The sequence below is a fragment of the Salmo salar genome, chromosome 12 (assembly GCF_965601325.2).
Source record: "Salmo salar chromosome 12, fSalSal1, whole genome shotgun sequence".
Taxonomy (NCBI): Eukaryota; Metazoa; Chordata; class Actinopteri; order Salmoniformes; family Salmonidae; genus Salmo; species Salmo salar.
The window spans coordinates 19,112,948-19,237,500 of NC_138302.1; the positions used below are offsets into that span (position 1 = coordinate 19,112,948).

At 44.8% G+C, this 124,553-nt stretch overlaps 5 protein-coding genes across 11 annotated transcripts; 2 read left to right on the forward strand and 3 right to left on the reverse strand.

The window, feature by feature from the left end:
- The first annotated feature begins 30,005 nt into the window (after positions 1–30,005).
- Positions 30,006–33,076, forward strand: nkx23 (Homeobox protein Nkx-2.3). The gene is made up of 2 exons (NM_001173756.1): positions 30,006–30,641; positions 31,681–33,076. Exons 1-2 carry the CDS (start codon positions 30,170–30,172, stop codon positions 32,313–32,315), a joined length of 1,107 nt encoding a protein of 368 aa, NP_001167227.1. The 5' UTR covers positions 30,006–30,169; the 3' UTR covers positions 32,316–33,076.
- Positions 33,077–44,614: 11,538 nt separating this feature from the next.
- Positions 44,615–63,626, reverse strand: LOC106564369 (mitoferrin-2). The gene is made up of 4 exons (XM_045690934.2): positions 63,078–63,626; positions 56,708–56,936; positions 56,437–56,493; positions 44,615–48,926 (listed from the first exon to the last, which is right to left on the reverse strand). Exons 1-4 carry the CDS (start codon positions 63,420–63,422, stop codon positions 48,343–48,345), a joined length of 1,215 nt encoding a protein of 404 aa, XP_045546890.1. The 5' UTR covers positions 63,423–63,626; the 3' UTR covers positions 44,615–48,342.
- A 613-nt stretch (positions 63,627–64,239) lies between these two features.
- On the forward strand, positions 64,240–79,805 carry LOC106564368 (ectonucleoside triphosphate diphosphohydrolase 7). Of its 3 annotated transcripts, none has more exons than XM_014130427.3 (13): positions 64,240–64,422; positions 66,049–66,157; positions 67,463–67,642; positions 67,842–68,047; positions 69,068–69,218; positions 69,395–69,498; positions 69,728–69,787; positions 72,087–72,238; positions 72,764–72,930; positions 75,498–75,822; positions 76,243–76,328; positions 76,776–76,937; positions 77,024–79,805. In XM_014130427.3, exons 2-13 carry the CDS (start codon positions 66,150–66,152, stop codon positions 77,238–77,240), a joined length of 1,818 nt encoding a protein of 605 aa, XP_013985902.2. In that variant the 5' UTR covers positions 64,240–64,422; positions 66,049–66,149; the 3' UTR covers positions 77,241–79,805. The 3 variants fall into 3 exon arrangements, with proteins under 3 accessions (XP_013985902.2, XP_013985903.2, XP_045546881.1); XM_014130428.3 differs by having other exon boundaries at positions 72,090–72,238; XM_045690925.2 differs by having other exon boundaries at positions 64,249–64,496.
- Positions 79,806–80,320: 515 nt separating this feature from the next.
- On the reverse strand, positions 80,321–114,767 carry LOC106591223 (uncharacterized). Of its 5 annotated transcripts, none has more exons than XM_045690929.2 (9): positions 114,646–114,767; positions 101,493–101,755; positions 101,063–101,179; positions 99,676–100,540; positions 94,626–94,805; positions 94,264–94,453; positions 93,888–93,961; positions 90,567–90,698; positions 80,321–86,922 (listed from the first exon to the last, which is right to left on the reverse strand). In XM_045690929.2, exons 2-9 carry the CDS (start codon positions 101,499–101,501, stop codon positions 86,786–86,788), a joined length of 1,704 nt encoding a protein of 567 aa, XP_045546885.1. In that variant the 5' UTR covers positions 101,502–101,755; positions 114,646–114,767; the 3' UTR covers positions 80,321–86,785. The 5 variants fall into 5 exon arrangements, with proteins under 5 accessions (XP_045546885.1, XP_045546884.1, XP_045546888.1 ...); XM_045690928.2 differs by lacking the exon at positions 114,646–114,767 and adding an exon at positions 114,260–114,533; XM_045690932.2 differs by lacking the exon at positions 114,646–114,767 and adding an exon at positions 113,899–114,220.
- Positions 114,768–118,871: 4,104 nt separating this feature from the next.
- On the reverse strand, positions 118,872–120,939 carry atpv0e2 (ATPase H+ transporting V0 subunit e2). The gene is given in 4 exon segments (NM_001146601.2): positions 118,872–119,562; positions 119,871–119,970; positions 120,261–120,308; positions 120,744–120,939. Coding segments are annotated over 3 exon segments (240 nt in total). The 5' UTR covers positions 120,842–120,939; the 3' UTR covers positions 118,872–119,562; positions 119,871–119,876.
- Between the last annotated feature and the right edge of the window lie 3,614 nt (positions 120,940–124,553).

Consider the following 124,553-nt stretch of genomic DNA (forward strand, 5'->3'; position numbering starts at 1 on the left):
GACACTCTCCAGACCTGCCTCACCAGACACTCTCTAGACCTGCCTCACCAGACACTCTCTAGACCTGCCTCACCAGACACTCTCTAGACCTGCCTCACCAGACACTCTCTAGACCTGCCTCACTAGACACTCTCTAGACCTGCTTCACCAGACACTCTCTAGACCTGCCTCACCAGACACTCTCTAGACCTGCCTCATTAGACACTCTCCAGACCTGCATCACCAAACACTCTCTAGACCTGCTTCACCAGACATTCTCTAGACCTGCCTCACCAGACACTCTCTAGACCTGCCTCATTAGACACTCTCCAGACCTGCCTCGCCAAAAACTCTCTAGAGCTGCCTCACCAGACACTCTCTTGACCTGCCTCACCAGACACTCTCTTGACCTGCCTCACCAGACACTTTCTAGACCTGCCTCACTAGACACTCTCTGGACCTGCCTCACCAGACACTCTCTAGACCTGCCTCATTAGACACTCTCCAGACCTGCCTCACCAAACACTCTCTAGACCTGTCTCACCAGACACTCTCTAGATCTGCCTCACCAGACACTCTCTAGACCTGCCTCACCAGACACTCTCTAGACCTGCCTCACTAGACACTCTCTAGACCTGCCTCACTAGACAGTCTCTAGACCTGCCTCACCAGACACTCTCTAGACCTGCCTCACCAGACACTCTCCAGACCTGCCTCACTAGACACTCTCTAGACCTGCCTCACTGGACACTCTCTAGACCTGCCTCACAAGACACTCTCTAGACCTGCCTCACCAGACACTCTCTACACCTGCCTCACTAGACACTCTCTAGACCTGCCTCACCAGACACTCTCTAGACCTGCCTCATTAGACACTCTCCAGACCTGCCTCACTAGACACTATCTAGACCTGCCTCACTAGACACTCTCTAGACCTGCTTCACCAGACACTCTCTAGACCTGCCTCACTAGACACTCTCTAGACCTGCCTCACTAGACACTCTCTAGACCTGCCTCAGTAGACACTCTCTAGACCTGCCTCACCAGACACTCTCTAGACGTGCCTCACTAGACACTCTCTAGACCTGCCTCACTAGACACTCTCTAGACCTGCCTCACTAGACCTGCCTCACCAGACACTCTCTAGACCTGCCTCACCAGACACTCTCTAGACCTTCCTCAATAGATACTCTCTAGACCTGCCTCACTTGACACTCTCTAGACCTGCCTCACCAGACACTCTCTACAACTGCTTCACCAGACACTCTCTAGACCTGCCTCACCCGACACTCTCTAGACCTGCCTCATTAGACACTCTCCAGACCTGCCTCACCGAACACTCTCTAGACCTGCCTCACCAGACACTCTCTAGACCTGCCTCACTGGACACTCTCTAGACCTGCCTCACCAGACACTCTCTAGACCTGCCTCATTAGACACTCTCCAGACCTGCCTCACCAAACACTCTCTAGACCTGCTTCACCAGACATTCTCTAGACCTGCCTCACCAGACACTCTCTAGACCTGCCTCATTAGACACTCTCCAGACCTGCCTCACCAAACACTCTCTAGACCTGCCTCACCAGACACTCTCTAGACCTGCCTCACCAGACACTCTCTAGACCTGCCTCACTAGACACTCTCTAGACCTGCCTCACCAGACACTCTCTAGACCTGCCTCACCAGACACTCTCTAGACCTGCCTCACTGGACACTCTCTAGACCTGCCTCACCAGACACTCTCTAGACCTGCCTCATTAGACACTCTCCAGACCTGCCTCACCAAACACTCTCTAGACCTGCTTCACCAGACATTCTCTAGACCTGCCTCACCAGACACTCTCTAGACCTGCCTCATTAGACACTCTCCAGACCTGCCTCACCAAACACTCTCTAGACCTGCCTCACCAGACACTCTCTAGACCTGCCTCACCAGACACTCTCTAGACCTGCCTCACTAGACACTCTCTAGACCTGCCTCACCAGACACTCTCTAGACCTGCCTCACTAGACACTCTCTACACCTGCCTCACTAGACACTCTCTAGACCTGCCTCACCAGACACTCTCTAGACCTGCCTCATTAGACACTCTCCAGACCTGCCTCACCAGACACTCTCTAGACCTGCCTCACTAGACACTCTCTACACCTGCCTCACTAGACACTCTCTAGACCTGCCTCACCAGACACTCTCTAGACCTGCCTCATTAGACACTCTCTAGACCTGCCTCACTAGACACTCTCTAGACCTGCCTCACCAGACACTCTCTAGACCTGCTTCACCAGACACTCTCTAGACCTGCCTCACCAGACACTCTCTAGACCTGCCTCATTAGACACTCTCCAGACCTGCCTCACCAGACACTCTCTAGACCTGCCTCACCAGACACTCTCTAGACCTGCCTCACCAGACACTCTCTAGACCTGCCTCACCAGACACTCTCTAGACCTGCCTCACTAGACACTCTCTAGACCTGCTTCACCAGACACTCTCTAGACCTAAATCACCAGACACTCTCTAGACCTGCCTCATTAGACACTCTCCAGACCTGCATCACCAAACACTCTCTAGACCTGCTTCACCAGACATTCTCTAGACCTGCCTCACCAGACACTCTCTAGACCTGCCTCATTAGACACTCTCCAGACCTGCCTCGCCAAAAACTCTCTAGACCTGCCTCACCAGACACTCTCTTGACCTGCCTCACCAGACACTCTCTTGACCTGCCTCACCAGACACTTTCTAGACCTGCCTCACTAGACACTCTCTGGACCTGCCTCACCAGACACTCTCTAGACCTGCCTCCTTAGACACTCTCCAGACCTGCCTCACCAAACACTCTCTAGACCTGTCTCACCAGACACTCTCTAGATCTGCCTCACCAGACACTCTCTAGACCTGCCTCACCAGACACTCTCTAGACCTCCCTCACTAGACACTCTCTAGACCTGCCTCACTAGACAGTCTCTAGACCTGCCTCACCAGACACTCTCTAGACCTGCCTCACCAGACACTCTCCAGACCTGCCTCACTAGACACTCTCTAGACCTGCCTCACTGGACACTCTCTAGACCTGCCTCACAAGACACTCTCTAGACCTGCCTCACCAGACACTCTCTAGACCTGCCTCATTAGACACTCTCCAGACCTGCCTCACCAAACACTCTCTAGACCTGCTTCACCAGACATTCTCTAGACCTGCCTCACCAGACACTCTCTAGACCTGCCTCATTAGACACTCTCCAGACCTGCCTCACCAAACACTCTCTAGACCTGCTTCACCAGACATTCTCTAGACCTGCCTCACCAGACACTCTCTAGACCTGCCTCATTAGACACTCTCTAGACCTGCCTCACCAGACACTCTCTAGACCTGCCTCACCAGACACTCTCTAGACCTGCCTCACTAGACACTCTCTAGACCTGCCTCACTAGACACTCTCTACACCTGCCTCACTAGACACTCTCTAGACCTGCCTCACCAGACACTCTCTAGACCTGCCTCATTAGACACTCTCCAGACCTGCCTCACCAGACACTCTCTAGACCTGCCTCACTAGACACTCTCTAGACCTGCCTCACTAGACACTCTCTAGACCTGCCTCACCAGACACTCTCTAGACCTGCTTCACCAGACACTCTCTAGACCTGCCTCACCAGACACTCTCTAGACCTGCCTCATTAGACACTCTCCAGACCGGCCTCACCAGACACTCTCTAGACCTGCCTCACCAGACACTCTTTAGACCTGCTTCACCAGACACTCTCTAGACCTGACTCATTAGACACTCTCCAGACCTGCCTCACCAGACACTCTCTAGACCTGCCTCACCAAACACTCTCTAGACCTGCTTCACCAGACATTCTCTAGACCTGCCTCACTAGACACTCTCTAGACCTGCCTCACCAGACACTCTCTAGACCTGCCTCATTAGACACTCTCCAGACCTGCCTCACCAGACACTCTCTAGACCTGCCTCACCAGACACTCTCTAGACCTGCCTCACCAGACACTCTCTAGACCTGCCTCACCAGACACTCTCTAGACCTGCCTCACTAGACACTCTCTAGACCTGCTTCACCAGACACTCTCTAGACCTGCCTCACCAGACACTCTCTAGACCTGCCTCATTAGACACTCTCCAGACCTGCCTCACCAAACACTCTCTAGACCTGCTTCACCAAACATTCTCTAGACCTGCCTCACCAGACACTCTCTAGACCTTCCTCATTAGACACTCTCCAGACCTGCCTCACCAAACACTCTCTAGACCTGCCTCACCAGACACTCTCCAGATCTGCCTCACCAGACACTCTCTAGACCTGCCTCACCAGACACTCTCTAGACCTGCCTCAACAGACACTCTCTAGACCTGCCTCACCAGACACTCTCTAGACCTGCCTCACTAGACACTCTCTAGACCTGCTTCACCAGACACTCTCTAGACCTGCCTCACCAGACACTCTCCAGACCTGCCTCATTAGACACTCTCCAGACCTGCCTCACCAAACACTCTCTAGACCTGCTTCACCAGATATTCTCTAGACCTGCATCACCAGACACTCTCTAGACCTGCTTCACCAGACACTCTCTAGACCTGCCTCACCAGACACTCTCCAGACCTGCCTCATTAGACACTCTCCAGACCTGCCTCACCAAACCCTCTCTAGACCTGCCTCACCAGACACTCTCTAGACCTGCCTCACCAGACACTCTCTAGACCTGCCTCACTAGACACTCTCTAGACCTGCCTCACTAGACACTCTCTAGACCTGCCTCACCAGACACTCTCTAGACCTGCCTCACTAGACACTCTCTAGACCTGCCTCACTAGACACTCTCTAGACCTACCTCACCAGACACTCTCTAGACCTGCCTCACTAGACACTCTCTAGACCTGCCTCACTAGACACTCTCTAGACCTGCCTCACTAGACACTATCTAGACCTGCCTCACTAGACACTCTCTAGACCTGCTTCACCAGACACTCTCTAGACCTGCCTCACTAGACACTCTCTAGACCTGCCTCACTAGACACTCTCTAGACCTGCCTCAGTAGACACTCTCTAGACCTGCCTCACCAGACACTCTCTAGACGTGCCTCACTAGACACTCTCTAGACCTGCCTCACTAGACACTCTCTAGACCTGCCTCACTAGACCTGCCTCACCAGACACTCTCTAGACCTGCCTCACCAGGACTCTCTAGACCTTCCTCACTAGATACTCTCTAGACCTGCCTCACTTGACACTCTCTAGACCTGCCTCACCAGACACTCTCTACAACTGCTTCACCAGACACTCTCTAGACCTGCCTCACCCGACACTCTCTAGACCTGCCTCACCAGACACTCTCTAGACGTGCCTCACTAGACACTCTCTAGACCTGCCTCACTAGACACTCTCTAGACCTGCCTCACTAGACCTGCCTCACCAGACACTCTCTAGACCTGCCTCACCAGGACTCTCTAGACCTTCCTCACTAGATACTCTCTAGACCTGCCTCACTTGACACTCTCTAGACCTTCCTCACTAGATACTCTCTAGACCTGCCTCACTTGACACTCTCTAGACCTGCCTCACCAGACACTCTCTACAACTGCTTCACCAGACACTCTCTAGACCTGCCTCACCCGACACTCTCTAGACCTGCCTCATTAGACACTCTCCAGACCTACCTCACCAGACACTCTCTAGACCTGCCTCACTAGACACTCTCTAGACCTGCCTCACTAGACACTCTCTAGACCTGCCTCACTAGACACTATCTAGACCTGCCTCACTAGACACTCTCTAGACCTGCTTCACCAGACACTCTCTAGACCTGCCTCACTAGACACTCTCTAGACCTGCCTCACTAGACACTCTCTAGACCTGCCTCAGTAGACACTCTCTAGACCTGCCTCACCAGACACTCTCTAGACGTGCCTCACTAGACACTCTCTAGACCTGCCTCACTAGACACTCTCTAGACCTGCCTCACTAGACCTGCCTCACCAGACACTCTCTAGACCTGCCTCACCAGGACTCTCTAGACCTTCCTCACTAGATACTCTCTAGACCTGCCTCACTTGACACTCTCTAGACCTGCCTCACCAGACACTCTCTACAACTGCTTCACCAGACACTCTCTAGACCTGCCTCACCCGACACTCTCTAGACCTGCCTCATTAGACACTCTCCAGACCTACCTCACCGAACACTCTCTAGACCTGCCTCACCAGACACTCTCTAGACCTGCCTCACTGGACACTCTCTAGACCTGCCTCACCAGACACTCTCTAGACCTGCCTCACTAGACACTCTCTAGACCTGCTTCACCAGACACTCTCTAGACCTGCCTCACCAGACACTCTCTAGACCTGCCTCATTAGACACTCTCCAGACCTGCCTCACCAAACACTCTCTAGACCTGCTTCACCAAACATTCTCTAGACCTGCCTCACCAGACACTCTCTAGACCTTCCTCATTAGACACTCTCCAGACCTGCCTCACCAAACACTCTCTAGACCTGCCTCACCAGACACTCTCCAGATCTGCCTCACCAGACACTCTCTAGACCTGCCTCACCAGACACTCTCTAGACCTGCCTCAACAGACACTCTCTAGACCTGCCTCACCAGACACTCTCTAGACCTGCCTCACTAGACACTCTCTAGACCTGCTTCACCAGACACTCTCTAGACCTGCCTCACCAGACACTCTCCAGACCTGCCTCATTAGACACTCTCCAGACCTGCCTCACCAAACACTCTCTAGACCTGCTTCACCAGATATTCTCTAGACCTGCATCACCAGACACTCTCTAGACCTGCTTCACCAGACACTCTCTAGACCTGCCTCACCAGACACTCTCCAGACCTGCCTCATTAGACACTCTCCAGACCTGCCTCACCAAACACTCTCTAGACCTGCCTCACCAGACACTCTCTAGACCTGCCTCACCAGACACTCTCTAGACCTGCCTCACTAGACACTCTCTAGACCTGCCTCACTAGACACTCTCTAGACCTGCCTCACCAGACACTCTCTAGACCTGCCTCACTAGACACTCTCTAGACCTGCCTCACTAGACACTCTCTAGACCTACCTCACCAGACACTCTCTAGACCTGCCTCACTAGACACTCTCTAGACCTGCCTCACTAGACACTCTCTAGACCTGCCTCACTAGACACTATCTAGACCTGCCTCACTAGACACTCTCTAGACCTGCTTCACCAGACACTCTCTAGACCTGCCTCACTAGACACTCTCTAGACCTGCCTCACTAGACACTCTCTAGACCTGCCTCAGTAGACACTCTCTAGACCTGCCTCACCAGACACTCTCTAGACCTGCCTCACTAGACACTCTCTAGACCTGCCTCACTAGACACTCTCTAGACCTGCCTAACTAGACCTGCCTCACCAGACACTCTCTAGACCTGCCTCACCAGGACTCTCTAGACCTTCCTCACTAGATACTCTCTAGACCTGCCTCACTTGACACTCTCTAGACCTGCCTCACCAGACACTCTCTACAACTGCTTCACCAGACACTCTCTAGACCTGCCTCACCCGACACTCTCTAGACCTGCCTCATTAGACACTCTCCAGACCTACCTCACCGAACACTCTCTAGACCTGCCTCACCAGACACTCTCTAGACCTGCCTCACTGGACACTCTCTAGACCTGCCTCACCAGACACTCTCTAGACCTGCCTCACTAGACACTCTCTAGACCTGCTTCACCAGACACTCTCTAGACCTGCCTCACCAGACACTCTCTAGACCTGCCTCATTAGACACTCTCCAGACCTGCCTCACCAAACACTCTCTAGACCTGCTTCAATAGACATTCTCTAGACCTGCCTCACCAGACACTCTCTAGACCTGCCTCACCAGACACTCTCTAGACCTGCCTCATTAGACACTCTCCAGACCTGCCTCACCAGACACTCTCTAGACCTGCCTCACTAGACACTCTCTAGACCTGCCTCACTAGACACTCTCTAGACCTGCCTCACCAAACACTCTCTAGACCTGCTTCACCAGACACTCTCTGGACCTGCCTCACCAGACACTCTCTAGACCTGCCTCATTAGACACTCTCCAGACCTGCCTCACCATACACTCTCTAGACCTGCCTCACCAGACACTCTCTAGACCTGCCTCACCAGACACTCTCTAGACCTGCCTCACCAGACACTCTCTAGACCTGCCTCACTAGACACTCTCTAGACCTGCTTCACCAGACACTCTCTAGACCTGCCTCACCAGACACTCTCTAGACCTGCCTCATTAGACACTCTCCAGACCTGCCTCACCAAACACTCTCTGGACCTGCCTCACCAGACACTCTCTTGACCTGCCTCACCAGACAATCTCTTGACCTGCCTCACCAGACACTCTCTAGACCTGCCTCACTAGACACTCTCTGGACCTGCCTCACCAGACACTCTCTAGACCTGCCTCATTAGACACTCTCCAGACCTGCCTCACCAAACACTCTCTAGACCTGTCTCACCAGACACTCTCTAGATCTGCCTCACCAGACACTCTCTAGACCTGCCTCACCAGACACTCTCTAGACCTGCCTCACCTGACACTCTCTAGACCTGCCTCACTAGACAGTCTCTAGACCTGCCTCACCAGACACTCTCTAGACCTGCCTCACCAGACACTCTCCAGACCTGCCTCACTAGACACTCTCTAGACCTGCCTCACTGGACACTCTCTAGAACTGCCTCACTAGACACTCTCTAGACCTGCCTCACCAGACACTCTCTACACCTGCCTCACTAGACACTCTCTAGACCTGCCTCACCAGACACTCTCTAGACCTGCCTCATTAGACACTCTCCAGACCTGCCTCACCAGACACTCTCTAGACCTGCCTCACCAGACACTCTCTAGACCTGCCTCATTAGACACTCTCCAGACCTGCCTCACCAAACACTCTCTAGACCTGCTTCACCAGAAATTCTCTAAACCTGCCTCACCAGACACTCTCTAGACCTGCCTCATTAGACACTCTCCAGACCTGCCTCACCAAACACTCTCTGGACCTGCCTCACCAGACACTCTCTTGACCTGCCTATCCAGACAATCTCTTGACCTGCCTCACCAGACACTCTCTAGACCTGCCTCACTAGACACTCTCTGGACCTGCCTCACCAGACACTCTCTAGACCTGCCTCATTAGACACTCTCCAGACCTGCCTCACCAAACACTCTCTAGACCTGTCTCACCAGACACTCTCTAGATCTGCCTCACCAGACACTCTCTAGACCTGCCTCACCAGACACTCTCTAGACCTGCCTCACCTGACACTCTCTAGACCTGCCTCACTAGACAGTCTCTAGACCTGCCTCACCAGACACTCTCTAGACCTCCCTCACCAGACACTCTCCAGACCTGCCTCACTAGACACTCTCTAGACCTGCCTCACTGGACACTCTCTAGAACTGCCTCACTAGACACTCTCTAGACCTGCCTCACCAGACACTCTCTACACCTGCCTCACTAGACACTCTCTAGACCTGCCTCACCAGACACTCTCTAGACCTGCCTCATTAGACACTCTCCAGACCTGCCTCACCAGACACTCTCTAGACCTGCCTCACCAGACACTCTCTAGACCTGCCTCATTAGACACTCTCCAGACCTGCCTCACCAAACACTCTCTAGACCTGCTTCACCAGACATTCTCTAAACCTGCCTCACCAGACACTCTCTAGACCTGCCTCATTAGACACTCTCCAGACCTGCCTCACCAAACACTCTCTAGACCTGCCTCACCAGACACTCTCTAGACCTGCCTCACCAGACACTCTCTAGACCTGCCTCACTAGACACTCTCTAGACCTGCCTCACCAGACACTCTCTAGACCTGCCTCACTAGACACTCTCTACACCTGCCTCACTAGACACTCTCTAGACCTGCCTCACCAGACACTCTCTAGACCTGCCTCATTAGACACTCTCCAGACCTGCCTCACCAGACACTCTCTAGACCTGCCTCACTAGACACTCTCTAGACCTGCCTCACTAGACACTCTCTAGACCTGCCTCACCAGACACTCTCTAGACCTGCTTCACCAGACACTCTCTAGACCTGCCTCACCAGACACTCTCTAGACCTGCCTCATTAGACACTCTCCAGACCTGCCTCACCAGACACTCTCTAGACCTGCCTCACCAGACACTCTCTAGACCTGCCTCACCAGACACTCTCTAGACCTGCCTCACTAGACACTCTCTAGACCTGCTTCACCAGACACTCTCTAGACCTGCCTCACCAGACACTCTCTAGACCTGCCTCATTAGACACTCTCCAGACCTGCCTCACCAAACACTCTCTAGACCTGCTTCACCAGACATTCTCTAGACCTGCCTCACCAGACACTCTCTAGACCTGCCTCATTAGACACTCTCCAGACCTGCCTCGCCAAAAACTCTCTAGACCTGCCTCACCAGACACTCTCTTGACCTGCCTCACCAGACACTCTCTTGACCTGCCTCACCAGACACTCTCTAGACCTGCCTCACTAGACACTCTCTGGACCTGCCTCACCAGACACTCTCTAGACCTGCCTCATTAGACACTCTCCAGACCTGCCTCACCAAACACTCTCTAGACCTGTCTCACCAGACACTCTCTAGACCTGCCTCACCTGACACTCTCTAGACCTGCCTCACTAGACAGTCTCTAGACCTGCCTCACCAGACACTCTCTTGACCTGCCTCACCAGACACTCTCTTGACCTGCCTCACCAGACACTCTCTAGACCTGCCTCACTAGACACTCTCTGGACCTGCCTCACCAGACACTCTCTAGACCTGCCTCATTAGACACTCTCCAGACCTGCCTCACCAAACACTCTCTAGACCTGTCTCACCAGACACTCTCTAGATCTGCCTCACCAGACACTCTCTAGACCTGCCTCACCAGACACTCTCTAGACCTGCCTCACCTGACACTCTCTAGACCTGCCTCACTAGACAGTCTCTAGACCTGCCTCACCAGACACTCTCTAGACCTGCCTCACCAGACACTCTCCAGACCTGCCTCACTAGACACTCTCTAGACCTGCCTCACTGGACACTCTCTAGACCTGCCTCACCAGACACTCTCTAGACCTGCCTCACCAGACACTCTGTAGACCTGCCTCACTAGACACTCTCTAGACCTGCCTCACTAGACACTCTCTAGACCTGCCTCACTAGACACTCTCTAGACCTGCCTCACTAGACACTCTCTAGACCTGCCTCACTAGACCTGCCTCACCAGACACTCTCTAGACCTGCCTCACTAGACACTCTCTAGACCTGCCTCACTATACACTCTCTAGACCTGCCTCACTAGATCTGCCTCACTAGACACTCTCTAGACCTGCCTCACTAGACACTCTCTAGACCTGCCTCACTAGACACTCTCTAGACCTGCCTCACTAGACCTGCCTCACCAGACACTCTCTAGACCTGCCTCACTAGACACTCTCTAGACCTGCCTCATTAGACACTCTCTAGACCTGCCTCACTAGACACTCTCTAGACCTGCCTCACTAGACCTGCCTCACCAGACACTCTCTAGACCTGCCTCACTAGACACTCTCTAGACCTTCCTCACTAGACACTCTCTAGACCTGCCTCACCAGACACTCTCTAGACCTGCCTCACTAGACCTGCCTCACAAGACACTCTCTAGACCTGCCTCACCAGACACTCTCTAGACCTGCCTCACTAGACACTCACTAGATCTGCCTCACCAGACACTCTCCAGACCTGCCTCACCAGACACTCTCTAGACCTGTCTCACCAGACACTCTCTAGATCTGCCTCACCAGACACTCTCTAGACCTGCCTCACCAGACACTCTCTAGACCTGCCTCACCTGACACTCTCTAGACCTGCCTCACTAGACAGTCTCTAGACCTGCCTCACCAGACACTCTCTAGACCTGCCTCACCAGACACTCTCCAGACCTGCCTCACTAGACACTCTCTAGACCTGCCTCACTGGACACTCTCTAGACCTGCCTCACTAGACACTCTTTAGACCTGCCTCACCAGACACTCTCTAGACCTGCCTCACTAGACACTCTCTAGACCTGCCTCACTAGACCTGCCTCACTAGACCTGCCTCTCCAAACCTGCCTCACTAGACACTCTCCAGACTTGCCTCACTAGACCTGCCTCTCCAGACCTGCCTCACTAGACACTCTCTAGATCTGACTTACTAGACGTTGGTGCATGTGGTCTCCCATGTCACCCAGTACACTCCAGTGGCTTCCAGTCGAAGCTTGCATCCACTACAAGACCATAGTGCTTACCTACAGAACAGCAAGAGGAACTGCCCCTTCCTACCTTCAGGCTGTGCTTAAACCCTACATCCCAACCAGAGCACTCTGTTCTGCCACTTCTAGTCTCTTGGCCCTCCCACCACTAGCGGATATCAGCTCCCACTCAGCCCAGTCAAAGCTCTTTCTGTCCTGGCACCCCAATGGTGGAACCAGGTTCCCCCTGATGCTAGGAGAGCAGAGTCCCTGCCCATCTTCCCAAAACATCTGAAACTCAACCTCTTCAAAGAGGATCTTAAATAAGACATCTCAGTCTTACCCCCACACCCCCAAAAAAGAAAACATAAAGATTCACTTAACTTCTGTTTTCTTACTAACACTGGCTTTACTGATAACTTCTTTAATGAGGAAAAATACTGACTATGAGTGTGATGTGTGGTTGTTTCACCTCGCTTCACTATGACACCCCTTCAAATGAGTGGATTCAGCTATTTCAGCCACACCTGTTGCTGACAGGTGTATAAAATTGAGCACACAGCCATGCAATCTCCATAGCCAAACATTGGTAGTAGAATGGCCTTACTGAGAGCTCAATAATTTTCAACATGGCCCCATCGTAGGATGCTATCTTTCCAACCAGTCACGTCGTCATTTTCTACCCTTCTGGAGCTGCCCCAGTCAACTGTAAGTGCTATTATTGTGAAGTGGAAACGTCTAGGAGCAACAACGGCTCAACCGCGAAGTGGTAGACCACACAAGCTCACAGAACAGGACCGCGGAGTGCTGAAGCACGTAGCATCGTAAAAATAATCTATCCTCGGTTGCAACAGTCACTAAAGAGTTCCAAACTCCCTCTAGAAGCAACGTCCGCACAATAACTGTTCATCGGGACCTTCATGAAAATTGTTTCTATGGCCGAGCAGCCGCACATAAGCCTAAGATCACCATGCGCAATGCCAAGCATCGACTGGAGTGGTGTAAAGCTCGCCGCCATTGGACTCTGGAGCAGTGGAAATGAGTTCTCTGGAGTGATGAATCACGCTTCACCATCTGGCAGTCTGACAGACAAATCTGGGTTTGGCAGATGCCAGGAGAACGCTACCAGCCCGAATGCATAGTGTCAACTGTAGAGTTTGGTAGAGGAGGAGTAATGGTCTGGGGCTGTTTTTCATGGTTCAGGCCCCTTAGTTCCAGTGAAGGGAAAACAACCCTACAGCAACTGGATCCTAGACTTCCTGATGGGCCGCCCCCAGGTGGTAAGGGTAGGAAACAACACGTCTGCCACGCTGATCCTCAACACTGGGGCCCCTCAGGGGTGTGTACTTAGTCCCCTCCTGTACTCCCTGTTCACCCACGACTGCGTGGCCAAACACAACTCCACCACCATCATTAAGTTTGCTGACGACACAACAGTGGTAGGCCTGATCACCGACAACGATGAGACAGCCATAGGGAGAGGGCAGAAACTGGCAGTGTGGTGCCAGCTCCTCTCTGGTCTGGGACATCCACGGTTGCTCTCTGTCCAATCACATTTCTTCGCCTGCGGCGTGTTTTTGCCATGATGAATCAAGCTTCATCCACAAAGATGAATGTATGTGCAGTTTGCCTGGCTTCCATCTCCATTACTCTCTAAAATACAGTAAATCCACCGTTTTACAGTACTTTACATTATGCATAGCTGTGTATGTACCCTGTTTGGTTATTGAACAGACATCTCACCTGTTGTTTTGCAGGAAAGATCGTACTATTGATGCAAATGTTGAACGCTGCAGATTTGGTTGCACCCTTAAACCAGCCTCTCTCAAAGAGAGACCATGGTTTACAACATGGTCAATAATTGTGGCCCTTATCTCATCAGAGACCACCGCTCTTGGTCTTCCTTTCCTTTGTCCTCCACGCATTCTCCCTCTCCCTGCCACTCTTCTTTCCCCACCAACCTGTCTTCCTTCATCCATGTTTCCAAACTAAATCATTCCTAAGCCGTCCTCTTTTGTCTGTTTGGTAACGAGACTAAAAACAGGACACTTGGGTAGGCTTTCAGTTGAAATTGCAATCAGCTGTGTTTGGAATGATTAAATATTCTGCTGAGATTTTCTATATGTTTCAATCTGGTTACTGCAGAAATGCACGACATTTGCCATCATTCTGTTTTGAATGTGTTTTTAACAGTTTTGGAAAAAGTGTGTTAGCATTTGAAAACATGTGCTCGAAATATATCGTTGTGCAGGTGGTGGAGTATGAATGAGAAAAGAGTTCATGGATTTCAGAGAATGTGGTCATTGAAAGCATTTTGTGTGAAAGAAATGAAAAATGATTCACAGTTTGCATACGCTTCTGTTTCGCTGACTGTGTGAAGAGTTTTGACAATATGACTTCAGTTTCAACCAATGCATGTTAGCAATTCAAAATAAATGTAATGCCCATGGAATGAGATGTTGGACGAGCAGGTGTCCACATACAGATGTTGGACGAGCAGGTGTCCACATACAGATGTCGGACGAGCAGGTGTCCACATACAGATGTTGGATGAGCAGGTGTCCACATACAGATGTTGGACGAGCAGGTGTCCACATACAGATGTTGGACGAGCAGGTGTCCACATACATTTGGTCATGTAGTATATCTTAATATTAATGCTCTAGCTGTAAGTCGCTCTGAATAAGAGCTTCTGCTAAATGACCCAAATGTAAAAATGTTAATGTGCGTGTGTATGTGTGTATGCACGTGTGTGTATGTGCATGCGTGCGTGCGTGCGTGCGTGCGTGCGTGCGTGCGTGCGTGCGTGCGTGCGTGCAAGCGTGTGTGTGTGTGTGTGTGTGTGTGTGTGTGTGTGTGTGTGTGTATATGTGGCCCTGGCCCAGCCACATAACACACATATCTGTCAGTTTGTGATGACCTGTCTCATGGGGTTGGACACCATAGACACACACACACACACACACACACACACACACACACACACACACACACACACACACACACACACACACACACACACACACACACACACACACACACACACACACACACACACACACACACTTAACAATGCAGTACACACACACACACACACACACACACACTTAACAATGCAGTACACACACACACTTAACAATGCAGTACACACACACACACACACTTAACAATGCAGTACACACACACACTTAACAATGCAGTACACACACTTAACAATGCAGTACACACACACACACACACACACACACTTAACAATGCAGTACACACACACACACTTAACAATGCAGTACACACACACACACACACTTAACAATGCAGTACACACACACACTTAACAATGCAGTACACACACACACACTTAACAATGCAGTACACACACACACACTTAACAATGCAGTACACACACAAACACACACTTAACAATGCAGTACACACACACACTTAACAATGCAGTACACACACAAACACACACTTAACAATGCAGTACACACACACAAACACACACTTAACAATGCAGTACACACACACTTAAAAATATAGTACACACACACACTTAACAATGCAGTACACACAGACACACACTTAACAATGCAGTACACACAAACACACACTTAACAATGCAGTACACACACACACACTTAACAATGCAGCACACACACAAACACACTTAACAATGCAGTACATACACACACACACTTAACAATGCAGCACACACACACACTTAACAATGCAGCACACACATACACACACACACACACTTAACAATACAGTACACACACACACACTTAACAATGCATTACATGCAAACACACACACACACACTTAACAAATGCAGTACACACATACACACACACACACACACACATACTTAACAATGCAGTACACACACACACACACTTAACAATACAGTACACGCAAACACACACACACACATTTAACAATGCAGTACACACACACACTTAACAATTCAGTACATACAAACACACACACACTAAAATAAATGCATGGCATCTCGCATCCTCACCTTACAGACTAATCTCTGCATAGATGGGAAAAACACACACCTTGCCATATGAGTGTGAGACGGCTCATTACACTCGTCTGAGGACTAATTACCATGGTATTACAGTGTCGTTAGGACAACGTCTGGACTGGGTTACAAGATCAGGATCTATCACAAGGAAACATAATGCCTGTCCCTCCTGGTACCTGATACACACACCGACAGGCAGGTACACACATAGACATGGCACTAGAGTGACGGGGCTGATGGAGACAGAGAGAAGAAGAGGTAGATCAACAGATAGGTCATGTTAATCTTCCCCCTCTATTTCATTATCATAATGACAGGACCTATTTCATTATATAAAAGTGCAGTTTTGTCACACTACACAATGGCCACAGATGTCTCAAGTTGAGGGAGCGTGCAGTTAGCATGCTGACTGCAGGAATGTCCACCAGAGCTGTTGGCAGATCATTTCATGTTCATTTCTCTTGTGTGGAAAACCTCATTCTGATTGGCTGTGGCCCTGTCCAGTAATGTGAAATCCATAGATTACGGCCTATTGAATTTATTTAAATTAACCGATTTCCTTATATGAACTGTAACTCAGTAACATCGTTGAAATTGTTGCGTTTATATTTTTGTTCAGTATAGATAATGATAGGGCCTATTTCATTATAATAAACTTGGTTGGGTGCTTGAAGGACTCAATGGGTACTGAGCACTGTTGAGCACAGAGGGAATTACATAGGCATATGCTTTTAATTGAGATTTGTTCACAAACGATCCTCACCTTATTTTCCTGAGTTATAGAGAGAAATAACTAGGTTTCATCATGAGACTAGCCACAAACACAAATGCATCATGTGGCCAGATTATCCACACTGTTATGATGTTAAAGCTGAGAGGCAGAAGCCTATTAGTAGCCCTATAAACCCATATAAGACTAATCCGTAAGAGTATATGCCGTGACCCATTTAAGAGCTGAGAGAGAAACCTGGCCTTTGGAAAACACAGCCCAGCTGTCCTGCTGCGACTCTCAGGCTTCCCTCGTTAGGATGACAAACTCCCCTGAGCTGCGGTCGGGCCCTTGACCCGGCTTGTCCAGGGCTTCCCCGGGGCTGAACTCCTGTCCTGCCCGGGGTCGCAGCGGAGGGTGATCTATTGGTCGTGTCCGTCCGGCTCTGCTCTCCCCTGGCCCGGCCCTCCCCGCCTAGCTGCAACAACGGTGCTGTGTTTTGTTAGCTACCGGAAACAGGCCTTTCCTCTCGGTAAACACGAGGACTCGTTCATGGACTGCATGGCAGCGGCACGCGATGTTCATTGTCAGACCAGCACTCAATCTTCGAGGGGGGTAAATGGACGGTCAAGGGGGATGAGCGTGCATGTAGCCCCTGGGACGCGCAGTTATCTGGAACCGAGTGATGCGTCCTTGAGTGCGTAAAGCGGCCATTGATAGTGGATAATAGGCCTATAATCCAAGTAGTGCATGATAATTATTCTACATTTTTACAATTATTAAACAACATTTTTCTTTATACACGCATTATATATTTAAAACATTAGGAAAACCTGCTCTTTCCATGACATAGACTGACCTGGTGAATCCAGGTTAAATCCACTTCAAATGAATGTAGATGAAGGGGAGACAGGTTAAAGAAGGATCGTGTATGTGTGTCATTCAGAGGGTGAATGGGCAAGACAAAAGATTGAAGTGCCTTTGAACAGGGTATGGTAGTAGGTGCCAGGCGCACCGGTTTGAGTGCGTCAAGAACTACAACGCTGCTGGGTTTTTCACGCTCAACAGTGTATCGAGAATGATCCACCACCCAAAGGACATCCAGCCAACTTGACACAACTATGAGAAGCATTAGAGTCAACATGGGCCAGCATCCCTGAGGAACGCTTTCAACACCTTGTGGAGTCCATGCCCTGATGAATTGAGGCTGTTCTGATGGTGTGCAAATCAATATTAGGAAGTTGTTCCTAATATTTTGTACACTCAGTGTATATTAAATGTTGGATAATAATTGTAAAAATGTGCAATGATTATTGTGCACTAATGCCAGCTGGTAGGCCTATGGTGGAAATTGTTTTTTTTTTAAGCAAGCCCATAGCCGAGTTGATTACAAATCATAATCTGTATTTTTAAACCATACGCACGGCCAAGGGAGAATACAACAGGTTGTAGTCTTTAATGTCAAATATGTTGTCCAAATCTTCAATTTAGAGTACAACGTCGAGGATGTTGATTTTAGTCAGGTTGCTCTCCCAAGACGCAGGCGCATCTGATCCACGTCAAAACCTTGGTGTCAATAAAATATGTTTTATCATAGCATATAAGTTATGCTGTTATGACAAATCTTACAAATATTGTTTTGCGAATTCAAAAAGAACGAAAGACATGGGTCATACATAGGCTAACACACAAGATGTATCGCGTAAAACAGATATGATGCCGCATTCAGAACAACTAGGAACTGGTAATTCGGAAATCTCCGACTTCCGACTTTAGTGCATTCATGACAACTGGGAACTTGGGGGGAAAGGTCATCCAACTGAGAATTCTAAGTGGCAAACTCGGGTATCTTTCTAGATCTCCGACTTTCCGACCTGTAGATCTAGGACGTCATGATTTGACCTAGGTTTTTTTCCGCGTTCCCAGTTGTGAGCTGCTTCCCACTGGGCACCGATGTCAATTCAACATCTATTCCACGTTGGTTCAACGTAATTTAATTGAAACGACGTAGAAACAACGTTGATTCAACCAGAGCGTGCCCAGTGGGTTCATCCTAGATCAACATGCAGAATAGCAATTGAATGTTATTAAAACATAATTAATTGGAGTGTTTTTTTTTTCAGAGAGGCCAACGAAAGCCCACAGGCATACACGCCTAAAGCTGATGCCTGCCCCCAAGCCATAAAACATGGGAAAACAATCTCTCGTAGAAATGTGGGGAAACCATTGACTGTATACACTCTCACATTCAAAGTGAATTTATCATGTGGCAGAAGATAGAGGTCGTGTGAGTAGAACTTTTACGACACCTAAACAAATGATCATATGGGGAGGGGAAGGTTTTACACACTAAACCGTGCCCCTCTCCCTGTCTCCCGTCTCCTTATGGAATGCAACGGGAGGAGAGAAATGGATGGAATAGACTCTGTTCCGCCCGAGCCAGCAGTCCCCTGCGACTCACTCTCCTCCTCATGTCCGAGGTGAGGCGCTCAGAACAGGGGGGGATTCAGAGGAGGGCCCGGCCTCTAGCCCCCGGCTCCAAGCCTAGGACATAATTAATGGTAAGATCCGCTGCAGGTTGTAAAACAGACAGCCTTGGCCACCACTGAGCGGCAGCCAGGAGGAACTGTTTACCAGATAGAGAGCTGATAACTGCGAGGCTCTCGTGCGCTAATGGTAGGACGGGGAATGCGGCTGTCTCGAGCTGTGATGGAGCGATCGTCCCCTTTAGGCACTAATGCCGTGGAGTTTATATACAGACCGTCCTTTTCTCTCTCTCTCTCTCTCTCTCTCTCTCTCTCTCTCTCTCTCTCTCTCTCTCTCTCTCTCTCTCACACACACACACACACACACACACACACAGAGACACATACACACCACTTTTTTAAAGATGGATGAAGAATACACAGATATGATAGCAGCGCGAGAAATCGTCATGTTCCAGAGTTATCTGGAATATCATGAATCATAAAGGCTTTCCCCGGGCACTTGGAAGCCCTAGGAAAATTAAGCCGTTATGATAAGATTAAACCGACAGCAGTGACGTTAAACACGTTTTAAATGTACTATTCATTACTCATTTTAGGCCATACGTCACAGCTGGGTAGCGTAATCAACAGGTAGACCTGAGCCTATAGGCAGGCATAATTCCTCAACCACTAAATAGTTGGCAAACGACAACGAGTTGTGGGACATTCCTACTTAAACCAGAAGCAGCACAGATTTATCAGAGTGCTAAAACGTAACGGTATGTTTTTACTTCTAATGCTAACAACGGAAGTGGGGCGCATTCATTGTTAATGATTTTAAACTCGGTGGTGATTACATTTCTGCTTACATTGAAGAGAACCCGTTGTCTATATAACCCGTGATCCCCACGGGATTTGGTTTATTTCTTCATTCTCCATCGAGTCATCTGAACCCCTAGAAGTATCATTATTTATTTTTTTAAATAGAGGATGGAGAGGACGCATTTGTCGAAATAACTTGTTTTCTGCGTTGTGTATAAATAAAGCTAATGTTTTTACGGATCATCATTTGCATCCTATAAATGTTTCATTCCCGTTCCATTTCCCACATAAATCAGGCACCCCTCTGCCGGTAAAAGTCGGTCGTTTGTCACCGGGCTCTGGCGTGCTCCGTGACAGAATAGGAGAAACAGAAGTATCATTAGGTAAACTATTCAACGCCACAATTTATACAACACCCAACGCGCGGATATAAACAGAGAGGGGTTGCGTCACCCTACAGTATTTATGGTTCTGTGATGCAGGGTCCAGTCACAGAGCCATATGGATCAGTCCGGATTCTAAATTAAGATCGTTTTGCAACCCGTGCACTGCATTTCTTATTATATGGCCAAACCCGTCTGTTTTCAGTGCACATATGGCCTAATAAAAAAGTTAGGAATTGCAGATGACACGTGGAAAATATTATGAAGACAGCATAAAGTTTCATTAAAAATAGATTTTGTGTAATTAGGACTATTATTATTATGAGCCTACCAATATATGCCTGTGGCTTTTAGGTCTACCATGAAATGAGAAAGTAAACCGATTACATTTCTTCCTCAATCATAGTCCTAATATAAACAGGCTATATGTGTTTGCACCTGTCCTGAAAAGGCTCACCTTATCCGAGAATGGAAGCTATTTACGTGGCTAGTTTAGGCTGCTTGTTGACAATCATTATTTTGGAGCGCCTGTCGGGTGTCTGTCTGGCCGGTGGGTTCAGGGCAGGGAGGGCCAGGCAGGGAGGGCCAGGCGGAGATAGACTTCACGGATCAGTGAGATAGCGTCTCCCACTGTGGCTAATGGACTATTAGTCCTATTAGTGACCAGACCGCCGCTCCACTGTCCAAACAACCCTGGGAGGCTGGACCACCGCACCACACAGTGACGCGCCACCACAAACTTTTACGCGCATCTTTATTGGGCAGCAGAAGTGGACAGTGCAAATTTGAGACCAAGTCTAAAGATAATTTATATACTGAAAAATGATTGATACTTGTTTTCTGGCCTTATTTTAATTTTCATAGTTTGCCATATAGTGCATTCGGAAAGTATTCAGACCCCTTGAACTTTTTCCACATTTTGTTACGTTACAGGCTTACCCTAAAATTGATTAAATATTCGTTTTTTCTCATCAATCTACACACTACCCCATAATGAAAAATCAAAAACGGTTTTTTAGATATTTTTGCAAATTTATAAAAATAAAAAACACAACTGAAATACCTTATTTACATAAGTATTCAGACCCTTTGCTATGAGACCCGAAATTGAGCTCAGGTGCATCCTGTTTCCATTGAACATCCTTAAGTTGTTTCCAAAACTTGATTGGAGTCCACCTGTGGTAAATGCAATTGATTGGACATGATTTTGAAAGGCACACACCTGTCTATATAAGGTCCCACAGTTGACAGTGCATGTCAGAGCACAAAAAACATCTGAGGAAAGGTACTAAAAAATGTCTGCGTTTCTTGAAGGTCCCCAAGAACACAGTGGCCTCCATCATTGTTAAATGGAAGAAGTTTGGAAGCACCAAGACTCTTCCTAGAGCTGGCCGTCTGGCAAAACTGAGCAATTTGGAAAAGGGCCTTGGTCAGGGAGGTGACCAAGAACCCGATGGTCACTCTGACAGAGCTCCAAAGTTTTCCAGACGGAAGCCATTCCTCAGTAAAAGGCACAACATCCCGCTTAGAGTTTGCCAAGAGACGCCTAAAGGACTCTCAGACCATGAGAAACAAGATTCTCTAGTCTGATGAAACCAAGATTAAACTGTTTTGGGAGACTAGTCAGGATCGAGGGAAAGATGAATGGAGCAAAGAACAGAGAGATACTTGATGAAAAACTGCTCCAGAAGGTTCACCTTCCAACAGGACAATGACCCTAAATACACAGCCAAGACAACACAGGAGTGGCTTCAGGACAAGTCTCTGTCCTTTAGTGGCCCAGTCAGAGCACGGACTTGAACCCGATCGAACATCTCTGGAGAGACCTGAAAATCGATGTGCAGGATGAACCCCATTCAACCTGACAGAACTTGAGATGATCTGCAGAGTAGACTGGGAGAACCTCCCCAAATACAGGTGTGCCAAGCTTGTAGCGTCATACCCAAGAAGACTCAAGGCTGTAATCGCTGTCAAAACTTACGTGAATGTGATATTTCAGTTTTTTATTTTTAATAACTTTGCAAAAAATTCTAAAAACCTGTTTTTGCTTTGTCATTATGGGGTTTTGCATGTAGATTGGTGAGGATGAAAACAAACAAACAATTGAATCCATTTTAGAATAAGGCTGTAACGTAACAAAATGTGTAAAAAGTCAAGGGGTTTGAAAACTTTCGGAATGCATTGTAGCTTATAAAAATATGCCTGCTTGTCTATAATGCAGTATCTTATGTATGCTTAACGAAAATGAAAATGTGTACAAATGAGTGTACACAGCAGGCTGAACAAAAATATGAACGCAACGCCAACCTTTGGGTTTGGTCCTATGTGTTGGTCCCATGATTCATGATCTTAAATAAAAGACCCCAGAAATGTTCCATACACACAAAGAGCTTATTTCTCTCAAATGTTTGGCAGTACGTCCAACCAGGCCTCACAACCACCGACCGCGTGTATGGCCACCTGTGAGCGATCGGTTGGGCATCAGCTCTGGTCAAGGAACACAATTGCATGTTATCGATGGCATTTTGAATGCATAGAGATACCGTGATGAGAGCCTGGGGCCCATCACCTCAGGTTTCAGCATGAGGTGGTGTCCATGTCACATGGATCTGTACGCAATTCCTGAAAGCTGAAAATGTCCCAGTTCTTCTATGGCCTGCATACTCACCAGACATGTCACCCATTTTAAGCATGTTTGGGATGCGCTGGATGGACGTATAAGACAGTGTTTTCCAGATCTTGCCAATATCCAGCAACTTCGCACAGCCATTGAAGAGGAGTGGGACAACATTCCACAGACCACAATCAACAGCCTGGTCAACTCTATGTGAAGGAGATGTGTCGTGCTGCATGAGGGAAATGGTGGTCACACCAGATACTGACTGGTTTTCTGATCCACGCCTCTACTTTTTTCATATCTGTATTCCCAGTCATGTGAAAGCCATAGATTAGGACCTAATTCATTTATTTCAACTGATTTCCTTATATGAACTGGAACTCAGTAAAATCTTTGAAATTGTTGCATGTGGCATTTATATCTTTTTTGTTCATATATATACATATATATATATATATATATATATATACTGAAATATATGTTACATAGAAGTTATGGTATATATATATATATATATATATATATATATATATATATATATATATATACCATAACATTCCAATTTACCAGACATTGCCATGTTTATAACCTGCAACAAGTGCATTCCAATAAGGGGGTTGACATGACAACATTTAAAATGGGTCTAGAGCATAATTTTCTATTATATAAAATACAAATCGTTGGTAAAGCAGAGCTTGTGTGATGAAAATAGATTTAAAAAACCCAAGGGTTTATTTCTTTCAAAGTATAGAGAATTAACATGTGAGGTAAGTGTTTCTGATTTTTGTAGGCTATATATAATATAGCGTAAATCTATTATTGGCCTTGATATTGCCGTTGCTGATTAATGCCTATTCTATAATAACCTAAAGATAAATATTTGAACGTTATTTTTGGATGCAATAATCACTTTTTTAACTCTATTTTTATGTTAGTGCGTAAAGTGCGTAAAAGCCAGAAGAATAACCCCTTGTTAAACGGAAAGGAATAGGAAATCAATATATTATTTCACTGGATACTTCCTACAGCAATTGCCAAATAAAATAACCATATTTTCGTTGATTTTACAAGTACGTTTGCTGGGAACTAAAGAAAACCTAATTAAACAAAACGCCATTCATGAAAATAGAGCATCACCTAATAATGAAATTACAGTCGGCCCTATACCAACGTATGGTCCATTATCAAAATCCGTTTGTTTATTTAATGTACCTTTGTTATAACGCCATAAATAGCGTACATTTTCATAAACTAATATTAAATTAAAACGTGTCACTTTGGAAGGAAACTATTTTAAGCTCCTTTATCCGAATAAAGAAATCAAGTTAAACCACCTCGTATTGAAGAACTGTCAATACAAACGGCAGACCAGTCTGTTCAGCCGGTCCTGACTGAGTGACGTAGGGAAAGCCACCTGCGGAAAAGATGCAAATGTCCATTAATCAAATCAGCTGACTGGTTATCTGACCACTGTTGTCGTGGTCGCAGCACGCGGCAAGAAAACATAACCGTTATCTACATACAGTAAGAACAAACAACAACACAGATAGGCCGACATGTTTTGTGATTTTACCATGATATAAACTATTATGGTGTAGTTGGCCTATCAAGTTCATCAGAACACTGATAACAGAGAGTGAGACCACAGCAGCAGAACAACGTTTTGGCGCAAATGAAGGACACATTTTTGGAAGCTACAAGACATCAATTTTCGATTGTGAAAGTATTTTTTTTTTACGCATGGAAACATTCCTTATTCATAGACCCTATAGCCATGTTCCGGTCTCCCATCGTGTTTGTTATTGGAGGCATCTTACCTTATGAAAAATAACCTAATTGTCCATAGTCATTGTCCAAAACAAACAAACGAACCGGCCATCCACACGTGCACTCTTCTCAGTAACTTTAAGTACAAAGGGCGTGTTTACTTTGAGCCCGGGTCTCCCTTTAACTCTCTCAAACGGGCCGTTGTAAAGGGCGCGAGGCTCGAGGCCCGGGGAAGAAGACGCTGTCCCAATCTAAACATCGCGAGCGGATGAGATTATCTCTCGTCTCGCTCCCTTCCCTTTTCTCTCCACTATAGGCTGCCCAATGGTTCCAACCGCAACCAAGCATTCGGCCCTGGCGCCTATACTTGGCCACAATTGACAGACAAGAGGTGTAGCATTTCCTTTTGTCCCCCCCCCCCTTTACTCCCCACTCCTTTTCCAGAAGCCAGGTAAACGCCTAACACTGAAATGTCAGTGAAATCTCATCCCCTCCCGATTTGACACAGAAAACAAGTGAAATATATCGAAGAAACATTGTTTGAAACAGCAAAGACCAAAGGCCGGCGACGGGCTATTGTTCTTCCATTTTGATTTATCTTAATACTTTAACACTTATAACAAGGCGGCCACATACTTTAATACGTGCTATTAAACATATCAAAGAGTTCGGATATATATTAGGCCTTGGCTTATGTGATGCATCCCGCCATAAAAGTAACCTCAGCATCCAGAGAGAGAGAGAGAGAGACTTGGGGAGGTTCGGTGTCCCCTTGTGCTCATGTTTGGATCACGGCCCGGCGCGGAGGAAAGAGACGTCACGTGGCATAATAAGGTGAGAAAATCCGAGGGTTCTGTGTTTTGTGTTTTGTGTTTTGTCCAACAGCGCTTTTCCGGCACTCGTCGTTTCTGTTCGGAAGCTAAGGCTGCAGTCTATAACGGGGTAACAACATTTGGGGGACTGACTAACCGGTCTATCACTCTATGCACCTAAAATAACAGCATGATAATGAAGAATAAACGCTAAAAAGGCACAGACATTTCTGAGCAAATCAATGCAAATAAATATAATCAACGTTAACATATGAGTTTGCCAAAAATAACAACAACGATTACTGTTATGAATATGTGATAAAAGCATAATAGCTCATGAGTTTGACAGCACAAATGAGTTTTTGCAAACGTTGATCGTGAATAATAATAATAATAATGAATAATAATAATAATAATAATAATAATCATTATAATTATGATTCACAATCAACGTGTCCAAAAACGAATTTGTTCTGTCGTATCTAAATAGCCTTCACCTACTAATAACTTGAATTAATAAATCACAATTGTAGAAATGGCATGATCATGAGTAGAACACAGTATACAACTCTCTCTACAATTACTTTTTAGGCCTAGTTTTATATTCTATCTAAATTCTTTTTTATTTTTCGTGAAGGCCTATTTTCATTGAATGTACCCAACAAATAAAATTGAAAAAGGATGATCACATTTCGTTCATAGAACAATCATTTGCCACTATAACCATTTAAACAAGGAAAGAAACGTTGCGTTTAAAAAATAGGCATATGAATTTGCACGAGGCTACCAAAATATTCAAACAATAAAAATGTACTTCCGTGCAACTACACTTTCACGCAGTATGATCCATACAGGAGAAACATTTGGCCTAAATGTAAACAAAGTTTTAAAAGGCTACAATAAATGTAGGTTATTCGAGATGCTTGTTTTTTTTATATAAGAAGTTAATGGGAAAATGTTTCAGTCGTTCGTGTAGCTATCGAAAATATATCATCCACTTAACCATCCATCAACAACGCATAGCCTAACTTTTCCGGTATGAATCTCCTGAGCATGGGGGCAAAACTGTTTTCTAATGCTTCCCCTTGACCTCAGAACGCATCGCGTTACCCAACATTCGCTTGCCGTCGTTGGATTTAATGCTTATTTAAACTACACGAACGGACATGGTGGCTCGAGCCTCGTCGTCCCGTGGCCAGTCTAAACACAGTCCACCGGTGGCCTTGTTAGGCACTATTTTACGAGCGTCCCGACTTCCACGAGGACATGACCTGTGGCGTTGATATACCACGAATCAGAATGCGCGCCGGCGTGTCTGCGAGCCGTGTAACCAGACTTCATCATCAGACATATATCTGACAATATCCGCCCTCCTCCTCCTCCTCCTCGTCGTCCTCTAGGTCTCTGTCTAGTCAGTGAATCATTGTCATGAGTAGGCCTATACGCCTCTCCAGTGTCTTGCTATGGTTTGTGGTTGGGCCTAGCCGGCATCTGTATTAAGTCAGATTTCAGGTCAGATTTCAGATTGCATTTGATTCGACTTTATGGCACAGATATGGTGCACGCACACACGCACACACACAAGCAGCAAATGGGTGGACTAATCTGTCTGTCAGAGCTAGCTAATACCATGGCACCTCTCTGCGTTGTGTCTGCTGAGGGAAACCCCTGCCTCGCTGCCAAACCTTACTCCGGCTACAGTGTGAGTGAGGGACCGGTCTAGAACCGAGGGCACAAAGTGACAGCCGGTGTGTGTGTGTGTGTGTGTGTGTGTGTGTGTGTGTGTGTGTGTGTGTGTGTGTGTGTGTGTGTGTGTGTGTGTGTGTGTGTGTGTGTGTGTGTGTGTGTGTGTGTGTGTGTGTGTGTGTGTGTGTGTGTGTGTGTGTGTGTGTGTGAAACGGAAAGGGAGTTGATAGGGAGCAGATTGTATTGGCTAAAAACGTCAGTCAGTTTTGCTGGAGGAATGTTAATTGCCGCGGATACCCTGCTTATCGTCCCCACGGAGTTATTAATATACCCGGATAAGAAGGCACAGAGACACCCGCCATGGGCTACTGCTGCAGCTAGCTGCTCTTCACATGGTCTTTTTGTTTACTTAGAATGTGTACGATGTGCATGGCATCTTTGGGCTAATGGGCTGCTGCAGCACGGCTAGCTTATAGGCTAGTCTAGGGCTAGGCCACTCATGTTATTCGGTTATTTCCAATGACCTACTGTTCAAATTTGGGAAATTACAATAGTGCGGCATGTTATCCTTGATCAAAAACGTAGATCTGTTGTTCCACAGCACTAATGAATGTGGGGCCGGTGCTGCGTTTTTGCCTGCAGCCTGGGGAAGGTCGAAACTTATACCTGCTGTGACACATCTGCTCTGACATTAAATACAGATGTCGTTTTTAGAATGCAGTAGAGTTGCACCCTTTCCTTTTTGCTTCAAGTCATCATTGGTGTACTGTGGAGCATACACACTGAGTGCACCAAACATTAGGAACACCTTCCTAATATTGAGTTGCACCCCCTTTTGCCCTCAGAACAGCCTCAGTTCGTCAGGGAATGGACTCTACAAGGTGTCGAAAGCGTGGCCCATGTTGACTCCAATGCTTCCCACAGTTGCGTCAAGTCATCTGGATCTCCTTTGGGTGGTGGACCATTCTTTATACACACGGGAAACCTTTGAGCGTGAAACACCCAGAAGCGTTGCAGTTCTTTAAACACTCACACCAGTGCACCTACAACCCTACCCCGTCCAAAGGTACTTAAATATTTTGTCTTGCGCACTGAATGGCACACACACACGCAATCCATGTTTCAATTGTCTCAAACATTAAAATCCTTATTTAACGGGTCTTCTCCCCTTTCATCTGTCTGGTCCCGTGTGGCTTAGTTTACAACGCCAAGGTAGTGTGTTCGATTCCCACGGGGACCAGTAGGAAAACATAAACAAAAATGTATGCACTCAACACTGTAAGTCACTCTGGATATGAGCTAAATGACTCAAACGTAAATATCTACTCTGATTTAAGAGGTGACATCAATAAGGGATCATAGCATTCAACTGGTCAGTCTGTCATGGAAAGAGCTTGTATTCATAATGTTTTGTCCACTCAGCGTAGAACCACATTTCATTTAAAAAAACAGTACAAGCTACATAGACCTATAAAACCGTACAGGCCTACTCTGTGGGCCGGTTCCCCGCACAAAGATTAAGCCCTAGACTAAAACGCATGTTCAACGGAGATTCTCTATAGAAAGTGTTTGAGTCCAATATCTCTGTGTCCGGGAAACCGGCATGGCTATACGGAATATGTTGGTCTAGCAGAGGCCGGACACTTGACCTTCACGCAGTGACAGGCATATAGCTCGGCGTTTTCTCCTTGTGCTTTTGCTCGACAGCCTGCACAGATTTCTCACTCACGTCCCCATGACATACGGGGGGATTACGCACGGCACGCACATCCATAACTTGTCATTGACGCACTTCAAAACAATGTGTAGAGGAACATTTGGAACCGTATAGATGAAGTTCACAAAAAGGGACAATGACTTTATTTTCAGTATTTCATTGTCACAGCGCACGATCAGCTCTGTCTAATTTCCTCGTTTTCGCCATGCGTAAAAGTCATATTTGAATTCCATTTCGAAATATATGTATATTTTTTGGTCAGGGTGTAGGCTATTTCATGCGCTCCTGGGAAGAGGGAACATGCGTTTGGTGAGAGCTTTTTGTCTCCCCATCGTTCTCAAATGTGATTCCGGACCAAGTTATCTAACAAATCATCCAAAACACATGAATAAGAATAACACTGATAAATAAGTAAATTAATAGGCAACCAATATGCCTATAGCGTAGAAAATGTAGGGAGGGTATTGTATATAGAGGGGGGGGGGGGTTGTACAATGGAGGCGGGTCACTCTCTTCAATACCTCCGCTCTCCTCCCCTCCCAACGCGTCCAAATACTTAGCTCGCTCGCGCACTGGTTCCTCTCACCACCTTCCCTTTCTTTCTGTTTCGTACATCCCGCCTCAGACCCAGACCCAGTGACATCACGTGAAGAGACAAGGGGCTTCGCCCAGCCCTGCTCCCATCTCCAGTTACAAAAACACACAGGAACTCAATTGTCAAAAGATCGCACCGCACGGCTGGTTTGTCTATAGCCTATGGAGAACCAGGCCACACTTATAGGACTAAACCTTTAACCAAACCTTTGTTTCTTTTCATCAGGGGATGAGTTGGGGTATCCAGCCGTTTAGCGCGCGCACCTCCGATTACCGAGCCTCTAAATCAAGTATTATTTAAAACGGGGTATATAGTATCATATGTTACTCAGCGGGTTCCATTTCCTTGATGCGCGCGAGCAGGACTTCGATGGCATGATGCTCCCGAGCCCGCTCACTTCCACGCCGTTCTCAGTCAAGGATATTCTGAAACTCGAACAGCTAGAGCAGCAGCAGCAGAGGCAGCGATCTCAACAGCACCAATCTCGACATCTGGACCCGCAACAGATCCAACACCTGTCCCACACCCAACAACACTTAGCACACCCGGACTCGACCCAGCAGCAGCAGACCCAGTCCCAGCACTTCCAGGCGCCACCGTCCTGTATGCTTGCTTCAGCGGTCGACAGCCCTCCGTTCTCGGACGGGGAAGACAACATGGCTTACCTGAGTTCTCTGGCGCCTCAGGACGGGCATGGAGAGGCCAGTCTGTCCCCGGAGATGTTCGTCCATCCCGGGCTGGGCCACCTGACCGACCCGAAGCTGGAGGTAGACCTGGAGGATCAGGAAAACAGTGAGTTGATTAATAAGATGATTATTATGAGATTTTTGTTCTGCTGAAATGACGTATGAACAAAGGGGCACAAAGCATCGCTTTGAATAAAATACCTAATATAGCCTCTCAATATACACACTCATGATCATTTGCGTCGACAGTATATATAAAACCAGAAAATGTAAGGAATCCGGAATAAATTATTGCGGAAGGTGAAAATGTGTCTTAAAAAGTGTCTTGGTTTTAGGCTAAATGTTAGGCGCAGGAGTTTTGTGAGTGTGTTATAATTTCAAAAGACACAAACGAGGCCTGTTATAATTCGACAAAAATACATTTTAATCTTAAATGGGGTCTGGCGATTGATAAATAATTCAATAATCTCGTCTTTAAATATCAGATTTTTTGAACGTTTTGCAAATAAAACATGAATTTAGGTAGGCAGGAGAATAAATATCTCAACTGGTATAAATATGTTTTCATTATGCTATTGTCTTTATTCTAAGGGCTGCATAGACTGATAAACTAGTTGAAATTATGACAAACAAAAGTTATTGGACTATAACTACTTCATAACCAATAGAATAGCATGAATGTTTTAACCAATAGAATAGCATGAATGTAAATACATCTTAAAAATAAACGACAGAGAGTAGGCCTAGCCTGCAACCAAGTGAAAGTAAACATTGTGGAAAAATTGTTGTCTTTGGTTTTGATTTATGGTCATACCTTTAGAGAGTATTTCTCAACATATAGCGCTTTTGTTTCTTTTACTTAATTTATCTAAACTCATTTATCGTGAACTATACACGTTTTGAATAGTTTGGATTAGACGTTTTACTGTCACGGTTTTCATAAGGCAGGACTATACTGACAGACAAAATAATTATACATTAACGTCAGTAAAACGAAATTAGTTAGCTGTACACATTCAAATAAGATACATTATGAAATATATTTCCCAAAATATTTTGTATTTTTATAGGCTACTTTAATAAAACTATATTCCTATTTTCAGAGTAGCCTACAAAATGTTTATGCTCATCTCTTGACACCACAGAGATCTGTGGCGTGGTGTCCAAGCCGCTGGAGGGAGAGGACAGCGGCCAGGGGGACTCGGATCGGCCGGCCAAGCAGAGAACCAGACGGAAACCCCGGGTCCTCTTCTCCCAAGTCCAGGTGTTCGAGTTAGAGCGGCGCTTCAAGCAGCAGCGGTACCTGTCCGCTCCTGAACGAGAACACCTGGCGAGCACTCTCAAACTCACCTCCACGCAGGTCAAAATCTGGTTCCAGAACCGACGGTACAAGTGTAAGCGGCAGCGGCAGGACAAGTCCCTGGAGCTGGCAGGACACCACCACCCTCCCCCGCCAAGACGAGTCGCGGTGCCGGTCCTGGTCCGGGATGGGAAGCCCTGTCTGGGCGGGACTCAGAACTACAATGCTCCGTACGGGTCGAACCCCTATAGTTACAACGGATACCCGGCCTACACGTACAACAACCCGGCATACAACAGCAACTACAGCTGTACTTACACCAGTATCCCCACTCTCCCCCCAACCACCACGGCTAACCCCTTCATGGCCATGAACTTGGGGAGCATTGGGGGGCTTAGCGCCTCTCCCCAGCCCCAAACGCACCAAGGGGCAGCGGTCACGACATGTCAGGGCTCACTGCAAGGGATCCGGGCCTGGTAGCCCCACTCCGGTTACACCCTGGATAAAACCAGAGCATTGTTTTACACCCACACCAGGGACATTAATCGAATCCTCTCATGCCGTTTTTTTAAAGGGTTCTTCCCCTTTTTAAAATAAAGGGAGTTATTTCTCAGCAGTATTTCGGAAACAGTGTTGTTTTTATGTAGTTATAGGCCTTCGTGTCTGCCTGGTGGGGTGGCTATCGTTGGATTAAGACTGAAAAGGTGCAAATTCAACACGTTTACTCCACTCTCGGTGACGGTCATCAGAAAGAAGCTGTGCGTAACGGCTGAAATGGAATTATGACCAACAATGGTCGAATTTTATTTGAATGACCAACTATCCAGTTAACGTTGGATATATAGGATAGGCCTAATCACGAGACTAGACGTTTGATAATTGTGATATACGGAGTAAGGGTGGTCTAGTTACTTGTAAGGATGTCCGGATTATTCAACACTGATGGGCTATAGGTGGAGTTCCCAATCTACTGTTCTCAAGGATTTGCTTGATATTTCTAATGTTTATTTAGCCATGATGACATGAGAAGTGAGAGTGTTTGATTGTTTTCAAGCTTATGTAATTCATCGACATTTATTTGATTAATTCCATTTTCTCATTTAACAAATCCTGGAATGGCAGAAATTGAAATGGGATGTAATCCAACCTTGGGCTCTGAACACAACTAACACAATTTTATAAAATCTCATAACTTGCTTTCGAAAACGAATAAATTCCATATTTTGCTACTTTGCGCAAAATTTCCACGGTCCATTACATTCTTTGTGAGGCTCTTGAGAGTTTTCTATGGTGGGATCCTAATTCTCCCAGTGTGCGTGTGCGTGAGTGTGTGTGTGAGAGAGAGAGCGAGCGAGAGAGAGAGATGGATAGGCTAACTTCCCGTTATCTACAAGCTGTTCTAATTTGTCAAGATGTCTGATATTATTGAAATATCACCTGCTTTTCGATGTGCCTTTAATTACGAGTATATAAAATGGGGATAGAAATAAGCAATAATGTTACAACATGCTGGATAAGAATAATCTCTGCAAATCACATTCATCACAATCATCTTCAAAAAGCCACATCTAAAGAAGAATAGACGGCTGAGAATGAATAGACTACACTGAGGCATGAATGGCCTCTTGGCAAGATACGACCTGGATATCAAGACAAGAAAATACTAATTCTCTCTCTTTAGACACAATTCCATTAAACCGGTGCACAATATTTCAATAAAAAACTGTCAATTCAAAATGTCATATTCCCGCAATAGCAGGTAAACGTATTGCAATTGTAGTCTACTTATTCGAACACATGAAAATAGCTTTTTTAGTGCTAGTCTGATTCAGGTTGTTAGCCACAGCTTTGTTATAAAATCTTGCCATTTGGAAATGTGTCGCGCCCGGAAGGCGGTTGGAGAAGGCCAGGCAACAGGCACACTCGAATTAATTGTGCGGGTGCCAGTCTGTGTGAAAAGAGGAAGTTATTCTCCATTTGAGGCGCTTTAAGGACGCGATTAGCAACCTAAAATACCCTGAAAGAAGCAGCTCGAGCGGGGCTGGAGAGGCCGAATAATAGGCCTTATTGGATTCCTGGACAAAAGGTGTATGGTAGGCTGGCCCGGCCACTCAGCAAAGACAAAAGAACCCAAGAGCTGAGAGATTGACGTCCTAATATTCCAAATTGAGGCACAGGCAGTGCGTTATTTTAACTGGCTGCAGCTATACTGCGATTGGGATAAGGGAAAAAAGTGTTCACTTTTGTTCGCTTTTGGGGAGGTTTTTGTTCCCGAAGAAAGGGCCTCTGATTGGGGCGGGGAGGGAGAGCCCCAGCCGGGGCAGCAGGGCTGGAGGTTAGGCAGCGGGGGGCGGCTGTGTGAATGAACGGTTATTATTGCTACAAGTTTCACCATTTCTGTCTATCTGCGGGAAAATGGAGGACAAGGAGCAGAGAGAATTCAACGAGGAGATGAAGCATGGCGGCCTGGTTATGAGAAATGGGGCATTGCGTTATGAGAAAATAATATTTTTACAGAATAGAAATATAATCCATAGGTATTTGATCTTTCTTAAATCAAATTTGCGACATGTCGAAAATACCCGATTTTGATAGCCTAGGCTATTTGAAATAGCCTACCATAGGCTATAGACTCAATGTCAGTCATTCAATACACTCTGAACATTTTTATTAAGATACATAAATCTAAGAAACTTGATAAGTCTAATTAATTAAAAGATTAACATAGCAGCCCAGTTGGACTTCAATGAGTAGACAATATGATGTTTAATTTTCCCACTATGTGACCTTCTGAATTCACTATTCCTTATGGGCGGCTCAAATCTGTCCTCATGACCTTTTGTAACAGCCAAACGTTTTGGATAAACGATTTATTTAACCATTTTTGTGCATACTTTTTTCGTTCACGTTAGCCTACAATTGTTCAATTTCTCATATTTGAATCATGACAGACAGAGCTAGCCTCTGGCGGCAATGCCGTTGTCCCGGCTCTGTGGGAAACCGCCAGGCTCACGCATACCACCGTGGGCAGATCTGCAGAGCGCGAGGAGAGAGGAAGTGGAAATTAGACAGACACGCGAGCAGCGGTTCAGGCCAAAGACATTATCCAGACGAGGAGCAGCCGTCATCACACGGCCCTGTCGATGAGCGCCATAAATACTGGTCTGGGGAGAATCTCTGAGGATACCTCCCAAATGGCACCCTATTCCTTATTTAGTTCAATATTTGACATGGGCCTTGGACAATAGTAATGGACTAGGCGATATAGGGAATAAGGTGCCATTTAGGACGCACAATGTGGGAGAAGCTCTTATTACTAAAGAGCTAAACTAAAGCATCGGATGAACACACTCAATGCGTCCCAAATTGCACCATATTCCCTTAATAGTGCACTACTTTTGACCAGGACCCATAGGGCATTATATTGGAAATAGGGTTCCATTTGGGACGTACGCACTGTTATAGGAACTGGGAAAGGAAGGATCACTGTTGGCCTAGCTTAAGTGAGCTCCCCGTGGGAAAGCGTCAGAGCGCGAGAACAGTTGAAGAGTTGTCATGCAGCATAATCTTCCGGAGACATATTTTGAAGGGTAGGAGAGGGGAGAGGCTCCTATACTCGACATAAATTGAGCATGGTTTCAGATAAACGCTGGGCCTTATTGGACAGGTCTGGTTAAAACAGGAACTAGCGATAGGCCTACGATACATTCTTAAAGCGTAGGCCTATAGGCTACTAAGTTTTTTTATTTATTTGTATGTAACGTTTATTTAACTAGGCAAGTCAGTTAAGAACAAATTCGTATTAACAATGGCGGCCTACACCGGCCAAATCCAGACGACGCTGGGCCAATTGTGAGCCACCCTCTAATAATAGTATAATACTAATAATACATAATAATGATTGTTATTGTTATTAGGCCTATTATTAGTATATATTGTTACTATTGAATAACAGTGCTGCAATAATAGGCTATTAGAAGAAGTTGTAAAATCACAAGCAATCATGCACGGTTTATGTGCTACAGACCACAAGAACAGTTCAACTGAATAATTCAACGGGAACTTTTGGGCTGAAGACCGGATTTTGACTCTCCAAATAGCCACTTGTTGTAGAATTATTTTCCCAAGCTCTCTGACAACTCTCATCCACCTTTGCTTAATTTGTTTTTCGTCTTTCCCTTATCCCTCAGAGTCGCAAGAGATGCTCACTCCACAACCACACACTCAACCAGTTCACCCCTATCCTCTCCTTCTTATCACCAGATGATCAGGCTCTTCGGCTATATTTGTCTAGATCGAAATAATCAAATAAAGCCTGATGGTTTGGAACGACTGGACTACTGTATTAACCTATCGGGGGCTCTATATGGGGACCCTGCTCTCCCTAATCTCCTGTTGGGCCCAAAACAGATTTAAGACAATCAGGACTCCCCTAATGCTCTCGCGCTACTAATGGGGATGAATTGAGACGTGAACAAAAGGAGGCCTCGAGTTTGGCACCCACTGATAAGCCACGTTCTAGACTAGAGTCTAGCTGGAGTTGTCACTCCACCGCTGCTTCAGGAGTAGAGCCATAGAGCATACCTGCTGTCACAGTGCGCGACCAGCCACTTGATGTATGTAAATAGATTTGGAGACAGCATGGAGTCGCCTCAGGACGCTAGCAGCCTCGTCGCTGGCTGCAGCAGAGTTTACGTTTCTGATTTGCATCGGTTTTAGAATCAGCCAGGACACCATGACACAAGTCAGTATTTGACGTCCATGCAGGTATGAGGACGTCGGGAGATGACGTTGAAACAGCAACACTAGGGGCAACAGTGAGCGCTGTTACCTTCAAGTAGGTTTCGCTAGGCGTTATGGGATGGGGATGACGGGCGGCGGTGTAAGCGTCTGCCTCTGATTCCAAAGAATGCACGTTTGAATCCAGCAATAGAAAGTTGCTTTTGATAAAAAAAATGTAAGCCTATGCCAAACTTTAACCCTTAGTTTAACCATTCGGATGAACGTCTAATTCTAACGTGAGACTGTGAGAGCTGGTAGTTTAGAATACCCAATGGTGGTGTGAGGCTCTCAAATTCAAAGGACCAGAGCAAGCTGCAGCTTGCTGTGTTGGGAGTGACGTGGAACTGAGATAAAAAAGAAGCGGCGACCACGAGGAAGAACAACACAAATGTGGAAATTCAGATTCTCATCGATTCTCCATGAGTGGAATGGGAAGGTTAATTTAGCCTTATGTCAATACAATAAAACAATAATTACCCAAATGTTTGTGTTTTTGATTTGACAACAACACCCATCGAAAAATACCAGAAAAGGTTGGTTTCAATTAGGCTATTGACACACTTGCAATTTGGTCAAGCTTTTTCAATAGGCATAGAGTTAAAGCAGCCAATGCTTAAATGTGTTTTTTTATGGATGAATATCTTTTATTTTACGCCATGCATATATTTTTCTCATTATGCTATTATTCTTAAAATAATTTCTGACATTGTGACACACACGCAAACAGTTTGGTTATGCGGTTCTCTCTACACATGACCCTAAACTGTTTACACTAAACCTAACCACAACCGCATCCGGTGCCGTTTGTGTGTTTTCCTCTCAGATGGCAGATTAAGTACTATTAAATACTTATTAGTCATTATTTCTCTTTAAATCTACACAGCTGTGTGTGTGAGTGTGTGTGTGTCGAAATGTCAGAAAATACTTTAAGAACAAACAAATATGCATGAGTAAAATAACAAAAACGGATGCGTGAAATCTAGGAGTTTACACAACATTACAATAAACTATATTTGACAAGCACACAAATAATAATTAAAAAAAGAGAGATTGGTCCCAGAAAGGTTCGAATCGGGACAAATTCTCTTAATTGGACCGTCTTTGGACAAAAGGTGTCCGATTGGGTGCCACTTAATAAGATCAGTTCTGACCAGAAGAGAACTGTATGGAAACTAGTATTTCAGAGGGAAAGAGAACTGGATAGGGCTTTGGCCTTTGGTTTTGAAGAGAACGTGAGAAACAATACGCCCTAAGGAGGGCCTGGCACCCTATTCCCTATATTGTAGCCAGGGCTCTCATCAAAAGTAGTGCACAATATTGGGAATAGGGTGTAATTTGTGACGCAACACAACCCTTGCTGATGCGGGTTGAAGACACATGACACCGCCTCCAGTTGTTGCTTTACAGTACCGCGGTTGGTTTGATTAATCGTCGGGGTCTTTAGAAACATCTCCGCTAAAGAGAGAGAGGTAGTTACAAACAGAACCGCCCGCGCCTACTGTATTTACCTGTTAGTGCGGTTACCCACCACACACACACACACACACACACACACACACACACACACACACACACACACACACACACACACACACACACACACACACACACACACACACACACACACACACACACACACTTTTCAAACTGAAGTACGTCATTAGCAGCTGTTAATGACGCGTGCACAACCACACAATATACCTCTCTTCCTCGCTTCGTCAACATCGAAATAACAAAGCCATGTTTTCACCAAGACGTGCCCAAACAGCGCGCGCGCAATCTTACCTGGGATAGGAGGAAGAGGGGCAGGGAAGGAAGGAAGAATCAACTGCTGTCATCACATTCCCCAAGCAGGGAACAAATGTTAGTTAAAGACTGCCGTTAACCATTGGATGATATGGATGTCGGCAGTGCTTAATTTGAGCTGGATCCTGTCGGAACAGGATCTGCCATTTCTCGGTTTTGGGCTGTTTGTTCCGGTACCTCTTATGGCACGACATTTTTTCTCTCACATTTTGCAATGTAAAAATGATCTTAAAAGCTATCAAAAAGTTCATTCGAGTTGCCTCTTCGTTAATTCTCAGTTTGTCAGTGTCAAAGTAGCCTGTAATTTCGATCATTTGTGCAGTAGGGCCTATTATGGTGCTTTCATGACAACTGGGAAAAACGAGGTCAAATCATTACGTCGGTGATCTTCAAGTTGGAAAGTCGGAGTTCTAGAAAGAGGCCTGGGTTCCAGACTTGCAATTCCGAGTTGGAATGCTAGTTTTTTTTCCCGAGTTCCCAGTTGTCTTGAATGCACTGAAGTCGTAAGTATGAGATTTTCAGTTCCGTTTTCCAAGTTGTTTTGAACGCAGCATTAAAAAAGATTATGCCAAAGTATTCAGTCACGTAAAAGGACGTAGAATTGCATGAAATGCGTTTCTAAAAGGCAAACATTTTCCCCATGTGTGCAACTTCTGTAATGCCTCTACACTACTGCTCTATGCCACTATACAAATGTAGTGATATGCATGCAATGTTTTATTATTATAAAGGAGGTTTGTTTCTCATGCGTTCCGGTACCTCAGAGCTCCCCAGGTCACCCCCCTCTCGCACTCACTTTCTGTTCCTGTACCTGATGATTTACACATTAAACACTGGATGTCGGTTGTGTATGCGGCTATGGCATGACGCAACATATAGGGCTGGCTAGACAACGGACTGAAGTAGAGGTCTATGGGCCGTTAATATGGGCACTATGGTTTACAGACAGTCTCAGACATCCGAACAGCTGAACATTTTCGTTTTCTTCTCTTTGCCAAGTTTGTCATCCAAGTTTTACTGTTTCTTGTGCTGGGAACCAGGCTTTGGCGCGGGTGCGGACCTCCAACCGGGCCGAGGCTAGGTCGTCCATCAGCCGCAAACATCTAAATATTTATCCCCTCTCTGATCTAGGCCTTACACGATAACCACCCAATGCTACTTTCTAGGTCAAAACAGACGTCGTTTCTGGGAAATTTCGGTGGGAATCATTCATCCAGAGCTGACCAACACAACTGTCATCGTTTACATGCGCGAGGCTAACAATAACATTGTATTATTGTTACGTGGCAACCGATTAGCACCCCAGCCCCACAGGACACTTAAACCCACCCCAAAATAAAACATACAAATGTTGTAGTCTATTTGAAAGCTTTTTTGTGACACTAACTATTCTTGCCAAATTGAAGCCATGGGACTACAAGGATCTATGTGCGCAAAGCATAGTTCTGATATATTGAGCATTACAAGATTTCACATCCCAGATCTCAGAACTGTTTTGTAGTGAATTATTCTTTCATAACCCATTAATAGCATCACCTTAAAAGGTAGGCTAACTAAAGTGCAGAGTATCAAAATCCTAAAACATTTGTAAATCAGTTTTTTCTAGGGGGGTGCAATCGCAGATAGAACCTTATGGCTCTGAAACGTCAACGTGGGTTCAGCCATGAGATTCTGTCTGGCACAGAATGTACACATTATTTCAATAGAGAAGTAGGCTACAGACTTTTCATAATTAAATAAAGATAATACCCTTCTTTCTAATCGCATCATCAAATATATGAATTCATGTTCATGACATGACAAATACACTATATCCTATGGATAACTAGCAACATTGCTAAAGCTTAGATCTGGAGCAGTAAACTGATGTAGTATTCTGGTCTCTGACACCCGAAGTCAGTAAACTACGTGCTAGTTATCAATAAAATATGGTAAGATTGTAATTTTTGTGAAATAACCCTTCCATGGAGGTTTTCGAATTAATATAAAACAAGACAAAAACAACAATGTCTTTCCCAAGGGCCTTAAACATGCTCTATGGCAGGGTTTCTCAAAGTCGGTCCTGAGCCCCCCCTGCACGTTTTGGTTTATACCTTAACACGACTCAGCTGACTCAAACAATCAAAGCTTGATGATGGGTTGGGTATTTGAATCAGTTGTGTAGTGCTAGAGCAAAAACCAAAACATGCACCCAAGGCCGGCCCCAGGACCGAGTTTTGGAAACACTGCTCTAAGGCACCTGTATTTGTTTCTACCATAAACAGCTTACATTATGGACATTCTTCTGAAAAAGTGGTGATTTTTTTTTTGGAAGTAATATAAAAAGAGGACCAGAACCCACAATATAAATAATCAAGGATGTGGGACTATAACGTTCTATCTGCAAAATGGATGGTTTTGAGATTAGTATTTTTAAAGTGATGTCTTCCTCTTTCTTGCCTCAATAAGTATACTGCACCAAACTATAAACGCAACAATTCCAAAGATTTTACTGTGTTACAGTTCATATAAGGGAATCAGTCAATTGAAATAAATTCATTAGGCCCTAATTAATGCCTTTCACATGACTGGGCAGGGGCGCAGCCATAGGCTCACCCACTTGGGAGCCAGGCCCACCCACTGAGGAGCCAGGCATAGCCAATCAGAATGAGTTTTTCCCCACAAAAGGTCTTTATCACAGACAGAAATACTCCTCAGTTTCATCAGCTGTCCGGGTAGCTGGTCTCAGATGACGGGTAGCTGGCGTGGATACACGTGGTGTGCGGTTGTGGGGCCGGTTAGACGTACTGCCAAATTCTCTAAAATGACATTGGAGACAGCTTAAGGTAGAGAAATTAACATAAAATTCTCCGGCAACAGTTCTGGTGGACATTCCTGCAGTCAGCATGCCAATTGAATGTTCCATCAAAACTTGAGACATCTGTGGTATTGAGTTGTGACAAAACTGCACCTTTTAGAGTGGCCTTTTATTGCCCCCAGCACAAGGTGCACTTGTGTAATGATCCTACTGATTAATCAGCTTCTTGATATGTCACACCTGTCAGGTGGATGGATTATCTTGGCAAAGGAGAAATGCTCACTAACGGGGATGTAAACAAATGTGTGCACAAAATTAGAGAAATAAGCTTTTTGTGTGTATGGAACATTCCTGGGATCTTTTATTTCAGCTCATGAAACATAGGAACAAGACTTTACATGTTGCGTTAATATTTTTGTTCAATGTATATAACACACACACACACACACACACACAGAAAGTATTGAGACCCCTTGACTTTTTCCACATTTTGTTACATTACAGCCTTATTCTAAAATTGATTAAATCGTTTTTTCCCCCTTCATCAATCTACACACAATACCCCATAATGACATAGCAAAAACATCCTCCAGATGTGACACTTGGCATTCAGGCCAAAGAGTTCAATCTTGGTTTCATCAGACCAGAGAATCTTGTTTCTCATGGTCAGAGTCCTTTAGGTGCCTTTTGGCAAACTCCAAGCAGGCTACTGAGGAGTGACTTCTGTCACGGCCACTCTATAATAAAGGCCTGATTGGTGGAGTGCTGCAGAGATGGTTGTCTTTCTGGAAGGTTCTCCCATCTCCAATGATGAACTCTGGAACTCTGTCAGAGTGACCATCAGGTTCTCGGTCACCTCCCTGACCAAGGCCCTTCTCCCCCAATTGCTCAGTTTGGCCGGCTCTAGGAAGAGTCTTGGTGGTTCAAAACTTCTTCCATTTAAGAATGATGGAGGCCATCTGTGCCTCAACACAATCCCGCGTTGGAACTTTACAGACAATTCCTTCGACCACATGGCTTCGTTTTTTCTCTGACATGCACTTACAACTGTGGGACCTTATATAGACAGGTGTGTGCCTTTCCAAATCATGTCCAATCAATTGAATTTAGCACAGGTGGACTCCAATCAAGTTTCAGAAACATCTCAAGGATGAATGGAAACAGGATGCACCAGAGCTCAATTACAAATCTCATAGCAAAGGGTCTGAATACTTAGGTAAATAAGGTATTTGTTTTTTATTTTCAAAACATTTCTCACATTTCTAAAAGCCTGTTTTCTCTTTGTCATTATGGGGTATTGTGTGTGGTTTGATGAGGAAAACATTTATTTAATCAACTTTAGAGTAAGGCTGTATTTTAACAAAATGTGGAAAAGGGGAACGGGTCTGAATACTTTCCCGAATGCACTGTATTTAACCCTACATACAACTATTTTTGATTGTCAACCCAGCAGTGTGATTGGATTGCAGACATAACCTGAAGGCACAACATTATGGTGCTTGCCTAGATGGAACGTTAAAAACAATTCTTTGTAAATATACTTTTTTTTAAAACAATCTGACATCTCACATGTAAAGGACCACCTAAAGAGCAACTCTGTGAATGACTTTTTTCTTACCAAAATGTCAGAACCTTATAGTCCTAAGGTCATGAAGTAAAGAATTGCTATGTGTTTGGTTCAAATGAGAAACACCCTTTGAATGAAAATCATCTGAGTAATGGACTTTTTATTATGCTTCAGCCCTATTCCATCAGGACTAACCAGCAGCTTGTTAAGTCTGGTCTGTTCTATGGCTTATGTTCAGACTCCGGCCTAGAGAGGCCTGGTCGCCGACTCTGTTCAGCAAGTACACTCCTTGCCACTCCTGTCATTTGCCAAAGACAGGTGAGGCATGTTAGCTAAAAAGACCTTGGCCCATCTGTAAACGCCTTAAGGGAAGTGCACAAAAATAAGGAGTATGACTAAATCATAAATCATTAGTCTTTTTGCTTAGACCTACTTCAACAATGTTGGGCATCTAACAGGGTTGGGGTCAATTCCATTTCAATTCAGAAAGTGAAACAAATTCCAATTGCACATTTTCCATATTAAAGAGCATTGAGCAGAACTGAAATTTCAGTGTATTTACTGAATTGACTGGAATTTGACCCCAACCCTGATATCCTAGTAATTTTATCCTAACCTAATGCAATGGATGATATAGGCTAGGCCCCACACGCTATTGTAACATGGTACACCTCGGGCTGTCGTCTCTCTGGGTGCAACTCCGAAGCAGTATGACAGTGGATAGCCTAGATATTCATCATTCTCTGTATTTCCATGAGACATTCTCGTGTAAAACATACAAGTAACTGCCGAAATAAAGGAAACAATATTATGAAGTGTCTTAATAGGGCGTTGGGCCACCATGAGCCATCAGAACATCTTCAATGCACCTTGGCATAGATTCTACTAGTGTCTGGAACTACATTGCAGGGACGCGACAGTTCTTCCACCAGAAATTCCATAATTTGGCGTTTTGTTGATGGTGGTGGAAAATGCCGTCTCAGAATCTCTCTCAAGAATCTCCCATAAGTATTGAATTGGGTTGAGATCTGGTGAATGACACACACACACACACACTTACTTTAAATCACCTATGCTCCTTTGAGACCCCTCTTTCAAATCACAAAAAATCTCTTCTAATCATGGCAAGCAAAAATAATGGTCAGTTGAGCAGTTTTCTACATGACACGAAGCATGATGGGATGTTAATGGCTTAATTAACTCATATATACACTTTCTATCTCATGTACTCAAATGTTTCCTTTATTTTGGTAGTTACATGTATATCTCAATAGCTGGATATCATAGGGGTGCCGATACAGCTGACACACACCATATTACCAAACTTAATTATGACGGATGTTATTTACACACCATCCACTCAAGGCTATGATGATGCGAGTTATTATCCTGCATCCCAAATGACCCTACAGAGTGCACTACTTTTGACAAGAGCCCCATTGGCCCTGGTCAAAAGCAGTGCACTAAGTAGGGAATAGGGTGCAAGTTGGGCTGCAGCCATTGTCTTTGTGTGTTTCATCTGCCACCAGCTGCATCACTGATGAAGAGGGTTTAGATTTTCATCCCACATTAAAAACACCCACTGACACACAATTTATCAAACTATGGACAGGGCTGTATAGGCTGGCTACAGCTGAGGTTATTCTTGAAAATATAGGCCTACGCACACGGGCAGACAAACAGACAGACGACACAGAGGGTTTGTGAGGAGGCGTAGGGATGGAAGAGGGGTAAGGAGTGAGGAGAGTTAGGGAGGAGCAATACCAGCCACCTTAGTACACAAAGTGCAGGGGCAATACCTTCTACGACAAAATAAAAAGTTACAGATTGCAGCTTTAACATGCACTTTTCCAGTGTTTTACTGTTATTTTAACAGACATTTCTTACAGAACATTTTCCCCCAAAAAAAGAGACCGGACACATTGTAATGGATAATTTCTCTCCAGCACGTGGGGGCAGCAGTCCCAAGAGAAGACCCTGCTTCTGCGAGGTGCTGCTCGTTAGCAACTATTTATTTACAATTCACAAAATAATACAGGAAGAAGTTTCACTTTCAATACAGATCAATCCTCTTCCCTAATTTTCATCACAAATTCACCCATCCCCCGTTCTTTCAGTCTTTGGTTTTCCACTCCCAAACATGGCACACGGCAGGAAACACTCCTACATTCAGTTATCTTTTCTCTCTCCAACTCCTTTAAAGGGGAAGTTCAGTATTTTAGGAGCTAGCGGTGGCTAAAGTTGGCTGACGTTTGTAGCGGCTGAAGCATTGATAAGTTTCTTCTGGCCCATAGACTACTTTCAGGATGACGAACCATCTGACAAAGTTGTCAAATAGTGAACTTCCCCTTTAAGTTAACTGTTAACATATTCAAAACGTTGTTCACTACTTGTGTATTCAGTATGTTGTAGTATGTTGTTTCTACCTATATGTTCTATAGGGTGCCGTTCTGGGTGGCAGTTGGTTAGTCTATATGGAGGGGGATATCCTGCCACGTAATCTATTACAAGGATGCAAAATTCCCCTAACTTCTCAAAAATTCCAAGTTTTTCAACAGGTCATTGTTGGGGATTCAGGATGCCCTGCTTTTTTCCTAATGATTACAGGAACATTTCTGGATAAACTGAGAATTTTGAAAAGTTCCCAAAATCTTTCAACCATATTAAGAAAGAACCTATATATTAAATCTTCACTTATCAGGTCGGTTCCAGAACACTTGGCTGAAACTCTACTCCTTTACAGCTAGAATGAGTTCATCTAGGATAGAGTAGTCCTATTCATACCATGTTCTTTTCTGTAATAATATGGCTGCAGAAATGAAGGTTAGGGTACAGCAGGACTTTGTATTTGTGCGTTTGACTCATGGCGGCTGATTCAAAGGCCGTGTGTACGTAGTATATGTTGCTAAAAGTTACCATAGGATCAGTAACTACATGTAAGTTACTATTTAAATGATTAGTTACCATAGGATAAGTAACTACATGTATGTAAGTTACTATTTCAATTATTAGTTTCCACACAACTGTAAATGACTATAAGTGCTAAAAAGCGGTGCGTGTTCAGAAGGTTCCGTCCCAAATGGCACCGTATTCCCTATATAGTGCACTACTTTCGACCAGATCCATATGAGCCGTGATCAAAAGTAGTACACTATATAGGGGCCAAGATGCCATTTGGGACACTACACGCACTCTCAAGGGAAAGGTCTTCTGCTCCCTGTGGGCCCTGGTCAAAAGTAGTGCACTATAAAGGGAATAGGGTGCCATCTGAAACAAAGCCCATAACTCTCAACAGTCTGGTAGACTGGAGGTGTAGTACACTCTCCTACCATCCTCAGAGGTTCTGTTCCAAATGGCACATTATTCTCTATATGGGGTCCTAGCGCTTTGCACCCAATGTTCTAGCGCTTTGCACCCAATGTTCTAGCGCTTTGCACCCAATGTTCTAGCGCTTTGCACCCAATGTTCTAGCGCTTTGCACTCAATGTTCTAGCGCTTTGCACTCAATGTTCTAGCGCTTTGCACCCAATGTTCTAGCGCTTTGCACTCCTATTTATTTCTCTCTTCCTCATTCAGTCAGTCACATCCACACACAGTCAACACCACTGCCTTGATCAACTCCAATGTGTTAAGTTGAATAGTTCAAGTCAAAATACTCATATTCCTCAATGTATACATACAGGCGGAGAAATAAGTTAACACAAGCCAAGTCACCATCTCAAAGATGGAAAAGGCAGTTATTGTTTTAAATAGCGTTGCATGAAACAATTTCTGGTGAATTGAATTCCCATTTCAGACTGCTAGACGTTAATCTAAATATAGTCCAGTGGTAGTAGTGACTACAGATATATCCTTAATGCAGAATCCACTGTCTCCAGTCATCACCCAATACAGATGTGTTCACTTGGTCTACGTCCCCATGACCTCACCTTCCTCCCAAAGTGTGCCCTTGGGACCAAAGTGATCCCTTCACTGATTTGAAAGGAAATGACTGGTATAATGAATATGGTGGAAACTCTGACTAGCCCATGCCTCCACCAACCCAATGCTATTAGATTAGTGGGAAGTAGTGAACGAGTGCACATTTGCAGGAGAAAGTAGATATTATTGGGACTCTTTTAGATCTGTCCATAAAGTCAATGGAGGGAGGACGAGACTCAAAGCCCCCTAGTGGTTATAGTAGGGAAATGCAGAAATATAATTCTAAAAATATATACAGTAACTGGACAGTTTATTAGGTATATCAGCTCATTCACCAAAATTGATCGCTCCTACAGACAGTGAGTAACGTGGCTGTGGCTTGCTATATAAAGCAGGCAGACAGGCATTCAGTTACTGTTCCATTGAAAGTTAGAATAGGCAAAACGAGGGACCTAAGCGACGTTGAGCGTGGTATGATTGTTGGTGCCAGATACGCCAGATCCAGTATCTCAGAAACGTCTGCCCTCCTGGGCTTTTCACGCACGACAGTCTAGGGTTTACCGAGAATGGCGCGACAACCAAAAAACGTCCAGTCAGTGGCAGTCCCGTGGGCGAAAACAGCTCGTTGATGAGAGGTCAAAGGAGAACGGCAAGAATGGTGCAAGGTAACAGGCGGGCCACAAACAGACAAATAACGGAGCAGTACAACAGTGGTGTGCAGAACATCATCTCAGAACACACAACTCGTCCCTCCTTGTCACAGATGGGCTATTGCAGCAGACGACCACACCGGGCTCCACTCCGATTAGCTAAAAACAACAGGAAGCAGCTCCAGTGGGCACACGATCAACAACACTGGAACAACATCGCCTGGTCTGACAAATCCCGGTTCCTTTTGCGTCAAGCTAATGGCAGAGTCAGGATTTGGCATAAGCAGCATGGACTCAGTCCATGGACTCATCCTGCCTGGTGTCAACGGTACAGGCTGGTGGTGGTGGTGTACTGGTGTGGGGAATGTTTCCTGGCACACCTTAGGTCCCTTGATACCAATTGAGAAAAGAACGTTTCCGACACCTTGTAGAATCCATGCCCCAAAGAATTCAGGCTGTTCTGGAGGCAAAGGGAGTCCGACCCGGTACTAGATGGGTGTACCTAATAAACTGTCCAGTGAGTGTATATTTGAATTAAAGTGCCATGTACAGTATGTCTATAATAAACTATGTGAAAGATGGGGACTTGTTCTCCTATGTGAGGGGATAAGAGGTCAGGTGTAGATGGGACACAGCTTTTGACAACAAAAAACAAAACTTCACTTTTGCTAACCCTTACACTTTTCCTAACCTTAACCTAATTCTCCTAAACTGCTACGACAATTCTCCTAACCTGCGGCGTAAGGTGAATTTTGACAAAAGCTGTATCTCTTCTAGTCAAAAACACTAGGGGGGGGGGCTTTTATTTCCTGGTTAGTTTAGAAGGTCAGAGGTCAAATGGTCAGAGGTGGGGTTACTGTGGGGTGGTTATAGAGTTAGATAGAGGGGGAACTTGGCCCAAAGATAGGAGCTGAGCCCTCTAGTACATCTCTATGGACGTGGGTTCCTTGGGGGACATTTTGAGTGAAGGTCATATCTCCCTCTCTACTTCTCTCCGTCTCGGTGGTGCAGCCTTCTCTCGTACTGACGCTTGGTGATGACGTATTTGAAGAACTCGTAGACGGACCAGCTGATGGCGGTGGAGGGCATCTGATAGATGATCCTGGCCTGGACGCCCTTAAAGAATGCCGCCCCACCCCCCATCCTGTACACAGTCCGGAACGCCTCCCCTAACCCCGAGATGTGGCGCCCCCCAGTGGCCGACGCCGTCCCTACACTTGCTCCAACCCCCAGCGCTCCTGGGACCTCGGCATGGACCGCTAGGGCCTCCTGGGTGTTGAGGAGGGTCTTACAGACGTCCAGCGGGGTGGTGGCGGCGGCGGCAATGGCCCCGGCAAGCGCCCCGGAGATGACGTGAGAGGAGGGGTTGTACTGTCTGTGGGGGTTGAGCAGCTCCTGGAGGTACTCGTAGGTCATGAAGTGGAGAGCCTGGAAGGGGACGTTCATGGTCAGCTGGGTGGTGTAGGAGCGGTAGAAGGCCCCGGGGCCCTCGCGCCTCCAGATGGAACCCACGCAGTCAGACACGCCGCGGTACGGGGAGTTGTACATCTGCATACGCTGCTTCACCACTAGGGGGGAGAGAGAGAGAGAGAGAGAGACGGTTTAGAAAGAAAAAGGAACAGAACAGATGTTGAAAACACACTGAAGCTTTTAAAGTACACAACCAGACAGAGAGGAAGGTCAGCCTAGAGGAAGAGGAAGAAAGAACAGGTGATGGCAGGACAGAGAAGAAAATAATAGTGGAAAGGAAAAGAGTACCACATCTAGTCAAAACAGAGATATTAGGCTTTTAATGAGGGATACAGTTGGGACACACCATCAAGGGATTCCCCACTGCAGCCAATCAGAATGAGATGAAACCAGTCTCTAAAGGAAACGCTACTTAGGAAAGTAAAAGGAAAGGAAATGGGGCTTATGGAATTCAGAACACCAGAAAGTTCAAAGCGTCCAATCCCGTCCCTAGTGACCCAGCCGGTGGACCAATGGCACAGCTGGCTGGCACACCTGGGCCCGGTCAGGTTGCTATGGAAACACCAATCACCATGGCCAGATGCGAGTGAGCCAACGGATGTTAACCTCTTGGGGCTAGGTGGGACGCTAGCGTGCCACCCGTGGTGCACTCCATCAACAGCAGGTGCATTTCAAGAGCGGCAAATTTGAATCCAAATAAATGTCAAAATTCAAATTTTTCAAAAATACAACTATGTTACACCATTTGAAAGATAAACATCTCCTTAATCTAACCACGTTTTACGATTTCAAAAAGGTTTTACGGCGAAAGCATAAATTTAGAGTATGTTAGGACAGTACATTTACAAGAGTTGTGTGTAATGTTTTGTCAAGTCAAAGACAGGGTCACCAAAACCATAAAACCAGCTAAAATGATACACTAACCTTTTACAATCTCCATCAGATGACACTCCTAGGACATTATGTTAGACAATGCATGCATTTTTAGTTCTATCAAGTTGATATTTATATCCAAAAACAGCGTTTTACTATGGCATTGATGTTGAGGAAATCGTTTCCCTCCAATAACCGGCAGTCAAGTCAGCGTCACAAATTAAATAATTAAAATTAGAAAACATTGGTAAAATATTATATTGTCATTTAAAGAATTATAGATTTACATCTTTTGAACGCAATCAACTTGCCAGATTTAAAAATAACCTTACTGGGAAATCACACTTTGCAATAATCTGAGCACTGTGCCCAGAAAAATACGCGTTGCGATACAGACTAGACGTCATGTTGGGGAGATCTAAAATCGAAAATACTATGTAAATAATCCATTACCTTTGATTCTCTTCATCAGATGTCACTTCCAGGTATCACAGGTCCATAACGAATGTAGTTTTGTTCAAAAAAGCTCATCATTTATGTCCAAAAATCTCCGTCTCGTTAGCACATGATGTAAGCCAGCCGGACTTCTCGTCATGAACGAGGGGAAAAAATATATTTCCGTTCGTTCAAACATGTCAAACGTTGTATAGCATAAATCATTAGGGCCTTTTTTAACCAGAACATGAATAATATTCAAGGTGGACGAATGCATAGTCTTTTATAACGTATTGGAACGAGGGTACCCAACATGAAGTAGCGCGCCAGGTGTCTAATGGGACATCACCGTTCCATGGCTCTTGTTCGGTCAGATCTCCCTCCAGAAGACTCAAAACACTTTGTAAAGGCTGGTGACATCTAGTGGAAGCAATAGGAAGTGCCAAAATATTCCTAAACCCCTGTGTTTTTCAATGGGATAGGTTTAAAGTCAATACAACACATCAGGTATCCACTTCCTGTCAGAAAATGTCTCAGGGTTTTGCCTGCCAAATGAGTTCTGTTATACTCACAGACACCATTCAAACAGTTTTGGAAACTTTAGAGTGTTTTCTATCCATATATAATAAGTATATGCATATTCTAGTTACTGGGTAGGATTAGTAACCAGATTAAATCGGGTACATTTTTTTTATCCAGACGTGCAAATGCTGCCCCCTAGACCCAACAGGTTAATGCTATAGAGCTATACACTTGAGGGAGCAGGATGTAAACACACACCTGAAAACCAGTTGACTGATGACACTCACAGATGTGTATTCCGATGCGCCTTTAGTTAGATGATGCTAATCCTCAACACTGATCTAAGGCCAGTTTTACTTTTCCTGCCCTAAAGGTCAAGGATAGGATATGACTAATGTAAGCTGATCCTATATCTGTGCCTACTAGCAACTTCTACCCAGGTGCTGCTCCTAATGGTCCAGTCTCAGAGCTCCCCCTAGTGTCCTGTAGCAGTATATAAAGAGTTGTGGGGATGTGCTAGAAATCCTCAGAGAAGGGATTAGTGTTCTATTAATGTATCAGGGAGTCTGACGCTGCAGATATCTACAGTGTGTATCAGGTGACATCACTGTCGTGCGCGCACACACACACGGTCGCATTTAGCTTTCAGAACTCCGCATTTTCAAAACGCACACCATCAAAAAACCTGCGTCTTAAACCATTTCACCTGTGTTTTATATCGAAAGTCAGTTTTTTTTGTTTTAATAGAGCGCGCAACTCTAGTTTTTCATCACACAAAATACATAACTGCAACACATTCGACAGAAAATCGCTTTCATCAGATGACAGAAGTGCAACGTTATTTGGCTAGCAGCCACAAGTAAATTAGCTTACAATAAAAAAAGTGTTTTCATATATTTCTGTTTATCAAAAACCAGGTTTCCATCCAACCTTTTTATGTCCGATAAAACATTTCACGACAGGCCTGTTGGAAACAGCATGTCCGTAACCGCTCCAAACGTTGATAAAACCCGCTAGACAAGGTGGAATCTTTGTGTCTGTAGAATGACTTATGCCAGAAATGGTGATGGAAACGCTTATGTGCAGATATTGATATAATAACCATCATATTGAAGTAAACGTGGAGTAACGTGATGACATGTGTGGTCCTCCCACTAAGACTCGTTAGGACAGCATGCAGTTTATCAGGCTACAGATGAAATAAGTTACGATGAACTTCACAGGGTGGGGAAAGTGCACGATGATGAGCTTGATGCGCTTTTCCAATATTTTCTTTAACCTTTATTTTATCAGAGTCATACTGAGACCAAGGTCTGTTTAACCGATGTGCCTTGAATTACAGAAAAAAACATGAATATAGATACAAAATGCAAGTAGAAAGAACATGGTCATAAAAAACAAACACATTCATCATTAATTAGGTCCTCAATCAGCTTTCTGAATGGCCATAGAGGCACCAGAACATCACATTCAACAACACTTTGAAGATTGCACCTCATTTGTGGAACAAAAAACTAAAAGCTGATTTACCGAACTCTGTAGAGACCAAAGGAATTTCCAGAGTTAATTAACCATCCCTGAGACTGGGTGTGGTAACACGCATGTCTAAAGTTTAGTGAAGATGTTAGGTACAGTGGGGACTTTTTGTGAAAGGGCTTTAGAAATGAATAAACATAGCAATGTATCAACCTACGCGACATCAGAAGAATGCAGTGACGAGCACTAAAATTGTCACCCGTAATAAAGCTCAGTGCGCTATGACAAATGGCATCTAACGGCTTTAATGAAGTGGCAGCTGCGTTCATACAGATGTCGTCGCCATAGGCTACGACCGATAGGAACGTCGACTGAATAACCTGCTTTCTGCTATTTAGCAAGAGGCAGGACCTACTTCTACAGAAGACCATATTTATTCTCAGCTTTTTTTACTACTCAATATGCTTTTTAAAAAGACAGCTTTTCATCTATCCAGAGCCCAGATATTTGTAAGCAGGGACACAATCAATATGGACACCATCCAAAATACATGCTTAAATCAGAGCTATTTTTTTTTTTACATGTGCTCCAGAGAACAACATGTGCTTAGTTTGACCTGCATTCAATACTAATTTCAGGTCAATAAAGTTTCTGTAATACAATGACGGCAGACTGTAGTTCAGATAGCGGCTGGTCAACCGTAGAGGAAATCGCATAAACAACCATATTACCGGCATACAAGTGCAGGTTACAGGTTTTTTTTTAACAGACACGTAGATATTGCTAATGTAAACAGTAAAAAGTACAGGGCCCAGAATCGACCCCTGCGGGACACCTTTTGGAATACTCAGGAAAACTGATACACATTGAGTTCTATCTGTTAAGTAATTTTTAAACCAGTTACAAGCAGGCTGGTCTAGGCCAATTGAGGAAAGCCTCCGAATTGGCAGTGAGTGATCAACAGTATCGAAAGCCTTTGAAAGGTCAATGAAGAGGGCAGCACAATGTTGCCTTTTAGCCATAGAGTTAACCACATCAAGGAGGGATGCAGCAGAGATAGTGCTATGACCTGGTCTATAACCAGACTGATGTACATTTAGAATACATTTCAAAGATAAGAAAGAGCTTTTCTGAGAATGAATCAAGGATTGTAATAGTTTAGCTTGGCAAGACAGTTCAGATACAGCACAATCATTATTTAGGTCACAAGGACATAGCGGGGGTCTTATTCTGGTGACATGATGATCGATGCTTGGCTGCCTTTTGACAAATTAAAATAATCTTGCTATTTTGTCCAAAATAATCTCATCATCTAGGCTAGAGCCCTGCACGGGAATGAATAATTTTCAGCCCAAGCCCAAGCCCTAGCCAGGCCCGCTTGCTTCTGCCAAATGTAAGGCCCGGCCTCGCCCTGCCCGAAATCAGAAATAACTCTGTTAGGAAATCCATAAACTGCTCCTCTCTGTCTGTCATTCACTCCCTGCGCACAGCTCGCTCTGCATGCACTCCGCGCATGGCGGCGCCGAGTATCCATAGCAACTGCTCCGCTTGGGCTGCTCTTTTTTTATTTTATTTTTTTATTTTTTTAAAGTTTGCACAAATCTTTATTTAACTTGCTGTAAATAACAGTAACATGCAAAACATAAACATAACATAACATAACAGCCAGAGGGAATCCAAAGAAATGAAAAAAAAAAAAAACCTATTATATCAAATCAAATACAGACATATAATCGAATACATTTTTTTGACATTTTTTTGACATATTGTTTTGTATACGTTTTAAAGATTCTACGTACTGTTCCAAATCAGATAAAAAAATTAAGAAAAGGGCCTTTTTCTTCATAAATTTTGATTTATGGATAAAAGATTTTCCTAATAAAATAAAGAGATTTATGACATACTCACGTTCAATTGTGGAATCAGTGTAGTAAAATAATATGTCAAACTTAGTAATATCAATGGTTGTATGCAATTTGCGGCTAAGATATAGTTTTACATCAGTCCAAAACACTTCACTATATAAACAATTACAGAATAAGTGTTCAATAGATTCAGTTTCTAGTTCACAAAAACTGCATTCACTGGTAACGTCAAATATATATTTAGAAATCAAGCTATTACACGGAATGCGTCGCTATTTCTGGAATATTATACCTCATTTTGTTTTTCAGAAATTCGGCGGGCTTAATTTTTTACTACAATGTCCACAGCCTTTAATCCGCAACAAGTCAATTTGATGGAAACATCTCTGGTGGGAAAATGTGCCTATTGTTTTTAAGCAGATTTTAGATGATTCACATGAAAATCTGTCGCCAGTTGGAGGGAATTCTAGCTAGTGAAAGAATGTAGCAGCTACATTTCCCAAGGTTTTGCTTAAAGTTAATCTTGCATTTTAACTTTCTACCGGAGAAAAATGACAGAGGAAATGACCGGAGAATGGTATCCTACACATCAGTCAGAGCGCTGTCTGGTGATCCAATGACAAGAGACGATATATTATTTCATCAGGGTGAAGTGCAACTGAAGCATGAAACTACTCCTTTTACATTCATGATTTGGACCAGAATTTACAAAAAGCAATTTAGATCTGCGTTTGCAAAACACAGCAAGATATTTATTTAGCGTTTTATCTTCCCTTTTCTGCATGAAAAATAATCCTGCGTTAACCCGACCCCTGCACACACACACACAGTATGCACACACACACACAGTATGCACACACACACACACACACAGTATGCACACACACACACACACACAGTATGCACACACACACAGTATGCACACACACACACACAAAGTATGCACACACACACACACAAAGTATGCACACGCGCACAAAGTATGCACGCGCACAAAGTATGCACGCGCACACACACAAAGTATGCACGCGCACAAAGTATGCACGCGCACACACACACACAAAGTATGCACGCGCACACACACACAAAGTATGCACGCGCACACACACACAAAGTATGCACGCGCACACACACACAAAGTATGCACGCGCACACACACACAAAGTATGCACGCGCACACACACACAAAGTATGCACGCGCACACACAAAGTATGCACGCGCACACACAAAGTATGCACGCGCACACACAAAGTATGCACGCGCACACACACACAAAGTATGCACGCGCACACACACACAAAGTATGCACGCGCACACACACACAAAGTATGCACGCGCACACACACACAAAGTATGCACGCGCACACACACAAAGTATGCACGCGCACACACACAAAGTATGCGCACACACACAAAGTATGCGCGCACACACACAAAGTATGCGCGCACACACACAAAGTATGCACACACACACACAAAGTATGCACACACACACAAAGTATGCACACACACACAAAGTATGCACACACAAAGTATGCACGCACAAAGTATGCACGCACACACACACACAAAGTATGCACGCGCACACACACACAAAGTATGCACGCGCACACACACACAAAGTATGCACGCGCACACACACACAAAGTATGCACGCGCACACACACACAAAGTATGCACGCGCACACAGACACAGTATGCACGCGCACACAGACACAGTATGCACGCGCACACAGACACAGTATGCACGCGCACACAGACACAGTATGCACGCGCACACACAAAGTATGCACGCACACACAAAGTATGCACGCACACACACACACACAAAGTATGCACGCGCACACAGACACAGTATGCACGCGCACACAGACACAGTATGCACGCGCACACAGACACAGTATGCACACACACACACAAAGTATGCACGCACACACACACAAAGTATGCACGCACACACACACACAAAGTATGCACGCGCACACACACACACAAAGTATGCACGCGCACACACACACAAAGTATGCACGCGCACACACACACAAAGTATGCACGCGCACACACACACAAAGTATGCACGCGCACACACACACAAAGTATGCACGCGCACACACACACAAAGTATGCACGCGCACACACACACAAAGTATGCACGCGCACACACACAAAGTATGCACGCGCACACACACAAAGTATGCACGCGCACACACACAAAGTATGCACGCGCACACACAAAGTATGCACGCGCACACACACAAAGTATGCACGCGCACACACACAAAGTATGCACGCACACACACACAAAGTATGCACGCGCACACACACAAAGTATGCACGCGCACACACACAAAGTATGCACGCGCACACACACAAAGTATGCACGCGCACACACACAAAGTATGCACGCGCACACACAAAGTATGCACACAGTTTTACCTTCTGCTGGGTTCATGATTGCATCATGGAGTACAGTGGCCATGCAGCCTGCCATTCCTGTTAGAAAGAGACAGCAGAGAGATGGTTGGTTACCAGTGCAGTAAGCCAAAAACACATAGCAGTGGATGCTGCAACTTTCCTTCATACTTTTCCTTAATTTGTCGGTCTCTCAGTGACCGTTGGTCAAATTAGCAACATTGCTAATACCTCTAAGGTACAGTATGTATGCACATGTCAATGTCTCAGTGAATGTGTGGCTGTAACACCGTACCATTAGCAAAGTGGCTGTTAGCTCCCGGGTGGACCACGTTGCTGAGTGAGAACTTGAGTTTCTCATAACAGGCGAAGTACAGAGCATGGGCTGGCCCCGCCCCTATCGCCATGACGTTCAGCCCCCTCACAGGTCGCCACACCCCCTCGGTACGCACGATCTGACGTAGCGCGTCCATCACATTACGGTAACGTGCCCCCGGCTGGGGCTGCAGGCTCTGCATCCGCGTCTGGAGAGAGAGAGGGAGGGAGGGAAGACAAGGAGGGATAAAGGGGGAGGAGAGGGACAGAAAGAATGTAGAAGAGGGGGCGGGAGAAACGAGAGGAAAGGGCATCAATGCATGGTCAATCAACTCTTTCAAAGTTCAGCTAATCAGTGGGTCAACTGATATGTGAAAAGTAAGAGTGCAGTAACAGTGCAGTTCACCAGGTCCAATACACTAGACGTTTCTCTGTATAGCCTAGCAGTATGTTCGTGTTTACTGGCTCAAAGTCAGTTAGGTAGACGCATCACAATGCCAAGACATAATAACTAGGCCTGAGGCTACTGGGTTCCACCCTTCCTCTGTCAACAGGGCACCAGTCACTGTCACAACAGAATAATGCTCTGTATGGGAAGGATGGAGAAATAACCAAACTTCTGAGATTGTGTCAAGAGTAGAATAGCCTCCTTTATCCAATCACAGAGGACACCAAGATGGAAGGGTGGGGAAATGACTTCTGGAGGACAGGGATGGAAATTCCCACTCATGACTACACACACACTTCTGGGAAACGGAAAGTCAGAATGAATGTGGAGAAACAGTGTTTTGTTGTCATATACACACACATACATACATACATACATACATACATACATACATACATACATACATATACACACATATACACACACATTTTTTTTTTATTACACAAGACCCTAAAAGACTGCCCCAACTTTCATTGTTTCAAGTGGGGTTTTTCACAACGACAGATAGCACAGGCCTTACATTTTAAAGGCCATTTCGGCACCTCACCAATTCTAAGAACCAATACAAGTGTTAGATAGACCTCAACACCAGTCTGTCCTTGGCATCCCACTCCAACCCCTGTTACTAGAAACACTGAGCTAACAGTCAACACCATCTCTACACAATCACACGTACTACCATGTTTATTTCCATTTTACTGCCCAGTTCGTTTTCACATGCGGCGTCATCTACGCCCTGTGGAAGTTGCAGTGCACACACACGTGCTATGTTTGCGTTGTGTCTACAGCAACAACGGTACTTTCATCCCCCACTCCTCTCCTCTTCAGGAAATGTAAACATCAGAACTCACCTGGTTGCATAACGTTGATTTGAGCAGACTTAGCATTACCATGGTATAGACAGACACCTGAGAGTCCAGCTTCAGGGGGAAATGAAAGGATAGGGGTTAACCTAACACCGCTGAATCCCCTGGGAAAGTCCCCCCTTTCTGAATTATTTCTTGCCCTCTCTCTTTCCCGTCCTTCTCGTCTCTCCATTATATTGAGAAGCCCTAGATTTGCAGTCCAGACAGGCCACAGCCCGTGCAGCAACAGAGTGACACCAGAGTGACACCAGAGTACAGTACACAGGATGGGGAAACCAGCTCAACATATTAGTGGTCTCCTCTCCTGTATGAGAACGGTTGTATCCCAAATGTCACCCTGTCGCATAGCCTATATTTCACTACCTCTGACTGGAGACCTACTGTAAGGGCCTTGGTCAAGTAGTGCACTATAGAAGGAATATGGTGCCATTTGGGATGCACAAAAACGGTTTGGCCTCGTCTTGTGAGGAAAGTCATGGTTGTCGTGTTTGTCGTGTTGGTTTATACTCAACTCAAGCGCTCACGGCCGTTATAACACCCGCCGTCACGGCCGTTATAACACCCGCCGTCACGGCCGTTATAAAAACACTCGTTACCATGGTTTGCTGTCAAGTGTTTTGGGGCTATGATCCTCATGGCTTGGCAACTGCCAGTCCTCTTCGCTGTCACAGTGACCTCAATATAAAACAGTCTCATCAGATCCAATACCACATTTATAAGCTACTAGCATCGTCCATTAATTCATACCAAGAATGATTGTTAATCACTTAAAGGTCTAGTGTGATCACGCCTCCAGCTGGCAGTGCATTACAGTACATCCCCATTGGCAGCTTTCTGAAATAGTTTCTGTACTGTAGCTGAATGGGCCTAAGTGGAAATCATGCAACTACACCGATGCCAGGCTCAGGTCAACCGGCGTTACGGCACCCACAGGCCGGCGTTACGGCACCCACAGGCCGGCGTTACGGCACCCACAGGCCGGCGTTACGGCACCCACAGGCCGGCGTTACGGCACCCACAGGCCGGCGTTACGGCACCCACAGGCCAACTGGTACGGTGCCAAGCTAGATAACTTCTAGCTAAAGATCAGGCCCTTTAGAAGTCCTGGGTCGTATTCAACAGGAACCAAACGGGCGGACAGTGGAGAGAAACGGCTCGTCAGCTCAGAACAGGGTGAGTGTGTCCTAAATGGCACCCACAGGCCAGTGTTACAGCACCCTGTACCCTGAATAGTGCACTACTTTTGAAGGAATAGGAATACGCTGCCATTTGAGACAGAGAGACAGTGACACACCTTGTAAAAGGTCCCAGCAGCAACGAGGAAATGGTTATTTTGAAAATCTATGGAGGAAACAGCGAGACAGAGGAAGGAAGGAGCGCCAACACAAGTTCCTTTATTTACCCATGAGTGACGTCTGTCAGAGTACCGTTTCAACAAGGCAGGACTCTGGGCTAGGAAAATAAACCAGATCAAATGAGGAAGTAGTAGTCTAACTAGCCCATGACCACCATTATCAGCCTTACAACAACCCAATGACTTGAGACATGTCCCTAGTAAATGAGTGACAGGCAAGTGTGCAACAGTCAAGATTGATTCTGAAAAGGTCAGAACAGTGAAAATACAGTGCCTTGCCTTCAGACAGTATTCACACCCCTTGACTTTTTCTTGTACTACAGCCTCAACTTAAATTGGATTCAAATTTAGATTGTGTCACTGGCCTACACACAATATGCTGAAATGTCAAGTCAATAAGTATTCAAACCCTTTGTTAAGGCAAGCCAAAATACATTAAGGAGTAAAAATGTGCTTAAGTCATATAATAAGTTACATGGACTTAAACATGTGCAATAATAGTGTTTAACGTGATTTCTGAAAGACTACCTCATCTCTGTACCCCACACATACAGGTAATTGTAAGGTCCCTCAGTCAAGCAGTGAATTTCAAACACTGATTCAACTACAAAAGAACAGGGAGGTTTTCCAATGCCTCGCAAAGAAGGGCACCCATTGGTAGATGGGTAAAAAAAACCAAAAAAAAAACAGACATTGAATATCCCTTTGAGCATGGTGAAGTTATTAATTACACTTTGGATGGTGTATCAATACACCCAGTAACTACAAAGATACTTCCTTCTCAGTTGCCGGAGACAAAGGAAACCGCTCAGGGATTTCACCATGAGGCCAACGGTGACTTTAAAACAGGTGCAGAATTTAACGGCTGCGATAGAAGAAAACTGAAGATGGATCAACAAACTTGTAGTTACTCCACAATACTAACCTAAATGACAGAGTGAAAAGAAGGATGCCTATACAGAATTAAAAACTATCCAAAACATGCATCCTGTTTGCAACAAGGCATTAAAGTAAAACTCCCCAAAAATGTGGTAATGAAATTAACTGTATGTCCTAATATAAAGCGTTAAGTTTGGGGCAAATCCATCACAACACATACCTCACTGAGTACCACTTAATATTTTCAAGCATGGTGGTGGCTACATCATGTTATGGGTATGCTTGTCATTGGCAAGGAATAGGGAGTTTTTGGGGGGATAAAACTAAAGCTGAATAGAGCTAAGCACAAGCAAAAACCTATAGGAAAACCCTATTCAGTCTGCTGAGAGACAAATTCACCTTTCAGCAGGACAATAACCTAAAGCACAAGGCCAAATATACACTGGAGTTGCTTACCAATATGATATAGAATGTTCCTGAGTGGCCTAGTTACAGTTTTGACTTAAAAATAATCTTGAAAATCTAAGGCAAGACCTGAAAATGGCTGTCTAGCAATGATAAACCACCAATTTGACTGAGCTGGAGAATTTTTTAAATAATACATGCTCTTAGAGACTTACCCAGAAAGACACACAGATATAGTTACAGCCAAATGTCACTAACATTTATTGACTCAGTGGTGTGACTACTTATGTAAATGAGCTATTTATGCATTTCATTTTCAATAAATTTGCAAACATCTCTAAGAACCTGTTTCACTTTGTCAATATGGGGTATTGTGTGTAGATGGGTGAGAATAAAGTAATTAAATCAATTTGGAATTCAGTCTAACAACAAAATGTGGAATAAGCCAAGGGGTATGAATTCTTCCTGAAGGCACTGTACATGACGGGACTTATGGTTGGCCAGGGCTCCAAAGCTTTCAGCCATTAATAACTGATTTAAGGCAGACTGCCCAGGGCCAAAAGCAGAGACCATGGTTGTACAGGACAGGGGTATTCTAGACCAAAGGGTATGTATGGGTGTACCATGGTTGTACAGGACAGGGGTATTCTAGACCAAAGGGTATGTATGGGTGTACCATGGTTGTACAGGACAGGGGTGGAAGCTTCAAGCCCGTGGAAGTCAGACTCTTACAGGATTCTTTATTAAAGGGCCAGTGCAGTCAAAATATTTTATTTCCCTGTGTTTTACATCATATTGTATAGCAGCTGATGAAACTAACACCATAAAAAACAAAGTTATTTTGTGATAGTTGCTGGTTGAAAATACAATATAGCATTAGAATGTACAGTACCAGAGGCCACCAAAGTAGGTAAAATAAAAAGCTTAGCACCCCCAGCCCGTGGGAGCCTGCCTTGCTACTTTTTCTATTTGGCTGGCTACTCCATGTTCTTTCTGAAAACACACGGTATTCTAGACCAAAGGGTCTATTATGATAGTATGGGGCAGGATTATAAAGTAACAGAGGTTATAGGTGTTCAGTTGAGATTCTCATTCTCACCCTACGACCTATTAATCTGTCCAGGTGGTGAGAGGTCAGGGGTGAGGACAACCAACAGGTGCCAAACCCGGTTTAAACTCAAACTAGTTGGATCAGTCAGTGGCTGGACAAAGTTCAGATACACAACCTAGCTATGCAAATAGGGCACAGGATGAACCAAAAACTCCATGTTGAGTTGAGAATCAAATGTATCTATTTTATAGAATGGATACCATTATCTGCAGTTCTGTTTCAGTGAACCCTCCAACGGTAATAACTCAGGGAAAAACTTTAATCATGTGCAACAACAGCAGCTCTGCTGACATCAGTGAGTAGACAGAGGAGTCTATTGAGTGTCTCCAATCCAGGGCCTTGTGACCAACATACACTTTAACCAACACTAACCAAATACTTTCACCTTTCCAGAGGATTATGAAACAAAGTGGTGATTATGCAATGATCTAGCCTAGCTGGCTACAAATATGGATTTGATGACAGCCATAACAACCGTATGTGCCTTTATAGTATTAGCTAGTGTTACTGCTCCAAAACAAACCTGTGTCATATAGTTAGATAGACAAGCTTCAATGCATTATAGTCGGGAGATTAGGGATGTATACAGTGTGAGGCAAGTATGTACAACTAACTAGGCCCTACATAGGTACATAAGAGCACTTCGTGTGATACTTGGTTAGGTAGCTAACGTTTCATTACACACTTCTCAATGTACATATTTGCGACGTAACCTGGCTGGCTCCTCTCTTGTGCTAGCGCGCTGTCGGTCAGCTAACATTAGGAAGTTAGTTAACGCGGGTAATTATTAACCTTGGTTTAAAAGTACGACTACATTGAAAAATAACAAACTAGCAGCCTAAATCATTATTTTTGCGAAATGTCACTTTCACCGTCGCTAGTTAGCAACCTACTCGAGCTCAGGCTTGGGCCTACCAACGGAATTTGTGTCAACAACGGCTGAGATTCTGAATAACACGATTAGCTAACAAACAGTTAGCAATTTAAACAACTACTGGTGGCTCTTCTGACAACGTACATGTCACTGGGGGATGTGTATGTGTGTTATTTTAGCAACACTTGTGTGCAGACGTGATGCATCTACATAATTAGTTAACTATTCCTCCCCTCTTTCCATTCTGAAATAATTGGGAACAGCTAGCTAGCCTCAGACACCGGTAACTGACGTTACAAGCTTAGCTACACAATTGCAATCAAGCGCCTGGCTAAAGGCTAATTTTTCATGTTGACTAGTTAGCCAACATGTCATTAAGTAATTCGTTTTTTATTTAACCTTTGTTCTTTTACCTTAACACAGTCGATGGGATACATTAGGCAGTGTTCCATGATGCCAGCCACGGCGCCAGCTAACATGTGTGTACTGGTGGCTACACCCTGGGGGAGCCCCTCGTAGTCTATTTCGGTCTCCGTAGCAGACACCGTGGGCTCTGGGGCTGCTCGAAGTTGCAACACCGCAGCAAAGTCCGGTTCCGCTGTTAACCGTGGCGGTGACAGACCACCAACAAACCCCTCCGTAGCATCCAAAATCCTCCCGCCGAGCCATCGAATGTCTGCCCCTGTAGCTCCAGCAGTAACCCCGGCATCGACGCTTGGTGTGTCCACCCGCCTGGACACGAAACCATTCGCTTCCATGCAGAGACGATATAGTTAAATCCAAGTTGCGCGGTTATTCCTCGGTGCTTCCTCTTCTCAAAGTCGACACTTTCGCCGCCAATCTCTTGTGGGTTGTCGAGGGTAGCTCCAGCCGAGAACGGGCCCCACCAGACCAACACTGTGACTCAAGGGGAGGCTAAAGTCGGCAAGGGGAATAATGCACTTGGCGGACTGGAGAGGGCTTGTCAGTGAGTCACTCCGGAAACGGTTACATGATTGTGTACTTCATCAGTCAATCCTTATGAAATATGGGATGAATCCCAGCGATTGGCTGATTTGCCGTGTAATTATTCATAAAATAAGGCGGGAATAGACCAAAGGGGAGGGATGTGGAAGGTCGGCAATAGTGTGGCAGTGACAATTTTATAAACTCCATTTTCGTAACCACGGCAGTCACATGTTTTACTGTAGTTGTTGCCGAATCCAGGGTATGTGTAATCACCACCAAGGTCAATAATATGATTCCAATGACATGCATCAGCGCGTACTGCTAACAGGGTTTAGCTATATTAAAATGTGTCCCCAACACTGGCTTCGAAGGTCATCACTGTTCTGTCCACTGTGAAATGACTGCGTGAAATGATGCATGACAGGCTCACTGTGCATGCAATGGAAGCGATGCAAGAATGTAAATGTAGGCAGATAAATAATAAATTTCAAAAGATACATAACAGCTATAGATTTTAAACTGACCAATATCAATATGCATTGGTCAAACATGATTGTACAAATCGCACGCACCACACGGGGGCATCATTCAGCACATTGGACAGCGACGTGTTCCGTGACGTGGCCACGTCGGCTACCGGAAGCTACGTCATCTGATGGATTTAAATGTTTTTTATTTTATTTTCCTGGATGAAGATTAATCTCGTTCGAAGAAAATTGATTTTGTCGTTAATCTGTGATTCAGGGGTAGGATCCACCCGTGATTAAAACGACTGGTATGACGTGACGGCCAGCGTTAATTTGTATCAAAGTGAGTTTGGTACGGTGACAATGTATGGCTATATCTAGCCACCTGGCTACAGCTGTAACATTCACCGGAAGCCGGTTAGTTATCAGTATTGTTGTTCTAGTTTTAGTTAATCCAAATCGCTATGTCAATACAAATTCTCTGCACAGGCCACATATTCATTCTTTGTTAAATTGCAATCAGTGGGTGAATTGAGATTAGTTTAGCTTGTAGAGCAAACAATTTACTGGCAAGTAATACATCTTACATAACGTAAAACACTTTAAATAATAATTAACTAATTGGCTGAGCAACGGGGGGGGGGGGGGGGGGGGGGGCTGGGGTGTAAAGTATGGTATGTAATAATGTGTGGATGACCATCTATTTCGTATGATATTTTACGAATTGCAATTCGTTAGCTAGGTGGCTAATGTTAGCTAGGCTAGAAGTTAGGGTTAGGTGTAAAGTTAAATGGTAAGTGGAAGGGTTAGCTAACATGCAAAGTAGCTAATGGTAGTAAGTACTTGCAAAGTTGCCTAAACATCACACTGTTGCCATGGTTTCTCCATGGATAATCAGTTTGAAAGAAGTCGCTGTAAAAAAGACTCCATAGTCTCTACAAGCCAGAATGTTGATAAAAAATGTATTTGAGGTTACTTTACAGGTTGTCCTTTTAACGGAAAGTAGTGGGGATCAAATGTGCACAGTAAAGTATTGTTAAATAAATAAAATACAATTGCTTACCCGAGTTTTTGCGGCACTGGAAGGTTCTGTCATGTGTATTTTCCATCTCCTGACATATTTCACGTGATGCACAAAATGTAAACAATAGCCGAATGTAACCAAACATTATAGACCAAAGCACATTCCCTCACAATCAGCTGTAAGTGCTTGTGAAATTTGCCAACTGATTGCGTGGGACAACATACAGTCTGTGCTTCGTTTAAACTTGGCCGTTGTTGACATTTTGTGCTAGTTGCGTGCGAATTGCGTCTGCATTGAAAATACAAACTGATATACAGACCAGCGTACAGAAAGTCTAGTTAATAACACTACTTTGTACATATTTTGCCTCCGATTACCTTCTACATAAGGATAAATCAGTGGACAACCGGTAATGTACATTCAAATATTTTTTTTTCAACATTCTGACTTGTGATGGGACTGTTCACAAAAAGTGAGCCTACATGTTTATGACAAGAAAGGAGTCTACTTCTCTCATATTCATAGAGGCTAAAGTTGTCCGTGATGAGATTCGAACGCACAACCTTTGGGTTGCTGGAAGTTCGCGTTCTAAACCCACCCTGACCAACCACACTTTTTGTTTTTTCCTTATGTTACCATACCAAACGTAACATATCATACTAATTTGAGTTGCCCGGATTTTCGTTTACTATGTTACGTCTAGTGTATGAGACCAGTCTGGGCAGAGGTAGGAGGGTGCGTTTCTACTGCACATGCATGTACTGCATCTATTCCTGTTGACACTGCTTGAACTCAACATTATCTAGCTAGTTGGCTGTTCCTTGGTGCCTCTGTGATTTACGAATGATAGGCCTAGCTACCTATGTTTCATGTCCACAACTAACTTGAAGGGATACATGGTGACTGACTTTTCTTCCAACGTGACTATCTCTATGTCCTCTCCAGATCACCAGGGGAAAGCAACACCTGGCTCCACGTAGTGCGTTCCCAACCATGAGGAGGTGACAGCCAGCTCACTCTGCTGCTAGGTCTTGCTGCTTGGACATATGGCAAGGTAACACACACTTTATTTGTGGGTTGTATTATTAGCCAATCTAGCTCGAATCTCCAACCGCGTAGGATAACCATCCATCGAAATAAAGGGATATGTCTAGAGCTGGACCGGGGGTGGTGTGTCTGGAGCTGGACCGGGGGTGGTGTGTCTAGAGCTGGACCGGGGGTGGTGTGTCTAGAACTGGACCGGGGGTGGTGTGCCTAGAGCTGGACCGGGGGTGGTGTGCCTAGAGCTGGACCGGGGGGTGGTGTGCCTAGAGCTGGACCGGGGGGTGGTGTGCCTAGAGCTGGACCGGGGGTGGTGTGCCTAGAGCTGGACCGGGGGTGGTGTGCCTAGAGCTGGACCGGGGGTGGTGTGCCTAGAGCTGGACCGGGGGTGGTGTGTCTAGAGCTGGACCGGGGGTGGTGTGTCTAGAGCTGGACCGGGGGTGGTGTGTCTAGAGCTGGACCGGGGGTGGTGTGTCTAGAGCTGGACCGGGGGTGGTAGGTCTGGAGCTGGACCGGGGGTGGTGTGTCTAGAGCTGGACCGGGGGTGGTGTGTCTAGAACTGGACCGGGGGTGGTGTGCCTAGAGCTGGACCGGGGGTGGTGTGCCTAGAGCTGGACCGGGGGTGGTGTGCCTAGAGCCGGACCGGGGGTGGTGTGCCTAGAGCTGGACCGGGGGTGGTGTGCCTAGAGCTGGACCGGGGGTGGTGTGCCTAGAGCTGGACCGGGGGTGGTGTGTCTGGAGCTGGACCGGGGGTGGTGTGTCTAGAGCTGGACCGGGGGTGGTGTGTCTAGAGCTGGACCAGGGGTGGTGTGTCTAGAGCTGGACCGGGGGTGGTGTGTCTAGAGCTGGACCAGGGGTGGTGTGTCTAGAGCTGGACCAGGGGTGGTGTGTCTAGAGCTGGACCAGGGGTGGTGTGTCTAGAGCTGGACCAGGGGTGGTGTGTCTAGAGCTGGACCAGGGGTGGTGTGTCTAGAGCTGGACCGGGGGTGGTGTGTCTAGAGCTGGACCAGGGGTGGTGTGTCTAGAGCTGGACCAGGGGTGGTGTGTCCATAAACTCTCTTCCCAGGTGGTGGATCAGAGGATATAAAACAATTAAAAAAAATAGAACAAAAACTGAATCGGCATACTGGTATAATAATGGTCTCGAAGGACAACGTCAGCATGTGTTTAGGTGAAGAGATCTAATGTTTATGATTGTTTGAAATGTTACCACAGTGTTATGTTATACAGAACTAGTAATGCAATAACTGCACGTGTCCATGCGTTATGTTGTAGTAGGCTATGTCTATGAAAGTAATGAAAACCTCCCCTCCTCCAGGATCACTTTCTCATGCCTGCCAGCCTCCTGGTACTGCAGTGTGTCCTTGCTGTCTCTGGGCTGTGTTCCCAGGCAAAGGGCCTTCTTCCTGGTGTTCCTCACCTGCTCTGCCCTGGTTTTCCTGGGGGTCTACCAGACTGAGCTCTGGGGGCCCCAGCGCCACAGGGGACAGGTCAACAAGTGAGTGAGACGTCAGATGAACGGACAGACAGAATGACAAACAGAGAGCGAGAGACAAACAGGCGCACACAAACAAAAAACAAACACACCAGGCAAAGTGTTTGCACTGTACTACTACTAAGTCAACCCAGACTCTGCATTCATAGTGTAATTGTATGGTGTCTAACATGTTTCTCTCTCCATCTCCCGCTACCTCTAGATACCTCTCATCTGTGGAGACCATGGAGGCTACCGATGTCACCAACGCAGCTCTAAACTATGGGATCGTGGTGGACTGCGGCAGCAGCGGCTCCAGGGTGTATGTGTACTACTGGCCCCCCCACCATGGAAACCTCCACACCCTGCTGGACATCAGGCAGATGAGGGACCACGACCGCCACCCTGTGGTCATGAAGATCAAACCTGGTGAGGAGGGTTAGGCCAGGAAAGAGTGGGTGGTACAATAACAACAGCAGAGAACAACCAAACTGTTGAATGACCAGGAGAAAAGGATGTTATCCTCAGCAATGCCGTCGCCACATCACAGCAGAAACACGTTGTCTTTACTCTGTCAGATGCCCCTCTACGTCTTCACCTCTGGTACAGAGCGAGCTAAGATACAGTAGCTAATTACCTGTAACGGCCAAAATACAGGAAACGCCAACAGAATTTGTCTTAGTAAGGCGTTGAGCCATTACAACTGCCAGAACAGATTCTACAATCTGTGTCTGGAACTCTACTGGAGGGATCTTCCATTAGAAATTCCTTCATTTTATGTTTTTGGTGGTGGTGGAAAACACTGTCTCAGGTGCAGCCCAAGAATATTCCGTAAGTGTTCAATTGGGTTGAGATCTGAACACACACACACCCACTAAGCTCCTCTGGGACCCCTTTTTCAATGTCACTGAGATCCTCTTGTTCTAGCCATGGTAGCCAAAATAATGAGCAACGGGGTGTTTTTCTACATGACCCTAAGCATGATGGGATGTTAATTGCTTAATTAACTCAGGAACCACACTTGGGTGGAAGCACCTGCTTTCGGTATACTTTGTGTCCCTCATTTCCTCAAGTGTTTCCTTTTTATTTTGGTAGTTACCTACATGTTCACCATGTATGGGGGCTTGGTACCCCAGAAGAAGTTAGCTGTCACACAGTGTGGAGGGTTTCTACCTGTGTTTTCCCATGTTGTCAGGCCACACCTACACATGTCCTCAACCTGCTCGTTATCTCAACATTCTTTCCATTACCTCCTATTGGCCTGATACCTGAACACACTGGGACTGAGTAGGACCACAATTGCTAAGCAGTTAGCAGCTGCTTTGTTCCCACTAAATGAACAGTAGAATTTACAGTAGAAATAGTAAATCTGTCCTGTTACACCCCAGCCAAGGCCACTACCTCATCCTCAACTCAGCTATCGCTAAGCTCTCTCGCTTCTCTCTCCAGGTATTTCCACCATGGCGCTGAGCCCAGCCAAGGCCAGTGACTACCTCCATCCCCTCCTTTCCTTCGCTGCCACCCATGTCCCCAGGAAGAAACACAAGGAGACTCCTCTCTATATCCTCTGTACTGCTGGTATGAGACTGCTGCCTGAGAGGTAGGCCTCAGCCCTCCACCTCCACTTTGTCAGGGTTCAAGGGTCAGCTGGGGGTCAAGCACAGGATCCCCCCCTAGAGATCTGTGGGAGGTTTAGGGCATTGATTTATACATCTCTAACAGCGGTTTAAAAAGTGTGTTTATTTCTCCCCATGTCACTTCCCTCCCCCATCCCAGTCAGCAGGCTGCTATCCTGGAGGACTTGGTAAGAGATGTTCCAGTGGAGTTTGACTTCCTGTTCTCCAGCTCCCATGCAGAGGTGATCTCTGGGAAACAGGAAGGTGAGACAGAGAGCTGTGAGCCTGATGGGAATAGGGTACAGTTATACCTAGACACTGATCGATTCCTGGGATCACACATACATAAACTGAATCCATGCTCGACTAAGTGGCTTTTGATAAGTGTCTGCTGAATGTGTGTGAAAAAAGGCCAAATGCTCTAATATACTGCACCTGTCCACTATGTGTGTGTTTTGTGGTGTTAATGTTAACACTGTCTTTCCGCCCACAGGTGTGTATGCATGGATTGGTATTAACTTTGTGTTGGGACGCTTTGACCATGCAGAGTATGGTGAGTGTGAGGATATGGCTACGTTGATGATGTCACTTGTTTGTCCACTGCAAAGGATGAGGCTGGATTTTGTATAGAGTTATGGCTTAGCTGTAGGCCTGAAACATATCGGTAGCCACCATTTTATAGGGCGTTAGATGCCGTACATGGCGGCTATACCCATGTCTCAAGGCTAGGTTTTTAAGGCCTTCGCAGATGACGATTTTAGCCATGTTATGCCACGATTTTGCCGTCCCAAACAAAATGTCCACGTCGTGGGCAAATTCTTAGGTCGTAAACGATTATCGGCCGTCTTGGCTCATTCAGTGTGACCGGGTCTAGTAAGTAACGCCACGTGCGGTCGTAAACTCTGACAAAGTTCTAGCAGTGTCAGAATTGATTTGCCTTTATCGTATAGTGTGGGGGTGTTACGAGCCCATCCCGGTGACTGACCAATAGGAACACGGCCGGCACTGAGTATGCACACAATGCTATTATTGTGAATGGTCAGATGAATATAATAGTTTCATTTAAACGTTTAGCCTACATGCACTGTAAGAAGAACGGTTTTCCTGATAATCCTGTTTACATGGACACATCTGAAATCAGGATACCTGATAGCCATTTTCAGCATTTATCAATCAAAATAAACGTTCTACCACAGCGACCATGTTATTTTGGGGAAGCCTATTTGATTCTGAGTTCGGACATATAAAGTTTGTATGCGAAAACTATTTCTAAGATGCATAGGGGGAGAGCCAGGTCGAAAGTAACACAGAAGCTATAACGACGTAGTGAAGTCAGCACGTTCCTAATGCAGAGGATGAGCTCCCTGCAAAATAACAACCCAGTCTGAAAATGTTTCGCCGAGTTATTAACAAAAAGGGGTTTTGAGTGATTGTTAAAAAATACCGACCCGGAAGTGTTTTCCGGCTGTAGAGTTGTTTAGGGGTTTTAAGGTTCCAAACATATTTATTTTACATTTACATACATTTACGTCATTTAGCAGACGCTCTTATCCAGAGCGACTTCCAAATTGGTGCATTCACCTTATGATATCCAGTGGAACAACCACTTTACAATAGTACATCTATATCTTTTTTTGGGGGGGGGGGGGGTTTAGAAGGATTACTTTATTTTAACTTCTAAGCACAGGCCATTGTCTCTTCCCCTAGTTAATATTGCTTTTATAATGTTAGCAAAATATAATTACATGTGACGGACTGTTTGAAAATTATATGGCATCATTACAATTCTGCCTTAATCAATTGACTTGACGGATCAGCTTTTCACGTAAACTTTTATCGGCAGGTTAGTGGTTAAAAATGTATATCTTATATATATTCTGGTGGTCAGTTACCTTCTGTCACGCCATGCATGATGATCTTTCCGTTTGTGAAGAGAATGAAGTCGTTTATTCGATCAAGACCCGAGAAGCGCGCATGACAAGGACAGCTGCAGCGCACCTGATTCGTAGAGCTAATCATGAATAGTCACTGATTATTGTGAACAACATCTACTACTACGGACCATTAAAGTGAGATGAGAAAATGATGGTTAATATAGTTATTATGTGATCCATTTTAGTCCCATTTTTAATATTGTGGTTGGTTAATTTTCATAAATTACGAACCTATTGCAATAATTATTAAAATCTACACAAACATGAAATGATGGCCGATGGTACATTTGTTTAAACTAGGAACATGGAGATAAGATACTGTAGATATTGTGCACTTCTCGCCAGCTGTTATTTCCGTTCCAAAGCTGTGTTACTCCCTCCCTGTTGGCAGGTACAAAAGTAACGTTGGGGTAGTTCTGTGTTTTCTGTCTATTTCATTTAAACTAATTTACCATAGAAATGCTATTACAGTTGCTAATGGTAGAGGACATGTATAAGTTGTGTGTCATAAAGTATGGTGTCTCTAGCTCTATCGATCTCTGAGTAATTGGGGGAAAAAACAGTGTTACTTTCGTCCCGGTTCTCCCTTACTTTCAGTTTTTACTAACTCACTTCACTCACATGCACAAATCAAATACAGAACTGAAGCAAGTTGTAAAATCTGGCCAGGATTATATTTTTATTTGGTAACATTGCGCAGTGTGACATGGTAATCGTAAAAGACTGAATCTGACTAGCTAATTATGATGATGAACCAGATTTGACAGCATCTGATTGTTTGTTTGCCAAAGGGTGATACCGGGGTTTGTATATATGGACATGCATTTTCCTTTTGAACAGACTGGATAGAAAATGTAATGCCTACCTACATTTGACCGGTTACCCACCTGACTGACACTCAATTCTTACTTTTCCTAGAAGATGATGCAATGGTGGAGGTCACTACAGGGTCACAGAACCATCACCCAATTAGCCGGCGGCGTACGGTGGGCATCATGGACATGGGCGGAGCCTCGCTGCAGATAGCCTATGAGGTGCCTAGCGCGGTCCACTTCAGTTCACCTGAACAGGTAAGGAAGGATCCATCTGAGAGCTAGTATTCTGTAGCGTTCTCATTCTATTTGTGTGGTATGACTGGCTGTTGTGTATACTGGTAGGCCTAATGTTAGGGTTTAGTAAAGCACACCATGTATTGGAGATAATGTCTGCGTCCTGATTCTCCACACCAGGGTCGTATTCATTAGGGCACACCGTAGAGAAACGTTTTGTAACGGAAAAAAGAACATGAGCATTTCTTATTGGACACATTCAGGTAGTCCTTCTCTGTTTCCATGTGTTTTCTTCCATTTGGTGCCTTTATGAATCTCCCATTTATCGCAAATAATTTAACGCCAAGATCTTTACAAAGCTATTATTAAAGGAGTAGGGTGAAGTTTCTACTGATTTTAGGCCAGTTTAGCATTTTCCGCACTAAGGCTTAAGGTTAGAATTGGGAAGGGGAAGCTGATTCTAGATAGGTACCTAGGGGAAACTTCACCCCAGAGCATGATTTTATGGTTGAAGTCATGTATGTGGTTCTCTGTCTTCCTCCACAGGAGGAGTCTGGTAAGAGCCTGCTGGCAGAGTTTAACCTGGGCTGTGATTCAGAGCACACACAGCATGTCTACCGTGTATATGTCACCACATTCCTGGGCTTCGGGGGGAACATGGCTCGACAACGCTACGAAGACCAGCTGGTCAACTCAACCATCACCAAGAACAGGTACGACCGGCAGGGGGACACGCACACGGACGCAGAGAGAGCAAGACACACACACACATACACATACATACAGTGCCTTTGGAAAGTATTCAGACCCCTTGACTTTTTTTCTTAATCTACACACAATACCCCATAATGATAAAGCAAACAGGTTTTTAGAAATGTTTGCTAAGTTATAAAAAATTTGTGGCGTAAAGATACTTTAAAGTACTACTTAAAGTAGGTTTTTGGGGTGTCTGTACTTTACTTTACTATTTATATTTTTAACTACTTTCACTTTTACTTCACTACATTTCTAAAGAAAATAATGTACTTTTTACTCCATACATTTTCCCTGACATCCAAAAGTATTAATTACATTTAGAAAATGGTCCAATTCACACACTTATCAAGAGAACATCCCTGGTCATCCCTACTGCCTCTGATCTGACGGACTCACTAAACACAAATGCTTTGTTTGTAAGTTATGTCTGAGTGTTGGAGTGTACCCCTGGCTATCCTTAAAAAAAGAAAATGGTACTTGTCTGGTATGCTTAATATAAGGAATGTGAAATGATTTATGTTTTTACTTTTGATACTTAAGTATATTTAAAACCAAATAATTGTTGACTTTTACTCAAGTAGTATTTTACTGGTTGACTCAACTTGAGTCATTTTCTATTAAGTTATCTTTACTTCTACTTAAGTATGACAATTGGGTACTTTTTCCACCACTGTAAAAAATAAAAAACATATCACATTTACATAAGTATTCAGACCCTTTACTCAGTACTTTGTTGAAGCACCTTTGGCAGCGATTACAGCCTTGAGTCTTTTTGGGTATGACGGTACAAGCTTGGCACACCTGTATTTGGGTGTCTCTCTCATTCTTCTCTGCAGTACCTCTCAAGCGCTGTCAGGTTGGATTGGGAGCATTGTTGCGCAGCTATTTTCAGGTCTCTCCAGAGATGTTCGATCAGGTTCAAGTCCGGGCTCTGGCTGGGCCACTCAAGGACATTCAGAGACTTGTCCTGAAGCCACTCCTGCATTGTCTTGGCTGTGTGCTTAGGGTCATAACTGTTATTTAACTCAGCAAGTCAGTTAAGAACAAATTCTTATTTACAACGATGACCTACCCCGGCCAAACCTGGATGACCCTGGGCCAATTGTGCGCCGCCCTATGGGACTCCCAATCACGGCCGGATATGATGCAACCTGGATTTGAACCAGGTGCTGCAGTGACTCCTCTTGCACTGAGATGTGGTGTTTTAGACCACTGCGCCACTCGTTGTCCTGTTGGAAGGTGAAACTTCGCCCCAGTCTTGAGGTCCTGAGCGCTCTGGAGCAGGTTTTCATTAAGGATCTCTCAGTACTTTGCTCTGTTCATCTTTGCCTTGATCCTGACTGGTTTCCCAGTCCCTGCTGCTGAAAAACATCCCCACAGCATGATGCTGCCACCACCATGCTTCACCGTAGGGATGGTGCCAGGTTTCCTCCAGATGTGACACTTGGCATTCAGGCCAAAGAGTTCAATCTTGGTTTCATCAGACCAGAGAATCTTGTTTCTCATGGTCTGAGAGTCTTTAGGTGCCTTTTGGCAAACTCCAAGCGGGCTGTCATGTGCCTTTTTACTGAGGGGTGGCTTCCGTCTGACCAGTCTACCATAAAGGCCTGATTGGTGGAGTGCTGCAGAGATGGTTGTCCTTCTGGAAGGTTCTCCCATCTCCAGAGAGAAACTCTAGAGCTCTTGGTCACCTCCCTGACCAAGGCCTTTCTCCCCCGATTGCTCAGTTTGTCCGGGTGGCCAGCTCTAGGGAGAGTCTTGGTGTTTCTAAATTTCTTCCATTTTAAGAATTATGGAGTCCACTGTGTTTTGGGGACCTTCAATGCTGCAGACATTTGGTACCCTTCCCCAGACCTGTGCCTCGACACAGTCCTTTCTTGGAGCTCTGCGGGCAATTCCTTCGACCTAATGGCTTGGTTTTTGCTCTGACATGCACTGTCAACTGTGGGACCTTATATAGACAGGTGTGTGCCTTTCCAAATCATGTCCAATCAATTGAATTTACCACAGGTGGACTCCAATCAAGTTGTAGAAACATCTCAATTATGATCAATGGAAACAGGATGCACCTGAGCTCAATTTCGAGTCTCATAGCATAGGGTCTGAATACTTTTATGTGGATAAGGTATTTCTGTTTTTTATTTTTGATACATTTGCAAACATTTCTAAAAACCTGTTTTCACTTTGTCATTATGGGGTATTGTGGGTATTGTGTGTATATTTCTGAGGATTAATTTATTTTGAATACATTTTAGAATAAGGCTGTAATGTAACAAAATATGGAAAATGTCAAGGGGTCTGAATACTTACCAAAGGCACTGTACATACATACATACATGCATACATACATACATACATACATACATACATACATACATACATACATACATACATACACATTCACACTTGCATAAACCTTCTTAAATTCATCAACTTCATCTCAACACCTTGAGTGTGAGAACTCAATGATTGATTGATCGACTGACTATCCCTTCCTTCATGTCACTTCCTGGTTGTCCTCCAGGCTGACAGGCGATCAGACAGGCATGATGGAAGCCACGCCCCTTACGGACCCGTGCCTCCCTGTCGGCCTATCAGACGTGGTGCGTCGGGATGGGCGTGCGGTCCACCTGAGAGGGCAGGGGGACTGGGCGCGGTGCCAGGGGGCAGTCAGGCCTTTCCTGGGTCTCCACAATGGCACCATGGGATCCCCCAGGGGGGTGTACCAGGCCCCCATCGACTACAGCAACTCAGAGTTCTACGGCTTCTCTGAGTTCTTCTACTGCACCGAGGATGTACTGAGGATGGGGGGACCGTACGACAGCGCCAAGTACTCCAAGGCTGCCACGGTAACCACAGCTCATCATTCTAGAACTTATCATGATCAGATATTCTAGACCTGGGTTTCCTCTGTCATTACCTAGGCAGGTTAGGTTTCTCCCCAGCTAGCTCTCTTTGTCCTGATTTTTTTTTAAAGTCTGGTTTCAACAAAAAATATGTTTCCTTGGTACCTTTCTGTGCACTGCCTAAGAAATCGAAGGGAAAATATTGGTTTTGTGAAAGGCAAGAAAATGACTTGTTTGTCATTCTTTTCAAGTTAGCCTGGTACCAGTCTGTGTCGTCACGCCACTCCTTGTCAGGTTTGGCATGATGAGGAGTTGGAATGATAGCACAAACAGATCTGGGAACAGGCTGTCTTTTAAGCTCTTATATCGCCAAGAGATCTTTCCAGGAAGTAACTCCGTTCTCTCCTGTCGGTCTGTCTGCAGGACTATTGTGCCACCAAGTGGTCAACTCTGACCAAGCGTCTAGACAGCAAGCTGTTCTCTAAACAAGCAGACTCCTCCAGACTGAAGTAAGAAACCCTTCAACCCAGTTACCCTGTCTACCGCTGTACTCCATATGTCTAATAGATATTAATCTACTACCATCTGTAAACCCAGTTACCCTGTCTACCGCTGTACTCCATATGTCTAATAGATATTTATCTACTACCATCTGTAAACCCAGTTACCCTGTCTACCGCTGTACTCCATATGTCTAATAGATATTCATCTACTACCATCTGTAAACCCAGTTACCCTGTCTACCGCTGTACTCCATATGTCTAATAGATATTCATCTACTACCATCTGTAAACCCAGTTACCCTGTCTACCGCTGTACTCCATATGTCTAACAGATATTCATCTACGTCCATCTGTCTGGAAATGGAAATGCCTATCTAATAAAAATGGAATGCATATTGAGCATACCTTACCTCAGCATACCTCACCTCATCCACCACCTCTCTCCCTGTCCAGGTACCAGTGTTTTAAGTCAGCCTGGATGTTCCAGGTGCTCCACTCAGGCTTCAGGTTCCCTAAGGACTACCCCGGCCTGAAGACTGCTCAGCTGGTCTATGACAAGGAGGTGCAGTGGACCCTGGGAGCCATCCTGTTTAAGACACGCTTCCTGCCTCTCAGGTCAGTAGACACTTCTTGTGTGTGTGTGTGTCTGTCTGTGTGTCTGTCTGTTATTAATCTATCTCTCTCTCTCTCCTCTCTAACAGGGACCTCCAGGCAGAGTCATTTAAACAGGGCCACTCCAACTGGCTGCGTTCCTCCTTCGTCTACAACCACTACCTGTTTTTTGCCTGTATCCTGGTGGTCCTGCTGGCCATTCTGCTGTACATCCTCCGCCTCCGCAGGATCCACCAGCGAGAACAGAGGCAGGCTGAGGCCCTGAACCTGCTCTGGGTGGAGGAGGGGGAGGCTCTGCTGGCCTGATCCAGGATCAGTTTAGACTGAATCTTTCTTGACCTGAGGCCTTGGGTGTGGTCGGGGTTAATGATCTAGGATGAGTCGTGATGCTCTAAGTAACTGGTGTTCATAGCCTGGTATGCACAGCTCTAGGATCAACCTTTCACCATCTGAGTTGTAGGCTTGACTGGTGCGCTCTATGTTAAGAGGCACTGATCTAGGATCAGATTATCAACCGCAAATCATGACCTTGACTGTGACCAACGGCCTGTTGGGACAATGATCTAGGACCAGTTTAGTCACGCTGAATCATAATGTTGACTATTGGCTAGAAATGCAATAGCAACGTCATCCTACAACGAAGGTTTGAATTATGGGGATGCTGGACACTCCCGTTTTTTACAAAATCTTTACACCCCAGATACAGATATCAACGTTGACCTGACCGTGAGCTCCCTCGTAAAACAGAAAATGTCAACCAAGGTCCAAATCACTATTTATAGTAACCTCTGACCTAGAGTGTTGATGTAAACATAAGTAGGAGGGGCCATATAACTGGAACCTTCAAAAGGGGGAGGAGAATTGCAGGATGTGGGCGAAACATCGTAAAGGGACTGTGGATCGTTAAAACAACGAAACAGAGGAGAATCCCAATAGGTGAAAGACTGAGGACCGAGCCATTCTATTTCTATTGTAGATAATTCACTGTTGCAGAGGGACCACTGTATTGGCCATTTTGTGTGAAGGCAGGTGAAGCTTGACGTTTGAGGCTGAAGTTGCCCTTAACCACAGATCTAGAATCAAGTAACCTACTCCTAATCCTAACCTTAACCATTAGGGGGATGCAAATAAAATCTGACCCTGTATCTGTGGTTAGGGGTAACTTCTAGCTACTCTTTGATGAAAAGGGTGCCTCTATGATTGTCTGTTTGGACAGTATTGTAACCATGACGATACAAACTGTATCTGACCAGTATACTTCCTGTAAATCAAACAGGAACTGCATTCATTCCTTAATAATCCCACTGTGGGAATGCTTTTGATTTGAAGCTTTCAAATAGAAAAAAAGCTTTATTGATTTGTATTGAAAAACTACAATGAGGAATCAAACATGGGGCGGCAGGTAGCCTAGTGGTTAGAGCGTTGGGCCAGTAACCGAAACGTTGCTTGATTGAATCCCCGAGCTGACAAGGTAAAAATCTGTCATTCTGCCCCTGAACAAGGCAGTTAACCCACTGTTCCCCAGGCACCGAAGACGTGGATGTCGATTACGGCAGGTTGGGTTAAATGCGGAAGACACATTTCAGTTGAATGCATTCAGTTGTACAACTGACTAGGTATCCCCCTTTCTCTTCTCAAACAATTTATTAGCTGAATCTCAAATGTTTGAGATATCCCTTTTTAACGTTTTTAAACTGTTTCTTTTGGTGCTGGGAACAGCTGAGCCAGTTATGTTGATGACAAGCTAGTAGAGTGAAACGGGTTGTCAGTGTTTAATGGATTGAAGTTGATGCCTTCTGATTGCATTGTGTTGAACTGTGGTACACACACACACACACACACACACACAAACTGAACTCCAAGTTGTGTGTTACTATGTCAAACTGTCAATGTTAGTTACCCACCTGCTCCTCACCTGCCCTGTACTGTAAATATCCAATCAGCCATCACTATCGGTTTGCTCTACTCCTCTTGATAATGTTGGGAGGTATTGCTGTTGTTAAATGAGGTGCATTGAATTGCTATTCAAAGGAGCCATCTTGTTATTTTGAAGCTGTATAATTTGAGTGGTCACAATGCAAGTCTCTTTGGGTACTTTTTAATGTCAATTCATCACACTTCCTCTTAGCTTTTGACTGTTTCTACGGCTGAAACCTTCAGTGCAGCATTTGAATGTGGTCTTACACTATCCCTCGGTTTGACCTCTTGTCAGTTTTTGACCAGTTTGTTTTGTTGTAGATTTTAACAAGAGGAAGGGGCCTCTAATTGTTGCAGCTCTATTTTGAATTTGGACTCTTCCTAAAGAAGGACCAATGATCAACTGGACCAAGTTTGTGTTCCAAATGGCACCCTATTCCCTATATAGTGCACTATGTTAGAGCAGGGCCTTATTCCCTATATAGTGCACTACGTTAGAGCAGGGCCCTATTCCCTATATAGTGCACTACGTTAGAACAGGGCCCTATTCTCTATATAGTGCACTACTTTAGAGCAGGGCCCTATTCCCTATATAGTGCACTACGTTAGAGCAGGGCCCTATTCCCTATATAGTGCACTACGTTAGAGCAGGGCCCTATTCCCTATATAGTGCACTACTTTAGAGCAGGGCCCTATTCCCTATATAGTGCACTACTTTAGAGCAGGGCCCTATTCCCTATATAGTGCACTACGTTAGCTCGGGGCCCAATTCCCTATATAGTGCACTACTTTAGAGCAGGTCCCATAGGGCTTGGGTTAAAAGTATTGCACAATGTTGTAAATAGGGTGCCATTTGGGTCGTAATCCTAACTGTCTTGTCGGTCTCTTATTGAGGAAAAATAACTCGATGTGGAAAACAAACATCTGTTTTAAATAAATCAATGTTTTAAAACATGTTGCTTCTCTTTGGGTACTTTCTCTTGGTATACGTTAAGGGCCAGGGTCATATTCATTAGTGCACATGGTAGCAAAAAGGTTTTGCAACGGAAAACCAAGTTTTCTTATTGAACAAGTTCAGGTAGTCCCTCCGTTTCATTCCATTTCTTCTGTTTGGTGCCTAGTGTATACGACCGAGCTGGTTTAGCAGGTCTTGGTAACGTATGTCAATGTGCCCTGACATGAACCGAGGTTGGCAGTTGGCACTTTCCAGGGCATTCTGGGTGTTTATATCATCCTGGTACGAGAGACGGGCGCAGGTCGGTGTGTGTGCCAACGGACCAAGGCTGACTCTCCCCATTTTACTTTCTTCAGGGACGGAATTATCTGGAATAAAACTCTTGTGTTTTGCTTTCTCTCAGTTTGCTAAGAATGTAGGAAAGGAAACAAGAAGGGGAAGCTTTAAGAAGATTGGGCCACTGTCCAAACAAATTCTTATCTAGGGAAACAAAAAGAGCACCCTTACCAACGTGTTTTCTTAAAAATATACTTTAATACAACAGCTGCATATAAATATTAAAATATACATGATAATGGTGTACAGTACACTCACACAAACACAAAACAAAAATATTAGGCTTCTATTTGTACGGCACTTTGTACTTTTTTTTCTTGCTGCTTTTAGGTTTTATTATTTTTTTATTTCATTCTGTATTTTGCCCATCCAAAGCGTTTATTGTACTATTGTGATTATTGTAGGTTATTGAAAACAGAGGGGGGGGGGGGGGGGGGGTAGAGGAGTTCTGAAGGGGTATGGGGGGTGCTGTACATGACATGGTGTTCTGGAATGTGTCCTGTTTGTAGTCCAGAAGAGACTTTGCAGTTCCAAAAGAGCTCTTCGTGTTCTAGAATCTGTGTTCTAGAATGTCCATTCCTCTTCTTACTTTGCTCTGTTAGAAAATCATTGGTTTGGGTATCGTTTGTCTTCCTCTGTCTGTCTGTGTGTCTGACAGTCCTGATGGGGTTTAGGGTAACAAACCCAGAGTCTCCGTCTCTCCTGTCTCGGGGCGTCACGTCATCTTTGAAACAGGAGAGGGCCTCCAGTCTCTGGGAGGACAATGTGTGAGTCTGTAGTGTGTGTGTGTGTGTGTGTGTGTGTGTGTGTGTGTGTGAGAGTCTTCAGTTCAGGACCAGTCACTGAGGGGTCACTGTAGTCCCACCAGGGTCATCTTACATCCAAGGCCATTCAGGCTTTAAACAAAGCACACACAAGCCTTCTTCAGCTCTCTCACACACACACACACACACACACACACTGATTGAGCGGAGGGGGAATTCACCTCCTTCCTTAGTTTCATCCATTTCAGACAGTGAATGGAGAGAATAGTGTTCTCCACCTACAGAACACCAACTAGATTAGAACACGAGGCAATGCTCCATTCTTCCTGGTATGAACATGGAAAAAGTAGCAAGAATACTTTGTATTGTTGTCAACCTCGTTATAACATACTACAGTATAGGCCTAGACATTTGGCAGAAAAATGCATCCTACAAATGTGTAATAAGTAATACAGTGCTCAAACTTGTTGTTGAACCGTTTGTTTGTCAGTTCAAACTGGATTCAGCCCTTGTTGTCGATTGCTCAAAGGCATTCTAGAACTGGGTTTCTAAAGGCAGTATTATCGGGAAGGATCTGTCTCTGGGATCGGCTAGCTCTCCCTTTCGGTATGTCAGGGCCGACTCGTTTAGTTTCCCTTTAGTGTGAGGCTGTGTTAGACCAGGGAGCTGGGTAAATGGCTGGTCTGAAATGGCACACTATTCCCTATAGGGGACTACTTTTGACCAGCGCCCTGGTGAAAAGTAGTGCACTATATCTTGAACAGGGAGTCAGTTCGGATGCACCCAATCTGTGATCGGCCAGATGGCTGGCTTCTTGTCCCCCCCCATATGCCAGGTGGCAAATCGGGCTGAAGGTGGAGATCTGACTCGACTACTTTCCCCTGGCACCCCCCTCTATTCAAGGTAAAAAATAAACCGTGTTCTGAGAAGCAGAGTGAGTGGGAGGAATGCTAGCTGAGCGTAGAGAGAGAGAGTGTCCTTGCCAAGACCTCGCCGCCACTCCCGTTCCATCAAAGTTAACCCAAAACACAACCCATGAAACGGTACATGAACAGGAAGAAAAAAAACGAATCCAGTTAGTGTAGGCCTAAGTGGGAGGAAAAAAACGACAGTTTGTGAGTTTGTTACAGTTATTTCTACAGTTGTTGTTGCAGAAAGCAGCAGGAGGGCAGTGCTAGTGCTCCTGCCGGAGAAGAGATTGTGTGACTGTTCTGGCACGGTGTGTGTGTGTGTGTGTGGTGTGTGTGTGTGTGTGTGTGGAGAAGAGAAGCCTCCGAGAGAGAGAAATATATAACCACAGTACAGTAACACTCACTCTCCACCATTTTACCAACACAGAGAGAGGCAATCAACCAAGGCTTGCATTCTAATGTCAATACTACCCAGCTCGAAAGACATGATAGAAATGACTTTATCAGGACCAGATTACAACCAGTTCTGGTAATAAACTAGTTGTAATTATTATTTCAACCAGCTTTTGCCCACTGGGTACACAACACTGTCTGCCCACTACATTGCTCCATAATACATGGTACAGTGGTATGCTAGTATGGACATTTGGAACACAGAAAGTCCAAACTTTACTTTGAGTCGAATTTTCACTTAGTCATGTATTGAAATCAATGGGAAAATGTAAGTTACGTGCAAGTTCCTGTTCACCCCTAAAAGAGATGATGATTATCGTACTAACCACTCTGAGCTCAAATCACAACGTGTGTTTGTGAGTTCATCATGATACACATTATGAGTAATGTAAAAAAACATTCAGAGAGCATTGTGTTGTTTTGGCCGATTTGGAAGAGGTCTGTCCCCTAGTAAAAGGTGCCTCAATGTAATGTCAGATCTGACTGTCCATTTGGTCGTCCTCTCCAGTGTATCTTCTTTTAATCCAGCCACCATCTGTCTTTGGCATCATGTTCCCTTACAGTGCTCCGGGCTGCATTCAGGACTACCAAAGTTACACAAAAACGTTCCAGATTGAAGCCTGATATGAGTTTTTCGTTTTTGTACTGTGTAATAACCACCTTTTTCTCCTCTTGCTCTGTTTTAAACTTTAAAAAATGCTTCATTCCTTCTACTGCTTGAAAATCATAGTAGTGATAATGTCAAGGAAGAGAAGGATGTCTTTTAAAAGTATTGAAACAGGACATTGGTGTTTCTAAGTATCTTCGCACCTCAGTTTTGAGGACCATCACTGCAGCAGCAGCCAGTGCACCTGAGCGCCAAATAGTTGAAGGTAAATTACCCTTTAGCCCGCTGGTGGGGCGTTCTAAAGGATGGAGTTTCCATAGGTGAGAATGGAATGTTTTTATGGAACATTGGCTCTGGAACGCAGCCCGGGTTTCTCAAGGTTGGTTCTCTTTGAAAAAAAAACAAAACAGAACAGTATTGCTTAACATCGCCATGGTGATCTATCCGTCACTCCCACCTCTGAAATTGTCCCTCCGTGAATGTATTTATTTCTTCTCTTGTTTGGTTGCTTTGACTGTGTACATCGTTAGGTAAATACCCACTGGGCACAGATGTCAATTCAACGTTTATTCCACGTTGGGTCAACATAAATTCATTGAAATGAAGTGGAAACAACGTTGATTCAACCAGTCTGTGCCAGGTAGGTATGCTCATTGCTAGGTTGTTTTGTTCAGGCATACTGTACTGTAGGTTATGTGGCTCATAGCTCTAGTAGGCACTTCAAACACAACATTTGCCTTTCAACTTGAACACAACATTCCACTTTCTATGTTAACACAACGTTTCCCTTTCAACGTTAAAGGCCCAGTGCAGACAAAAATTTGATTTCCTGTGTTTTATGTATATTTCCACTGAATGGCACGGCAAGCGGTACCGGAGCGCCAAGTCTAGGTCCAAAAGGCTCCTTAACAGCTTCTTCCCCAAGCCATAAGACTGCTGAGCAAAGTATTTCACAGTAAGGTCTACACCTGTTGTATTCGGCACACGTGACAAATAACATTTGATTTGGTTAATATGTCAAAATTATGAAAAATATGATAATGCACTTTTATTGTAAGTGCTGTTTGAAAAGACCGCCTGAAATTTCAGCCTGTTTTGGTGGGATGGAGTTTTGGCCTGCCTGGTGACATCACAAATTACTTAATAGACCAATAAGAAAGAGAGTTCCAAACCTCTCTGCCAATAACAGCTAGTTTTCAGTTTTCCCTTCCCCACTCAGACCACTCCCAAACAGTCTGTCAAAATTCTTGCTTGAGAAATTGCTCTTTGCTAAGAAGCTATTTCTGTTTTGTTTCTTTTTGACCATTTTAACTGGAAACAATCACAGTCGGGTACTTCATTTTCACCCAGAAATGATTTGATATTAAGATAAAATGGCTGCATTGGACCTTTAACACAATGTTTCAACTTCAGCACAACATTGCTCTTTCAAGGTTAACACAACATTGCCCTTTTAACGTTGGCAGAAGATTCTGCCATGTTGTTGCTCAGGTGAGAAGTTGCGTTTCACCAAGCACTGTATGCTATAGTATACTGAACCAGAAACCATATTCACCATTTACAGACCCAGACAACAACAGTTTCTGTTGCTGAAAACCAAGACCAAATACAACAAATAGGCTGTCAATCAATAATCATGTTTTAAAAAAAGGTGCAGATACGTTACTCTTTAGAAGGTGTTTGGTTGTACCCACCGCAGTGCAAATAGGTTTTGTGACTGGCGTGACCAACGAAACTCACTGGCCTTTAAAACACAATGTACTCTGGTCTGCATCACGTCGGACTTCTGCTACAAGACCACCTTTGGCTTGACCAACAAAGGCAGCACCATAGAGTTAGAAAGAGGGCGGTAGAAAAAAAAGATAGGCCCTCTTTCTAACTCTATGGGCAGAACAGAACTCAGACACTCTCTAGTCGCTAAAAGACCATCCCCACTTTGTGGGAGCATGGCTTTGTGAGTAAAACCAAACAACAAAACACAAACAACTTTAACGACAAATGTAACAAAAATGCTCCACCACAATAGCTGTTGACTCTTGTTGCCTTTAAGAAAGGAAGGTGCACTACAGGTTCACATTAGGAGTCAGACGAAGCAGAAGGCGTGGAGAAGGCGTCGAGGACAGACGCATCCCTTTTTGTTTTCGGTTTATATTGAACACAAACACCCAGACAGCGTTATGCTGTAGCGCTAAAGGCAGACCGATAGGAGCTTTCAGTCACTTCCATAGAGATGGGAAAGAGAGAACACCTAACTTTATGGGAAGTGCGCCCTCTATTAATCTCTATGGGCATGTCCTGTATATGCTAGCCTTACCCAACAATCCTCTCAGATTTAAATGTTAACAGTTATTTAATGGATGTCTGATTGATGTATCAAATCGACCTTTCAGGCAATAATACAGGTAGCAAAAGGCATCCTTTTCATAAAGGATGTGTGAGGGTAAACATTAAAACGATCAACGTTTTTGTTGTTGTTAATCAATTCAACTTCATCTTCAGATTGATGATTGAATGATTGGATAATGGCAGTAGTAGTTGGAGTGAGAGGGTTGGGTAAGAGCTGATCACTTCAGCTTTCATTTCAGTTCTCTGAAATGTCAGCTGTTCCTGTCATCTTTGGTCGGTTGGATTTAATAGCTACTTTTTTGAAAGTGAATTGTTCTTCCTTCTAACTCTGTGATGAAAGCTCCGCAAGTCGTAGCTGCTACAGTTGCTTTGATGTTTGGTGTTATCACAGTTCATCCTCTGTTCTCTGGTCGTTCTGAGAGAAGGAACTTGCATTTTCAGGGTCATGTTCATTAGGGCACCTAACAAAACGTTTTAAGAAGTTTTGCAATGGAAAAAAACAAACATTTGCATTTCTTATTGGAGAAGTTCAGGTAATCTTCCCTGTTTCAGTCATTTTTGTTACGTTTGGTGCCTGACGAACTGGACCCAGGTGTTTCTCAAAGGGGAATAGACAGGATACAGCTACGAATCAAAGTGCTCATTTATGCCCTCTGTGGTAAGCACCAATTACGTCGCTCGCTGGTCAAAAGAGGCTCATCCCACTGATCTTTACTACCAGGGTCTATTCCAGGAGGGTGTACCCAAGCCTGCTAAACGTTGCAGATAGCAATGTTGTGAATAGAGAAGACATTACTCCTTACTCTAATGTCAGAGATGCACGTCTGTTCCATACAGTCTATTTCTTTCTGAACCTTCCAAGGAACATTGTGGCCTAATGAACATGACCCTCCCCCGTCCCTCCCACTTCTCTTCCTGCCCTACTCTCATGCCAACACCCTGCCAACTTCTCTATCATCTACAAACAGTGCAATGTCTATTCATATAGGCACAATGGGATACCAATACAGTTTACTGAAGAAGGGAGAGATTAAACCAACCACACACAGTCATACTACACACACACACACACACACACACACACACACACACACACACACACACACACACCGTCAGCAGCTAGCCTGTGTTGGTGATTAGCTGAAGGTAAGAAGAGTGTGTTACAGAGCGCTACTGAAGAGACAGAAGGAAACAGAGGGGAGGGTTGAACTCAAACCTCAGTCTCTGTTGACCTATAACCCCCACCTCCTCCATCTGCTCCTCTCTCTCTCTTTCTCCATCCCTTTCTCCATTCACCTATTCTCCAGGTGACAGAGTGTAGTGGGGGACGGTAGGAGTGGGTGGCTGTGTCCGCGGGGTGTCGGAGGAGAGCTGGTGGTGTTGGCCAGTCCATTAGGCAGCCGTCCCCTCTCCCGGTCCAGGGGGGGGTCAGGGGTGATGGGGGGTACATTAGGCAGCTGTCCCCTCTCCCGGTCCAGGGGGGGGTCAGGGGTAATGGGGGGTACATTAGGCAGCTGTCCCCTCTCCCGGTCCAGGGGGGGTCAGGGGTGATGGGGGGTACATTAGGCAGCCGTCTCCTTTCCCGGTCCAGGGGGGGTCTGTGTGTCTTTGCCCTTGGCCCCAGCCTTGGTCAGCCCCCCTCCACTCACCTCCAGGATCCTCTGGACAAACTCTTTGGTCCGTCCAGCCACTAGAGGACCTGAGAACACACAGATGGCGAGGTTAGAATAGAGATACTGTAGATACAGAAGAAGAGAAGAGACGGAGAGAGAGAGACGTCCTTTCCCCCTGTTGAACTCTGTGTCTTTACGCTTCTTTCCCCCATCCCCTCCCTCCATTTTCCTCTCTCCCTTCCTTTCCCCCCGTCCCCTCCCTCCATTTTCCTCTCCCTCCCTCCATCTTCCTCTCTCCCTTCCTTTCCCCCGTCCCCTCCCTCCCTCCCTCTCTCTCTCCCTTCCTTTCCCCCTGTCCCCTCCCTCCATCTTCCTCTCTCCCTTCCTTTCCCCCCGTCCCCTCCCTCCATTTTCCTCTCTCCCTTCCTTTCCCCCGTCCCCTCCCTCCCTCCCTCTCTCTCTCCCTTCTTTCCCCCGTCCCCTCCCTCCCTCCCTCTCTCTCTCCCTTCTTTCCCCCGTCCCCTCCCTCCGTCTTCCTCTCTCCCTTCCTTTCCCTCCGTCCCCTCCCTCCATCTTCCTCTCTCCCTTCCTTTCCCCCGTCCCCTCCCTCCATCTTCCTCTCTCCCTTCCTTTCCCCCGTCCCCTCCCTCTCTCCCTTCTTTCCCCCGTCCCCTCCCTCCGTCTTCCTCTCTCCCTTCCTTTCCCTCCGTCCCCTCCCTCCGTCTTCCTCTCTCCCTTCCTTTCCCCCGTCCCCTCCCTCTCTCCCTTCTTTCCCCCGTCCCCTCCCTCCATCTTCCTCTCTCCCTTCCTTTCCCCCGTCCCCTCCCTCTCTCCCTTCCTTTCCCCATCCCCTCCCTCCATCTTCCTCTCTCCCTTCCTTTCCCCCGTCCCCTCCCTCCCTCCCTCTCTCTCTCCCTTCCTTTCCCCCGTCCCCTCCCTCCCTCTCTCTCTCCCTTCTTTCCCCCGTCCCCTCCCTCCGTCTTCCTCTCTCCCTTCCTTTCCCTCCGTCCCCTCCCTCCATCTTCCTCTCTCCCTTCCTTTCCCCCGTCCCCTCCCTCTCTCCCCATCCCCTCCCTCCATCTTCCTCTCTCCCTTCCTTTCCCCCGTCCCCTCCCTCTCTCCCCATCCCCTCCCTCCATCTTCCTCTCTCCCTTCCTTTCCCCTGTCCCCTCCCTCTCTCCCTTCCTTTCCCCATCCCCTCCCTCCATCTTCCTCTCTCCCTTCCTTTCCCCCGTCCCCTCCCTCCATCTTCCTCTCTCCCTTCCTTTCCCCCGTCCCCTCCCTCTCTCCCTTCCTTTCCCCGTCCCCTCCCTCCATTTTCCTCTCTCCCTTCCTTTCCCTCCGTCCCCTCCCTCCATCTTCCTCTCTCCCTTCCTTTCCCCCGTCCCCTCCCTCTCTCCCTTCCTTTCCCCCGTCCCCTCCCTCCGTCTTCCTCTCTCCCTTCCTTTCCCCCGTCCCCTCCCTCCCTCTCTCCCTTCCTTTCCCCCGTCCCCTCCCTCCGTCTTCCTCTCTCCCTTCCTTTCCCCCGTCCCCTCCCTCCCTCTCTCCCGTCCCCTCCCTCCCTCTCTCCCTTCCTTTCCCCCGTCCCCTCCCTCCGTCTTCCTCTCTCCCTTCCTTTCCCCCGTCCCCTCCCTCCCTCCCTCTCCCCCATCCCCTCCCTCCGTCTTCCTCTCTCCCTTCCTTTCCCCCGTCCCCTCCCTCCCTCCCTCTCCCCCATCCCCTCCCTCCATCTTCCTCTCTCCCTTCCTTTCCCCCGTCCCCTCCCTCTCTCCCTTCCTTTCCCCCATCCCCTCCCTCCGTCTTCCTCTCTCCCTTCCTTTCCCCCGTCCCCTCCATCTCTCACCGCTGGATCTTTTAATACAGGGATCATCAACTAGATTCAGCCGCAGGCGGATAGTCAGGGGGCGGAACATAATTAAAAATAATTTGTGGACTGGAATTTGTGGAATTTCTTTCCTTCTTAATGCATTTCAGCCAATCAGTTGTGTTGTGACAAGGTAGGGGTGGTATACAGAAGATAGCCCTATTTGGTTAAAGACCAAGTCCATATTATGAAAAGAACAACTCAAATAAGCAAATAGAAACAACAGTCCATCATTACTTTAAGACATGAAGGTCAGTCAATATGGAAAATGTCAAGAACTTTGAAACTTTCTTCAAGTGCAGTCGCAAAAACCATCAAGCGCTATGATGACACTGGCTCTCATGAGGACTGCCACAGGAAAGGAAGACCCAGAGTTACCTCTGCTGCAGAGGATAAGTTCATTAGAGTTACCAGCCTCAGAAATTGCAGCCCAAGTAAATGATTCAAAGTTCAAGTAACAGATACATCTCAACCAACTGTTCAGAGGAGAAGGCCTTCGTGGTCGAATTGCTGCAAAGAAACCACTACTAAAGGACACCAATAATATGAAGAGACTTGCTTGGGCCAACAAACACGAGCAATGGACATTAGACCGGTGGAAATTTGTCCTTTGGTCTGGAGTCCAAATTTGAGATTTTGGTTCCAACCGCTGTGAATTTGTGAGACACAGTGTGGGTGAACGGATGATCTCCGCATGTGTATTTCCCACCGTAAGGCATGGAGGAGGAGGTGTTATGGTGTGGGGTTGCTTTGCTGGTGACACTGTCTGTGATTTATTTAGAATTCAAGGCACACTTAACCAGCAAGGCTACCACAGCATTCTGTGGCTATACGCCATCCCATCTGGTTTGGGTTTAGAAGGACTATCATTTGTATTTCAACAGGACAACGACCCAACACACCTCCAGGCTGTGTAAGGGCTATTTTACCAAGAAGGAGAGTGATGACCCCGGCCTCCACAATCCCCCGACCTCAACTCAATTGAGATGGTTTGGGATGAGTCGGACCGCAGAGTGAAGGAAAAGCAGCCAACAAGTGCTCAGCGTATGTGGAAACTCCTTCAAGACTGTTGTCAAAGCATTCCAGGTGAAGCTGGTTGAGAGAATGCCAAGAGTGTGCAAAGCTGTCATCAAGGCAAAGGGTGGCTATTTGAAGAATATTAAATATATTTTGATTTGTTTAACACATTTTTGGTTACTACATGATTCCATATGTGTTATTTCATAGTTTTGATGTCTTCACTATTATTCTACAATGTAAAACTAGTACACATAAAGAAAAACCCTTGAATGAGTAGGTGTTCTGAAACTTTTGACCGGTAGTGGATAATATTTATCGAAAACATAATCATCTCACAATCCTGGCTTACATTTCACATATATGGGGCGGCAGCGTAGCCTAGTGGTTAGAGCATTGGACTAGTAACAGAGAGGTTGCAAGATCGAATCCCCGAGCTGACAAGGTACAAATCTGTCGTTCTGTCCCTGAACACATGTCTGTATGTAGTGTTATGATATGAAGGTAGGTTAGTGGTAGACCTGTCTGTATGTAGTGTTATGATATGAGGGTAGGTTAGTGGTAGACATGTCTGTATGTAGTGTTATGATATGAGGGTAGGTTAGTGGTTAACCCACTGTTCCTAGGCCCTCATTGAAAATAAGAATTTGTTCTTAACGGACTTGCCTAGTTAAATAAATAAATATACCTCTCTATTATACGTGGGAATACTTTTGAACAGATTTCCAAAAATAAAAACACTTGGCTGGTGTTTTTACAGTCTTTTATGTCCAACAATAAAACATTTAAAAATGTTAAATATAGTTCCCAGAAAATCTCCTCCCTTCCCGCTCCCCCTCCCTCTCTCACCACTGGACTCTTTCAGTATATCCTCCAGTCTCTGGGTCATCCCTCGTTCATCTTTGTCCACCTCTTCTCCGCTGCGCTCCACCCGTTGACCAATCACCTCCTTGATCCTCAGCAACGCCCCCAAAAGGTTCTCTACACACACACACACACACACACACACACTAAACAACATCAAAATCTGTTGAAGTAGCAGTATACTATTCAGTTCATAGTATAATGAACTCAATGTGCTCTATTTGAATGGGCTTCAGTTGGCAGGCAGAAGATGGATAATATAGCATGATGTACTACAGTTCCCATAATGCTCTCTGTCTCCTTAATACAGATAATAATCTCCCTGTAGGGGACACAGCCCACCCCTCCTCTCTTTCTTTTCACACACATCTTTCATCCTTCGCTCCAGATTTCCTTCTATTGCCTCCGAAGGACAGGCTCTCTGGGAGACACTAAACACACAGACACACACACACACACACACACACACACACACACAACTTTGTAGAGTAATGGAGGTCAGGCTGTCCAGAGTTGGCAGGTGTCCCAGCTCCAGTTATTTTGAAGTGAACTCCCCAGTCCACTGCTTATACACATGGAAACATGAGGCTTGTATACACATATAAAACGAGAGAAAGGAAGGAAGAGAGAGGGGAGTGTGTGTGTTTATGGGGTGGTGGGAGGTGAGAGAGAGAGCAAGGGAGAGAGGGAGGAAATGAAGAGAGGGAGCAAATGAGGTGAAACTCCTGCCTAGCCTCCAGCTCCTAGACCTCTGTTAGTCCCCTTCCTTCCCTCCTTCCCTCCATCCGTCACTAAGGCCCAATCACAAGCCCCCGCCCGTTCAGGCAGCGCAATGTTGGCCCGCCTTCTGGAATGTTTGGAATTCCTGCAACAAAAGGGCTGTTTGGGAGATTCCAACAGGTTAACCCGGGGTTGCCAGGTTTGACTGGGGAAGCGGAGGGGGAGATTTGACTGGGGGAGAGGATGGAGAGCAGAGGGAGGTTGTCAGGTTTGGATGGGACTGGGTAGGGGAGGGAGGTGGGGAAGTTGCCAGGTTTGGGCAGAGGAAAGGGGAGAAGAGGTTTTGAGTTGCCAGGTTTGGATTGGGGGAGGGTAGGGTTGCTAGGTTCATCTGGAGAAGGAAAGGAGGGTTAGGTCCAACTAGGGGGAGGGAGGGAGGGAGCTTCACTACAGGCGTTGTGCTGTGTTGCATTCCCATCAGTTCTACCTGATACACAGAGCGTGTTGTTTTACAGAGAGGAGCAGAGGGGAAGAGCGTCTTTGTTCTATTTTCCCCTACGGTGCTGTACCATAGAAACCATTATGCGTATGCACAATCCTACAGATGTAGGATCTTCATTTGATCTGTCTTTTGTTGCTGATCATTTTCATGCACAGCAGGAAATGAAAACTTGTAGTGTATTCAAGGTTTAAAAAGGCTTCTAAAGTTTGTAAATTCCACTTTAAAATGTCAGACTTATTTTGCCCTAATGTAAAATGTATCAACCCCTACAAGGAATTATAATCCACCTAATAATTCAAATTTCCTGTTGTTGCAGGATTATTTTCCACTGTAGCAAACTCAAATTAAGATCCTACATCTGTAGCTTCCCAATGGGCACACCACGTCATTTCAACGTGGAAATGTGGGTAATATTTGGTTGAGACTAGGGGGTGAAAGGCAGTACGGCATCCCGGCAAAATAAATAGCGGGGGAGCTCCATATCGGTAAAACAAGAGTCTATCACCAGAATTAAAACTAAATGTCTAGAAAACTGTAGGATATTACACCCTTATTTATCATTAACGCATGTCAGATGCATGAAAAATTTGCAAATGGACTTGAAAACGGGTGGCATAGCTTACGCTCCAAAATGCCACGCGGGTCGACGAGAACACTGACATTTTGCCAAGGCAGAGATGAGTGGCCGAAACACCTGCACTCAAAAAGACAGCCAGAAGTAGTGGAAATCCCAGTGTTATCACTATGTTTTAATCCGCCTAAAAGCCAAATTCCAATGGAAAAACAACGTCTGATTTTTGGTTAAGATGTCATCTAAATGTGTGTCACTGCACTTTCAACCGTTTAAAACGCACAACAAAAGTTGAAATGGGATAGTCAGATATGAACGTGTTATCACTTTGCCTTATCTAAAAGCACAACCAAATGACCTGGATTACAGATGGTGATCACTGCTGTTTTTAGATTCTGTTCTGATTATTATAGCAGGTGTGAACAGACCACAGACCTGCAGGCTTTCTACGATGCCATAAAACGACATGTGTACTTACTGTAGGCTAAACTCAACATGTGGCCATGAGTGTTACTCCTTGTAAGGCTGAATAAATACTGTTACATTGGTTTGTCAGACAGCTTTAACTTTAGGATGTTTAGTGTCGTACAGAACTAGTATTGACCTGTAATAACGCTACCAAATATCAACATTTAAAGGGTATCGAATGCTTGGATAGTTTAACCCGAGCCACTGGCTTAAAAAAGGTTTTTGGATTAGTGGGACATGTGAATTCAACATATCATTTGTTAACTATTCTAAAAGTGATATTGAATTGTGTTGAGATGTAGATTTCTTTGCCACTGACTGAGTCTGGCTTTAATTCCAGTTTGTCTACAAATGAATCACTGTTGTGTCGGATTCACGTCTCAATCTCAACCAAGAATCAAAGTTAAACAATAAGACTAAATCAAATCAAACTTCATGTAAAGTGCATTCTTTAGCTTAGATTTTGGGTTGAAATGGAGATGTGAATCCAACATATTAATGATTAACTTGAAAAAACAAAGTGAAATCAAACAATTGAATTGTCTATTTTTAGTTGAACCCTAGGTTGAATTGAAACAATAGCTGTTGATGACTTTGCAAATGCTGCATACGCCTTAATAGTCTCATTGATGATACATTTAATTTAATTTGCTCTGTTAAACCTGCCCTTTGGAATGTATTTAGTTATTAAGAGATCTCTCAATAATCATTCTCACGATAGCACATTGGTAGCAGTCAGTGACAAGGGAAAGGAGGCCTTGGTTGCCAGGTTTGGTAGAAGAAGGAAAGGGAGAGGAAGGTTAGGGTTGCCAGGTTTAGTAGAAGAACGAAAGGGAGAGGAAGGTTAGGGTTGCCAGGTTTGGTAGAGGAAGGAAAGGGAGAGGAAGGTTAGGGTTGCCAGGTATGGTAGAAGAAGGAAAGGGAGAGGAAGGTTAGGGTTGCCATGTTTGGTAGGGGAAGAAAAAGAAGAGTAGGGTTAGGGTTGGCAGGTTTGGTAGAGGAAGGAAAGGGAGAGGAGGGTTAGGGTTGCCATGTTGGTACTAACCGTACTCCTGGTTGAGTCCCCACAGCTTGATCTTGTTGGCTTCGTGCTGCGCTTTCTTCTTCAACCGACAGGCCCTGTGAACACACAAGTACTGTCAGGACACACTCCATCAGATAGATAGATAGATAGATAGATAGATAGATAGATAGATAGATAGATAGATAGATAGATAGATAGATAGATAGATAGATAAGATAGATAAGATAGATAGATAGATAGATAGATAGATAGATAGATAGATAGATAGATAGATAGATAGATAGATAGATAGATAGATAGATAGATAGATAGATAGATAGATAGATAGATAGATAGATAGAGATGGTGTTGTTCTGTGGGCCGAACAACGAATAAACTTCTCTTCCTCCCTCCGTACCTGGAAGCTAGTTTGTTCTTCTCTTTGCGGGAGCGTGCCCTGGCCACAACAGGCAGGTCGTTAACAGGACCCATCCCATCTATGGTGGCGTTGAGTTTCTGCAGCTGTTCGCCGATGTTTGTGAGCTTCACAGGGTTAGGGGTCAGGTCGCTGGCGTCCGTCTTCCTCGCTTTACGCCTTCCCTTCTTTCCTGAGGAGAGAGGGATGAGTTACAAACCAGCTGTGGAGCACTAAGCACTCAGAATAAGTTCATTATAACGACCACAGAAGAAGAAGAAGTGACGAGGTAGGGTGCCTACCCTCTCTAGATAGTGTACTAGGTAGTTTACAAGAGGTGCGCTACGTAGTTCTAGTGTGCTTACCCTCTCTGCGGTATAGGGTACTAGGTAGGGTGCTAGAGCTCCAGGAGAGGGACCATCGGACCTCCCCTCCAGTCTTCTTCTGTCTCCCAGAGTCCCGTGCGTGAGCGTGGCGGTACTCCCAGAAACACCTTCTCTTCTGGGGCCGTTCCCCTGGACCACACCCCCGCTCTGGTTCCACCTCTGGAGAGGGACAGGGACGTCAGAGATGATACACACAGACACACACACGTAGACACACACACACACACGTAGACACACACACACAGCCCCCCCGAATAGAAAAATATGTTAACATATGCGCCCACACAACTAAATGCTCCTCTATAAAAAAATAAATCACACACAAACAAATAAGAAGATGTGCATATGCAGCAGGTTCATTCCCAGTACATCATCCACTCCAGTGCTCTCAACATTCCTCCAGTCAGCACTCATGTCCCTGTTCCCTGTAAACTGGGCTTCACACCCTGGCTGTTTCAACTAGAGGCTGACTGACTCAGACAGAGCCCTCACTGCTTGGTTATGTAGCTCGTGGTGTAACGCTGGTGTGTGTGTGTGTGTGTGTGTGTGTGTGGTGTGTGTGTGTGTGTGTGTGGGGTGGGGGGGGGGGGGGGGACCAGGGCCATCCAGTCTGTCTCAACCACCTTGACTTATAGAGGGAATAACACACACACACACCACCGGACAAACACACAAACACACACACACACACACTCTGAGAGACTAGTCAAGGACCATATCACCTCCACCCTACCTGTCACCCTAGACCCACTCCAATTCGCTTACCGCCCCAACGGGTCCACTGACGATGCAATCGCCATCACACTGCACACTGCAGTATCCCATCTGGACAAGAGGAATACCTATGTAAGAATGCTGTTCATTGATTACAGCTCAGCATTTAACACCATAGTACCCTCCAAACTCGTCATTAAGCTCGAGACACTGGGTCTCGACCCCTCCCTGTGCAACTGGGTCCTGGACTTCCTGACGGGCCGCCCCCAGGTGGTGAGGGTAGGAAACAACATCTCCACCCTGCTGATCCTCAACACTGGGGCCCCACAAGGGTGTGTTCTGAGACCTCTCCTGTACTCCCTGTTCACCCACGACTGCGTGGCCATGCAACTCAATCATCAAGTGTGCAGACGACACTACAGTGGTAGGCTTGATTACCAACAACAACGAGACGGCCTACAGGGAGGAGGTGAGGGCCCTTGGAGTGTGATGTCAGGAAAATAACCTCACACTCAACGTCAACAAAACAAAGGAGATGATCATGGACTTCAGGAAACAGCAGAGGGAGCAGCCCCCTATGCACATCGACGGGACAGTAGTGGAGAGGGTGGAAAATTAAGTTCCTCGGCGATCACAACACGGACAAACAGAAATGGTCCACCCACACAGACTGCGTGGTGAAGAAGGTGCAGCAGCGCCTCTTGAACCTCAGGAGGCTGAAGAAATTCGGCTTGTCACCAAAAACACACAAACTTTTACAGATGCACAATCGAGAGCATCCTGTCAGGCTGTATCACTGCCTGGTGCGGCAACTGCTCCGCCCACAACCGCAGGGCTCTCCAGAGGGTAGTGAGGTCTGCACAACGCATCACTGGGGGCAAAATACCTGCCCTCCAGGACACCTACACCACCCAATGTCACAGGAAGGCCAAAAAGATCATCAAGGACAACAACCACCCGAGCCACTGCCTGTTCACCCCGCTATCATCCAGAAGGTGAGGTCAGTACAGGTGCATCAAAGCTGGAACCGAGAGACTGAAAAACAGCTTCTATCTCAAGGCCCTCAGACATCACTAACATTGAGTGGCTGCTGCCAACATACTGACTCATCTCTAGCCACTTTAATAATTAAAAATTGGATGTAATAAATGTATCACTAATCACTTTAAACAATGGCACTTAATATAATGTTTACATACCCTACATTACTCATCTCATATGTATATACTGTACTCTATACCATCTACTGCATCTTGTCTATGCCGTTCGGCCATCGCTCATTCATATATTTATATGTACATATACTTATTCATTCCTTTACACTTGTGTGTAAAAGGTAGTTGTGAAATTGTTACTTGTTAGATATTACTGCATTGTTGCAACTAGAAGCACAAGCATTTCGTTACACTCGCATTAACATCTGCTAACCATGTGTATGTGACTAATAAAATATGATTTGATTTGCCAGACAAACACACACACACACACACACACACACACCCTCCGCCAGACAAACACACACACACACACACACACACACACACACACACACACACACACACCCTCCGCCAGACAAACACACACACACACACACACACCCTCCGCCAGACAAACACACACACACACACACACACACACACACACACACACACACACACACACACACACACACACACACACACCCTCCGCCAGACAAACACACACACACACTCCGCCAGACAAACACACACACACCCTCCGCCAGACAGACAAACACACACACACACACACCCTCCGCCAGACAAACACACACACACACACACACACACACACACACACACACACACACACACACACACACACACACACACACACACACACACACACACACCGCCAGACAAACACACACACACTCCGCCAGACAAACACACACACACACACACACTCCGCCAGACAAACACACACCCTCCGCCAAACAAACAAACACACACATACACACCCTCCGCCAGACAAACACACACACACACACACACACATACACACACTCCGCCAGACAAACACACACCCTCCGCCAGACAAACACACACACACACCACACACACACACACACACCCTCCGCCAGACACACACACACACACACACACACACACCCTCCGCCAGACACACACACACACACACCCTCCGCCAGACACACACACCCTCCGCCAGACACACACACACACCCTCCGCCACACACACACACACACACACACACACACACACACACACACACACACACACACACACACACACACACACACACACACACACACACACACACACACACACCCTCCGCCAGACAAACACACACACACACCGCCAGACAAACACACACACACACACCGCCAGACAAACACACACACACACACACACACCGCCAGACAAACACACACACTCCGCCAGACAAACACACACACACACTCCGCCAGACAAACACACACACACACTCCGCCAGACAAACACACACACTCCGCCAGACAAACACACACACACACACACACACCGCCAGACAAACACACACACACACACACACCGCCAGACAAACACACACACACACACACCGCCAGACAAACACACACACACACACACACACACACACACACACCGCCAGACAAACACACACACACACACACACCGCCAGACAAACACACAGACACACACACACACACCGCCAGACAAACACACAGACACACACACACACACCGCCAGACAAACACACAGACACACACACACACCGCCAGACAAACACACACACACACACCGCCAGACAAACACACACACACACCGCCAGACAAACACACACACACACACACACACACCGCCAGACAAACACACCGCCAGACAAACACACACTCCGCCAGACAAACACACACACACACCGCCAGACAAACACACACACACACCGCCAGACAAACACACACACACCGCCAGACAAACACACACACACACTCCGCCAGACAAACACACACACACACTCTGCCAGACAAACACACACACACACTCCGCCAGACAAACACACACACACACACACACACACACACACACACACACACCACCAGACAAACACACACACACACACACCGCCAGACAAACACACACACACACACACACCGCCAGACAAACACACACACACACACACACCGCCAGACAAACACACACACACACACACACACACCGCCAGACAAACACACACACACACACACACACACCGCCAGACAAACACACACACACACACACACACCGCCAGACAAACACACACACACACACACACACCGCCAGACAAACACACACACACACACACACACACACACCGCCAGACAAACACACACACACCGCCAGACAAACACACACACACCGCCAGACAAACACACACACACACCGCCAGACAAACACACACACACACCGCCAGACAAACACACACACACACACACACACACCGCCAGACAAACACACACACACCGCCAGACAAACACACACACACCGCCAGACAAACACACACACACACCGCCAGACAAAGACACACACACACCGCCAGACAAAGACACACACACACCGCCAGACAAACACACACACACCGCCAGACAAACACACACACACACCGCCAGACAAAGACACACACACACCGCCAGACAAAGACACACACACACCGCCAGACAAACACACACACACCGCCAGACAAACACACACACACCGCCAGACAAACACACACACACACACACACACACACACACACACACACACACACACACACACACACACCGCCAGACAAACACACACACCACCAGACAAACACAAAAACACACACACACCACCAGACAAACACACACACACCATACAACAATAGGAGTGTGACAATAGACACCAAAACAAGGCAGAGTGATGTTTCATGAACACATATCAGTTACTCTGTCTGATATCAAATGGCTGAGATTGGCTCAACCAAAACTTTTCACATTTGCAGGAATGACAGAAGATACGCAGAAGAAAATAGAGTAGAAAAAGTGACATAGCTATGACTCATATCAAAGCTCTGAGACATTCCAGATTTTTTATTTAGTTTAATTTGATTTAACTAGGAAAGTCAGTTAATAAGAACAAATTCTTATTTTCAATGACGGCCTAGGAACAGTGGGTTAACTGCCTTGTTCAGGAGAAGAATGACAGATTTGTACCTTGTCAGCTCAGGGATTCAATCGTGCAACCTTCAGGTTACTAGTCCAACGCTCTAACCACTAGGCTACGCTGCCGCCCCAAAGATGACATTATAAACTCCAGAACTCCCTAATCCAGAACTCACCAAATTCTGTTTCTGATGAGCTGGACAGTTCTGCTTCCACCGCAGTCTCATCCCCTGCTCCGTCCTCCCCTTCCTCCTCCTCCTCCTCCTCCTCTTCCTCCTCTTCCTCCTCCACCAATACCTCTTCTTGCTCTTCCCTCTCCTCCTCCTCCTCCTCCTCCTCCTCCCTCTCTCCCTCCTCCTGCCCCTCTACCTCCTCTTCTGTCTCTGTCTCAGAGCTGGGGCTGGAGGGCGAGGGTCTATCAGCCCCCTGGGTCAGAGAGTAGTTGTGTTCCAACACTGACCCCCCCGGAAGAATCCCAGACGTCTCCGTCACTGCGGCAATGACTTCAGCCGCTGCCAACACAGCTGCAGCAACCTCCTCCTCCTCTGCCACCTGGTACACCTCCACCGTAGGAACCCTCATCCCCCCATCCTGTCCTCCTTTTTCTGTCACCCTTTCCATCGCCATGGTAACATCAAGTCCCACCTCCTCTCTGACCACCCTGCCTCTCTGGGCGTGGCCTAGACAGGGGTCGGGGGTCATCGTGATGCCGTTTCCGTGGAGATGTGTTACCATCATCGTGGTTACATGTGATGTCTGCTGCTGAGCTATGGCCTGTGCCTTCCTCTTCCTCCTCTCCTCCTCCTCCTCCTCTTCCTCCCGGGTCCCGCTCCAACGGCCCATCAGCACGGCGTCCTCTGTGCTCGCCAGCTCCCCCCCGAGGCCCAGCTTGGTGTACCGCGTGATGTCATCCAGCGCCGACACGTCCCAGCGCTCCACGTGCAGCTCCTCGCCGAAGCCCCCGTCGTCCACCAGGTCGCTTAGCAACTCGAAGGGCCGTTTCCGGGGCGTCGCTGGAGAGCCCAGCATCAGGAGCACGCTCTGAGGGAGGGAGGGAGGTAAGGAGGGTGGGAGGGAGGTAAGGAGGGAGGGAGGGAGGTAAGGAGGTAAGGGGGTAGGGAGGGAGGGAGGGAGGTGGTAAGGGGGTAAGGAGGGAGGGAGGAGGTAAGGGGGTAAGGACGGAGGGAGGGAGGGAGGTAAGGAGGGAGGATTGTTCATTGTTGACATGGTTAGAATGTGCCGTTACTTTACATTGATCTATGTTACAGACATAGAAATAGAGTGTTGTTCATTACAACTCTGTGGTGACGTCACCATAATAAACAACAGGCATGTCTGTTAACTGATAGAACATAGTAATAACAGTGTAATAACAGTGTAATAACAGTGTAATAAGTGTAATAAGTGTAATAACAGTGTAATAACAGTGTAATAACATGCAGTCCAGGTAGTGTGGTAGTAGAGCAGATTACAAGGACAAGACTGGCACATAATAAAACACCTGTTCATGTGTCAGACGCCTGGACCTTAGAAGCAATTACAAGCAGTTAGTGAGTTAGTTACCTGGTCATATTCGGTCCTGCCCCCTAGAGGGGAGACAGCCAGGGGGTAGGGGCTGAGGAGACAGCCACGGCTCCCATATGCCTCGCCAAACGCAGGCTCCATCCCATTCATGCCCGGCTATAGGACACACACACACACACACACACACACATACACACACACACACACACACACACATTACTCTGCTGAGTTACCATTTTCACTAGCATCATTACAAACAGAATAGAACTTCTGTCTAAATATATTGTCTGTAATCAGTATCAGAATCACAATCTCTGTTGTACATGTATAATTACAGGACAAGATATTTAGACAGTCAATTAATATCAATATTCAAGTTGGAAAGCCATTTTATCACCTTCACTCAAATAAAACAGCTAAAAAAACGACTCTTAGTACGGCACAGAATATCCAGAGATCAGTGGTGTACCTGAGGCATGCCCAAGGAGGTGGGTGGTGTTAGGAGGTGGTCAGGGTGCCGCTGGAGTGTTCAGCCAGAACACAACACACACACCAACAACACACTGCTCACTGACTGTTGTTGAGGATCAGGATGGAGGAAGTCTCCTGGGTCGGGCCAGATATGGACCATCTGTGACCTCACGGGGTCAGGGATGAGAGGTCAAGGCTTTAGGGTCGACAGACACACTACACATCACATGACGCGGTGCTCGCTGCTTACTGTTGGGACCGCTATAGGGGGAGAGGAGACAGGGAGAGAAAGGTATCATGGGGGTGGTTGGACTTCAATAGTCTAAACAAGATATGTGAGAGAAGTCATCTAAGGACACATAAGCAATGCTCTTGGGGCCAGTTTTCCAGATATTCAGTGCATTCAGAAAGTATTCAGACCCCTTGACTTTTTTGTTGTTGTTACGTTATAGCCTAATTCTAAAATTGATTAAATCTTTTTTTCGCTCTTCAATCTACACACTATACCCCATAACGACAAAGCAAAATAGGTTTTTAGACATTTTTGCAAATGTATAAAAAGTAATAAATGGAAACATGACATTTATAAGTATTCAGACCCTTTACTCAGTACTTTGTTGAAGCACCTTTGGCAGCGATTACAGCCTTGAGTCTTGGGTATGACGGTACAAGCTTCGCACACCTGTATTTGGGGATTTTCTCTCATTCTTCTCTGCAGATCCTCTCAAGCGCTGTCAGGTTAGAAGAGGAGCGTCGCTGCACAGCTATTTTCAGGTCTCTCCAGAGATGTTAGAACGGGTTCAAGTCCGGGCTCTGGCTGGGCCCTTCAAGGACACGCCGGCGTTGTCTTGGCTGTGTGCTTAGGTTCGTTGTCTTGTTGGAAGGTGAACACTTGGTCCCAGTCTGAGGTCCTGAGTACTCTGGAGCAGGTTTTCATCAAGAATCTCTCTGTACTGTGCTCCGTTAATCTTTCCCTTGATCCTGACATGTCTCCCAGTCCCTGCCTCTGAAAAACATCCCCACAGCATGATGTTGCCACCACCATGCTTCACCGTAGGGATGGTGCCGGGTTTCCTTCAGATGTGATGCTTTGCATTCAGGCCAAAGAGTTCAATCTTGGATTCATCAGACCAGAGAATCTTGTTTCTCATGGTCTGAGTGTCTTCAGGTGCCTTTAGGCAAACTCCAAGCAGGCTGTCATGTTCCTTTTACTGAGGAGTGGCTTCTGTCTGGCCACTCTACAATAAAGGCCTGATTGAGAGAGATGGTTGTCCTTCTGGAAGGTTCTCGCATCTCCACAGAGGAACTCTGTCAGAGTGACCATCGGGTTCTTGGTCACCTCCCTGACCAAGGCCCTTCTCCCCCGATTGCTCAGTTTGGCCGGGTGGCCAGCTCTAGGAAGAGTCTTAGTGGTTCCAAACTTCTTCCATTTAAGAATGATGGAGGCCACTGTGTTCTTGGGGACCTTCAATGCTGCAGAAATGCTTTGGTACCCTTCCCCAGATCTGCTCCTCGACACATTCTTGTCTCTGAGCTCTATGGATAATTCCTTTGACCTCATGGCTTGGTTTTTCCTCTGACATGCACTGTCAACTATGGGACCTTATATAGACAGGTGTGTGCCTTTACAAATCATGTCCAAGCAATTGAATTTACCACAGGTGGACTCCAATCAAGTTGTAGAAACATCTCAAAAATGATTACCGGAAACAGGATGCACCTGAGCTCAATTTCGAGTATGATAGCAAAGGGTCTGAACACTTACTTAAATAAGGTATTTCTGTTTTTCTTTTTTTTAATACATTTGTGAAAAATGATTAAAAAAAGTTTTTTGCTTTGTCATTATGGGGTATTGTGTGTAGATTGAAGAGGAATTTGTTATATTTAATCCATTTTAGAATCTTGCAGACACCTGATTGGATTTTACACATATTACAAAGTGATTTACTTCACTTGGACAAATGCTGTGTTTTCAGATCAGACCAGAAGAAGGAGAGGAGACAGGGTGAAGACTATTGAGACCCACCCATAGAGCTTATGTCCTTAGGTGACTCCTTTCAACGCTCACACAGCACTCCAAATATAGACAGATACGATGCAATGTAAAGAGCACAGCCATATATACAGTCCCAGTCAAAAGTTTGGACACACCTACTCATTTATAGGTTTTTCTTTATTTTTACTATTTTCCACATTGTAGAATAATAGTAAATACATCAAAACTATATATACAGAAGATAGCCCTATTTAGTAAAATACCAAGTCCATATTATAGCAAGAACAGCTCAAATAAGCAAAGAGAAACTGCAGTCCATCATTATTTCAAGACATGAAGGTCAATCAATAATTTATCTTTGCTTAAGGACTTTACCTAAATAGAGCTATCTTCTGTATACCCCCCTTACCTTGTCACAACACAACTGATTGGCTCAAACGCATTAAGAAGAAAAAACCTTTTACAAATGAACTTTTAACAAGGCACACCCGTTAATTGAAATGCATTCCAGGTTACTACCTCATGTAGCTGGTTGAGAGAATGCCAAGAGTGTGCAAAGCTGTCATCAAGGCAAAGGGTGGCTACTTGAAGAATCTCAAATATAAAATATATTTTGATTTGTTTAACACTTTTTTGGTTACAACATGATTCCATGTGTGTTATTTCATAGTTTTGATGTCGTCACTATTATTCTACAATGTAGAAAATAGTACAAATATAGAAAAACCCTAGAATGAGTAGGTGTGTCCAAACTTCTGACTGGTATATACATGTTAATATATGGCCCTGGTATAGAGGAGAGGGAGGCATTTTAGATATTTTATGACTATTGAGATCCACGCCTAGAGTGTGGCTATGTGATCATAGGTGACCCATAAAGTTTTATACAGCATTCCTGATGTAGATAAGATTTATAGGGATCCACCCATAAGGCTGTCCCACAGTGCTCCACTAACAACAGATAACATGGAATGTATAAAACAAAAGAATGGAACGTATAGAAGGAATGTATAGAATGGAATGTATAGACATACGCACCAGGGTTTCCGTTAGCCGGTAATAGCTGGCTTTTGGACAATAAAAAACTGAAAACCCGATAAATTTAAATTGCCGCCGACCAATTTTTGGGGCGAAAAAAAAAAGATCCTATTGCAAAATAATGTTTTTTGGCCAAATCATTAATGGAAAATACCAGTTGATGGAAGTACATTTGACAGGTCATGCTTATCGGTCTATAGGTTAATTTGCATAATTTAGTGGAATTAAATTGGCGCTTTTTATCACACACGCACAGCAAACAGATACAGAACCTAGCTTGAGCAGAAAATCTGTCAGACAGCACGAGAGCTGCTGCTACAGCTCCTCAAACAGCGTGTTGCTGCTGGAGTGACACATGCTTTTATAAGCCCAATCATTGCGCAACTATTCTAAATACAATTGTGTGTTAAAAACAGTTTTGATGACCACAATTAAAAAGAGCTACTATTTGTTTTTCTCAACTGGTAATTAAAGCACATTTCCCATTCACCATTCCAGTGCATAGGAAACAGTAGGCAGGCTTTAGCATGTCACCCACCACTTTGCAATGAGTTGGAGGTAACATGCATTTTGAAAACATATACTTAATTGTTTGAAACCTGAAAGCTTTACTTCATATTATGAGGCATGTCTTACCTTGCTTCAAAGTAGCCTAGTCAAAATCCCACCATACAAAAGCAGAGGCAGTTATTTTATAAAGACTTCCATATTGCCCTTTATCAACAAGCTAAACGTTCTGATCTGTTGCATCAGCCTCATTGCTTTTTTAAGTTTTATTTTAACATAGCCTGGTCCTACTGGTTGAATGAATTTGGGATCCATCTTCCCATAACTGTCCCAGAGGCTGTTTGGTTTAGACTATTTCTTTCTCCACAAGCTGACCAATAGAATAGGTTTCTACTATGGGGGATAGTAGATTGACAGGCTAGTGATGTTGTTGTTTGTGACTCGTCTTGTTGGTTGAGGGAAAGTAAATGTGGACAGTTATTCTAACATCTTCAAAGTGTGCATCAGAATTCAGTAATAAGTATGACACATTGTTGCATCTTCGACTTGCATGTTCTGTTAATATGAATTACCATAATCTGAATGTGATTTCTGTCATTCTGAGCACCGTGGGTGGACGCCCTAATCAGGTTACGCACCCAATGTACATTTCTCAAATGTCCGGTAAATTAAAATGCTGCCGGTCAAAAGCCCGGCACCACATTTTACTAATGGAAACCCTGACACACACACACCCACTAGAGGTAGACCGATTAATTAGGGCCGATTTCAAGTTTTCATAACAATCGCTAATCTGCATTTTTGGACACCGATTATGGCCGATTACATTGCATTCCACGAGGAAAATGCGTGGCAGGCTGACCACCTGTTACGCGAGTGCAGCAAGGAGCCAAGGTAAGTTGCTAGCTAGCATTAAACTTATCTTATAAAAAACAATCAATCTTCACATAATCACTAGTTAACTACACATGGTTGATGATATTACTAGTTTATCTAGCGTGTCCTGCATTGCATATAATCGATGCGGTGCCTGTTAATTTCTCATTGAATCACAGCCTACATTAACAAATGGGTGATGATTTAACAAGCGCATTTGTGAAAAAAGCACTGTCGTTGCACCAATGTGCCTAACCATAAACATCAATGCCTTTCTTTAAAATCAATACACAAGTATATATTTTTAAACCTGCATATTTAGTTAATATTGCCTGCTAACATGAATTTCTTATAACTAGGGAAATTGTGTCACTTCTCTTGCGTTCTGTGCAAGCTGTCAGGGTATATGCAGCAGTTTGGGCCACCTGGCTTATTGCGAACTGTGTGAAGTCCATTTATTCCTAACAAAGGCCGTAATGAATTATGACATAACATTGAAGGTTGTACAAAGTAACAGCAATATTTAGACTTAGGGATGCCATCCGTTAGATAAAATACGGAACGGTTCCGTATTTCACTGAAAGAATAAACGTTTTGTTTTTGAAATGATAGTTTCCGGATTCGACCATTTTAATGACCAAAGGCTCGTATTTCTGTGTTATTATGTTATAATTAAGTCTATGATTTGATAGAGCAGTCTGACTGAGTGGTGGTAGGCACCAGCAGGCTCGTAAGCATTCATTCAAACAGCACTTTCGTGCGTTTGCCAGCAGCTCTTCGCAATGCTTCAAGCATTGTGCTGTTTATGACTTCAAGCCTATCAACTCCCAAGATTAGGCTGGTGTAACCAATGTGAAATGGCTAGCTAGTTAGCGGGGTGCGCGCTAATAGCGTTTCAAACGTCACTCGCTCTGAGACTTGGAGTAGTTGTTCCCCTTGCTCTGCATGGGTAACGCTGCTTCGAGGGTGGCTGTTGTCGATGTGTTCCTGGTTCGAGCCCAGGTAGGAGCGAGGAGAGGGACGGAAGCTATACTGTTACACTGGCAATACTAAAGTGTCTATAAGAACATCCAATAGTCAAAGGTATATGAAATACAAATCGTATAGAGAGAAATAGTCCTATAATTCCTATAATAACTACAACCTAAAACTTCTTACCTGGGAATATTGAAGACTCATGTTAAAAGGAACCACCAGCTTTCATATGTTCTCATGTTCTGAGCAAGGAACTTAAATGTTAGCTTTTTTACATGGCACATATTGCACTTTTACTTTCTTCTCCAACACTTTGTTTTTGCATTATTTAAACCAAATTGAACATGTTTCATTATTTATTTGAGGCTAAATTGATTTTATTGATGTATTATATTAAGTTAAAATAAGTGTTCATTCAGTATTGTTGTAATTGTCATTATCACCCCCAAAAAATGTGTATTTTTTCCCCAAATTAAATCGGCCGATTAATCGGCATAGGTTTTTTTTGGCCCTCCAATAATCGGTATCGGCGTTGAAAAATCATAATCGGTCGACCACTAACACACACACACACACACACACACACACACACACACACACACACACACACACACACACACACACACACACACACACACACACACGATAATCCAAGGTGTTAGAGATATAGCAGCGATAAGAACAGATCAAGGATCAGTCCACCCTGACATCAACACAGGTCACCACTGACCTTAGAACTGTTCTTAAGGAACAACAACAACATCATGCTACACTGCTGAGCTGACCTAAGGCAAACAGGAATGAGGAAACAAAGTGTGTGTGTGTGTGTGTGTGTGGGTGGGTCTGCGTGTGTGTAGAAACTAAGACAGGCTATAGCTGTGGAAGATTCTGATCATATACGTTATGTAGCCATTAGCCAATCCAGAGTCACCAAACTCGTTTCACCTCCCCGTGACCCCTGTACTATTGACACGATGTGTCACTCTACCTATGCTGCTGTGTTTCATGTGGGGTCTCCATTTAGCCTGCTGTCACTGTACCTATGCTGCCTACTGTTATGTGCATCCCAAATACACCCGATTCCCTATTTAGTGCCCTATTTCTACGGAGCGATTTCAGTGCCAAAAGAAACTGTATTTGAATTCAACACATTTGAATTTGCATTTAGATATTGTAGTTGAATTCGAAATTATTTCATTTGTAATGCACAAATTGAATCATTGAATTAATACATTTAACTCGTATTTAATGATTTGAAACTGGAATGTATGAATATTGCATTCAATTTAAAAATGATATTTCTATGTATTTGAATATTCAAATGCAATATGTATATATTCAGTTTCAATATGGTAGATATTGCATTGGTTGTCTGTGTATCAAGTCTACGAACTATAAATTCAGTATTACCCATTCAACTTCTTAGACACATTCAGATTCCGTTTTCAAATTCAGTTCTCTAAATTCACATTCAGATTCCGTTTTCAAATTCAGTTCTCTAAATTCAGATTCAAAAACAGAGACATCATCCCAGTACTTTGCCAGCCAGGAAAGGTAGAGGAGAACAGATAGAATCAAACGCTCTCTGTGGTAAACAGAGGTAGTGGTACAGACAGAGGGGTTTCTGGCTGTTTTCTGAAGCCAATGTGGCATGTTGAACGCATGTTCTTCCTATGAATTTCACTCTAGAGTTTGAACGGTTTGGGCTATAAGCTATTATGACCCCATTCCTGAAAGCTAAGACTCCCTGGAACATGTACGCGTCTTCTGTTCCCTTCTGTGGTGATCACAGGCCGTGCAGGATACGTTAGCAGGGCGTGTGGGCCCCATAACAATATCATTGAATAGCCTTGTCATGGTTCTTCTAAGGATAGCTTTTCCACTTCCTATTCTTGTGACTGACTGGGTGCGAACCGGGTCTACTGCATGTCACAAGACTGTGTTATCCCACTTAGCTAAAGCCCACAGGTATGTGTTCAATTCGTGAATTCAAAAATATTCTATTCAAATGCAATTAACTGATAGAAATTCTAAATGATGGAATTCAAATTAAACTTCTGTTGGCACTGAAATCTCTCCATATATGGACCCTGGTCAAAAGTAGTGCACTATATAGGGAATAGGGTGCCATTGCTATAGTAGCCTGGATATTAAAACAATGCATGTATTTTGTCTAGCTGCCTACTAGGCTTCACGGGGTAACTAACTGCTTGTACTGTAGCCTACTAATGTTATACAGTAACATAGATTAGTGGATCTCAAAAGATCTCCTCAGGAACCCCCAAGCACCTTCCAAGTATTTGATCTATTTCAGAGCTAGCATACCTGATTCAACTCATCAACTAATCATCAGACCGTCGACTAGGTGAATCAGGGGAGCTAGTTCAGGGCTACAACAGAAGGGTGAAACGTCTGAGGTTCCCCGGGGAGAGGTTGGAGAACCACTGCCCTAGATATAAAAAAAGTGTAGTGTGGTTCCTGCCTAATACTAATCCTAATCCGAACTGTAAACAGCTCTGGATATGAGCTCACACTAAATGACTAAAATGTCCAATTGAATGCCTACGCTGCAGTGCATAACCGCCTACAGCCTACCATAGTAGTCTGAATATAAAAACAACAATCTATCAATCATTTATTGAGTGTTGATATAACTTAGACCGAGTCCAAAGGCCACTGGTGCCAGCCAACCAGGTCATAAGCACAGCCTTACTGAGACATTCCAGCCTGGACACTGGGACTATGTCTTAAATAGCACCCTATTACCTATACATTCGACCAGGGCCCATAGGGAATAGGGTGCCATTTGGGACGCACCCGGAGGCTCCGATAGGGACAGCTCTAGGATCAGTTCAGCTTCTAACTAAAAACCCAAACCAGGTAGATGTTTCTCCTTAGGGACACACCTAGGATCAGGTGTAACCCCCTAATGGTTAAAGTAAGGATTGGGGGAGGGGAAGCTGATCCTAGATCGGTACCTTGGGGAAAACTTCACCCCAGAGCCCTAATGAGGGTCGATGAGAGATGGGAAACTTAACTCTGACCTTAGATCAGTGTCATTGGGTCAATTTATCCTATTCCTGAAACAAGGCTCCGGGTAGACAATGCCCCTTAGCGACAGATATAGGATCAGTTTACCTTCCCCCAAGACCCTAACCTTCAACATGAAGAGGGAACTAATAACTGACAATAGATCAGTCTCTACAGAGGCTACTTAAACCTATATCCATAAAACAACAGCAGTACATGAAATGACCAGAAGGACACTCTAATGACCCAGTCAAATGTGACCCGTTTCAGAAAGCTAGCCGTATGTCGCATGACACTACTTCACAGGAGAGGTTTTTGAAGGTCTTTTTTAAAATTTTGATCAAAATGCATTTTTGGCAGAAATGCCTTCTGGAACATTTCATGTGCCTTAATAACAAACGTGTATTCCATTGGTAAATACGAGTAAAATTGTTAAATGATGAGCCTAGTTGGTTTACCCACGGAAAAAGTCAGGAACCTTCCCGCTAGCCATGATTGGCTGAGATAATGAATGGGCTGGACATGCCGGGAGATGAGTTTGGATTGGTCTGCCATGTAACATACTTCTGTCTATAACGTGAGCTGCTCAGTATGTGTTGATAATCCTTTGTACTGCAGCTTTTTTGAAAGATATAACGTTACCTATCGAGAACTAGAAAAGTTTTGCTACTTTTCTCAACAAAATTGATGCACTGAATTTAGCAGGCGCTATCGACAGATCAGTTGGAAAACGTTGCGATGGGATACTTTCTGCACATGCCACGGTCAGTGTGAACCGAGTGACTTGACACAATGCTGGCAAAACAAGATGTAGCTACAAACAAAACGGTGTTAAAAGGTTCCAGTCTGCCGTAAAGCATTCATCCATGTATATGGGTAAGAGTCTAGCTACATTTTCAGATATTATACAGATATTCAGATATTATAGTTTCTAATTTAATCAGAAAGTAATTTTCATTGCAAGTTAAAGCGTACTATTGGCTAGCTAGCGAACGTTAGCTTGCTGGCTCGCTAGCTAACGTTACATGTATGATTTGTGTAGTAATATTATTAGAATCAGAAATCCATTTTCATTGCTAGTTATAGCCTAATGTTAGCTAGCTAGCTAACATTGAACCTAGTTGGTTAGCTTTAGCTACCTGCAGATTCATACTACAGCTATGACAATCAGTTTGTATTGGTGGTAGTAGTATGAGTTGGGATTATACTGGTTCATTGTTTAGCTAGCTAGCTACATGTCTAAACAAAAGTTAGCCAGGTGTGTCTGGGGGTGATTACGGCCATCTATTGTATTTCATGGACATGTGTACATGGGTAGATAATAGTGACTCATCCACTTAGCTAGATGTGGCTGGGGGGTGGTTATAGCGTTTCTTTCACATGACTCATCAATTTAGACATGTGTGACAGGGTAATAATTATAAAATATTTTTTATCTGGCCACTTACTGTTTTTGATATTGCTACTATGCAAATACGCAAGTAACCATTTCATGTACCATTTACACATTTTGTATCCTGTGCAACTTAGATTTGATATAGAGTGTGTTTACCAGAGAAGGTAATGTGAAGAACATGACCTGCACTAAAGTCTGATTAGGATATAGGACTAGATAAAGTGTATTTTTACCTGGAGTTTTTCCCTTATTGTAGGCTACTACTTTTACCACTTTTAGTCTTGAAATATGTGGTTGTTTACTACACTACTCACTCTGTTTAGCACATGGCCTCACATGTGAATCATTAAAGAGATGGGTGGGGCTAAGCCTTAAGAGGGTGTGAACAATGCTGAATGGGTGTAGACAAAGAAGACCTCTCCAGTAGGTGTACTAAAACATTCAAGAGCCATTTTCTCAAAAGTGGGGTTAGAAGTTTATCAACTTCCATTGTTCCTCAACTGCAGTGTATGATATATCATCTTCTAACTCTGAGTCTCTACTTGTATCCAGTGTAAAAAAAACACATTTCAAATGTTGCTACATAAGACCGAATCCAGGTGGTGGGTCACAAATGAGGACAACACCAGGGCCTGTATTCATAAAGCGTCTCAGAGTAGGAGTGCTGATTTAGGATCAGTTTAGGCTTCGAGACCATATTGAATAAGATACCCCAGTAGGCTACTACAAATAAATCACACTGTATAGAGATCAGGTGAGGTTATTATCAAGGTTCCCATCTCCTTGAAACTATTAAAAGATTATTGGCCCTGGTCAAAAGATGTGCACTACATAGGGAATAGGATGCCATGTGGGACGCAAACCCAGTAGGACAAGACCAGCAGGCTACATGCTACAAAATAACAGACAGCTTAGGGCAGTGGTTTTCAAACCAATCTTCTGGAACCCCAGACGTTTTACAATGTTGTTGTAGCCCTGAACTAGCTCACCTAATTCACCTAATTAAGGACTTGATTATTAGTTGATAAGTTATTATCAAGGTTCCCAGCCATCCCCTTTATTAATATATAGTCTATATACCTGTATATATACCTGTATATACCTGTATATGAGACAATTCCCCAAAGTAAACAACATATCTTATTGTGTGCGTGGCTCCAGACCGGAGTCCGGTCTCCGCTCAGGAAATACCCGATCCGTGTGGTTGGTGAATGGTGGACTAGTCTACACCCGACCTTGGCAGACCCGGAACAGAATATAGGCTACACCATATCACTAGAGCAACAACATATACGACCTTGGTGTGATTTTACACATATTTAATGTCTCGGAGGCCTGGAGAATAATATAGGTCAAAAGGCAGTGTGACATATTGGAACAAGCCACATAGCCTATACGCTAGAGGCCTACAATAATTGGACCACACACATAGCCTATACACTTCAGACAAAAGCTCTATATAGCCTACCATTAGTAGTCCTACTAATAACACAATACTGTTTACATGCCACTCTTAGGTTGCATAACACGTTATATAGACTAAACAAAAAGTGTGAATAATAAGTAGGTTAGACATTTACGCATTTAATAAAAGTGTCAAAAAAGTGCACCTGCTTGTCGGGACAGAGAGAGACGAGCAGTCCAGACAGCTCGTGATGTCAGCGTGGAACCGATCGACTCGCGTGCACCGAGTAGCCTGCACTGCCACGAGAGGAGACCGGAGGCCAGCCCGATCAGTGAGACTGTCTGGAAAGCCAATTTTCCAAATTGGGTCCGACGTCTATTCGTCTGGGGAAATAATTTAATTTATAATGTTCTTTTCCCATCTTAACGAATATTACTGGAAGACTTTTGATGAAACGGTGGTGTATTTTAGGACTAACTGATGCCCAGCTTTCGTCCCCTCTTTCTCTTCCCTTATTTATTTACTCCTGAATGAAAGAGAAACAAACTAACCTATTTCGTTCTCATCCGCGCTTGTTTGCGTGCCCATCCGAATCAGTTTCCTCATCACCTCACCCTAACGATAAACCCCATCATAACAACCCACAACATGTGAACTTGGGGCAGCGTCTTGGTCTCACAGTGGTCTGGTCTGACTGCACCACTGGATGATCACTGCACAACAACAAAGATAAAGAACCGTCTAGAGAGAGAGGAGGGTGCTATGGCAGACAGCAGGGTCCCGCATGGCATGAGACCGAGCGAGGGAGAACACACGACCCTCAAAACCCGATGGCTGCGCTCAAGCAAGGCATCTCACATCGCCAAGAATGTTCTAATTTGTTTAAAATTGTAATACCATCTCTAAAATACCGGGCGAATAGGATAAAACTCGATTTGACAGACAATGATAATCCCAAAATTCTCGCGCACCGCACACCACCCCAAAAAATATATTTGGGGCGCAGCTGGCACCATGCAACGCCGGATGTCCATTATTAATTTTTAATACGGCACGAAAGCGTGTGGAGTGGCTTCGCACGCCACAATGGAGCCTACATTACAGTCTACATTCTTTATAGCCCTGACCTAAAAAAAAACGAATATGTTGCGAGTAAAATATTTCGATATAAAAGAAGTTACCTCGTTTCCCCTTTTGTAATTTGCTACACCTGACTGTGTAGGCTACAGTAGCCTAACCGACTCGAATGTGACCGACAGTGACAGTAGCCTAACCGACTCGAATGTGTACAGTAACAGACAGTGACAATAGCCTACGGCCAAAGTTGAAAGGGTTTTCAGGAGATCGAAAAGCAGGCACCGCTCTCAAGATGCAGTTGAACCCTCCTCCCTAAATATACTTTGTATCGGTTCTACTAAAAATAATTTAACAAAATAACAGCGCAAATACTTAGCCGAAATACGAGGTAAGTCCAAGAGGGGATAACTACCAACTTCAGTAAATTACAAAGCTTATGTGAGGTGACTAGCTACATAGCTATACCTTATTAGGTTTCGTCCATGTCCCCTTGAAAGAATCCTCTCCAGACAAGTAGGCTACAAGGTTACCAACCCACACCAGTCTAAAATGTCTGCCTTAACCACTCCAAAGATTATTACGCACATACAAGTGTGATAACACGGCGAAAGTCATAATACAGCAAACACATAATTTATCCTCACATAAAGGAAGTTAGTTTTAAACAGCTGGTGTCGAGCTAGTCCATAGTTGATCAAACGGGGACATCAAGGCTGTACAGGATAATGTCTGATCCAAAACAGAACATATTTCGAAATGAGACCAGACACAATGAATACATTTTGAATTATTGCCCCCATCATGCCCAGATAAACCTAATTCTATTTTATAGAAGCTCGTAAATAACTTACACATCTCCACGGAGCTGTCTAACCCCCTTACGCATCACATGGTGTCGCCCGTATGACTCACAATTAAAAAAGAGCAAACTGGTAGCCTAGTCTACTTTCAATGTTTCGGCGGAATGATAACACTTTAGTTTCTCATCCGCATTTTGGAGTGGAGGCGTGAACATTGTTCCGAGGATGTTATATGTTTTGTTATTGTGCATACATGTTAATGGTAGGATGGAATACACACTCGGTTACATTTGACATGGCCTCCTCTTAAAAGCGAAAGGACCGACACACGCTCGCTCGGCTCGCAGAGCAACTGAGGAAAACTCCTGATGCAAAATGGAAACTGTGTCAACGGGTAAACACAGGCTCTCGGTGCACGAGGGCATACGAGTTCATGGCAGCGCTCAATTCTAGTGGTCGAGTTCGTTTTGCAAGGCCCGGTGCCCCGGTTTGCAGGATTTTGCTTATTTTAGACCACTCTCTTGGTCCTTAAGTGACGTCTTCATTCACCCGGGTCAACGGACCATGCAAAACGAACCCGCCTAGTGAAAACGGATATGGCTGGCGTAACGTCAGAGCTGGGGCGGGTTCATGTGAACCATCTTTAGGACACGGTGAAGAATGAGGGCCTGAACCCGGTGAACCGCACGACTACTTACTGTACCAGGGGCTCTAGCCTGCTTCCTGCCGCGCCGCTCTATAGGCAGATAATTACATTAAATCCGAGAATATAGGTCAGATTCCTATTAAAATGCCATGGAAAAAGTGTCTAGCCTAGCTAGCCCACTCTGCTACATGCAGACCAATATCACAATGATAAGGAGCCTAGGCCTACAGACAGTAATATGTTCCTTTTCTATTTAAAATCTTAATGTTACATAAAAGTAGGTAGCCAGTTGCCTGTGTGCAGAACGTCAATTTACATTACCATGAATAATACAACAGCTTAGTGTGTGTGTATGTGTGTGTGAGAGTACTGTATGTTCGCGTTATTTTTCATTAATTATAGAACAGTTTAGTGCTGTGTGAGTGAGAGAGCGAGACAGACAGCGAGTGTGCATTGGTTTGTGTGTGTGAGAGAGAGAGAGGGTGTGTACTTGTGTGTATGTGAGCGACACAGTGAGCGAGAGTGTGCACGTTGATGCGCGCCTGTGTGTGCTATACGTACAGTATGTCCTCTCCCAGGCGGCAGTAGATATAGGCCACAGCATATAACACATTCCTAATGCAATGGAGAGAAAGATCACAGACATTTTAATCCAATCACTGAACAAGCCTGTCAGAACCATAGATATTCTAGAGTGTGTAGGTCTGTGTTCTGATTCTATCTCTGGCCAGAACTGTGGAACATGGTAACTATGGGACACCAAGGCCATTTCATTCTGTTGAAAACAATAGTCATAGCCCAGGTGGATCATTGTTAAAAATGAGACAAAGAGGTTTAGACTATTGAAAGTGTCTGTGTGCGTGTGTGTTTGTGTGTTTGAGATTGTTGAAGGCCAAATAAGAATTTCAAAGTAAAAGCTTTCCTCCACTGTCTACAGTTCATCACATATAGTCCTGTATCTTCTTCAGTCATCATTATCTGTAGGGTGCCATTTGGGATACAGCGATTTTCCGTCACCTTCACAGCAGCAGGCCCAAAATGTTGGGTAGTCACAACTGTCTGATCCTAGGTGATGAATGATGTCTGTGATTTTATGTAACCCTGTAATCCCTAATCCGCTGGTTGCACAAATGGCTCAATAGTTTTTTCCCCTCTCTATAGCCGTAAGGCTAGAGGTTTCCTTTAGCTATAGCCTTAACGCCCATTTTAACTGTCTAAACATACATTTAAACTCCATTCTAACTGTGTAAATGTCAACTTTAACTGTACAAACGTCCATTTTAACTGTAAACGTCCCTTTAAACGCCATTCTAACTGTGTAAATGTCAACTTTAACTGTACAAACGTCCATTTTAACTGTAAACGTCCCTTTAAACGCCATTCTAACTGTGTAAATGAATGGTAAAGAACAGTGCTCATAATATCAGGTGTGTGTGTGTGTGTGTACGATAGAGACAAGTATCAGGTGCAGGCTGAGGAGGATTCAGAAGGAGACAGGGCACAGTGTAGCAGACATTGAAATAGGGTTTTTACTAAAGGATTCACATGGACAATGTCACTGTATACACCTACACATTAGATCACACTTACACAAGGCCTGAGTCAGACAAGTCTTTTTCCAGTGTCAAAAACACACACATCTATACGCTCAATGTTTCCATGGTGACCACAATGGACAAGCTGTTGTGCACGTTGTAACCTAGTGTTCGTAATAATGGACCTAGGCTTCCACATATCTACATAGCTGGAATACATAGAACAGCTTTCTCTCATGTAAACGGATCTATTCATGTCAGCCCTGGGCTGAATCATGTCTACTTCAGGGGGTGTCCTAAATTACCCCCTATTCCCTACATAGTGCACTACTTTTGACCAGAGCCCAATGGGCACTGATTAAAAGGAGTGCGCTGTAGAGAATAGGCAATAGGTTGCCATTTGGGACGTAGCCTTGATCTATCACTTTTGATCCCTCTGTAAACCGCCACCACAACTATCAACAAGGCTTAAAGGAAAACACAACATCATTTGGTCTTTCTCAAAAGTAGCTGTATATTGATGTATCTTTCTTGACTTTTTGGCTGAGCTGAGGAACAAGCTGTCTCAGAGATAGGAGGCCCTAGCCTCGTCCCAGATGTGTTTGTGCAATCTTGCCAACTACATTGGTGTGATTGTCAAGCCAAACATGTTTAGTATGACAGTGAATGACAAGGAGTTGGCATGATGGCACCAACAAGACTGGCATGATGGCTAAGATGGCTTCTCTCTGGGTGGGGGTGGAGGGAGGGCAGGGAAGGTTGTTGTGGCTGGCTGGAGCTGGGGTGCCTTCCTACAGAAAGCATCACACATCGTTTACACAAGAAGGAGCAGAGGTTGATAGCAAGCACTTGCAGGGTTTGGGGTCAATTCAAGTTCAACTGAAGTTTATTTAGGAATGGAAATGTTCCGATTTAGAATTATGATTTTTTTTCAGTTCATTTTATAGGGCAATTTCCATTCAATTCCTGAATTGATGGGAGTTAATTGTTGAATTGGAATTGACTCCTCCAACCCTGTCCCTGCAGCAAGACTAGTTGTATTGTGGTCGACGACAAACACTGGCTGATATTGTGATCATGATCACCATGGTAACTAGGAGGACCTAGGGTTGAAGAATTCTAGGAAATTTCCCCAAATTCCCAGGTTTCCAGAAATCCCAGTAGGGATATTCTTGGAATTAGAAGGGAATGCGTAGGAAACCTGGGTATCCTCCAACCAGGATTTCTGACCAGGGAATTTGGGGAAAGTTACTGGAATTTTGCAACCCTAGGAGGACCATAACGATCCTGGAGAGCGATGATGGGAAAGGAGAGAGGATAGAGTAAGGAGTTGTCCTGTGGTTGAGATTTTAAAAGCCGCTTAAAATGGAGTGGGGCTCTCGAGTGTAGTTTCTCATGGCCGTCGGCCAGCCAACCACTCCTGGTAATGTACTAGTATTTACACACAGAATGACTCAACAATAATCCTCAAAGTAACATAATACAGACACTGACTCCACATAACATAACAGTCAACTTATGTAACAGCCAGGACCTCAGTAAAAATAAATACTAAACTTCAATTAAGACTTTCTTATGATGATAATAATAATAATAATAACAGCAACATGTACAGGAAATGTAAACAATAACAACAACAGGTCAAGTAAACCTCCAAGATTACACGTTTTAACTGGAGCTAGAGACACAAGTGACATCTATGTGCTACCTGGTAATATCGAGTTTATCAGCGTGAGCTATGCCTTCCAGTGCATTATCAAAACAAATACATTGTTTTGCTCAAAAATAGAACATTTCTCACATGTAAGGATTATATGTAACGTATACAATTATATTATATCATTTGATATTTCATATTACTTTCATACCTGCTATCCAATAAATAGAATTGTGCATGCATTCTACAACACGTTGGACCATCAGCAGCATGATGACCTAGATATACGTTTCATATAATCCTTACATATATAGTGTCATATACTTTTCTGTCTAAGGATTATTATACATCACTTATCTATATTGTCACAGATTTGATCCCAACAGAACATGATTGTTTAATAAATCCTCTTAAGGATCGGACCCTTTTTTTCAATTTTCGCCTAAAATGACATACCCAAATCTATCTGCCTGTAGCTCAGGACCTGATGCAAGGATATGTATATTCTTGATACCATTTGAAAGGAAACACTTTGAAGTTTGTGGAAATGTGAAATGAATGTAGGAGAATATAACACATTAGATCTGGTAAAAGATAATACAAAGAAAAAAACAATGCGTTTTTTTGTATTTTCTTTACCATCATCTTTGAAATGCACGAGAAAGGCCAAAATGTATTATTCCAGCCCAGGCACAATTTAGATATTGGCCACTAGATGGCAGCAGTGTATGTGCACATTTTTAGACTGATCCAATGAACCATTGCGTTCCTGTTCAACATTTTGTATCAAGACTGCCCAAATGTGCCTAATTGGTTTATTAATAACTTTTCAAGTTCATAACTGTGCACTCTCCTCAAACAATAGCATGGCATTTTTTCACTGTAATAGCTACTGTAAATTGGACAGTGCAGATTCTCTCCCATCTGACTTGACTGCTGCAGGTTCAGATGGCGATGCAAAAATATTCTGACAACATTGCAGTGACGTAAGAAAGACATTGGGATGGAGGGATGGAGGAATGTAGCCGGAGATGTAAAGAGGAGGGAATAGACGGGTTCAGGAATCCAGTCCAGGATGGATGAAAGGAATGAAGATATGTGATCAACGGAGCATCAAAGAGAACCCAACCCTGGAGAGAGAAAGAGAGAGAGAGGAGCCATTATAAACTCTATATACCTAGTTTATTCATGATTATTATTTTTACAAATATTTTTCTGGGGTTTTATGTGTTTTATTGAGCTAGGCCAGTGAAGAGAAGACAGGAAAGGTAGGAGAGACTGCGAGTCAGAATGACAGTGGGTCAGATTCCAACCCATGCCATCTCTGGTATCCTAGGCTGTGTGTGCCGGGGTTCGCTGCCCTGACACATTAATGCTTATTCTTGAAAGCTATTATACAGTGCTATGTCAGGTGTTATAATGAGACAGTAGGACTGACCTGGTGTTACTCCCAGAAGTAGCGGAGGTACCAGATAGTCTCGTTCTTCAGCTGAGGTCCAAACAGAGGGTTGGCCTGGGCTAGGATCGCTATCACCCAGCTGCACACACACACACACACACACACACACACACACACACACACACACACACACACACACACACACACAGTAGAGAACCTGGCATTAAGTTTTACAGCAACTAGAGAACCTGACATTAACTTATACAGTAAGTAGACTTAGAGCGAACATAGAGTAGAGAACCTGATATTAACTTATACAGTAAGTAGACTTGGAGCGAACATAGACTAGAGAATCTGACATTAACTTATACAGTAAGTAGACTTAGAGCGAATATAGAGTAGAGAAACTGACAGGACATCCATACTCACAATAACCAGCAACAAACAGCTGTCAAGATCAAACTAGTGATGACAACCCTGTGAATAGAAAGAGTCAACACACATTGACACAAACCATATCAGCTATCATCACAAACACGCAAGCTTGCTCGCTTGCACGTACGCACACGCGCGCCACACACACACACACACTATAACCTGCTTAATATGAACGACATCTTTGATATACAGTAGCTACTACTCTGACAACTGCATTGCGAGCGGGCCCACAGCAGGGATGAGAGAGAGGGGATCGATGCGTATAGGCAGGCTTCTGTCCAGGGCCTACTGTTTCCATCCCGTTCATTCATTACAATCCGAGATATAGGAACATATCCTTACAATGCAACATATTTGCCTTAAAAAAAGGATTTCATATAATAATCAAATATAAATATTTACCAGATTACCATTATACACAATTTTTCGCTTCTTTTATGCATTTGCATGGATTACGGTAGGTAGGACACCTACCCTCGGTTTGGTCCTTTGGGCACGAAAAAGGGTGCTACGATACCAACGAGCGCCCATAACGTGGTGAAACAGATCATCGGCAGCGCGAAAGAGCCCATCGTTACACCGAATAGATCACGGGGTGAAAGATAAATAAATATCAAATTGTGTCCTTAGCTAGAACAACAGCATCAACCGGCCCGCTGCGTTCCTTCTCAAGAACCCTCTTACAGTTTACTCCCGCCTTCTCCCATTAAAACGCCTCTGATTGGTCGGGAGCGTTGGGATTGCAGTCTTTGATTGGTTTAGATTGTGTGTCCGTCAGTATTAAGAAACCAGCGACTGGCTAGTGGAATGCGTGTATGCCTAGTCTGACAGCAGATCGGAAGTGAAATTTAATTAACAGTAACAAATTGTTGACACAATGTAACAATGTTGCCGAGTTAAAAGAAAGTATAGTTTGTACCACATTTTTTACTAAAATTAATACATTGGTCACTGTAATGGCCTTGGTTATAGCTAATTATAAACTGGGTGGTTCGATCCCTGAATGCTAATTGGCTGTGGTAAATCAGACCGTATACCAGGGGTATGACAAAACATGTATTTTTACTACTCTAAATAAGTTGGTAACCAGTTTATAATAGCAATACGGCACCTCGGGGGTTTGCGATATATGGCCAATATACCACAGCTAAGGGCTGTGTTTTAGCACTCCGCGATGCGTTGTACATAAGAACAGCCTTTAGCCATGGTATATTGGCCATATACCACACCCCCTCGGGCCTTGTTGGTTAAATATTGTAAGGTCGCGTCAATTCGAATCTGGTATCAGAACAAAATAGTCAGCACATAGTAACTTCTGATTTCTTTCTACTTTAATTAATGCAAACACTTGAATGGTAAATATGTGGTTCGTATATACGGGCTCCTTGTAACACCACGCAGGGCAGACAGAGAACTGAAATGTCATCACAAGTTCTTCTTTAAATATTTCTTGAGAGACGTAGTTCCCACTCCTTGCTGGGCCTGTCAGAGTAGAGACTAGAATATGGTTTAGACTTATTCCAGCCTATCGTTGGCGTGCAGGTTGGTCCCAACCTCTAGACGCACTCCTGCTTCCTGGCGTAGCTATTGTCTCTGGAGGATGTCTCATCTTGTGACTGCACAACGCACAGTTCTCTAAAACCCTTAACACCCCCCTGCATATACCTTTCACCCATATCCTGTTATTGCTATTATTCTACAGAAAAGCTCTTGCAAAACCCTGTTTTTACAGCATCAGCATTCTGTCCACAAGACCCACCATCACATGAGCCACTTCCTCTAACATATAGCAGTATTCAATTATCTTATAGTTAATAAACTTATTATTATAGCATCTGTGTTATATTATATAGGTTATGCAAACAGATTGTTATATTATATAGGACATGCACACAAATAGTTGGTCAAACCCTAACAATATAATATGCTTAATCCGTAGGTTCTTTTCAATGTGTTGCCACATTTAATAACATAAATGCCAAGTAACAAACAACATGCTAAGGAGCCATGTTTCCAACTGCTGCCATGCTGTAGCGCAAGTCAACAGCATGAATTAACCCATTCATCACAGACACGGATGTAGTTTTGTTCTGTAGGATATTTACATCTTTTCTTATACACTGAGTATACCAAACAATATAGAACACCTTCCTAATATTGAGTTGCGCCTTTAGAACAGCCTCAGTTCGTCGGGGCATGGGCTGACTCTACAAGGTGTCGAAAGTGTTCCACAGGGATGCTTCAAATGCCTCCCACAGTTGTGTCAAGTTCACTGGATGTCCTTCTGGTGGTGGACCATTCTTGATACACACAGGAGACTGTTGAGTGTGAAAAACCCAGCAGCGTTGCAGTTCTTGACACAAACCAGTGCGCTTGGCACCTACTACCATAACCTGTTCAAAAGCACTTTTCTTGCCCATTCACCCTCTGAATGACACACACACACAATGAATGTCTCAATTGTCTCAAGGCTTAAAAATAATTCATTAACCTGTCGACTCCCCTTCATCTACAATGATTAAAGTGGATTTAACAAGTGACATCAATAAAGGACCACCTGGTCAGTCTATCTATGTCATGGAAAGAGCAGGTGTTCTTAATGTTTTGTATACTCAGTGTATATATAATAAATATAGCTGGGCAATGTTACTAATATAATCATATCAGCATCATTTCTCTTCACACGAGATTAGTTCCTTTTATCCAGGATATCCAGCACTAATTTCAATGAAATTGAATGATATTTTATTTGGGGTAAAAATAATGCATCCAACAAGATGTGCATTTGTTTACTGAAGGATAACACGTGAAAGCATTATATAGGTCCAATGAAAACACTTATTTTCATAGTGGTCCTGAATGGTAGCCTGGGTACTGGTCTTTTTTGGGTAACATCCTTGTCACTGCTGTCATTTGGCAAAAAAGACATTGAACACCAGACTACCTCAACAGTAAAAACAAATGACAAGTTATTCTCCAATGAATCACCTGAGATTTGAATTCATTGATTGTATACACAGGCATATAGATAGAAACTGAGAGGATTTAGCTTAGCTAACTTTATCATGAACTGTGCCACTGTCCACAGTAACTGCCAAAATAAAGGAAAACTTGAGTAAATGAGGGATACAAAGTACACTGAGCTCAAATATAAACGCAAAATGTAAAGTGTTGGTCCCATGTTTCATGAGCTGAAATAAAATACATTTGAGAGGAAGCTTATTTCTTTCAAATGTTGTGCAGAAATTGGTTTACATCCCTGTCAGGGAGTGTTTCTCTTTTGCCAAGATAATCTATCTACCTGACAGGTGTGGCATATCAAGAAGCTGATTAAACAGCGTTATAATTACTCAGGTGCACCTTGTGCTGGGGATTATAAAAGGCCACTCTAAAATATGCCGTTTTGTCACAAAACACAATGCCACATATGTTTCAAGTTTTGAGGGAGCGTGCAATTTGCATGCTGACTGCAGGGATGTCCACGCCAGCCCAACCTACACATCCAGCATCTTCACCAGCGGTATCGTCTGAGACCATCCACCCGGACATATGATGAAACTTAGGAGTCTGTCTGTAATAAAGCACTTTTGTGGGGAAACACTCATTCTGATTGGCTGGGCCTGGCTCCCCAGTGGGTGGGGCTATGCCTTCCCAGGCCCAGCCATGGCTGAGCCCCTGTCCAGTCATGTAAAATCCAGTTATATGAACTGTAACTCAGTAAAATCATTGAAATGTTTGCATGTTGCTTTAATATTTTTGTTCAGTATATGTTGAAAGCAGGTGCTTCCACACAGGTGTGGTTTCTGAGTTAATTAAGCAATTAACATCCCATCATGCTTAGGGTCATGTATAAAAAATGCTGGGCAGGGCATGAGACAGCGTTTTCCACCCCCGTCAAAAAAACACCAAATGATGGAATTTATTGTGAAAGAATGGTGTCGCATCCCTCCAGTATAGAGTTCCAGAGACTTGTAGAATCCATGCCAAGGCACATGAAAGCTGTTCTGGCTCGTGGTGGCCCCAGCACCCTATTAAGACACTTTATGTTGGTGTTTCCTTTATTTTGGCAGTTACCTGTATGCGCTCCATTGTATCAACTGTAGGGTTGTACTGCCAAACTACATTCTGTACATTTCCTTTTCAGACAAAGGACATAGTGTTACATCACCTCCTGTTGAAATCTAGCCAGACTCTTTTCTCTCTGTCTCTCTGTCTCTCTGTCTCTCTGTCTCTCTGTCTCTGTCTGTCTGTCTGTCTGTCTGTCTGTCTGTCTGTCTGTCTGTC

Bases quoted from the DNA above. Each gene is read 5' to 3' on its own strand.
- LOC106564368 (XM_014130427.3), top strand. The intron at 69,788-72,086 runs GTGAGTGTGAGG...TACTTTTCCTAG, and splicing joins CTTTGACCATGCAGAGTATG to AAGATGATGCAATGGTGGAG. The intron at 72,239-72,763 runs GTAAGGAAGGAT...CTTCCTCCACAG, and splicing joins ACTTCAGTTCACCTGAACAG to GAGGAGTCTGGTAAGAGCCT.
- LOC106591223 (XM_045690929.2), bottom strand. The intron at 94,454-94,625 runs GTAAGCACACTA...CTCTCTCCTCAG, and splicing joins TACCCTATACCGCAGAGAGG to GAAAGAAGGGAAGGCGTAAA. The intron at 90,699-93,887 runs GTTAGTACCAAC...GTGTGTGTGTAG, and splicing joins GGGACTCAACCAGGAGTACG to AGAACCTTTTGGGGGCGTTG.
- nkx23 (NM_001173756.1), top strand. From the start codon at position 30,170: ATGTTACTCAGCGGGTTCCATTTCCTTGATGCGCGCGAGCAGGACTTC. The intron at 30,642-31,680 runs GTGAGTTGATTA...TTGACACCACAG, and splicing joins CCTGGAGGATCAGGAAAACA to AGATCTGTGGCGTGGTGTCC.
- LOC106564369 (XM_045690934.2), bottom strand. From the start codon at position 63,422: ATGGAAGCGAATGGTTTCGTGTCCAGGCGGGTGGACACACCAAGCGTC. The intron at 56,494-56,707 runs GTACGGTGTTAC...TCTTTCTAACAG, and splicing joins TAACAGCCACTTTGCTAATG to GAATGGCAGGCTGCATGGCC. The intron at 48,927-56,436 runs GTAAAACTGTGT...TCTCCCCCCTAG, and splicing joins AATCATGAACCCAGCAGAAG to TGGTGAAGCAGCGTATGCAG.